Here is a 144179-nt window from a genome sequence, read left to right as displayed (position 1 = left end):
GGCTATACAAGCACAGTGAATGGAGCAGGTGCTGATCTCCCTATAGATCTGCAATACATGTCTCTCTGCTAACCAGCTGTTGCAAGTGTATGGGTATAAAACAGGTCACCAGACAGCCTCGAGGTTTCAGCATCTGCTGCCCCAGCTCTGACTGTGAGATGCTTTCATACATCACAATGCAAACGGGGAACTGACCTTAGAAAGCCTTAACCCCGTTACTTCTAGAGGAAGCTCTGAAACACTATATTACTTGAATGCTCCTTATTTTAATTAATGGTTTAAGTCATATTTCTTATGTTATCACTCAGGGTTTTTAGGACTACCTTTCAACTTTACTTATTTGCGGAGCTATGCCTAGCCTCTGAATAGCATGGGTGCATCAGGAGGGGAATGCAGAGCAAGGTGTGAAGTCTGTGCCGGCTGTCCTTAGGCACAGACTTCATGCTCAGCCCCCTCACCCACGACGCCTTCTTTAAAATCAATGACACATTCAGTGCAATGCTATTTGGGGGATGTCACTGACAATGTGTTTGGGCACAAATATGGCACTGACAGGCTGTTTGGGTGCAAATATGGCAATGGCAAGCTGTTTGCCTCACGGTAAGGGACCCATCGAGTTTTTCCAGTCCATCTGTGGTTTCTGATGTAGTGCAGGAGCTGTCATAATTACTATACCTATTGTCTCTATAAAGGTTACTTAATTTATCTATTACTCTAAGGAAACACAAATAAAAATTGGCAGTGATAGCCTTTTACAATGCAGCATGTATAGACTTACAAAAAATGCACAAGAAGTGGCTTTTAAAGAGTCATATTGAAATATATGCCCCAGATTTAGCGCAAGAATAATTTGTGAAAGTTCATCACAAATGCTGATCTCAAGTCTAATCAAAAAATAGGTGTTTGCAAAATGAATCCCATTTAAATAAAATTCATCATTCACCCCTGAGTCGCTCAGCCTTTTTTCCAACAATTAATTCCAAAGTGCGATATTGATCAGCTCCCATATTTCCGGTCTCGGCTGACAATTATTAACCATAATATGAAATTTATAATGTGGGGAGCTGGAATCCTGTGAGATTAAAATGCTTCTGACTTTCAGTCTTGGCAAATAATACAAAACATTGATCGTCGGTGAGCGATATGTTTCAAAGCTCCTGACAGCGTGTGTGTATGTGGTTATTAAAAGGATTTCCTATTTGACAAAGACAAAGCTCCAGGTTTCACATGTAGGAAGATCAGAATTACACTTGTAATGTTTAGAGAAAGCATTGAATGTGCATCACAGAAACATAAACTGTGATAAGGGATATACAATGCTTTGCCACCCCGTCTGCTTTTTTTCTTACCTACACCCCATGCCTCTTAAGTTTATTGTTAAGCGTACTCTATTTGCATGGGTTCCATACATGAGTGATCAATTGTAGCGGCATTTTCTCTTTTTTGCCTGTACTTGTATTTATGCACTAAGACTTTTGTTATCAATGTATTTTGATTGAAAGGACCTCCAGTGATCTCTATGCCTGGAACTCAAGACTCCATATCACCTACATAATATCACTGTAAATCCTGCTTTTCTTACATTAGAGCCAACAGACTCCATAGCACTATTACAATGGAATGAGAGTGAAAACTAAAAATTACATTAAGACTGACAATATACAATAAAAACATGGCGTTCTGATACAGAAGTAGAAGAGGGTCTTGCTCTTGCAAGGTTACAATCTATAAGACGTTGAGCAGAAATGAGACAGGATAGACTTGCTTAGGTGAGGATGATTTGACTGTAGTAAGGCTGAAGTGGAGAAGTAAGAGGTGTGGAGATCTTCAAGGTGGGTAAAAGAGATGATTTCTTTTAGGATGCAGGTTGTAAGTATCAGGAGGATAGATTGTATGCATTTTTTAATGCTTGGATTTTAGTGAGAATTTAAAGCTAGAATGAATAGGCAACAGTCTGACAAGACCTGGTAGGCAATTCTAGAGAACAGGTACATCACTGGTAAAATCCCGGATATGTAAGTTTAATGACATTTTAACATTAAACATAGGAAAGTGAATATAACAGTTGGTACATGTTAGATGTAACTTAATCTAATGGTCCATTACAAATATGCTAACATGATACATAACATGTTATCCTATTTTAACATATTTCTAAAAATCTTTCATGTGGATAACTGTAGAAGCTAAGTATGCATCAAAATGATATTGAACAAGCAAGCACAGAACCAATAAGTCACCCAAGTACAGTTAAGGAAGCCTTTACACTCCTGTCAAGCATGCTTCTATACTATTTATAGATATAATTTATTAATTCAATTTGCTTACTGCTGGGAAAATGTTTAATTTAACAAAGGAGTGTTTTACTGGCATATCTACGTACACAATCCAATCGCATCTCTAGGTTTTCTCTGTTTAATGACATTGTGGCTTATTCATTAACATGTTTTGTATCAATCTCAAACATGGTGTCTTTTCAGTACTCGGGGACTGTGTTGGATACCCTTGTGTTACAATATGTGTCCAGTTAACGTTATGATGCATATTGTAAAAATAAAATATATGCTTAGGATACACAATGTACCCCCAGATACCATAACACTGATCTGCCTGCACTTGTTGGAAAAATGTTGATTTTGACAAAAACATCTTCATCAGAGAAAAGGGCTTATCCAGTGGAAATCCCAGTTGCTGGTGACTCTAATTAGTGCTCGCAAATAATGTGACAGTTACACCCATTCATTAGTGGCATTGCTGGTGCATTTAATGACAACCATGATAACTGAGCAAGAGTAGTATTTTTTTTTATTTGTAAATTCTTTGAACGAAAAATTTAGCTTACTTTAGATATAGATGGGATGCAGAGCTTGGGGATCCTTGAAGAAACATTATCAGTAGCGTCCCTAGAGGGACCAGAGGGGACCATGGACCCCCTACATAATATTGTACCCCCCCCCAAATTAAACACCGTTGGCCACTGCCGACTGGAGGAGGAGGGCCGGTTGGAGAGATCATAGATAAAATAAAGGGAGTGCAAGGTCTGTTCAGACGTCTGTCTCCCTACTTCTTAATGAAGCGCGTTGGCTATTAATGCTGGGCGCCGGGAGATGATGTCATTTTTCGGCGCGCACAGCTTCAGTGCTGAGATGGAGCAGCAAGACAGAGGTACACAGGAGAAAGAAGATCTACTGAGGAGAGAAAGGGGAGAGATAGAGGAAAAAGGGAATGAGAAAGAGGAGAGATAGCGAGGAAGCAAGGAAGAGATAATGAGAAATAAAATAGGTAACAAGAAAGGGGAGAGGTAATAAGAAAAATGAAATTTGTTCTCTCACTTTGCATTTTGTTAAATGATAAAAAAAAACCTCACACCTGCCTAAAACCTTTGCAGTACTATAGAAATAAAACTTGGGTATTTTTAGCAATTAGATTGCTAAAAGAGAATATGCATCATTAACTCCATTTGTCTGTCCCATGAGGTCAATTTTTAATGGAGAACTTTTTATTTTTGTTGGTCTAACGATGTAGTTGTTTTTAAGATGTTTTGGTTTAAAAGTCTGTTACTTATGGAAGCTAGAATAATTGTCAGAAGATGCAACTTTCCTTTCTTAATATTATCTTCACCCTCTCTTATCCTTAGAAAGGTGGCCAGAAACACAGCTGCCACCAAAGAAAGTAACTTAAATTGGTTAATGGGGAGAAATCATCATGCAACTCTTTAGTACAGAAAGTTTCTACTAGTGGAATTCATAAATATTGCTTATTTTAATCTATTCACATCATTAGTGGTGCAGAGAATTGTAAAGTATAATACTGGAGAAAACTTGGGCTTTAAAGATGTTTTTTTTACAAAACAAATTGATCATGAAAATACACAATTCTATTTTTATATATCTTTCAACCTTCATTACAGGTTTCACTGTTCCAAGCTCTCATAAGATGCCATAGAAGAGCGACAGTGCTTACCATGAAATATTTATCATTTTCTGCAGAGTGTATATAACCTCTTCAAATAATAATTTCTTATGGATATCAATAATGGATGCTCTACGTTAAAGCACTGTCACTAATCAACCAGCCAGGAATGCTTCTACATACGTGCATCTAATACTCAAGTTGGTGCTTTCATGTGCTGCTTCCTAGGACATTGGACATTAGATAATTAAGGGTTCAATGAACTAAAACTTACATAGGGTGGTTAAGGAACAAGTTAGCCATTGGGACAACACAATCACATGAGCCATTTTCTATCATATTTATTTGCATTCTGAAATAAGCATAGCACCCTGGGGTGCTGTCCTGCTTTTCCAGGAGTGTAAGGCAGCTTTCTCAAGTAAAGTCAGATTTTTTCTAGGAACTCCTAGCTAGTTTGCATTTGCAATTCCAATGCATACTTCATGATAAAACAGGTACACATGGGTGAAACTGGATGTGACATAGGCATACTGCAACATGATGGTAAAATTCCATGACCTCAAATTGGTTTCGAGTGGAATACTATTTTGTTGGACACTGGTAAGGGGTTCACATGGCAAGATATCAGATGTTAGCTTATGTGCAAAACTAAGCCACCCGATTTTATTTTACCACATTTTCTAATGCATTGAGGCTGGGTAAAAAATCAGCGATAGGCAAAGTGTCTGTAAAAGGATAGCAATGTATGTGGCACGGCTTGTGAAGGTCCATAAATTATCATTAAATTGTCCACCACAGACCCCCGTAAATGTCCACCATGAGCAATGTTGGTGCCTAACCCTGGAAAAAAGGGCATATGGACCAAACTACAAAAGCGATCTAATTTCTAATACATCTGCAAGTTTCAGAACGGCAAACTAATTTGTTCTAGTCCTGGCCCTTTTTATCACAAATCCAAATTAGATCCCAAATATCCTTAAAAGAATTCAACTGATTAGAAATATATAACATTTTATACTTTTATTTTGTTTTTTAGTTATGCTAAAAGCTGTGAATGTGATCATTCCCTTTAAGTCAAAATATGTAAAAAGTAATTTAAGCAAATAAATAAAACACTCAAATGGATGGTTACATCTTGGTTGCATATGGTACTCCGGACCCTTTCTAAATAACATGTCAGAGGAAAATCTGTTGAAATCTCTCGGCTCCAGCTGGAATGCACCGCGCTCTCTCCCTATGCTGTCTGCTAATGCAGGTGGTGTTCACTATGACCTGTCATCAGCAGCAGCCCTTGCACATCTCAACGTCAGACACTGTGCATCTTCTATTAGCTTCCACCTTCTGGAAGGAAAAGCTGGAGATGAGCTGAACAAGATGGCACTGTTAGCCTAAAGCAAGCAGCGAGAGGAGGGAAGGGGGAGGAATGACCCACAAAATAACATATTTACCATGATTTAATTGTTAATTTATCATAACATTAGGATCACATTGTACTGTAGATGCCTCTCTCAGTCATGACAAATATTGAATTCTTGTATTTGCTAGAAATGTGGGTTAATCCACTCAATTATTAATTTTTGGTGTATTGTAGTCAAATGGAAAATTTTGTTGAATTTAGAAGTTATTTTTTGCACAAGGGCCAAAACCTAGCAACATTCTATAAAGAGGGACAAGTTGAACCGCAGAATGGATAGTTAATAAATTGAAATGTTTGAAGGGCTGGCCCCTCTGTTTGAGCCTGTAGGGGACACTGGCTTGAGGTTCATTCCTATGTTAGCAAGCTGTATGGGATAGAGTTGAGTCTAGCCCTAGCGGGCTAATAACCCTTTAGTCATTTTCATTACTAAAACCTGAGCATTTCTCATCTTGAAGTTGAAATGTCCATGGCCAGCTTTATAAGCCATTCTCCTTTTGGCTCAAAGGGGAAGTGAGCCCTTTGCTCAAAATGGGCAGCGGTATGAGAGTAGTAGGCTGCACCTACCATTAAATGGACAATTTCATTTCCCTGACATCCCCATTAAAAAGGAATTTATATTAAAGTACAATTATTAGTACTTTGATATCCATTCTTCAAAAACCAAAAATAAAACACGTCATCATTTTTTGCCACTGATTGACTGTTTGGAGCAGCTAATCAGCGTCAGAAAAGAGCGCCCATTGATTTCTGTCCCATTCAGTGAATGACTGGCCATGTGGGCAAGTGACCAACAAATCAGCTTCTAGGGAGAATAGAACAGGCTACATTGGGTGCCAATCTAAAACTTCCACAATTCTGAAGGTTGACTTTGTGTATACTTACCGGCTGTCCCAGATTCTTCAGGACTGTTGTGTTAGACAGTGCTTTGGAGATGCCAAGTACATTGCAAAGCCCACTTTCCATATATCATTGATTGTGCCTGGCTGGCTGTCAAGCTGCATGTCAGCTCAAAACACACTTCACCTGTCTGAAGCTAGGCCCCGTGGGTCACGTTTAGATGCTTGTGAAACCTTAAAGGGATCATTAAGGTTCCTTTCAATAAATATATATGCATTATATATGCTTTCTAAACATCTGCAGCATTAATGATGGGAGGTACAAGGGGGCCCACTATTTAAGATCTGCTCATGTCCTACCATGTGGACCTTACTACTTGATGTACATTTACCAGTTCTTAAAAATAACACAAATAGCAAATCCTTTATGCTGCTGAACATTAAATTCCAGTAATTCAGATATGTGGGGGTTTTTTTCTACAAAGTCCTGATACACTGTGACTTTCAGACGTCCTTGCTGATGACAGAGTAGCAAGAGAAATTGTACTTTTGATACCATGTCTGTTAATACATAGCAAGCTTCAAGGTCTGGAGTTATGCCACGGTTCATAAAGAAAAATCCCAAAGTTGTGTTTTAAAAGCTGAGCTACAAGAAGTGGCGAAAAAGAATTTACTCTCCATTTATATTTTCCATTTTTGAAAGCCGACGTTAAATCATAAAGAACGGACATCAGATAAGAGAAGGAACCATCCAAACATTTTAATGCTCCTCTTAATACAAAAATATACTCACTGCTTCCGCTCAAGCATCTGCCATAAAAAGTTTTGGAACAGAGTATAAAATAGGACTTGGGAGCAACTGTTTTACTGTCTGAAGGTCACAGTGCCTGAATCTTGGTAGATAGGAGGCAGCCTGAGAAATATTCATCCTCTTCTCATACAGTGAGATGGGAGGAGGGAAGAGATTTCTAGTGAATGAAGTAAACCACAGTTTTTATGTCAGGTCTGCTGTTGACTGCTGATAACTACTACATATAGGTTGAGATGTCTTTTTATGAATAAGGTCATCACAGCTCTTATAGAATTGTCAGATAATCTCCTTTGCCTCACTAGTCATTCCCTCACATGGATTTAATATTTATAACTCACCATTACTGGTAGAATGAGAATAAAAAGCGACCTAGAAATGCCCTTTTGGCTACCACTTGGGCTTTAGGTAGAGGTAAGGTAATTCATTTGACCATTGAGGTGGAGGGGTAGCAGATGGTAGCAACTTGCATTACTTTACCCTGCCCAATGGGGTTCATGTGTGAGGTTGTCATTACTAGACCACTTTTGGTTGGAGTAGGATTATTTGACACCTAGGGTCTAATACATACAAAAATGTTAGTGTTTCTGCCACATGCCGTCTCCAAAAACAACTGTTTAAAGTATTCTTTATACTGGAGCCCATTTAAAGTTGTGTCATCATAATACATTTCTTGATGTATTCATGGTTGTTACTACTGGAAAATGCTAAATTGGATTTGTTGCCAATATACATGACCTGAGCTTGCCTTTAGTTGGTGTCTATTATTCTAGGATATGTCTAAAGTCTTCCTTTGTTATAATTTTTTAAAGTTCCATGAGAAGTCCTGATGCATATGAGTGCTAAGTAGTGGAGTCCATTCACTAGTTTCTGTTAATTATTCAGCATGAACCTGAGCCAAGTTCCAATTGAAATGGGTAATGGGTACTGAAGTCAGGATACCTCATCAACCCAGGAGAAACTCAGCAAATTGTGTTAATTGACTGCATTGGATTTTATTATCCAAAAACCATGGATTTTTAGTAAATCTGAGTGTTATTATAAACTGTAAGGTTATAGTTTTACATGCAAACAAATTAAAGAGACACCCCAGTGTCCCAGGCAGCCTCCTTAACAATGTGCATATTAAAGTCCTTTTTAAAAGTGTTTTAATATGCATTTACTTACGCTGAAAAAAATCAGTCACTTACATTAAGGTGAACCTGCAGCACAATGCCTCCTCTTTGGTCTGATGTTTTGTGCCACTGGTTCTAGCAGCCAATCAGTGGCAGGAACCTGCTCCCACCGAAATCATTTGGGGCTCACTCCACCACCCCCTGGAACCTAGCTAGAGCTGAGAATATCACATAGCATGATTTGCAAAGCAAGTAGTGTAGGGAGGAGGGGCAAATGGATATGGTTATTATATACGTTAAAGGGGAAATTCACAATTTTTATTACTAGTAACTGAATAAAATTAAGTTTCCAAAACTATTTCTGTTTCATTTTTTAATGTAGTTTTTGCATTTTATTATGTTTTATCTGCTTATTAGCTATTTGCATAAGTTCTAGCTATGTTATTTTAGTCCAATCTACTAGACAAACAACCCAGGGGCATAATTAGAAACCGCAGGGCCCTGGTGCGAAAATTGCCCCATCGGCCCCAATTTCACCATGCAACATGTCCCACAGTGCCACCTTTGCCCCCAAACAGCCTGTGTCATCTTTGCTCCAGCTTGTCAGTGCCCGCAAACAGCTTGTCTGTGCCATTATAGCTCCTTGGCACACTATGGCACACATATGTAAACATACTTGCACAAAGTATTACACATTGCATTGTGAGCCCGTACATGTATGGGCTTTGTCGTGAAGGGGTTAATAGACATTTGTTTGGAACAAACACAGACAAAAGCATTTTTATTTTTGCCAATTACTGTATACACCACTGACTTTTATGTTAAAGTTTAAAAATATTTTACCCACGGGACTTCCCTTTTAAAGTGCATATGATGGCTATCTGTAAGACGATAGCAGTCAAAACACTTTCAAATATGCAAGTTTGTAATGTACAATTTATAAAAGAATAGCAATACAAAATAGGATTCCATCTTTATCTTTATTATTCCTTACAGAATAGTGTGTATTATAAACAGCAAATAAATATGACCTTTTAAAGAATAAACAATTTTAGAGAATCTGCAGTCATAACCCATGCTTCAACTATTGTACATTAAATAAAACTCTGAAATACTTTTTTTTCAGGGTGGGGGTGACCATCATGTATAAGGAATAATGTAGTTTTGTAGATACGATTGTACGTTATATACTGTCTCTAAAAATTCCAAAGTTCAACAGTACTTTTGTGTGTATCATAAGTCTGTCAAACACCAAACTCTCTTTCACATTTAGGCTGTGGACAAATGCTCCGCTGTGGGTTTGAAATCTTCTCCCATGGAACAAGACAGTGTAATGAATTGTAAGCAGATGGCTCTATGGAGAGTTACAATTCATGCTTTGCTGATCTGTCTGTCTCAGTCAGAGGAAAAATAACATACTGGGTTTTACATGTCCGTTCTGTGAATCTCAGAGTTAACTCTTTAAAAGCCACAGATCTGGCCCCTATGAATTCAGTATGTCTACAATATTATATAAAACGGTACCAAAGGTTGTATTGTTTGTTTTTTAAAATACTATTTTGTATTTTTAGTTTAATTTTCTTTTCCAGAAATAATGAATATGTTACAAAGAACCATACAATTTGTCTTCATAGAGAGATCACTGTTTCTGTAAAATGCAAAACTGTTAGTGAGCCACATGGCAGAAGCATTCTTTTCCTGAAATTATCACTTGAATAAGCGTGCTAAAAATATAATAGTACAAATTATTGGTTTTCTATTGACAAGTAGGCTACTTTTAGCTGTAAATGGGGGTTCCTTTAAAGGAAACTCAAACACATTAGCGCACTTATTCGGAAAGCTCTACCCTTAATTTAAATTAGAGCACGTTTCTTCCCCTGTTTAGCTGCTTCAAGTTTCACCATATTTAACCGAGTACATGAGGTACTTTTCCATATGGTACCAAACCCACCTATGGTGTTCATTTCCAAAAAGCTTTATTTTGGTTTCATATGACCGTAGAATCCAATCCCATTTGAAGTTCCTGTAGTATCTGGCAAACTGAGGATGACTGAGTTTGTTTTTGGGTGAGAGTAGAGGCTTTATTTTCTTGAAACCCTTCCAAACAACCTGTGGTGATGTATGTGACATTGGATTGTAGTTTTGGAGGCATTCTGACCCCAAGATGCAAGAAACTTCTGCAATTCCCCAGCTGTGATCCTTGGAGATTTTTTGGCCACTCGAACCATCCTCTTCACAATGCGTTAAGACAATATAAACACACGTTCTCTTCCAGGTTGATTCATAACATTTCAAGTTGACTGGAACTTCTTAATTATTGCCTTCATGATAGAAATGTTTTAGGCATTTTAATGCTTTTGCCATTATCTTGTAGCCATTTCTAATTTTGTTAGGCTCAACAACCTTTTTCCGCACATCACAGATATATTCTTTGGTCTTACCCATTGTGATGAATCACTAACGGAATTAGGCCAATGTGTTCCCTAATATTTATACCAATATAACAGGAAACAGGAAGTCATGGTTGAACAATTTCCTGTTCCTAGTCACCCAGGTGTAGTAAAAAATTTAAAATCTCAATTTCTCATATGAATTCATAGGGGTGCCAATAATTGTGACACATATATTTAACATTGTTTAAATTGTTTGATATCCATGAGAGTAGAATATATTTGTGTATCAAAACGTTAAACAACTTTTTTGCATATTTATCAAGGGTGCCAATATTAGTGGAGGACATATACCCCACTAATATGAAAACAAGGGACTATAACCCATTAATACAAAGGGCATCTGCAGAAGAAAGTAGAGATGTTTTGTCACACTAGCACACGGTGCCGCCAAAATTTGTGCAACTCATATCCATTTTCCTGTACTGGACCCCACACATAGAGTTCTACCTCTGTACCATGTATATGTATCATATACATAGCCACACAACATACAGCTATATTGAGCGATCTCCCCTTGGTAACAAACACTCCACGAGGAACGAAATGTGAGGCTGATCTGACGGCCTGTGAAATTTATTTAACAGAACAGGTCATTGATTTGCTTCGGCCCTGACTCGCATCTCCTTGTATCCCAGGGCAGATTATATTTACAAGTGATGGTGATGAATTTTCTGTGTGATATATATTACCATAATTTTACATATTAAAAGGGTTTGTCTCTCACTGTCATACTGGTTTTAACACAACTAGAAGGCAGGGCATTTATGGGAAAAAAACAGGCTGCATCTTGGTGAGATTCTACAGATATGTTCATTTTTAAAATGTGTATATGAGAAATAGTACACAGAAATATATCTAAACGCATTTAAAGGTTAAGGAACATTCTAGGAAAGTAGAGATTACCGTATTTGCTCGATTATAAGACGACCCCCCAAAATCTAAATATTAATTTAGGAAAAAAATAAAAAGCCTGAATATAAGACTACCCTTTAGGAAAAAAAGTTTTACTAGTAAATATTAATTCATGTAAACAATTTTTTCATATCTAATAAAAGCTATGATTGAGAAAAATATTTTTTTTATTTCCTTTTTATTTGCCAACCTGCCCCCCAGTTATGCACATCTGCCCCGCCCCCAGAGAAAGGAGGGGGGTGGCAGAGTTATGTGACACTCTACTAGCTTCCTGTTCTCCTGCTGCTAGTAGAAGAGACGCTGCTCGCCACCAAAGCACCGGTAAGCAGCCTGGCAACCTAATCGAGGTCTGATTAGAAGACGACCTCGATTATAAGACGAGGGGTATTTTTCAGAGCATTTGCTCTGAAAAAACCTTGTCTTATAATCGAGCAAATACGGTAATTGGGGAGCATTTAGAAATAACAATTACGAATATAGATTTACAATATGTATACAGATTTACAATATGTATTGATTTACTTGGCATTAAATTGGCAAAGGATAACATAATATCATACATAATATTCAAAACATGGGAAGGGTAATATTATGTCACACCCATGTGTAACATCGATGCCAGATTCTGTGTTGCCAAGGAAATAAATTGTTCATTTCATGTCCTGCCACAATTTTTTCTACTGGATATATTGGCTGATGAAAGGATGGCTGGACATTTTCTGGTGGAATTCTCTGATACAAATTGGAGTTTATGGTTCTTTTCCAGGTCCTGATGCAAAAAAACTTTTACAAAACTATGACATTGCCAACACATTGCCTAACTCTTGATATGAGGTTCATAATGTGTAGTGCAGTATTGGCTTTCTCTTCATTGGGGACTTTAACATCCCCGTAGACATTCCTTTGATCCCTCCGGGCCTATAAATTCCTTTCTATTACCACCTCCTCTCATTTTATGCAGTATACTAACTTCCCTACTCACAATGAGTATTTTTTCTTCCATATGCTTACTCACTAACTTTTATAACCTGCATTTCCCCCTCTCTGACTTCCTGCTGCTCCCAACAAAGACCTTATCTCTCTTTAATCCGCAGCAGTTCTTTACTGACCTACATCCTCTCTTTTTGACCCATCTTGAACTTGTGATGCCTTAACCTAGCTACCACTCTCTACATCTGCTGAAGGATGTAGCCCAAACCCCCACTCGCTCTCCACAACACTCCAACCCTGGCACGCAACATTAACCTGACATCTTCAACATTGTTCCAGCATTGCTGAACTTAGCTGGTGGAAGTATCATTCTGTCTCTGACTTCCTGCACTAAATTCATGTTACGTTCATATTACTTTGCACATACTCTTGTTAAGGAAACCTACCTCACCTCACTTATCATCTCACTTTATCTGGTTTCATAACGATAAATGCCTCTTCAGTACCGTCAATTCTCTTTTTCACCCTGACACAACTATCTCTTCCACTTGCCTTACTACCGCTGACTTTGCCACCTACTTTAACGATAAAGTTGAGACAATCAGATGTAAATACCATCACAGTCTCCCTCCTGCTCTCACCCCCTCCTTGTCTCTGCTCCCTCACACACAAACATTGGACACTCCCACATCCTCTACATTAAACCACTTCCCGCTGGTCACTGAATATCAGGTTTCTACTCTTCTCCTTTCCACTTACCCAACCATAAGTCATTGGATTCTATCCCCTCTGACCTAACCTGGTCTCTCTGATTCACTCTTGTCCCAACTCTAACTTTTCCCTCTCTACTGGAACCTCCCTCAAGCATGCAACCATAACTCTAATCTTGCAAAACCCCTCCCTTGACTACACCAATCTGACAAAAGTCTGCCCCATCTCTACTTCCCCCACCTCCAAGCTTCTTGAGCGACTTGCATTCACCCAACTAACCAAGTTTTTCAACTTCAACTCTTTACTTGCCTTTCTTCAATCTTAAAACTTAGAGCTCGCTTACTAAAGAGCACTTACACACTGCCTTTACGCACACCTGTCCATAAACACACATACACGCTGCCTTTACACACACCTGCCCATTAATACGCATATACGCATACACTGCCCTTACACACGACTGCCCATAAACACACATATACACATACACTGCCCTTACATATGACTGCTCTTACACACACATGTCCATTAACACGCATATACTTATATACTTATACTTATACACTGCCCTTACACACACCTGCCCATACACACTGCCTTTACACACGTGCCCATAAACACACATATACACATATGTGTATACACATACACTGCCCTCACACTCCCCTGTCTTCACACACACATATACATACACACACTAGCTTACAAACACACAAATACCTACACTGCTCTTAAACATACACAGCCCTTACAACCCTTTTTCCATCTCTTACTTCTCCCATCTAACGTCATCTTCAATCATCATCCATCATCTTCTATCTTCCATCCTGTGGTGCGAGTGCAAGGTCTTTCGGCCCCTCATCACTATGCACTGGCTATTGATGCAGAGCGCCGGGGTGATGTCATATCCTGGCGCTCTGCATCATTTGCCGGCGCATAGTGATTAGGCAGCATGGAAGCCGAGGTCTGAATTGACAGACCTCGCGCTCCCTAATGTTGGGCCAGTTAGAGGGGGATTGTGATCTCCCCAACCAGCCCTGCTCACCCTTTCTACGGCCCTGGCCCTTTTTCTCCTTCAAACCCCTCAATATCTTGGCCTCTGTGACACTGATCTTTCCTGGTTCACATCATACCTTTCTGATCACACCTTTGTCATCTCCCTTTCCAGTAACTCTTCCTCTCCCCTTTCCCTCTAAGGCAGTGTACCCCAAACCTCAGACCCCCTTCTGTTCTAGGACCCCTTCTGTTCTCACTTTACACTATGTCCCTTGGCAAACTAATTTCTGGATTCCTAAAACTAAATCTCTCCAAAAAGGAACTTTTCTTCCTTCAATCCAATCGTAAACTTTGCTTAACACGTTCACTGCATTGGTGTGAGAATGAGAGGACTCTGATCTCACATATGCTGTCTGTCTCAAAAATTGCTGTTTATACCTTTAAAAACACAAGAAGTAACTAAAGTGATCAGGCCCAGTTAGTGGCCACTGGTGCTACTGGTTTAGATTTGAAACAGAAATTGTATATAATTATATTTCAATAAGAATCACATTTTAATGTTAATTAAGATAAATAGTGGAAAATTAAACAGAGATGATAACTAGTGTTTCAAATACAAATTTTAATCTTTATGCTAAACAACTCTTTTTACTGACTTTAGAAAAAAAAAATAACAAGATGCAGAAAAAATGGAAAAAAGCTCCTGAATTAAAATGAAGGATTGTTGAGTTGTGTGTCACATACTTACTGACAGTGTTGTTACTTTGTGATACGTGAAGTGATCCTACAAGTTGTAGCCATTATACCAATTCCCATCTGGTCTGTCATTTTGCCCTAATCCAGGGACATATTTTTATTTAGTTTTTCCGTTGCAAGTTGTTACTAAGCATATCATAATTTGATGTGCCAACAGCAAACATCTCTCGGGCAAATAAACACTGGGCTGAATACGCTAAGTTCCCTTAGAGAGTGATCTAGAGACACCAGTTTGTAAGTGGTTAACCTATTTAGTTCCATTGGCTGTCCTTAATGTCTTAATTGACATTGTTCCAGCTACTTTACAAGTAGATGTATAGGTGAACTGTTTTGTGACCTGAAATATTTTTGCACAAACTTTATTAATTTTAAATATGAATCCTGCATGCATGCATGTCCCCCTCGATTGCATGCGTAACATTATCTGGCTGATTGGGGAGGCAGCAAATAAAGTCCACCCACCCAAATTCCAAACTTCAGATGAGTATACCCACTAAATATCAGGCATTAACCCAACTATACCCTCGCTCCACCCAATATTTGGTCATACATTGGTCATACATTTAGTCAATTCTCCCCCTATAAACTGTTTAGTGATTTTTTTTGTACCGCATGGAGACACCAGTAGTCTTTATGCCTATGGACATCTACAATATGAATCCAGGCATATCATATTGTGGTTAAATGGTTGTGGTCTCCTCGGTGTGCAGCAATATGTGAAATCATGAAATCACTGAGTGAATCGTAATGTCACGCAAAATGATGACAATCGGGAAACCTGTTGGGTGGCACTTTAGTAACTGGGGCTGAGCCAGATAGAGTTGAGATGCATGCTTAAGCTCATCTGCCACATACAGTATGTCTTAAACATAATACTAATATTTGAGCTAGCTCAGGCTTCTTCATTCTTGTTGAGCTGCCTCATATTGCACAATATTGATCAATACTCCATAAATGTACCTGGGAATGCTCTACATTTGACTCAGAGACTCTGTAAATCAGAGCCAATTACATGGTCATTGTTGGATTGAGTTTATTCAAGAACAGAATTTACATTATATACAAGGAAAACTGCAACGGAGCACGGAACATAAACATCAGCAACTCACAAGTACATACAGCGATAGCATTTGTTTACTGTGAATAACAAAATGCTACAGTCAAGTATGCAAAGTACAAAGAAGCAACCATAGAGAGTAAATATTTAACTGTTACAGTGGCGCAAAAAACTGGGTGAGGTGGTGGGGTTGAGTAGAAGAGAAGAGTAGAAGATCTCCTGTGGAGATCAGGAGATTGATTAATCCTTAATAGCAGTAATAATAAAACTCATGTGATTATCAAATATCAATGAAGGGGATATTGTAAATTTACCTATGGAATGCTATTACAAGTGTCTCAATGCACAAAAGATTACTGGAGTCGGAAAGTATACTATACTTAGTGCCTATTCAGGTAGCTTACATTTCAGCCTCCTGACATCACAATGTATTAAGGGAAAACCCCAGTGAGCCTTTTTCTGCAGTAGGTTCTGAGCTGCCGATATATAATGCATAGAATATATGGGGGATTTCTAAAAAAAAAAATCTCACTGAACTATGCATTATACAAGGCAGGAAAAAATTGAAATATATATTTTTACGAGCCAAAAAATAATTTGAGGTAATGGGGAGGTTAAATCTTACTAAAGCTCTAAAGAAAACTAAACTGCGACTAGTCTTAAGTGATAAATGGGCCATAGCCGTATGTTTTCTATTTGTACCTGAGCAAAAGCGTCTGCAACCTTCTCTGTTCTAAAGTGTCCATTTGCCATGATTGCTGGTCACTGTGCAAACAATAATATATTGCCTTCCGGTAAAAGTGTCGTTAAGAGGGTAGTTCACGCTATTTAAAAAGAAAAGCATTGCTATGTACTGTAACTATGTTGCCTGTTTTGAGCTAATTTTCATTTAAAAAAGTGCTCTATGATGGGCTGTTAGGAAAACTATATGAGATATGCAGAACTTAACTATATGATATGTTTTTTAGTATATGATATATTGAGTATACAATAATATATATATATACACGTTTCACTATATGATATATAAAAAGGAAAACAAAATACCGGTAAAGTCCCTAACAGCCTCCCAACTTCTTAACCTTATTTCTGCATAAAAACCTTATAGTTTGATAAACTGCAAAGGGAAAAAAAGATCCTAAAGCAATAATCATACTGAGGTTTGGAATTATAGAATGGCATCCAAAGATTACATAAATGTACTTGTCAATACTATATTCTCAAATATACATGCATACTTTGACAGTTGTTAACTCCCCCACAGAAATTAAGAAGTTCCTAAGCAGAAGCATTAAGATATAGCACAATGGGTTAACGTCAGCCTGCTGTGGCAAAGTACTTTCCACTAGGACTTTGCTTTTTAAGTCCCTGGTCTCTTTCAGCTTCCCAGGTGTCTCTGAAACCATCTGTTCCAAAAAAGCATCTTATTTCTTTTTTGTAACATTCAGCATTATATCAGTCCCCACGGACAAGGCTCACCATGTCCTCTTATTGTCGTTGGCAATTCTGAATGTGCTGAGCTTAGCCAACAGGGAAAGAATCCCAAGGGTTGGGCTCTGAGATCATACAATAAAAAGTCACAGGCTTCAGGAGATAAAAAGTAATAGGATGTAGTTCTCTCTGGTTAATATGTGAACTGTATATATGTGTGTATGTACTGGTTTACAAAGATTGATATAGAATTCCATTGGGAATTATTGGAAAGTATTGGGACACCTGACCATTACACCAACAGGAACTTACATGACACTGCATTCTAAATACATGGACATTAATATGTAGTTGGTCCTCTTTGCAGCTATAACAGTTGCATAGCACTGTCCAAAATGTCTCGGCATGTACCCTTCAGCATACCAAGATACTTTGAACAATGCTATGCTTCCAACTTTGTGGGAACAGTTTGAGGAAAGCCCTTTTCTATTCCAGCATGATTGTGTCCCAGTGCACAAAGCAAGGTCCATAAACACATGGTTGGATGAGTTTGGTGTGGCCCACATAGATCCCTGACCTCACATTCAACATCAGTGCCTGACCTCACAAATGCTCTACCTGATTTCCCACAGAAACACCCCAACATCTCGTGGAAAGCCTTTCTAGAAGAGCAGAAGCTTTTATTGCTGCAAAGTGGGACCAACTTCATGTATTTATAATGCAATGTCATCAAAGTCCCTGTCGGTGTAATGGTACGGTGTCCCAATTCTTTTGTCTATATAGTGTACCTTTGGCCAGTTACACCTTAAGGTATTTTTCTTTAATACAAATGTGAAGTCTCTTTTTTTAGTACTCCAAAATGGATGAATCACTCTACTCTCCTTGTGATTCGTAATGTTTTGTCAAACCAAAGTGAATAGAAGCTAACCTGCTCACATTAATGGTTAAAAGATTTAACCAATGGAATTATATTCCACATTGGAAAATCAAAAACAAGAAATTTATAGCTCACTAGTGCCACCCAGAGCCATCACGGTATACTACATTTGTTTCAAAAATGAATAAATACCCCATAGGACCAAAAGAATGTGGGTACCTGACCATTACACCGATATGAGCTTGTTCTACATCCCATTCCAAAACCATTGGCATTATTTTAGAGTTGGACCACCTTTGTGGCTATAACAGCCTCCACTCTGAAAAGGTTTTCAGTTTGTCTGTGGGAATTTGTGCCTACTCAGCCAAAAGAGCATGTATGAGGTCAGGCACTGATGTAGGAAGAGGAGGCCTGGCTTGTAATCTGTGCTCCAATTCATAATAAACATACAACATAAACAGTAATATATCCATCCACAAATCCTTTTCTGCCTAGACTTCTGTAACTCCTTGCTGCTTTCTTATAAAGCGACATATCTCCTTCACAATACTCCTTTTTACCTTCAAGGCTCTTTCATCTCATCCCCATATATTTTTTATATCCCGCCATATATCCAGATGCCCTCCTCGGCCCATGCGTGGTCCATGCATAGTGGACTGTAGAAGGCATGGTAGCTCATGTTTGGACAGACAGGAAGAATTGTAAACCAGGAGACTGGTGCTTTTGGCACAGATTTGTGTGCAGATGGCTAGTCCACAAATATTATAGCCTAAGTAATTATTAATTAATTGACCAAAAAAGGAAGAAAGGATTTGATGATTTAAATAGGACCGTTTAAATACAAAAGCTCACATAGAATGAGGGACCATACAGGCTGCACAAGAATCATCTATTGATTGAATATTTTAGTTACAGTCCTCCGATCAGTAGTCAGATAAGGTGCAGAAACTTTATACGTGTGACATAGTTCAGTTTCTCTATGTAGGGTGATGCCAGCATCCATCCAAAATATTATGGTTTATTTCATGTTCCAATAAAAATGAATCTGGGATTTATTAGCGAAATATTTTGGCAGATCAATAGGCTTTAAATATACCTGAAGGGCAAGTCCAGCAAAATGGTCCTGTAATAAAGAAGACAAATCTGTCAGGGAAAAAAGTATAACTGTGCATACTCATTTCTTTTTCTTTCATTACTTTACAGAGTGGATGTCCCTGGTGGATATATGTGGAATTACAAGTATAAAACTATAAAGTTTCTGCTCCCACCTGCTTTCTATAATTAGGGAGGGATGACATACTGGATTTAGTTTGTGGATTTATGATGGGTTCGGGTCTTTTGGGTGGGTCTTCTTTTCTGTACATTCTTTATTCTTGAACCTCAATACGAGTAAATTTTGAGTTACAAAAAAAATAAAAAGGTTCAGGTACTGCCACAAAATGTTTCAATCAGAACAGCCTGGGCAATTGTCCTCAATTGTCCCCTTGATTAGGAGGTTCAGCAACATAAATATGTGAGCATTTCTCTCCTTTTTGTGAATATGGCTGAAATGAGAATTTGGTGAAGTTTGCAATTGCATAACTGGTCCTTAAACACCAGTTTATGACTTTTAGCTTTCATAAGGTAATAAGCCAAAGAAGAAAGTTCTTCCGACCAATGCTCTACGTTGATGTCATAGAGTGCTATGGTTGTAAATGGAACAAAACAATTTCAAGATGTAATGAAAATTTTTTTTTAAAACTTGGATCAATCTCCCTAAAATCACCTCCACCTAAAATATTTTTAAGCTCAACAGCAACTAGTCTTGTTAAAAGTTGAAACCACCAAATGTTTATGTGTGTCGGTGGAAAATGTATTTTATTGACTTATATCTCACTTTATGCACTTATATTAACCCCTTCAATCCCAGGGGTTTTTGGTACCTCAAAGCCCAGAGCAATTTTGCCATTTTTGGGGTATGTCGGTTTAGCGATGATTCTCTTTTCCTGTGAATAGTGTACCCATGTAAACTATATATTGTTTTTTCAAGGAGAGATAGAGCTTTCATTTGATACCATAGTTGGATGATTAGCTGAAAATTTAGAATGAGAAATTTAGTAAAAACTAGCGAAGATTAGAAAATTAAACTAATTTTTTTTTACATTTTCCCTCTGAATCCTCACAAAATTAGGTAAAGTGATGGAAAATCCCCTCCAAGTTTATCAATTCAGGTGATATTATTTTTACACAGAAATGGTTAGAGGTCCTCCTAGGGACCTCCTGAACATGCCAGTGATGTCACAATGACATCACAGCTCACATTATAAATTTTTTTTGTATTATATATATTATTATTTTAATGATTTATTTAATATTATTTTTTAAATGAATTAACTTTTTTTTCTGCTTTTCTCTTTCAGGACGGGAGGGGGAGTGAGAGAGATGGTTTCTCACTCCCCTCCCCGCGATCCCCCTGCACCGATCACACTGTGATCTCTATGCAGGTCCTCACAGACCTGCATAGTGATCGCAGCATCTCTGTGCCTCATCGGAGGGCAGGATATCCCCGCAGGGGATATCTTGTCCTCCAATGACCTCCCGGGTTACGTCAGCAGTAAGGAAGGGAATGCCCGATCGCGCGTTTGCAACTGCGCGATCGGGGACTTTCAACCGTAACAGCTTACCGGCTTTCATGCCGGAAGCTGTTACGGGAGATCGGGCAGCAGAAAGCCGGCGATGCCGGCTTCTGCTGCCAGGGGGGAGTCCAGGCTGTCAAACGACAGCCTGGTCTCCCGTGCAGCGGCAGGGATGTCTCCCTGACGCTGCACTAAGGGCTGGACGTACCGGGACGTGCATAGGGGTTTCTTTGTGGGCGTTTTTTGGACGTCCCGGTACGTCTATAGGGGAATGAAGGGGTTAAAGAGTGTGGTTTATGTGTGCTGATGATCTATGCAATTTCTATGATATGCTTTCTAGCTGAGCAGCACCAGCTTGGACCTAACTGCAGGAAGGACCGATATACTACATTTGAGTTGCTGCTGCATTACCAGACCAAACTTATATAAGACAGTCCCAGGTAAGACAAATATAAGTAAGAAACTAAAAAAAATAATAAATTAACTTGTTGAATCATGTATTTAAACTTTTCCGTGCTATACCTTTTGGCAAGTTTCATCCTTTTGAAAATAATTTTATTTTCTTAATTTGTTTAAGACGTGTTGACACTTTTCTTTACCTTTTGCTCTGTGTAGAAACTAGTTTGATTCTGTCACACTATATCCCGGGACAGCTCAGCAAAAGGATTGGAATCTGGAATTGCAGACTGTGGAATTTGGATGTACGTATTGTGTCTGAACAGATGGTAAGTAGCTTAAAACTGGGTCTTGGAATAGATCCATCCAGTTCAATGCCGTACAAGGGCTAAAGCAATATGTTGGATAACCCAGCACATGTAAAACAGCTAGATATGCATAGAGTAACGGGTTATGCAAACTGGAATGTAACCATCACAAGGAGACATACACCCTGGAACATTAAAGCAAGGGTTTAATTGATCAATGAACAACTGGAACGAGGTACACAAAAACATGCTAGATCACAATCTGGCTGTGGAAAAGGACAGGGCTAGAGAACTCATTAGGTTGCTAATATTTAGTGACGTACCATGGCCTAGGCCAACTAGGCCAAAGCCTAATGTGGCAGGTCCAAGGAGTTAGACAGTTTCTCTGCTGCAAGATTGGGGGCAGATACGGCCCCCTGTGTCCTGCTACTCAATGGGTCAGTTACAGTGGAGATCTTTGATCCCCAGCCAGCCCATTTACTCCATTTGCTCAGCGCAGCCTCCACAGACCACAATAGAAGGCGATGCATGCAATGCGCGGCCCACCTTTTAATGCAATCAAGATGTCGACCACAGAGGGGGCCTGTGCATAGTAGTCTTATTTAAGTCTATTTACCGAGATAATGAAAGTTAAGGCCACGGACACAACCTAGGTTGTGTTTAGCACTGAAGATTTTTTTTCTTTTTGTTCCCATAAACGTCCTTTATCTGCAGACTTGGAAGTTGACATAGTTGTTGTCAGTCATGTGATGTTTTAGCCGATCTTCCCTACTTAACATCATACTGAGTTTTATGGTAATGCTAAAAAACCTTGCTTGTCTAACACAATCCTGCCCATCTTAGGTTTTCATTATTCAGAGTGTTAGGTTGGGTGATTGTGACCAAGCCATTCCATTGTTTACCACTATGCAGGATGATAACGAGTATTTGAGCTAGAACACATAGAAATGGCTAATAAGCAAGGACTGGTTTAAAAAAAAGAAAAAGGCACACTATTTTTCAAAACTCATTTTTAATGTGATGCTAGTATGAAGACTCAAATTGGTGTCAGCGTTTGCATTATTGGCCGGCTGTTGGGCCTTCACATTCCCAGGCACCTATCATTTCCTTTCAAACACTTAAATAACCCAAGATGCAATTCATCACCTCAGGGCTTTTTTTCTGAGTGTTGTTAGGTTAACTAAGGCCGTGGCGTCTTCTAGCCCAGGCCTAGGGGAGGCAGGTCCTCTACTGCACATCAGGGAGCCTGATCATCCTAGATCATTCATCTCCCCAACCAGCCCACTAACACTGTAGAGGGCTGTGGCGAGTTGGCACAGAGTTTCATAGTTTTATTCTAAGTGGCGTATCCTTTAAAAGTAGCGCTGCGGGACATGATGTCATATTCAGATTCACAGTAGAAAGGACAGCGGTGCAGAGCAGGTGACAGGTGGTGCTGCCCTAAGCAAGGCATATAGGACAACGTTAAAGGTAAGTAACCACTGAACTAAGGCATTCGAAATACATAGTCAGCAACTTAGAATTATAATGTGCAAGCGTTTTATGTAACCAGTTATCTCTGTCTCCACACACACATATGTACATATTTTTATACGTTATATACTGAACATTAAAATATATGCTCAGATATGCAGAGACAGAATGATTCTATTTACAAGAGTCTAATGCCTTTTATAATTGTTTTGAAAACAGATTTTGCTCAGTCCCAGGATGGCACCATCATTGTAAATTAAAGCATAATTAGCCTCTTGCCTTTTTATATTCATTAACTCTCTGGCGTTAATGATGCGGAGGGATGGAACAAGTAAGAGGGGGAAAAAAGGAGTGGAAAAAAAACAATTTGGATTGGGGAGTCCAGGAATTAAAGTGGTGATTTAGATAACGTGTTGGATGTATTGCCGCTTACGCATAATTAAACAATTGCTCAATTTAAACTTGGAAACGGGAGTGAATGTTGATTATACTGATTTCAGCTTGAGGGCTATTAACCCTTTGGCAGCCAAACAACTCAGGAAAGAAACTAGATTTTTAGGAAGATAGCATTATATGCAAATTGTAAATGCATCCCATCAGATTCTGTTATTATTATTTTGTGTTTCATACACTGAGCCACATCATAAGAATCAAACCTATTACAATATGCATCAGTTGTATTTTCTTCCTGTGACTTCTCTTGTATTTAGTGTTTTTAATAATTTTAGCACATCTTACTTCATACACTTCTGTGTTATGGCTTGCAGTTGGTTGGGATTTCAGCAGCTGGCCAGAACAGTCCCGCTGAGATGTACGTCTCACCCCCACTTGGGTCATCAAGTTATTCCAGCTGTTCATGAGCATTACAGCAACTGTGCAAGCTTTAAATTGACTCTATAAATGTACTAGTTGGGTGTAGTTTTGGGCAGTGCACTCTTACGTGTTCTATTCCTTTCAATGTCTAATAACTATACCGCTGGAATATCAGAGACATGGCTGGGAGCATAACGCAAGAGCTTGGGGCCACGATGGCTGGGGCAGGCCAAGAGCAGTAATAACCAGCGGGAAAAAGCACACTTGTAGTCAGACAGTCCAATGGTCAAGGCAGCGCAGCTTTACTGAGGTCAAAACAAGCTGAAGATAATCCAAAGGCAAGCTGAGGTCAATAACAAGTATTTCACATAGGGTCAAATGGGGTCAGCAAGCTGAGGTCAATAACAAGGATTTCACATAGGGTCAAATGGGGTCAGCAAGCTGAGGTCAATAACAAGGATTTCACATAGGGTCAAATGGGGTCGGCAAGCTGAAGCACAAGTGTTGGCAGAATCGGTGCCGGTACCCTTACAGACACCACAGGTTGGAACACACAAGCACAGACTGAGCTATGAACGCGGCTTAAGCTCCGTCCACTCCTGGCCAATGGTGTGGCCTACAACACAATGGCATGCCGCAGGTAGGGGACCTCTTCTACTCTGGGGCAGACAATAACAACATCCTTTAACTTCTCCACAGGGGAGGTATTTGTTAACATGTCCCACAAGCAACAAGATGTATGCAGTGTATTAAATACAGCAATGTTACATTGTTTCCTCCATCCCCAGTTGGTGTCTCATGAATCAGCGAACAGTTGCTTAATCAGTTTATATAATAGCACTCTCCGTACTTCTCTTAGAACATCATAATTAGACAACTGAGATATCTCCATTTAAAATTCCACTACATCACCAATGCTGGCTTGTTTGGTTCCTCAGAGGAAACAAATGGATGCAGCCTCTAACCATAGAGATGTATTTCAAAATATGTGATAAAGGGCGCTATACCTAGAATACAGAAAACTACTTAGAAAAATACCAAAATGCCCATATCTTATGATTTCACACCACAAAAAGGCATTACAGAGCCCCCATCTGGCTCTGGCCACTTGTGTGAAGTGTCCATCGTAGCTTAATATGCCCCAATAACCATTTCTTTTCATCTATACATCGAATTACAATAACCCAATTTCTTATAAATCTATGCGCCTATCCTCATTTTATTTGTACTACACGTGGCCATTTTCTTGTAATAGCTGGCCGAGAAGCTACAGAGTATTTGTGTAGCAATATAATACCCGTTTGTCTGCAAGCAAAGCTGCCAGTTTATAGTCCATTCCCTCTCACCACACACTCTTCTCCTGCAATAAAGCACCTTCAGGATTGATTTTTTTTTGGAATATGCCAATAGCAGACTATTAAACAGAACTACAGACTTCTTTTATAATCTGCCAGAACACAACGAGAACAGAGCAATCAGCAAGGATTTTATAATCCCCATCTATTTTTGCCAAAAAAACTGTTTTCTAGCCAGGAACTTATTAAAAAAAAAAAGGAGAATTGGCTACCGTGACCTGCATCAGTTTATCTAATAAAACTGAAGCAGCCAAAACAATTTAAATTCTGAACACTTGCACCAATCTGTAATACATTTTTTTTCTGCAACTTTTTTTCCCCAAGATAACAGATTCTATTGTTGGAAGGAGTGCAGTTTTAATTAACCCTTTAAATTCCAAACTTGGAAGCAATATTTTTCCTGTAGTCCAATAGAAACAGTTGCACCAAATATTTTATTTTTTTTTAAATATCTTTAAACATGTATTCTACTATTCTCCACTTCTAATTGCCTGCTCTATTAAACTTACTGAAATGGAATATAGTTACACAATTGATGTAGGCAGCCCTCAATCCTCATTAAATACAGTCTCTCCAGTTATAAGGTGGGGTTGTAAAGCAGGGATTAGTTTAGTTTATGTAACCGACAAAGTTCATATGATCTCATTCCAAATCTTTGCTTAATATTCCCAACATATAACTAGTCAATGTCAGTTAACTATGGCTAGTCCGACCGCCTACCTCCGCAGACTTGTGCTCCCTTAGCCTGGGACAACACATTCTTTCCCCGGTTTCCCAGTCACTAGCCGAGACTCAGTGTAGGGTATAACCATAATGAAGACTGATTTATTTTAGACACACATGGCTGGATATATCCAGCAAAACACACATTAACATAAAACAAGATATTGGGATACAAACCGCCCCCAGAGACAACAGGGGCAGTAACGGGATTAACAATACAATAGTTTCCCAACCACCCTCCACTATCTAATATTTTCCAAAATCAGTTCCAAGGTTTGGCCAGGGTAAATGTCTGTAGTGGTGGAACTGGGTGGAAGGGGTGAGAGACTGACTTATACATCATATAGTACACACTGGGGGAGGCTGATATTAAGCTAAAACAATGGCGGTCAGTCCTTGGTTGCAGATCCTGGCTGTCTGCCAGAGATAATCCCCTCAGTAAGTGATGAGATGATATCCTGCTGGGGGTAACCACAGAAGTCTTTACAAAGTCAGGGCCCATAGTCAATAGGGATACTATTGGTATAGAAACTAGACTTGTGCATTTGTTTTCGGGCGAACATGAAAACGAACACGAAAAGTGCATTTTCGTCGTTCAAACCGAACTGAACACAGGAACGGGCGAATATTCGCGGAATACAAAGATTTTTTTCCCCCACGAAGACGAACACGAAGAGTTGGCCGGCATCCAAGTCTAATAGAAACCTCTATAGAACCAACCAGTCTGCCAGGGCTTCCTGTACTCTTATTAGCTTCAACTAAATGTGAGGTATAACATATAAAAATGTTTTGTTGAGCTTGAAGCCGGTCCCTTTCATATAAACTTCTGTTTGAAACTGTTTCAATTACTTGCTACAGAAAAATTTAATCCTACTTGAAATTATTGTGGGTTTTGTCAGCATTAAGGTTCTGCTGTTGAGCAGATGTTCACAACAATATATCTGCTTTATTTCCAAACAGCCACGAAGAATATATGTTAATATTATCAAAATAATTCTGCAGGAAGAATACAGTAATCCACAAACAATTGTTCGCTACTATCTCTCCCAAAAAGATGGACCTTTGATAACAACTCTGATGTGAGATCAGTTATCAGGAGTGTCATCTGAATCAGGAACTGTTGGCAGGTATGTCAGTGTAATTGTTTTTGACATAGTTACTAAAAACTAGTGGAAACTGAGATTTTGTTTCTCAATGTGGCACAACTGCCATTATCCAATCAATTTCCTGTCCTGAAATTATTTCTCTTCCTCTCACACAATGCTTCCTGCACCGACATTCAACAACAATTAGCAACTTAACAAAAGAGTCTAAATAACTAAATATAGAAAAATAATCATCTGAATTCTAAAAATATGTAGACAAGATGGCTATTCCAATGATATACACATAAGATATGTTCATAACACACATTGATTAGTATAATCTGTACACAACATTACATAGGTTTAACTGGGCAGAGATGTGTAGAGATGTCATGGAAAAATGACAGATCTGATTAGTCTCAAATATTTCATGCACAGTTATCACTGTCTACATAATATGGCTCGACATTATGCATATTATGCAGATAAGGAGACCCTGAAGTACATATAGCTGAAGAGCTTTCTTCCCCCTCTTCCCTGCTCCTTTATGAGATATCAACAGATATCCTTCCAGTTGGTGACGAATTACAACTTCCATAATCCTAGACCTTGATCCATGCTTCCGCATCTTCCATATTCACCAATCTCTCTTTCTTTCACAAACAAACTACAACTCCTTTATCTTTGTCAACGTGGAAGATACCACAATGTAACACACACTATTGAAGCTGAAAACTCTCCTGAAGAACCTTGCCCAACTGGATAGTGACATCTTCCTTCACCAAAAAGTAGAATCTTATCCTAAAAGAGACCACTCTTAAGAACCCAATACTCTATACAGACAACTGGCACAACGGACACTACAGCAAACTGAAGGAAGACCCCACCGAACCCTACAAAAAAGTGTTCTCAAGAAAATCATACAAACTCCCTTCTAACAACACTTCATATTTAGAAGAACAAATCCAAGAGGAGACGAAATAGACTCATTCTATATGCTCCCCAAGATCTACAATGATGGTAACCTTGAAGGTTAAATGTCAGGTACACTCACAGAAAACATCTCTGGCTGGTTGGAAAACATCCTGAAACCTCTTGCAACCTCTTGAAACCCCAAGCTATATCCAGGACACTACTGACCTCTATACCAACATCCCCCACAATGATTAGAATTAGAATTAGAAGCCTGCTGGAAGTAGAGTTCATATGCACACAACTACTTTAAATACTAACATGATTTTTACTTCCACAAAGACTACAACAACTTTTACTCAACAATAAAACTACAACTCAGTTATACTCATACCCACATCAGCATCCTGAACACAACCATCAGTGTCCAAAACAACACCATTCAAACCACCCTATATCGTATATCTGTCCTACTTTATACCTATATGGACAGGCCCAGTTACCCTAAGACAGAAATGAACAGCTGCAAGATCTCAGACTTTATTGTTCAAGGATGTAATACTAAATTGACAGATGGACAAATAAAAACGAGCAACAATATTTATAAAGCAATATATATTTTGCATTAATTGATTGACAAATATTGCAGATTTGTGGTATGAAGATGTGTTTATGAAGAGGTGACCAACATACTTTATTAGACATAAAAGAGGATTCACCTGTAGGGTTTATCATGAACATGGATCTCACCCGAATACCCTGTATAGGGAGTTATTCAGGTCAAATCATTTGTTGGATTACACCGTATTCAGAAAACCCACTGATCGGAATACGTTATTGCACACATCTAGTTTCCAAAAAACAAAATACTGTCTGCGCTTCTCACCCTAATAAAGTTGGCAACAAATATATAAACATAATATAAATGAGAGGTTTTGGTTATATGAATTGGCCAAAGCATAATTAAGCTCACCCGCCACGTCAAGGCACACTCTCAATAGGGTGAGAACCTACGCTCACCTCCTACATAGTGGGCACACAAAGCAGCTTTATACTGCTACCAAAACCAGATTAATGTGTTGGGGGAGGTGCAATTAAACCTAAATTCACTACAGCAGCACAGGATGTGAAAAAAGTAATAAAAATAATCAGCAGTGAGAGATCTTTGCCAACAAGCACTCGTTTTAATGTCCATCACCTAATGCAGGCTTCATCGAAGTTCTGGGCTGAAAACCTGGCTTGGGCATCCAGTCTGCTACACTACTGGAGTTGGAGCATTGACCCTCCCTGCTCTTCAAAGGCTTCACCCCAGAGACCCATACACAAGATGTGCACATCTTCATATCTTGGAACTTGAGACTCTTAAAATATTAACCCTTTAGTAGCCCATTGTGAAGGCTCTATGTACTGATTGTCCAAATGTGTTAACCAAATGGCTGTAATAGTGGTCCTCATGGAAACTGGGAATCATCATTATTTACAGAAACACTAAATTGAGTCACCTGCAATCAAGAAGGGATAGCAACTATTACAAAATGGTAGCAAAAGCACCTGGTAGCCTAAATATAATAAAAGCAGTGTAGAATAGGAATGAGTCTGATCCAGACTGTGTGACCCTGAGAATTTGCCTTTTTCACCCTGAAACCCTGATATTGGGGCAAAATATGCACAGGGCATCTCCCTGGAGATATACAGTGTCACAAGATAGATAGATAGATAGATAGATAGATAGATGCAATGATGCAAAGCTAATGCAAAGATACCCACAGAACACTCAGAACTACCCATTATCATATCACGTAGGACCAATGCTCTGTTTAAATCCTGCCTACCTGGTCTAGAATTCACTCCTAACTCCCAACATTCTAGAATGACTCTTTTCCAACATCCCATCTCTCAGGTTAGCATTTACCATTTAAGCAGAGGCATTCCTCCGAGCAACAGCTATGAATGTATTTTCCAATGAAGAGAAAGGATACTAAGGTTGGTCATATATCCATAATTTACACCTCCTCGTTAAATATCCATATATTTGCTTGGTCTCTCTAAACCATAATAATTTAATCTATTTACTCTATGAGCTCAGAATGGTTTCTGTACTGGACTTTAAAAAAAAAATAAAAAAAAATATAACATAGTGGAACCACAAACTAAAATCCTCTCTAATTCAACCCTATTAAACAAAAAGATAAAAATCTGTCAACCTTTAACACCCAATAATCATATGTGAATGGGTCTCACCTTTGGAAGATGCTGAAAAATGGCAATCTCTCCCATAATTTAGAATGTTCCTTTTACGGCAAATTCCTTATTGTGATCTAATAAACCATGAGCTCTTATTTAACCAAAAACATAACGTGATATTGTCAGGCACCGAGTTCAGAGTTATTTATTTATTTGTCCCTGCTTTGTCAGGTATATGAACTGTACAATACAAACCAGGGACAATTAGAATTTCTGCCTCATTATCGTGGTAATCGTATCAGCGGGATAATGAGGTATTAATGGAGATTTAATGTGCATCTCAAAGCAGAATCCCTCAGAGAAAACACATGAGGAAATTGCTGTAAATTCACTTAATGATGGAAAGGTCCCGAAACGAGATATTTCCACAGGATGAAAAATGCTCCATGTAAATGAGATAGAATCAAGGTCACAAGCTCAGCAGGGAATGTGAGGAGTGAAGGTACAGAGAGTAGGGATTATGTCTGAATTTGAGAAAATGCATTAGAAAAAGCAATGGCGTCAGTCTGTCCTTTTGCGCTTCCGTGCACCTCGTCATAACACGCAAGGGAATGCGATTATTTCTGTCAAGCTGACTTTGGGGATGAATTACCTCCTAGTCGTTCCTCCTCCTTAACAACACGAGAACACAGGGCCAAGCGTTAGGCTATCGGTGATTTTGTGAGAGAACATTGTTTGGATGAACTGTAATTAAACACAGAAAATGTCTTTTAAGTTTTAACTACCTTTTCAATTGAATAATTATTTCTCCCAATATCTTATATCTACTCCATTGTTGAGTTGGTGATTGTCGTTGGATAGTTCAAATAGCCTGTGTAAGGGATGAGGAGAAATTAAAGAACTTGAGGACAAGAGATAGCATCCATGAAGTGAACTTTTAAATTGAATATCTCCAAAATAATGATACTGAAAAGCACAAGCTACAGTTTTGTTTAAAGAAGTACTCCAGCCCTATTTTCAAATAAAACGCACACTGGAATCCATTGTGATGGTACTTAAGTGAACTTTACAGCATGGAAAAATGTGTAACCTTTATTTTGTTATTAAAGCTGTCTCGTTTTACCCTTTCTTGACCAATAATGTACCATATATGTTACAAAAAGTTGACATGTCTGGTACCTTATGGAGTCAAATCAAACAGGGCCAGTACAGATCCTCTGACCTGTATCAGAAGGTTGTTAGAGAAAAGTGACAAACATAACCTTTTTTATATTTTATTTCATAAATATGTTATATGTATCAATATGATGATCAAAGTGAAATTCATTGCCTGATTTCCACATTCACTCTACTCATGTCTCGCAGCAATCTGGGAGTGGGTGTCACCGGAAGCTCTGCCATTTTTGCATAGGTTCATAGGAGGTGATCATCAGGCAAAATGTCGGAGCTTCCGCACACATCCTTTCACTCGACCCTCCAATTTGGAGAAGTTCACCAGGAGGTCATGTCCACGGAAATGCGAAAGAAGACAGAAGAGAGAAGAGAAAGAAGATGAAGAAGGGAGGGAGCTGCAAGACACTGATGCGGTCGGTGGAGAAGGAAGAGAACGTGAAGGAGAGAGTGAATGAGCCCACGAAAATTGAATGAAAATCCTGCATTGTTTTCATTTGTTTCCTTTTCAGAGGTTTGTACAAATTCATGAAATGTGCAAATTGTGTTAAATTCCAAAGTCCAAATGCACAAGTCTAGTCTTTACCTTACCAGGGTGAGAAACAAGAGAGATGGGGAGAGATAAAAGGGGAGATAATGAGAAAGGGGGGGGAGATAAGAGAGATAGGGGTAGATAAAGAGAAAGAAGAGAAATAAAGCAAAAGAGGAGGGGTAATGCATTTTGTTATGTTGGGGCAAGTGTGTATATGGGCAAGTAAGTGGGTGGCTGCAAGGGCAAGTGTGAGCCAATATGTGTGCAGTGCCGAGCATGACTGTGCATGTGTATGTATGTGTGTATAGGCAGGCATGTAAATGGGCTTTATATATGTGTGTATCAGCAATGTATATGTATGTGTATCATCAGGTGTTTGCAAGGCTAGTGTATATACATATGTCTGGATATCTGCAATATATGTATATATATATATATATTTACTCACAAAGTCCATTGCACACCATTCCAAATATTCCAAGCCTGGTGCTAGTAACCAGCAATTTCCATACAATGCACTCTCAAAGGATGGACAGCACTCCAGGTGTTCAAGTTAACAACTTTTCTTTATTCAAACAAAGTCAAGTCGACGTTTCAGACCTGAGGAAAGTCAACAATGACTGAAACGTCAACTTGACTTTGAATAAAGAAAAGTTGTTAACTTGACGACCTGGAGTGCTGACTATCCTTTGAGAGTGCTTAATAATATATATATATATATAAATATATTGGCAATGTCACATTTGGGGCAAGTTCAATATCTCTGGCAGGTGAAGTGAATAACACCGATAATCTTGTTATCATGGCACCTGTCATTGAGTGGATATATTAGGCAGCAAGTGAACATTTTTTCCTCAAAGCTGATGTGTTAGTAGAAGGAAAAATGGGCAAGCATAAGGATCTGAGCAACTTTGACAAGGGCCAAATTGTGATCGTTAGACAACTGGGTCAGAGCATCTCCAAAACTCTAGCTATTGTAAGGTGTTCCCAGTCTACAGTGGACAGTACCAAAAGCGTGTTTTGGGGGGCAACGGGTGGCCCGTGTGGTCAAATCCAACAGATGAGCTACTGTAGCTCAAATTGCTGAAAAAGTAAATGCCCGTGCTGACCCCTATCCACTGCCGAAAGCGCCTACAATGGACACGTGAGCATAAGACCTGGAAGGAGCAATGGAAGAATATGTGGGATGGGTGTGGCGGAGGTTCATACTATCCGTAAGGTGTGATTTGGTAGTTTGCACACATGGTTGGAGGAGAGTATCAATATATTCAGACAGAATAGATAAAATGGAATTAATTCCAGACACTATTGGCCGGCCTGGTGGTGATTTGTCATTTTTATGTATTTTGGGTAGGAAATATATCACTGGGATGGATGGATATTTAATGTCTATATAGGTGCATTATTTTTTGTTTAAAAGTTTTTTCCTTTCTCTAAAAATACTGTTACATTTTTTGGTAATTTCTGGTGTAGGATCTGATCATTTAGTATATATTTTGATATCTTTAAGTTGTTTATATGCTTCCGTCATGTACATTTCTGTGGATAAAATGACTAAGCCGCCTCCCTTGTCAGCTGGCTTAATAACAATAGTTTCGTCTTCTTTGAGTTCTTTCTTTTTTTGTAAGATTGTTATAGTCATATTTATTAGGTTTTATTTTATTTAGGTCTCTGAAAACCTGTGACCTAAGTATACCATCAGAAGAAGCCTCACCCACAAGAACATCCACGGGCGGGGATTATACTGCCCAATATAGATACTATACTGCTACAATAGAGCTATATTTAGCTCTATATAGTGTAAGTGTTTCTTGTTATTATTCACCTTGGCTCCATAAGAGCTTCATTTTACATATCTCCATCCCCTGGTTTTACTGGAAGACCCTTACAGCCATCATACCCTTAGGTGCGACCGCCACACCCATCCCAAATATACTACCTTCAAGCCTGATATGAGAGATTTCTGGCACGGTTTGTGTTGCTGCCCACACCTCCGTTCAAATACTACTCCCAGCACTGAACCATTTTTTTTTTAATGGAAGAATATGGCCCGGTCTGAAGAATTGTGTTTTCTCTTACATCACACGGATGATATAAAGAGTGTGTGTATGCTAGTGAATATTTTAGTTACCAGGAGGCAGGGAGGGCCATAGGGCTTCATCTGCCCCTTGGGCCGGAATATGCCATCCCCCCTCTGTTGCTACAGAGCATTTGCAAGAAGTTTACATACTAATCCACTTGTAGAAGCATCTAGGGCAGTGGTTCTCAACCTTCCTAATGCCGCGACCCTTTAATACAGTTCCTCATGTTGTGGTGACCCCAACCATAAAATTATGTAATTATATATTGTGAAATATGTGTTTTCCGATAGTCTTAGGCGACCCCTGTGAAAGTGTCGTTCAACCCCCAAAGGGGTCGCGACCCACAGGTTGAGAACCGCTGATCTAGGGGATAACTTACATAAGACAGAGTCTTAATTTGTAACTTCAAAAACTAAAGGATGCTTAAAAAAAAAAAATACAATTTTGGGGTCTAGGCTGCTCTTTTAATAAATTTAGTTATGGTAAACTCTGACAGTCCATCATTTCAATGCTCTTTATTTCCTTACAAATGTAAAATTTCACCTGTATTGTGGGTGCCCTGGTGGATTGTGATAACAGTTAATGGACCAAGATGTCTGCTTGTGACTAATCTTCATCAATCAAGTATTTATTTAATGGACTAATCAGGGATTTTGTTTCATGGCTCATTGGATCTATCTCAAGGTTTTTAATACATTTTTTATGAAGTTTATTCTTCAAGGATCTCTATAGTGTTGCCTTTAGCAGATTACTTTTCTGGTCATATTCCTTCTGGGAAAGCCAAAGTCATGACCCCTGCACTATCCTTTGCTCCCAAGGAGGGCACCCTCCCCTCCACCACCACTACTGCCTACAAAGACCACAAATAATGACAACACCAGTGGGTTGGAATTTGAATTGTCCGAGGCACCAATTTTTGAGGTACGCTCCATTACCCATCCTATGAGGGGTATAAATCTAACCTCTGTTTCCATTTGTACGTGTATTAAGAACGTCTCATTGTCTAGTCTACGTTTAGGTGTTACCCTTTACCTCTGTTGTGTATTTGCCATTGTTGCCTATATGATGAGATTAGTGTGTGTGATCCATTGTGTTATGTGTTAAATGCATTAACTGAGGATGTTTTGTGACCAATAACCCTAGACTTATTCAGCATATTCCTTAGCTATGATTCTCCTTTTTTGTTTTTTGTGCACCCACAATGGTCCACAAACCAGTTCATTTGACCAAAGTACCACAAAAGATGTTTATGTTAGTGTCATGAATTAAAAATATTATATATATAGGGTTTTTTTGGAAGTTAAGGGGCACAAAATGGAACATGTAATTTCCTTTTACAAACTTAAAACTTTAAAATGTTATTTTCCGAAGCCTATGTCTGATTTGAGACTGTTTAGCAGCCCGCCAGCTTAAAATATCCCTCGGAAGTATATGTTATGGGGAGAAGACAACTAAGAGCGTTTCACCAAGAGCATTTAGACACTTACTTTGCAAGAAGTAAGTATCGAGCCATACTTATGGCACTTGGAGGAGTAATGGTGGTTAATGATGTTCATGACGATCCAACTTACTCCTGGATAACTCTTCCTTTTTTTTTGTCACACAAGACTTTCCTCATCAGAGTCATGAATGGCGGTTCCCGATGGACTCCTCCGGTGCGAGGCATGGGAGTGCACACTGCTACTTTCTTCATGACATTCTATGCCGTCATGATTTGGGTTTTGGGTAACTTTTTCCATTATGGCATGAAACATCATAAAAGGTTTAAGAGGTTAATATGTTCCTGTTCTATGTCACTTTCCTCTCCCCTGGCACGGTGGCTTTATAAACCATTGTGGCTATATAAACATCTCTGTCATCTTTACCTTTTTGGTTTGCTTCGACCCTACTTCAAGGACCATTCCAGCTACCTACCAGTATCCGGCTCAGAGAGGAAAGCGACAACAACATTCAGGGAAGTCCCAGTAGACATTAAAACATACTTTAAGAGCTTGAGGGCGCCATTAATATTTAAAATAGATTTTCCAAAGAACTAAACTCTGACAACTTGAACACTTTATTATGACTCCACATCTAACCTTTTGAATGTTGGTCCAAAAAAGTTTATCACAAACTTTAGAATCCATCTTTCATAGGGACAATGTGACATTTAAAAACAATGTAGACTTTGAAAGGATAAATGTGTGAATATATTACATTTATTCATGACAGGCTAGAGCAGTGATCGATCTTGGTTAAACTTTTGAACCCCCCAAAAAATGTTATGTTCACTTCACCTGCAAGCTTTAAAAGAAATGCCTCTTTTTCAGTATAATGACTTTTGAAGTAGTCCTTTTTCTTTATTTGGGGTTTTCCTCTACATTTTCTCTAACTTTTTATTAACCAACAACTTGGACATGCACAGTGATTTTTTTTTTTTGCATGATTGCATACTTTTTGCTGCCTAATGTTAAATTGTAGTAATTTCACACATTCTTCTATTGATTCCTGTATAGTTATGGGTAACCCGGTGTTCATGCGGGTACAGGTGTTCATGCAGAATGGTAAACTGTCCTTCCATTCAGTGGCTGTGTGGGCCTAAAGTTGTTTTTCATTGGTTCTGGGTCTATTGTATCCACTGTGTTATAATAGAGAGAAGTGACAATCGACTGATACTGTGAACAAAGAAAACAGGATTTTTTTGTTAATATTAACAATTTTTTGGACAGATGGATTACAGCAACCTGATGCACTCAACCCTTATATCTGGGGGGAAAAGGAATTATTTTTTTGTGTTTTGTAGTGTCTTTAGTCTTTTCTAGTATTATTGTGTTGCAAAGCTTACAATGTGTTATTTATGTGTGTACATATATACATATTTATATATATTTATTTATTTATTTATTTATTCCCCTCTGAGCATTCTGCACAAATTACATCTAAATGCATTATGCTTCTATTGTTTTATACATGCATGTGTACTGGCACTTCAGTCATGCTTTCAGCAAACACATATTTGTTTGGAGGGCCACCATAACGAAGGGCAAAAACAGAACGTCAGGATGCAACTAAAGGCAAAGAGGGAAAGTTTTGCAAAACTTGGCAGATTACTCCATCTCAAATGGTTTTCTCTACTGAATGGAGTGTGAGCAAGGAGTGTGTGTGTCTCCGGACGGGTGATTGAAATGCAGCATAAGGGCAATACACACACACCTTATAATTAGTATACTGGGATACCTAGTAAACTGGTCTTATCAGTGATGGCATCTATCCTGTTTGAGATGGTCTCATTAACCCCTTAAGGACAATGGGCGGTCCCTAAACCCATTGAAAACAATGCATTTTGAGCCTGTACATGTATGGGCTTTGTCATTAAGGGGTTAAACATAAATGCTTAATTGTATTAATTTGTAAACAACTAAAACATCTTTTAATACAATGTAAGTTGTAACGGCTTATTTGTTTAAAAAAGCACTACTGTGAGTATAGTTCATTCTGTGCCTTGTATTAAATGTGATTAGTGTATAGACACATGGATGTGCTGCGTAAATATATAACTAGATATAAAACTGAAAACTGTAAGAGTTTGTAACATAGGCTAAGGGCAGTATTTTGGATGTTTGCAGTATTTAGGATACTTTGCTACTAAAAACAAAGAACAAAAATTGCAAATAATGTGCATTTTTCCCCCAATATATTACCTGTGACCAAGAAAGATTCTGGATAGAGTCCAGGACCAACCATGTAACATTCTCTGAGCAGGTTGGAGTGGTAAGGGATCCTTGGTACTTATAATAACTCTGCAAATTAGAGGGCAGAAATGTACCCAAATCTATAGAAGATGTGACTGCTTGACCTGTAAATGTATACAAAAATATATATTAGAAAATAATTATCAGCTTCTGAAATGGCTGAAATTCCTGTTCATAAATTGAAAAAAATCACAATTTTATTTGATAATCATGCCTAATCTGTAATGCTGATACCAGGGCTACCTCCAATATCCAGGCAGGGCAGATGGGTTCTGTCCACTCCTTGGCCTTTAAAGTCTCCGTAGGGTTAGTCATGGCCCTATGCGTCGCTAACTCAACCCCTTATCAACGGCATACCTATTGGGGTGTGAAAAAATCCCAGGTACGGTGATAAGTAATAACTTTTAGAATGTAACCAAGCATGTTATGGAAGATCTATCACAAAAGTTTATTGATTTTTTTGTTCTCATTTTATTTCCCCTTTCCTCCTAGTTTCAACTAAAGAGGTGCAGTAACTAAAAAATTACTTGTAAATCCTGGGAATACAACGTTGTTCTCGTGGTTTAAAGATAAAATGAGTTTCACATTGTACATTGGCCCCCTTTTTAAATTCAATGATGCCAATTTCTCTGACATTTCTACCTTCTAAAACTACTAAGATTAGAAGAATGTATATTCTTATGGTAAAAAAGTCAACATAAATGTAATACAACATTACTCAACCCCATTGTACCTTTGTAGGCAACTAGAGGAAGTTGCTGGATAAATTCATTTAAAGCTTCATTAGCGGTGTTAATCTGCAAATAAAATGTAAAATGCATGTATATATAAATGAAATTATATATATATATATATATATATATATATATATATATATATAATCAAAGCAGAACTGGACTCTTCCATCTCCTGGAAACACTGAAAATGAGTGCCCCATGCAACATGTTCAGATGTTTATTTGGTAGTTGTGCCTACTAACAAACCAACCTGTTCTTTTTCCTTTTAATCTCCAATTTGGTGGGATACTGATTATAGAAGAGGAAGATTTTTAAATAATATTTGCACATTTTCTGGAATGGCAGCACAATGTAATTTGAATGTAGGGTGACAGGGAGAATGTCCAGTAAATGGACTGGTCAATGTTGCGTCATCGGTCCCTGAATCCCGAAGATGGCACCAATGATTTCACCTACTGGATTTTATCCATGGACAAGGGCAACAATTTTAAATTACATCTGATTTCAGGACCATCTTCAGTTACAAAGAAAGCTTATTTCTATATAATCATGTTGTCCCAAATAGGTATGAACTAAAAGTTCTACTTCCTTCTGGGCTAATACGGCTAGATATTCTTATAAATGTTACAGCAAACTATCGTGTAGAATATTTCTTTGCTTATTAAATTTAATCAACATAATTACTAATTTACTCCAAATTTTATGTAATTAACAAAAACTATGATTGAAACCAGCAGTAATTTTATGGTTCAAAAGGTATACCTAAGTTGCACCAGAGCACAGTATCACATCAAATTCACTCAGCTCTGGTTATTTGTATGATTTACTCTAACAAGTAAAAACTTATCTGCTAATGTAAAATAAACTAAAGAATTTAAAATTGCAATGAGGATTATATTTTAGGGTTTTTTAATTCCTCATTTTTTTTTAATTAAAAAACAAAACCTTTTTATTTGATTATTAGACTGTGCGTGAATAGATATCTAAAGAGCTTACTTGAAAAAGTACACCGACTACTGCCAGACCGTTGGGCTTTGTTTTGGCTTCTGTTAAGTCTTCATATTGTAGGTTATAAAACACAAAGTGAACCTGAAAAGCACATGTTTAACAACTAAAATGTTCAGAATACAAAAACTTTACCAAAAACTTGTTTGTGAAATTTCTGCCCTACTAGATTTGCTCCAGACCACTTTAAAAGGTGTTATTGTGAAGTGGAAATGTCTAGGAGTAACAACAACACGAAGCGGTACATCACACACACAGTGACCTGCTCTGACTTACTATGTGCCAAAGCGTCTGTTGTTGGCATGTTTGTTTTCGGTCAACACATTTAGTTTCCTGACTGTTCGGTTCGGATGGCAGACAGGCACCTTCGGCTACTAGGACTGAATTTCCCCCATATGGAGGAGCAGCAGCAGTAGTGGTAGAGCAATGGGCCTTGGCAGGTATTGGCAGATGATAGGCGCATCCAGCCCCTTGGTGCAGGATTGAAGTTTCCCCAGTATTACAATAATCCCATAGAGTAAGGAAGGAGACAGCACAAGAGCAGCAGCTGTATTAAGGCATATGGCTTCCGTGGGCACCATATTGCATATGTAGCCCTTTGATGCAGGACTGAATTTACCCAGTATCACAGAAATTTTAAAAAGTCCATCGGAGTAATGACGGTGACAGAGGAGCATCATTATAAATATTATATTAAACTAGATGAAAGCTGGTCCCCCAGCCCCCATCTAATCTTTAGTTTATACTCTCACAAGAACTCTATCAAGATTTTGGACCTTAGTTTAATCTGGAGATCACCGGTTTAGTATAAGGTTTGTTAGGTGTAAGGATTTGCTGACCTCCAGTGGGTAGCCTTTTCCGTTGATGAGATGTTCTGAGCCTATTTCATCAGAATTTAGATCACCAAAATGTATGTGAAATCCAGCCAACTTGTATGGATTGCCAAGACCTGCACCACTTAATGTATATTCTTTGTTCAGAGTCACTTCGACTGTAGGGATACAACAAAATCAATAATTTAAGACCATATTCATTGAGTGCAGTTTCCAAGCATAATTCCCATCACGAACTTAGTTGCCTGCTAAATGTACCCCTGGTTTTGGAACACCATGTATGTATAAAGGACTGCTGTTTTCATGACATATCAATTGCGGGGCTTTCTTTAAGCTTGATGGAGCTCCAGAGAAGGCCATTCATAAGCTCCTCACGCCATTGTAAACCCCTCCATCTCATGCTTTCATGCCCCCACCTTAGCTGCTGCAGCTGCTGTGGACTCTTGTAGAATGCTTGAGCTCCAGCCCCCTTTTACCCTAAGTGATTGCTAGATCCCTAACAAAATTATCATTCTGCTCCTTCAACGAGATGCAGCTTCTAAAATAATATATAGAATAATCAGTATAAAATGTTTTTGCAATAATACCAACTGAAATCAGTCAGTGGCTTGGGAGTTACAATTGGTGATGTTCATGCCAATCTCAACCCAACTAATGGGAAAATTAAGAACACTATATCTTAAATCACACTGCTTTTCCCATCCGTGATGAGCAGTGTTTTGTTGTTTTTTTTCCCGAAAGAGGACTGGTCACCATAAAGCTATGTCAGTTTAGCTGTAGTGAAGACCCATACCTGAGTGCCCATTATTGGTTATCCTAGCGTCAGAATATCCTATAGCTCCGTTGATTTGGATAGCACCCAGACTGGAGTCAGGAACTGCTTCGGATGTGTCAATGTTGATGGGTGACTGTGATGTTTTATCGCAGTATGCATAATGATGATACCAGGTAGAAGGTCCTGATAGGTAGAATACAAGACATGTGACAACTCATTTCCCTGGACTTCCTAGAAATACATTCTGCTGCAAAATGTAGGCACATGATGACCTTGTGGTCAGTACAACATGGAATATGTGTATATGTTAGTGAGTCTCTGTGAGCTTTAGGTAAGGATTAAGTCAGCTGTGTGCTAATGCTATTGAGTAATCAGGATGCTAAAGTTGGCCAATTTAATTTGTCACCTTTTTCTTTGTTACGTTGTACTAGACACTGTAGCATCATTTTGAATGACAGGATTGTAATCCAATCACTCTCTGATTAGTTGTTTTACCTATGCTACTGATTTTGTGTTTGTGTGTAGAATAAACAAATAAAAAATGTTAACCCTTTGGAAGACGTATCATGACTGCTTTCCTGGGGACTGATAAGCTAAGTGTTATCTCCCTGAGTTTTAAGGCCATCCTAAAGTGGCTCTCCCTATAGATCAGCCCCACAAAGCGTGATCGCTCTTCTCGAGCGCTTTTATGACCCTGCAAGATTTACTTTGGAGGGCTTACCCCAGGGCCAGTTTCCCTGGAGCTTCGTTTCCTGACGCACTCATTTTCTTTTTATATCAATTTTATAATGGTCTGTACTCAGGAATACAGATTTAGAAACAATATGCTTTTTTTAAATAAGGTTTATAGACAAGATTTCAGTTCAAATCCTTTTTTTTTCTTTTGTAAAGGTTGGAAATAAATTGGTATATTTGCAGTTCTATATTGAGGTTGAGAAATGAATGATTCAAGATGTTTCAGCACAGAGTTGTGTGTAAAAATGGTTAAGAACACAATAGAAATCACATACCACATACTGTATCTGTGTAACACCAATCATCTGTAGCAAGAAAAGAGACAGTTGGACACCTCTGAAAAAAAAGATATATCAAACATGCCTATACATTTTGGGTAGGAATGTTAATTTGTTCATTTTTGTATTTTATAGCTTACATAAATATGGCAGAGCAAGACCCTTAGCATGAGAGTTTAGAATTAAAGGTCTTTGTGAAAATTAACTCAGTTTTGAATATCTTTTGAATATATTTTTTTCTGTATTCAGAGAGGGATACCTACTATACTATACTCATGACCTATAGACAGGTTCTGTTATGGATCGGTTGTAGACCGAGATTGACCCCGGACCTCAAGGCTGTTGTGATTTCCGAGATACATACAATGTCCTGGTGCCAGGTGAGCGTTTTTACAATAGACTAATGAAACGGGGACTTTATCCTATACATGTACAAGTAAAGGTGTAGTAATCAGGAATATTAAGAGGACCACTGCAAGTGGCTACATGGTCATATGGATTCTATACATTTGCTATTAGGAAAAAGTCATCCCACCCATGTCGCTATTCTCAGGTTGGAAAAATCAAATGGTTTTTAATCCCAGATAAGAAAACATCCTCTTACCTGCTGAGTGTCCATATAGTGTGAGCTGCAGAAGGATTACCAAAGCGGATCTAAACATCTCCGATTTTAGCACTAAAAGACCCAAAGTACCACCATTATTTTTTTTTGCCAGATATTTTTAAATAACTCTCACTTTAAGAAACTAGTCTACAATGAACAATCAAGATCCCTGTTTTCACTTCCTATTGAAATATGAAATCTAGCTACAATATTTGTTATTATCTGTGAGTGGAAATTACTGTTCACAGCTTAAGGGACAGCGGGAAACCATCACTGGCCAGACTCAATTATAGGCAGACAGGTTTTGTCAGGGAAGGAAAAAAATCTCTTAGAATTAGAAAATGAATTTTAAACATTCATACGCCCCGATAATAATGACACATGAGTCTATTAAAACTAAAAAGTGTGGTGGTTATTGAAAATGTTCCAAAAGAATTGAATAGAAATGAAAATAATTGATATATATAAAGAATAATGGGTAGTTCTTTAGGTTTTAATTAAGATTACAACGATGATGATTTCGTATTTTAATTTCCCATTATGTTGCCTGCGCCAAAGTTTTCCAATCACTAGAATCCCCAACCAAAATATAATGTCCCCTTTAAATGCAGAATCAATGGTTCTGTGGTGCTGATTTAAAACTCACTGTATCTTTAATAAGATTTTATAAATACTATATATATTATATATCATATTTCAATGGTAGATTTAATTTGTATTTTTGAAACATATAATCTAAACAGAAGTATACATGGAACATAAAATTAAGTAAATACAATAACAATCTATATAGACTTTTTATTTTCAGACTATTGATATTAACATTTTTCTGAATATTTTGTATTTTTCACCCCAGAAATAAATGTTTTGTATAATATATCAAATTGTTTAAATATTTATAAAAGATAATTAAAAAAAACTCACATTATTCCTGTTTTCACCTGCAAAATCTTCAAATGATTATGGCACAACTGATACCCTTAAACCACTTTATAACATCCTGATTGACTTGCTATTGTAAAAAGACCTCCCATTTTTGCACCATAATAAATTAAAGGAAAATCTGCCATATGTTTCTGTCCTTTTGACAGGTTATCTGCAACTTTAAAAATAGTCATTTTTCCCTAATCTGCTCTCGGAAGGAATTTCTCTTCTAGGAGTTACAAGGGCGATTGAAGTTACTTTTTTACTACTAACCTAAATATTCTTATGTAACAGTTAGAATTATCATATTAAAAAATATTAATATTGTCATCATAACTAATATAAACTCAAACTGTTATGACTTCCCTTTCATTAATGAGACAATAAAATGGTATATTAAAGAGTTAAATTTAAGGGGGTAATACATTAAGTTAATTAAAGTGCATATGTGCATTAGTACATAATTGTCATAAACTTTACAGAAATTGGGGTAAAATCCTCTGTAAAGTGTATAAAAGTGTATAGAATCAGTAACTAGGTCACGGTCTCTTGCACCGTGAATTATAAATAATTAAATAAAGTAAAAAGTAATAGAAGAAAATTAATTTTAAATTGCATTAATCAATTAAACAATCAGTTAATTTAAATTATTAATCAAATAAAATATTTATCTCTGTTTCACAAAGTAAAAAAAAACTCCAAAGTCTGCTTTCTAAGAGCTGAGTCATCAAGACAGATGAAACACCAATCAGGATACAAAAACAGAAACTGTTTATTGAGGAAACAGCAGGGCTTTTTATGGGCAGTAAAACATTGGCAATGATGACAGCCCACAAGTCTGTTTGAGGGCAAAGATGGCACAGATAAGCTGTTTGGGGAACTGACATTCTGGAGAAAAGAAGGCACAGGCAGGGTGTTTGAGGGCACTGGTAAACTGCTTGTGAGCAAAGGAGGTACTCACAAGCTGTTTTGGGGCAAAGGTAGCACTGTGAGACATGCTGCTTGATGAAGTTGGGGGGGGGCGACTGACCAATTTTCAATATAGCATACAGGGTGTAGGCAGGAGGGTAAGCTATATAGGTACCAAGATACATTTACTGATAGGGCTAGCTCCAGACATGTAAAACATAGAATGATAACCAAAACACAGCTTCATGATTGAGTCATGTTACAATGACCATCCCGAATCTTATGCCAAGTTAAACTCCCTGCCTGAACCAGCAAAGCCTCTGCCACACAGCCCTCTGGTCTACATAGGCAATGCCTCCTGGCTCAAGAACTTTTTCAGGGTTTCTCCTGGATGCAGTGTATTACTAGACCACGTAATAGACAATTCAATCCTATTAATGTAAGACGTGTTATGTTATGAATGGCTTTGCTTCAGTGGCGTCTCCAGCTTTCATATTTAGGGGGGGCACATGGGGGCCAGGGGCCAATTATAAAACGGCACATATACACTATATATATATATATATATATATATATATATATATATACCGTATTTTTCGCTCCATAAGACGCAGTTTTTTTCCTCCCAAAGTAGGATGAAAAATCAGCCGCGTCTTATGGAGCGAAGATGCAGGCAGGGGGGGGGGGGGGGCAACGATATACCGTATTGGCTCGAATATAGGCCGCACTTTTTTCCCCCACTTTAAGACTTTAAAGTGGGGGTGCGGCCTATATTCGGGGTCTAGCGCCCGACGCCCAGGGCATGCAGTCCCGGGCGCCGGGCAGGCAGCGGGGTTAGGATACAGATCCCCCGCAGCGGTGCAGGGGACCTGCATCCTACTCCCCGATACGCTCAGACAGCCTCCCCTGCCAGCACTTCCCACGGGGGGGGTGCCGGCACGGGAGGTTGTCTAAGCGCATCGTGCGGATGCGTTTTACCTCTGCACCCCCCGCGGACTTACCGGAGCAGACTCCCGGGTGTCTTGCGGGGTCAGCGGGGGACGTCTACGCAATACAACTTCCGGTGCCGGATGTGCCGCACCGGAAGTTGTATTGCGTAGATGTCCCCCGCCGGCCCCGCAAGACACCCGGGAGTCTGCTCCGGTAAGTTGGGGAGGGGGGGCAGAGGGGGACAGTGGCAGCGTATCTCGGGGAGGGAGGACAGTGGTAGCATATCTCGGGGAGGGAGGACAGTGGCAGCGTATCTCGGGGAGGGAGGACAGTGGCAGCGTATCTCGGGGAGGGAGGACAGTGGCAGCATATCTCGGGGGGCGGGGGGGCAGAGTGGCAGTATGTTTTTTGGTGCTTTTTTAAAGAAAAAAACTTTTTCTTTAAAAAAGCACCAAACTTTTAGGGTGCGGCCTATATACGGGGGCGGCCTATATCCGAGCCAATACGGTACTCACCAAAAGTGTCCCGGACAGTCTCTGTCTCGCTTCGCCGTCCAGGGGAGGTCTTCATCTGGAGACCGCCGCCTCTGTCGCCGCCTCTCCTCTTCTCTGGTCCGTTGCGACGGCTAAGGGCGGACTGGATGGAGAGGACGGGGGGATTTGACGCAAGCGCCGTGTCACGTATGGCGCCGGCGCATGCGCAGTACGGCGCTTGTAGTCCAACTACACTTCCCATCATGTCTGACCAGCTTTTTTCTGTGCAGGCATGACGGGAGGATGATGTCCTTTTTTTATAGCCCATTTTTTAGCTCAAAATATTTTTTCCTTTTTTTTCTCCTCTAAAATCTAGGTGCGTCTTATCAGCAGGTGCGTCTTATAGAGCGAAAAATACGGTATATATATATATATATATATATATATATATATATATATACATACACACGTTAGACATGCATTTTTAACTACATAATAGTAAAGACCGTGATTGAAATATGGCAGTTATTTTTCATTCTTTAATATTAGCCCCTGCTGACAATATATATAAATATTAGACCCTGCTGACGATATATAGAAATATTACACCCTGCTTCCTATATATATTATTATTAGACGCTGCTGCCAATATATATAAATATTAAACACTGCTGTCAATATATAAATAAATATTAGAACCTGCTGCCAATATATTTTATAGTGAAAAAATTGGACCCTACCCAAGCATTTCCTTGGGCCCCGCTCAACGCTTCCTTGCATGCAATCACTCCCTCCGCTACTACACCAAAAAATATATATTTGCCACACTGACTGCAGATCTGAGGAAGACCGTGAGAGTCAGTACTTCTGACTGCACCGTGACATTGAGAGGTCCTCTCCCCTGTAATCATCCCCAGAGTCCCTTTGTCCCCTCATTCACTAAACCATACCGCTCTTTTACTTACACCCTGTAGTTCAGGTATAGATCAAATAAACAACACATGGAAACAGCACATGCCACTGAATGAGATAAAAAAACAACTTGTATTTGCAGGGGTACATAAATAATGTATGGAAAAATAGCATTGCAGGTATAAACCAACAGAACACACAAACCCAGCATTGCAGGTATATATCAACTGGAAATCACATGTAAACTCAGCACTGAAGGTATAGATCAAATAAACAACACATGGAAACAGCACTCCAGGTATTGATCAACTGAATAAGACATACAAATCCTATATTTGCAGGTAAACATAAATAATGTATGGAAATATAGCCGATACAGATCAACAGAATAACACAAAACCCAGCTTTGCAGGTATATATCAATTGGAAATTACATATGGACTCTGCATTAAAAGGTATAGATAAACCCCCCTAAATTACAGGCATAGATCACTGGTCACACACCCCAAAGCCAACCCTGGCGTCCACATTGCACACATAGAACCTGACCAGCACCCAAATTACACGTACATAGGACATGCCATCTTTGTCGCCAAACAGCCCAGCATGAGTCAACATTGTCCCCAAACAGCTGAACGTACGCCATGTTTGTCCCATAAACACACTATCTGTGCCATCTTTGTCCCCAGTGCTTAAACACCCTGCTTATACAATCTTTGCTTTTTTGACAAATCAATAATACACCTATGATTCACACAAACACCTTTACAGTCACTCACTAATTCACACAATCATTTATTCTTTCACACAAATTATTTACACATATTCATTAATGCATCCACACATTAATCCATTCATTCTCTCTCTCATTCTGACTCTTTATTTCAATATTCTTGCCACCCTCCTATCTACCCCCTCTCCCTCCCTATTTACCCCCTCTCCCTCGCTATCTACCCTATCTAACCCCTCTCCCTCCCTCCCTCCCTAATCCCTCTCCCTCCCTCCCTACCGCCTCTCCCTCCCTCCCTACCGCCTCTCCCTCCCTCCCTATCTACCCCCTCTCCCTCCCTATCTATCCTATCTACCCCCTCTCCCTCCCTATATACCCCCTCTCCTTCCCAATCTATCCTATCTACCCCCTCTCCTTCCCAATCTATCCTATCTACCCCCTCTCCCTCCCAATCAATCCTATCTACCCCCTCTCCCTCCCAATCAATCCTATCTCTCCCCTCTCCCTCCCAATCAATCCTATCTCTCCCCTCTCCCTCCCAATCAATCCTATCTATCCCCTCTCCCTCCAATTCTACCTCTTCTCACTCTCTAACCCCCTCCTAACTTTCTACCCTCTCCCCCCTTCGAAGTTCACTTACCTTGGGCTTGTAGAAGTACAGCGGTGCGATCGCGAAGTCCCTGTCTCCCTGGTTCTGCCGCAGTGTGCGCGGCTTCACTGTTGAGCGCCGGATATGGCATCATATACCGGCGCTCAACTTGAAATGCCGGCACTGCGACCAAGGCAGAGGCCTCGCGGAGAAGAGTGAGAGGCGCCGAACGGTTTCTGAAAACGTATTCCTCGGCGACCGTTCGGTGCCTCTCTCTCTCCTCCGCGTCTATTACAAAAAAAAAAAAGAAAAAAGACGGCATTTCAATTGGGGGGGCACACGGGGGGGCACAGCATGATGTAGGGGGGGCCATGGCCCCCTCTGCCCCCCCCTGCCGACGCCACTGCTTTGCTTCCCCTTTCATGTGCAGAGGGAAATAATAATAATATGTACTTATATAAATCGTTTTCCTTGCTATACACAGTTCTATGCGTTTCTTCCTCATGTCTACCGGACAAAACTGCTAATGGTAATTCCTTGTTTAAGTGATCCATACAAACACAACCCTCCCTATTTCACGTTTAATATGCATTGCATTGTTGGGAAAATATCAGCAACACGGGAGCCACGGTAGAGATTCTTTGTTTGTCTTTTTTTATTGCCATTTCTTTTACTAATCACTACAGATTTTGGAGCTGTTTAATTAATGCGTGTGGCTCCTAATATCAACCTAAAATTATGTAGTCCTGATGAGTCGTCTCATTGTGATCTATTCACTAAGCTCTTAACCACTTAAGGACCAGTTTTAAAATTTTTGCAGTGCTTGTGTTTAGCCCACACGTTAGAAGGGCTTTCTTCAGATACATTTTTTTTATCATATCATCTAATTTCCTATAAACAATAATAAAATATATTGAAAAAGAAAACACGTTTTCTCACTTTTGTTTGAAAACTTTTTACTTGTCTACAAAAGCTAATGAAAAAACTTCGAAACAGATTCTATTTGTCCTGAGTTTAGAAATACCCCATGTTTTTTTTATTTTTTATATGTGTCCCTGCCGCTGCAAGAAGGGCAGGACGTACCAGTACGTCCATAGGGGATTCTTGGGATGCGTTTTTTAGACGTACCGGTACGTCCATAGGTGACTGAAGGGGTTTAAGTAGCTATAGAACAAAAACTTGTAACTTGAATTCATCTGTTTCTTTGGTGTGGGGCGCTATTGTCTCTGGTCTAAACAGAAATTTGTTTATATAGTTACTTACCAGCAATGGAGTACTTGTAAGGGAACAACGACCACATAGAAAAATAGGCTGTTTTCTGTATACTGAACAATTACCCTAGGCCATGGTGTTCGTGTTTTCTTCATTTGTTGCTTTCTAAATCGAGCTGTTTGATATAAATACTGTGAGTTGGATAGGACCAGTTTGGTGCTTGTTGAACTTGTAAAGATAATTTACTAGAAGTTAGTTTACTAGTTATTGTTTCCAGTTAGTTTGTACAAGATATTATGTTTCTATGTTGATGACAATACTAGTACAGTAGTGACTTGTTGAGTGTAACCTTAAAAGTAGAAGTTGTGAGGGAAGCGATATAAACCTCATATTTTACAAGCATTTGGCTCACCTTTGGTAATTTAAGTTTTGCATACAGTGCTGGAAATGGTCGCATGCTACCAGAAACTTTAGACTATATTGTAATAATTTATTGGCTCTGTAAGGATGTCCGTGCTGGATAACGTCCACTAAATCCAATAGCCTGCCCTGCTAGAACTTTTCTATAAAACCACATTCTGAAAAATATAGGGTAACTAAAATCTATGACCTATCTTCTGTGAAAACACGTAAAATAAATACATTAAAACCAGGATTGCTTCAGCAAAGGTATAAAATGGCACCAAAATGCATATGTAACTGCCAGACTATGTTGTTCTAATAGTTGAGGCATATTTACTTAGTATATCAGTGGCAGTGTGTATAAGGTCATAGCACTTAAAACGGACGTGTGACAAGTGAACAGAGTGTTTACGTTCACCAACATCGTTGTGTGTGTGAATGAATGAATTTCATATATTAAAAAGAGAATAAATAGATGAGTGTGATGAATTTACACCCACAAAATTGTGCAGCTTTTACTGAAGCCAGGAAACATTAGCATGTACACTTATATACATGCGTAGTAGCGCATCCATTGAAATCACGCAGAATTACAGCTAATTACATCTATACTAGCAAAACATCAGTTGATAATAACGGGAGTGCTACTAAGCACCAGCTGACATGTAGTAAAATCAACTGAAGTCAATATAAAATAGACTCCTTAACATAAAAAGAAAAACAGTTGTGTCCCAACATTTGGAAACTCCTAGCCAAAATGAGTTTTTGTTGATTTTCTTATTTTTCTAAGTATAAATACCTCCTCGATGAGACATGATTCTTGCCTACACTTAGTAACCTGACTGACGAACAGAAAATAATTGACTCTTACAAAGAACCGTGGAGCGCATGTATAAAAGGAGAAAATAGAAAATAATAATAATTGTTGAACTGAAATAGTATTTAATATGGTGTAAGATCCATTCACAAGCGGGCCACAATGGTGCAATATCTTCAGTAAAAAGTGATCTAAAAAGGTCTGGATGCACTTACAATTGGAAGTGGCACAACTTTTAGGGTGCAGTCTATATTCAAGCCCATATGGTATATACAAAATGTATGGTTCTATTAATTATTTGAGATCCATGGAATGTTTGTTTAGAGAGTTACATACATTGCACTAATTATCTGTTTCTGTGAACTTGTTGCAAAGCGCAAACACAAATTTTGTTTAATTTATGGCAAAAGTATCTCATACACTATATTAAGAACTTGCATAAAATGTAACTACAGATTTTAGTTTAACCTCCTCCGTTCGGCTCTCTGAGCCTTCAACCCTTTAATGCCTTCAAAAATATGCCTTTTCAAAAATTGTCATTTTATTGTCTTTTTCTGGGCAACTACAAAGCAGCTTTATCAGAACAGGTTCTATAAAGCCTGTTAATGTGAAACCGCAATAATAAGAAAGGCCACCAGATGGCCCAAAAGCACAATCTAGAATATAAGGTGGGGACCACAGTGCCAGGATTCTTGCAGCTCTCTGATAGTAGTGTTCCATTTATGATCTTCTCATATCTCCCTAAACTAACCGCTGCTCTGTATTACATGGCAATACCCTTCCAAATTTTCTCAGTTCATGAAATGTCCTATACTGCCTTAGCTGTATACCTGTAATCTTCTGTAATTGACGTCATGATAATGGAATTGAAAAATATATCTTAGAATCTTTATGAATTCTTTTGATTGTGATATCATGATAGTGTAATCTTATTATAATTATGGCATCATAATATCTGTCAAATGTGGCATCATAATGGCACCATTGTATTATCATTGTGACATGATAATGACATAATTGTGTTATCATTATGACATCATAATGGAATTGAAAACATTATCTTGGAAACTTTGTAAAATCTTTTCATTGTGATGTTTATGACAGACATGTCCAAAGTCCGGCCCGAGGTCCAATTGCGGCCGCGTTCCGGACTGATAAGGCCCCACAGATAAGTTGCCCAGATATAGATCTGTTTTTTTTATATTAAAGGCAGAGTGATTTAACACCTGTTTAGATTTGTCATCCAAGTCACAAAATGAAGAGTATGCCGTTTTCAATAAACTTTGCATAAAATAGTTAATTTGCATTTAATTTGAATGGTTCAAAGAATGTCACTCTTCGAAAAAAGTTTGGACATACCTGGTTTATGAGATCTTTTGATTGTGACATCATGATAGTGTCATTTTATTATCATTATAGCATCATAATAAGATATTTGGTTTGTGGCATTATAATGGTACGATTGCCTTATCATTGTGACGCGATAATAAGATATTTTGATTTGTGACATCATAGTGGTATTATAATTATGACATCGTAACAATATATTATGATTGTAATATTATATATGCATTATTTTATTGTTATTATGACATTATAATGTGATGTTTTGATTGTGACTTCATAATGGTTTCATTGCATTATCATTTTGACATCATAATGAAATTATTTTGGAAACTTTGTAAGATATTTGATAGTGACATCAAAATGTTACCATTATATTATGAATGTAATCATGGAATTGATATTAAATATCATGTGAAAGAGGTCCGAGAAGGAATTCTTGAATGGAAAGCAGAAATATTTTTTTGATAGTAATTGATAGTCGTCAATGACAAGCGGCTGGTCAACATCAATAATCTGTATTAGTGTAGTGACATGAAACGTTATACTTTATATTTATTATATTTCTTTAGTTTACCCATAAGTATCGATTTTAATTACAAGCACATTGACTGATAGCGTATAGTAATCATGTTTTGTGTTTTTTTTGTATTTTTCCTACCACGTTTTCGCACCATTTTGCCCTAAGGCGATCATCCGCCAAAATTGCAGTGCTTTCAGTGACAAAAGTTTGCACAAAGTTATGTCTGCCGAGATGCAGATGCAGATGAAGATAGAAGATAAAAAAATAAAAGAGAAGATAAACGAGAGAAGATAGAAGATGAAGAACACTGGGAGGCAGAGTCATAAGGGAGGGAGAGGGGTTAGAGAGTCATAAGGGAGGGAGAGGGGTTAGAGAGTGATAAGGGAGGGAGAGGGGTAAGGGAGTGATAAGGGAGGGAGAGCGGGTAGAAAGTGATATAAGTAAAGAGTGGATTAATGTGTGCATGAGTGAATGAGGGAGAGCATGAGATAATATGTGAATGTATTGTCTGAATGAGGGAGAGCATGAGTTAATGTGTGGATGAATTGTCTGAATGAGGGAGAGCATGAGTTAATGTGTGGATGAATTGTCTGAATGAGGGAGAGCATGAGTTAATGTGTGGATGAGTTGTCTGAATGAAAGTGTGAATTAGTGAGTGACTGTAAAAGTGTTTGTGTGTATCATAGATGTATAATTGTGGAAGGGCAAAGATGGCACTAGCAGGAGGCTTGAGCCTTGGGGACCAAGATGGCACAGGCAGGGTGTATATGGGACAAAGATGGCACAGGCCGGACTGTTTGGGGACAAAGTTGACTTGTGCTGGGCTATTTGGGGACAAAGATGACAAATCTTATGTGTGTTTAATTTGGGTGCTGGTCAGGTTCTATGTAGGCAGTGTGGACGCCAGGGCTGGCTTTGGGGTGTGCAACCTGTGATCTATGCCTGTAATTTAGGGGGTTTTAAATATACCTTTTATTGCTGTGTTTTTATGTGAATTTCAATTGATCTATACCTGTAAAGCTGGGTTTTTGTGTTATTCTGTAGATCCATATCTGCTATGCTGTTTCCATACATTATTTATGTATACCTGCAAATACAGGGTTAATATGTCTTATTCAGTTGATTAATACCTGCAATGCTGTTTCCATGTATTTATTTGATCTATACCTGCGATGCTACGTTTCATATATTATTATTGTATACCTGCAAATACAGGATTTGTATGTCTTATTCTGTTTATTTGATATATACCTTCAGTGCTGAGATCACAAGTGAATTTCAATTGATCTGGGTTTGTGTGTTGATCTATACCTGCTATCGCCAGCAGGGTCTAATATTTATATATATGGGCAGCAGGGGCTAATAAATGGGTTTTAGATATTTGGACAGGGGCGCAATTTCAGTGCTTGCCATATGCGCTATTTTCGGTAGATACGCCTCTGCTGGGAGGTACATGCTTCTCCTGCATTGCAAGGTAAGTTGTGAGAGATCTGTAAACAAAATCACCTGCTGGAACTGTTGCAGTAGCGTCAGCTTCATTCTTGCTCTTCGCATAATTTTGTCTTTTACGTCAAAATAGCGGATGTGTGTGAGGACATCTCGGGAAAGGTAATCTCTGACTACTTAGGTATTCTATGGTTACAATTCAGTCTGACCACTGTGAAGGGGTCCTCACCCATTGGAGTGATCTCTTCGGGAATGCCTCCATGATTTTTATGCAAAGCACTTCCAATTCTGCTTGTGTCTGCTATGGAGTTATGGACTTTAGCAAATTTCTCTATTTTGCACTCTAGGAGGCCAGTTCTCTCAACCAGGTTGCCAATATCGCACCTGAGAAAGTTTGCAATATCTGGATGTCTTTCTTGCACTGTTCTCTAATTTCTTGATGGAGATTAGCAAGATGGCTAATAATCACTGGAGCTCCTTTCCTGTGAGTCCTACTCAGTCGCTATCCAAGCCCCATTTTTCTCTCTTTAACATTGCAAACTGACTGTACAATCCTGTATAATCTGAGTGTGTCTGTCTGGCAGAGCTTGCCGGTGCCCTGTCCTGCTTCTGAGGCTGTGGCTCAATGTCCTTCCTTATTCTCAGGGATCGGGCTCTTTCTTAAATAGGGGGATTCAGTCTTATGGTTGATGTGCCTGCTGGTGCCTGCCCTGTGCCTTACCTGTGTTACTGTTGTTGCTCAGTTTCCTTCCTTTCTTAATCTGGGGATCAATGTTTTAATATTTTACATTTTGGGGGAAATTTAGTTCTGTACAATCCTGAATATATCTGGCAGAGCTTGTCCTGTGCCCTGCACTGCTTCTGTTATAGTAGATCAGTCTGCTTCCTTGCCCTGGCCTTTGTTCTGGTTAAAGAGAGATATATGATCTCCCCACCGGCCCTGGTCCTCCAGCGATGTGCAGCTTCCGATGGCCTTTCAGTTGGGGGGGGGCACAATATGTAGGGGAGTGCATAGACCCCTCTTTTCTTCCCTTGCAACACCAATGTTTGTCTTCATAGCAGTGTCGACGCATCTGAGATGTTGCTACCTCTTCTATTACCCTTCACTCGGTTATTCTTTACAGCCCCCAACCATCTCAGACCTACATGCAATTTGGTAGGATGTTAGTGTCACGGTAACCCTCTAAGGCTGGTGGATTCCTGGGGAGACTCCGTACCTGCCTGCCCAGTCCCTTTTAATGTCTAAGTAACCCCGTGCTCATTGGGGGGCACAGGGTGAACGGGAAACCAGACTCACATAAACTAGCCGGCAAACCGGGTACTGCGTCAAAACGTCGCCCTTTGTCCCACCACGTCACTCTTTTGAGGTTACATTAAGCTTGTGGTGGGCAATACTCAGTTGTGGTTACGGAGAGCAAGCTTGTTTGGAAACCCTGGTTTTATTACCAATCTTTAGAACCAGGGTTTACCCAGCCGTGGCTATGGAACTCTGGCCCGGCTAACATGACGCTGTTGCTCAGGGTCCCGACTTCGGACCCCTGTTTTTTTGGATCATAACATCTTCAGATCCTGAGCTCTTCATTGGTACCCCCTGGATTGACGCTGCTCCCTCAGGATCACCCCGAAATAGTGACTCTTTGGTGGGCATTACTGGCCATAGAACTGTATGTAATCTTTTTTTCTATTTTGGCATTTTATTTTCTAAATTTCATGGTAAGGCTCTAATTTTTGAAGAGTTAATTTAAGATCATATTGCTCCCACCTGCATGTTTCAATGAAATGTACTTGCCACATTTGAAATATTGTTAAATTTGCGTTAATGTTATCAAAAGATATTCCATATTTACATTTAATTTATATTTCCTGCAGGCTATAAAAAGATTATTGCAGTTAGCCCTGAAGATCATACGGTGTTGGTCCTTCCCCCCATATTGGTGCTGTAGGAGGTTGATCGTATAGATTTTTACCCAGGGGCATATTATCAGAAAGGTCTGCTAGATAAATGGGGGTAATTGCAGTGGAGTTTAACATATGTCACCTTTTCAGTATTAATAGCAATCAAGAAGAGCAAATCCAAGTGAATGCCTAGCGCAAGAAGAGAGAGCTTTGCATTATAAACTACCCATTATGTACGTCAACTCAGACCTTTAATGTTTAGCGATATCAGGGTTCAACGCTCCTGAAAACTCCCCCTTTACGGAAAATATCCCACAGTTGCCCTTCATCACACATCCAGGGCCCCTGGCTATAAGAGCCGTTGCGTCATCCTAACAGATGGGGTGAAAATATTCTGGAAACAGGGTTACTATAAAATGGGCACCTGTAGTGGCTAATCAACTACGTTTAGTGAATAATAATGTTTTTTTTTCTTACAGCGTTTCATTAAAATTATTCATGTTGCGCGCTTAAAAAATACATGTCGGTCATTTGTGTTAGATGAAGGGTTCTTTAATTATAAAATACAATCTCTGACATCGTTGTCTCTAATCGCTTTAATCATGGGTTACTTGTTAAACCTTTTAAAAGCGCACCGGTTTTCTTTCAGCCTTATGATTTGAGCATCCAAAGAAACCGAGCTCTAGTCAATGAGTGACTTCCGCCTACTAAATGCGGACAATAACGAAGAAAACCAAAATTTACACCATGAAATGATTACAAAGCTCTGTAACCTTACATTGCTTAAAATTTGTTGTTGCTCCAACACTTTATTAAACAGAAACCTTTATTGCCAGAAGTCACACTGTGCTTTTCATTCTATGGATTAATGGTTAATACAATGTTACATATAGGAGATAAATAAATATATTTATTTCATAATATATTAGTACAGCAATCATCAGTGTTTGGGAGTGTGAGGATCACCCTCACTCACACCAAGGACTGTAAACTGTGACTTATTGCTTCCCCAGCAAAAAAAAAAGTTTATTATTAAATCACAATACTGAGAAAAACCTGCCTACAAGCATCTAAAAAGTTGTTTTCCAACCATCAATATTGTTTAGTTAAACTTACTTTCACGTTGAAATATAATAGCTAAGTGCAGGGTTAATATGTTTAAAATCAAAAAGATCCCAGATTTTAGCCTATTCTGTATCTGTCCAGTTTAAAATATAAGCAAATGCTTTTTTTTGCTCGTCAGATTTGAGGCATTAAGAGTTTCTTAAATAAATTTGAAGAAATATATAGTTATCCCAATTTAAACAGAAAATTCTTACCTGAGAATAGCTCTACCTATCATCCTGGCAGAAAATAATAAAACCCCAGTGAATTAACAAAGGCCAACTCACAAACACTAAAGAACAAATCTTTATTAGGTTGGTGACTGTGCTAATCAGGTAAGAATTTTTTGTTTCCATGTCATTCCTTGTAGCAAAGAAAGCTCAAAGGGCAGGGTCATGAAATTACAGCCTGAAGCAATATTTTTGCCATGTCCAGTCTCTATCGTCCTGCAAAGATGCGTTCTTCCACACTGCAGCTCTCACTGAGACATTGCCTGCTTCAGCCCAAGATAAAGAGGTGGCAATAGCGGAGTGCGCTCTAAGTCGCAGAGGAGGTCCTCTCTCTCAGCAGCTTTACCGCTCGGATAGAACTGATTATCTATGAGAATTATAGAGGCTATGGAAACATTTTGTTCCTCCTTGGACCCTGCAAACACCACAGATATCTCTGAACTGCTGTTCTCTCTAACCTAGGGATGTCTGGCGACGTATCGATAGACAGCAGATGAACTCCTCCTAGCTTCTAGGTTTGAGATAGAAACCGGCAGCACAATTTCTTGATTAAAACGGAAAGGGGGAAGAAAAACAATTCCAGACGCAGACACCTCTGATAAAATCCGATATTCATATGCACAGCAGCGAGGTGGAATACATGTTCCTCAACCAATCTGCTTATTCATCTCCCAACCCAACACTTCTGGTACCATATCTGATTGTCTGATGAAACTTTACTGGCTTCAGTAACTACTCTCAATGGAGCAAAAACAAACTATTCCTGAAGGCCTTGATCAGGACCTCTGTCGTTTTTATGATGCATCCCAACTCCACTTGGGGGTTCATAGTTCTCTGAAAATGGCTGCTCAGATGTTCTCTGGTACGTGCCCCTATCAACCAGCCATCTAAATAAGGGACTACCCTTAAACTTTCTGTTCTAATGATTACTACTACTTTTGAAAGAAGCTTGGTGGATATACGCAGAGATGAAGCCAGTCCAAGGGGGAGTTCCTGTAATCTGTAGGGACCGCTGCTCATAAATACTCTTGCGAATATGCAGGTATGCATCCTAAAGATGCGGGGTGGCCAAACTTACTCCTTGAGGGAGGATTTCAAAAGTGGACTTTATCAGTTTTTGGACTGGTTCACACTTTATTGAAGATTCAAGAGATCTCTAATTAATTTGAGGACTTCAGGATTACAAACAACAGAAAATCTCGCTGACAAGATGGTACTGAAACCAAGACTTTCTTCTATATGAATTCTTGAATCATCATGTAGAACACTTTTCCTAAATGCATTTGTCAAGGACTTCAAAAACCATCACAGCTTAAAGATTTTGCTGCCGCAAAAGGCTTTTTTGGCGCATATTCAGCATTATCATTCATAGAGTAATCAGAGAAGCAAGAAGAGTCTTCCAAAGGGATAGCTGACCTTCGTGTAGCCCTAGCCACCATGTCCATCCTTGGTACAACACACAGCTCTTATAGTTCCCCTGCACAAGGAAACAGTCATAATTCTATAGACTGTACATTTCTTCTCTGGATTCTTCCATTGCTTCAATATCAGGGCTTGGAGAGCTTCACGCACTGGAAAAATTCTCTTTTCTTCAGGAATCTTGGTAAAATTTAAGATTTAATCTCAGACTTATCTTCCTCCTTTTCAAGGGCTGCTCTGACCTCATCAATAATCTTTCACAGCAAAACTTCTTCTAATACCACATCCAACTCGAATGAGAGTGCTTACAATGAGGAATCCTAGTTCTGAATGAGACATCAGCCCCTAACCATGGTGCTCATTTCAGGGAGCTCATTTCAAATTACATCATCCTCGAGGCTGCAGTCATCAGGCCGGCCGTGTCCTGTAACCTGACATAACCCAGAAGCGGAGGAAGGCTGTCTCGCACAAGCACGTCTCAAATGGATGTTTGTGTTTCCCTGCAAGCCGCTGGATACCCACACCATCGATCACACAGCCTGCCCAAAGGCCATTAGAAATATGGACTGACTCATGGATCCTACAAACTGTACCCTGGTAGATGCATGGTCACCCAATGACCCAGTAACATTGATTGATAAAAGGTTCCCTATCCTCTTAGAGCAAGGTTGTGAACTTGGCACCTACCCAGGATTGGGCAGGAGAAACAAAAACAAGGAGGGTAAGACGGTTTCCATACATTTCCAGCACCACCAGTAAAGGCAGAGCTATCTCCTTTGCAGGCTACCAGGAATAACAAGAGGGGAAGTGAAGCACAGTCCAGAATAGTTTTTACTTCATTGTTAAAGAAGATTAAGCACACACTTTATAAGATACCGAGTCACTTGTGGAATAACTTTCCAGTACAAGTAGTCCAGTGTTTAGGAAACCCTTTGAAAACTAAAAATCTAGTTAAAGTCAAGTCAAAAGAAGCAGCTTCTTTTTTTTCCTTTATCAAAGTCCGAGTCCTTCCGTTAGGTAGAAATGGTTAAATATAATATTTCATTATTTGGAACGATCAACAAGGGGAGAACATAAAATTTGGTTGTCTACTATTCCAAAAGAACATCATAATGCAAGTGCATAGGTATTCACATGTCCTAGGTTGGGGTGTGTTAGAGAATGGGTTTTTTTTTTTTTAATTTATTTTTTTCTAGCACTTTTCCTCAAAAGGAGATGTGTAATGTAAGGAAGTTTTACTTTACTAAGAGGTTAGTCTCCCTGTAGGATATAATGAATCCCTACAACCTAGTCAACTAATTTATTTTCATTAAAATGTAACTATGTGAATCTTTTGTCAAAAAAATGTGGTCCCTGTTAATTGAATATTGAATATTCCACACAAACCCCCCCCCCCAAAAAACACAAATTCCACACCTGCAAAATAAATGTAGTTTTCCCATTTAGTAAAGGTTTCATTTAAAATGATGCAGCATTATAGAATAGAAAGGGAATTAAAGTTTTAGGTTGGTTCGGTACTAGAGGAAAAGAAAAAAAAAAAAAAGGAAATAAAGATTTTCAAACAGCAAAATTAACGGAGAAGTTTAACCCTTTTCAAGCTAATGAAGCCTAAAATGTATCGCTGTTAATACACAGAAGGACCCCCCCAATCAGCCAAAAAGTTAAACCACCCTCGCTATTTCTGTACAGTTATATTACAAGAGAAGGTCTTTGAGACAGACACTGAGAAGTGCATGAAACAGACCATTGCTAATCGGGTTCAAGATGTGGCTTGATGAGCTTCACTTTCGGTCATCAATGGTTTTTATAAACTCGACAGCAGCAGTGAACTGCATCCACCAGTAGGACTCTTCTCCGCTTAGCCTGTTAGCATAAAAGTTGTTGATGTATTGCACAGTTGAAAGGAGGCATGACGGGTTGGCCTGTAAAGTTAAACATAAGTGTATTTGTATTGAATAAATTATTAAGCAGGAACTTAACACCAAATTAGATTTATTGTGCTCCATTAACCCTAATCCGAAAAGCTTATTCTATAAAAAGTAAGAGATTTGTGGGTCTTTTTACCTTAATAAGGACAAACACCAGCACAGGCACAAAATCATCCGCTCCGGGAACAGAGTATTCATTGGCGAGACTCAGAAGGTTCATGATTGTGGAGCACATTCGCAGAATGCACTGCACCTTGTCCCGGGGGGTCTTGTAAGCACTGATGGTGCGGATTTCAGCCTGAGCAGATGGCCACGGAGCTTCCCTTAAATATACCTAGCGTAGAGAAACTGAAATGACTACACAGGGGAGTTTTCAAGACTTCTAGTACATGTTGAAGATGGTGGTCACCTCTACAGCAGACAGTCAGCTACACTCAGTTAAGGGGTCGTGAAGCTAAAAACCATTAAGGACTTGTCAGGTGGTTGTAGGGTTCAATCTGGAGCTTTCCAAATGTCTAATGAGACCTATTATAACAACAGGAGCACTTTCTGCTTTAAGAAACCAAAAGCCATATGAAAAATAAGTCGGCTGAGTAGGGGTGCTCTGTGGCTACTCCTAAAGATAAGTGTGTTTATTGATGAGTACGGAAAGCATTATAAAGTATTTTAATATGCATTTGTTTGTATGGGACATTTGTGTGTCCCTTTCAGTGATCCCTGAAAAATGGAAATGACAGACCCTATGCTGCTATCAGTTTAGGAGAACAAACAAATAGTTTAGTGTTGCAAGAAGCAATGGTTTATTTCTTAAGAAGTCAACCCTGGTAGAAAGTCTTCAAGAAACGGGTCTCGTGGCATTTAAAAGGACAGTAAAACTGTGTGTTACAAAATCTAGGGTTTATATGGGGATAATATCCAGACTGTACATTGTGGAAATGTTACCGTTTAAGAAACTGAGTTGATTTACTAGGTTTGCTTTCTATAATCAGCTTATCAGTCAGGTCACAGAGAGGCTGGCAAGTCAACCATAATAGTAACCTGAAGAACCATTCTGGACAAGGAAGGTAAACTTTCTGGTGTCTATGGTCTCAATTTCATGATCCCCTTAAACTGGATTTAATGTATTTAAACACACTTTGGGTCATTACTTGGACAAGATTCACTTGGTCAGGTTTTTTTTACCTCTGGAATTTGCAAGGCTCTGTGGTTGGCCGTCACAACTTTAGACAATCTTTGGATATGTTCATGCAGCACCCTAAAAATTAGGACAGTACATAGGTATATAACGAGAAACAAAACAAAGAATACAAATGGGAAAGCTATATAAATACTACCATCTATTCTATATCATCATTCTAAACTGATTTAACGTCCTGCTTCTTCTCTTTTTTCCTTCAACATTCTCTTCTCGGTTCTTTCCGACCTACATACTGACACCACCATTCATCATTTAATGTCCTTTTTCCCATGGCTGTTCTCCTGTGTTATATAATCACCCCCATGCTATTTAGACATGAACCACCGGGAGCACAGAGGGTCTGAGTTAAGCCTTTAATTACGTGAAGGGGGGGGGGGGGGGAATCACTGATGTAAACTGGGTGCCCATTTAACTTACTGGTCACGCAATATATCTGCATCCTGGTTGGGGTAAAAGGCCAGCTTGAATATGCGGTTCATGACACTGCGTTCAATGGCTATTTGAGCATCTTGTAGTTGTTCTTCGCTGGCATTTTGCCAAATTACATCTTGCGCCATTGCTCCATATAGCGACTGCAGAAACTCTTCCACCTGCGCCGTCTTATCATCAGCCGCTGTCAACTTTTGGAAATCTGGACAGAAACAACACAAGACTTATTTTTTTTGAGACAAAGTTGCTCAGCACTCCAGTAGTTCAGTGAGGTATATTTAATTCAGCTACTCGGGCAACGTTTCGACCTTACGTTCTTTATGGAGCCAAGGCAGCCATTGACTGCTTGAAACAATCAATCAGTGCCAAGAAAGCACTCAATGGGAACACTTGCCTCAAATGCCCACATGGGTCTAACTGGAGGTGTTTGACCAAACATATCTCATGCACTGCAAATATCCGGGGTGGGTGGGGGTAAAGAAAATGCATATTGGAGGATTCTGCACAGCCATAACTAGTCCTTTCTCTAACTATTTCTCTACTTCTGCAGACCTTTTTTGAAGGCATAGATTGTATTTGATCGCAAGTTATAGCTCACTACTATACCCAGGACTTCTTAAGGGCAGTACAGAGTCGGTATATAAAAATCCCAAAAAGGAAAAACAAAAGATTGTATTTGCTGTACCAACTGTCTCTATAACCCAACCCATGGTAGCCGTAAATACATCCATTAAACAGTGTCTATTTAACTCATCATTCCCATTTTTATAAGAGTTAGGGAAAATAAATCTCCTACTGAATTCACCTTGAATGAAATCCTGGATTTCTTTTTCCTTACTCTCCAGCAAAAGCCGAACACAGACAGTTGTGAAATATCTTGTGGAGACCTCCTTGTCTCGTAGAACTCTCTGCAACATACGTTCGAGGTGGGCCTGGGTGCCCTGCAGCCCTTGACGGGATCTTGTCAAGTACGCAATGTATGAAGCTCTCTTCCTAGAACAGTCAACAGAGGGTCATAAGTCATCGACAAATTCTTACGTCAGAATTATTAGATGAGGCTAACGGAGGAGGTGGGACTTTTTTTTCTAAATAAGGAGAGGTCTAACAAACAAAACAACTGTCCCTTTAAGGTAAACACCTAATATATGTGTGATATAGAATGAAAGGACCAGTGTCATTAAACGGGAACTGGCCCTTTGCTCAACCTCTGGAGCCAATAGAAAGCAGTACTAACAGAATAAGTGTGTAGCCTGTTAATGGAATCCACCAGATGGGCCCAAAGCACCATCTATGAGATGAAACGGCATTCCCACAATACATGAAGCCGTCTAAAATGAAGTTGCTTTTACAGTAACTTCTCCTTCAGAGGAAGCAAAGGCTTCACGTATCACATGGCAATCCAATTCCCATTGTTCAAAGTTCCCCAAATTCCCAATACTGTCCCATGTACAGCGCTACAGAATTTGATGGCGCTATATAAAACAATAATAATAATCTAAAGACCTGTAATCTTCAGCAATCGATGCCAAGATCTTGCTGCAGGTGCGGCTGTCAAAGCGGCTCACGCAGCGCATGGTCTCCTGTAACTGAGCCATCAGGTTCTTGTCTTGAAGGTTTATAGCCTCTGCCAGTTGGACTTTTAGGAAGCATACAATTTCATTGTCTGCACGCAAAATAAATAAATAAGTGAAGTCATCTTTCAGCTAAATGAGCCAACCCAGGACCAGAAAAAAATAAAAGTTACGTACCATCAGGGTCATTATGGTCTGGTAGGCCATTTCGAGTGGAGTGGGAAAGCACTGGGAAAGCAACAGAATCTGCGGAGCACAGAGCCATGCGCAGCTTCTTCTTTGCATCTCTGTAACAGGATACATTTTATGGAGATAAGAAATACAACACAAGGCAAAAATATGTTTATACTTTGTGTGCAATGAAATCTAGATAATACGGTAACACTTTCTTCAGCTGATTGACTGAAAAACATATTCAGAGAGCAAACCAACAGCTAACACTGGAGGGTTCATCAGATACCTGAACATTAAGGCAAGACTTAAAGACAGATTAAGCTTTCTAAATACGGCATCTGGTAACTGTACATATGTGGAGTGTCTCTAGACAACTCTATTCACTTTTCATTTTTATGCCATCTTTTTGTGCATGGCTTAACCAAAAAAACCGAAGGCTGGAGATCTTGGTTCCTAAACGATCGTTGTTGGACCCTATATTTTACAAACTATGAGAAGGTCACTGTTTGCCTTCACACGAAGTCGGCTTTTGCAGCTTGTGATTTCTAAAATGTTTGTCTGTCAGCTTAAGTCTTTCAGAGAGCAGTCAAAACTTTCCAGGCAGCGAGGAAACAGAGCATTTAAAAATGGACAGTGCCGTGTCCCATACAACCTCACCGTGGAAGAATGCTTATTAAAGTACTTAATAAATAGTTTCATGCCCCGATTAGCTGTTTAAAGCAACCAGTCAGTGGCACGAAAGTGCTCTGAAATTAGACACTCCCGGGACCCAAGCTGGGCTCGTCAATAGATGACGAATACACCATGCATGTAAAGGGACCACTCAGCAATCAAATGCATATGACATGTTTAGCTGAAGGCTTCTTCTGAATGAGTCCTGAAGAAGCCTTTGGCAAAATGTGCTGTGTTTTGTGCTCATCAATTCATCAGGGTTGACGTATGGCCTACCGACTGACCCACAGTCCTGTGCTTTGTGGCTTGCAGATGCTGTGGATTGAAATGACTTGGGAATTCCTGGTGTTTTTTATTCAGCTTTTATACACATTTTATCCGGTAAGTGTGATTTAAATCCTTATAAAGCGTCAACTCTAGCAAATTTCTCTTTCACATTGGTTGAACTGACCCGGTATATTGCACATACATACATACATATATATACACACATATACATACATATAGATTAAACATATATATATATGCATAGCAAGCGGACTTCGTTTAAATATAGGGCCAGCCAAGCTATTCTTGGTGCAGAAGCTAAATGTAAAGAGAACTTGGTTAAATTAAATTAAAATGAATTCTCCTGGCAACTTATCTATAGTAAATAAACATCAAATGGTCAAACAACAAGGTTTTGATCTATGACTAAAATAAATATTGTGGTCATTATTTGGGGATAAATTTTACAGCTGACATGCCAAATGAAGATCCTAATAATTATACAATAACTTAAAATATCTTGCCTATAGGAGAAGGCAGATTCCTGACGATGAGCAGCTTGGCTAGCAGAATCCGGGAGGTCATCTGATGTCATGTTCTGTAGCGCATCATCCCGCGGAGAATCATGGAGGCTTTCACCATCAACCACATCTGCAAAATACAGGTAAGAGATTAATAGCAAGTCACAAACACAAAGCATTGAACTCTTCATTGGCTACCACAGACACATTATGCTTCCTTGGCATGTTTTCACCTCGCTAGACACAGTAGCCATTAGTTTAAGTCAGTCAGGGCCGGCCCAAGACAAAATGCCGCCTGGGGCGAAGTTTAAAATGCCGCCCCCCCATTATCTACCCTTCCTCTCCCTGCCACCCCCCCCATTATCTACCCTTCTCCATCCCCCCCCCCCGTACTTACCTTTCAGAAGTCCTGCGGCGAGTCTCCCTGCTCGGTCTCGGTGCCGGCTTGTAATGCTGAGCGCCGGAAATGACGTCATCTTCCGGCGCTCAACATTACAAGCCGGCACCGAGACCGAGCTAGAGGGCGCCGAGTGGGTACTGATAACTTGGTAAGATAAAACCACTCGGCGCCCCTCTCTCTCTCTTCTCGGCTTAAAAAAAATAAATAAATAAAGGGCTTGGGGCTCCTTCAAAAGCGCCGCCTGGAGCGGTTGCCCCACTTGGCTCCATTGTTGGGCCAGCCCTGAAGTCAGTGCTGCTTATATTATTCCTCTGAACTGTAAAAAAAATTGCGACTATTTGTCAGGAAAAAATGTAACACAAAAGTGCAAGACACACATGTTGCTCCCTAAGAGGCATTTCTTTTTACATTATGAGCGCCAAGTACAAGGCTTTTCATCTCTAATTAAAAAACAAGCTTTCCTCTGTGTCTAGAGATCTTATTAGAGAAGGGTGATGTAGCAAAAAATAAAATAAAAAATGAACTGCTTGAATGAAAATTGTTCTTCTATCTCTACCTCCTCCCTCATAGGACACAGCGGCTCCATCATTGGGGTTTGTTCTCTTCATGGCATTCCTGTACTTATCCAGAATGTCCTCGGCTGCCTGAGCATGGGAACCAAGTCTTGATGATGCATCATCTACAAGCACAAGAAAATTACTAAGCCTATTTGTAATAATTGTAGCAATGTTATTGTAGAGTAAAAAAAAAGTTTGAGAATTATTGTAGTCTTACTATGTTAAATATTCAGCACTTTTAAAATAAATGTATGTAGGTAAAAAAAGTTAAGGATTAGATTGCTAAAGACAAAAGTTACAAGGTGGGATTGCGTGTAAGAATGATTGTTTAGAGCTATTGAAATAGTTCATGATTCCCATTCACTCTATGCACCTGAAATGGAAAATCTATCGATCCCCAGGTCCTCCTTCTCTTTGTCCGGTTTCTCCTTCTTTCTAAATGGAATTGGAGCTGAAAAAAAAAAAAAACGCACAGTTTTTGTATATTTAAAGTTAATGAAGTGGATGGAAGAGGTCGTCAGTGTTTTTTAATCTGCATTTAAAAAGGGATAGCAAAATTTTTACCCCATTTTTTTTTTTAAAAAGGTAATTTTTATGCATTGTACAGAAATATGAGTTTGAAAGGCAACATTTCATATCAAAGAGTTTTACAAATGTAACATTCTGAACCAGTGCTGTTTGGCAAAGCAATATTACTGAGAAAAATCACACAGATATTTGTTTTTATAAGAAGAGTTTAAACACATGAAATGCTCGAGCAGCTAGTTTATGGTTACTGTCCCTATTTAGATAATATTCAATGAGTTGTTGCAACGGCATTTACCTTTTGGCATTGCGGACGCAAACCGTTTCTTCCACCACGGTCTGTTGCGGTCTGATCGCTCATCATCACTGTCTTTCCTTTCGTCTGGCTGAAAGAATACAAAACGTGTCTCATGTCAGAGTGTAAAGTACAATGGATTTACCGCAGGATATTCACGTGAGGAATTAACATCCAGACATAAATGTATCTACCGAAAGGTTCCCTGCTCTTCTGTTTTAAGTTAGTACTCAATACTAATCATCACACATTGATAAGTAACCTATTCACAAAAAATATGCAGCCAACACAGAAAATATGGTTGTCCTTTAATACTATAGTGAGACGGGGTTTATGTGCTAAATATATGTTCTTAAAATATGAAAATAAGGTTGTTGGCCATCTGCTAAGCTTGGCTGCAAAGGGCAAATCAACGGCAGTTCTATTGCTGTTATACAATGAAATGTGCATAACAAGCAGATTAGTACTGACACCATTACGGCATTTTTTTAAACAATATTAGTCTGGTATTAATTAGATTGACACTAAACACACACCTCTCCCCTGGAGGAGTCTTTGCTTGGTGAGGAGGATGAAGACTGTGAAGCATTAATCACCGCAGATGATCCTAAGACAGGGTGACACGGAGGCAATTCTCTCTCTTCGTTCCCACCTCGCCGGACCCAGCCAGGGTCGCTCATGGGTCTCCTCATGGAGGCTGCAATATCAGAACTACGGCTGCGCACTAGCCTCTCCGGGCACGAATGCCTTTGTCTGTAGGCTTCCGAGTCAGTAGCAATAAAGATATGAGAGGCAAATGAGGGCAACCGGGCTTCGTTTCCACCTGCGGCACCTTCCATGATTGGAGGGTCAGGGGGTGGATGAGAGGGTCTTGCATAATGCAACTTGGGACGAACGACTGGAAGATTATAAAAAAAAAAAAAAAAAAAAAAAAAGACGGTTAAGAACTGTGAAAAGTTTTGGCAAATAAAACCATTAAGAGCACTTTCTAAAAGACTTGTGCCTAAAAAACAATCTGAAATCCATAATTTACATTTAAAAAGTGTTTTTTGAGAACCATCAGCTCATCATTTACACACAGAAATCAATGTCACAATTCCAGGTTTAATAATATAAAACTTTACCTTCCCCGGGTGCCGGAGCCAGGGGGTCAAACATGGCCAACAAAGACTCTGTCTGGGTAGGAGGGGATGTGATATGATGAGCTCCTAGAAGTAAGGTATAAGTTTTCAAATACGCTGCAACCTCTAAAAAATAATTCACTGTTCAAACCCCTATCCTTCCCTTCTAGTGAGGACAGAGTACTGGAGATCATTAAGCAAGCTCTAGGACTATATATAGAGATAGATCTTCCTGTACACAACTTACTTGCAAATTACACAGACGTTTATTAAATCTGTCAGGATGACAAGCACAAGGTATTCTCTAATATCACCAACAAACCTTCTAATGAAGGACTTATCAGGTGACAAGAGTTAGCACTCACCGTGGACAGAGTCTTCTCCCTCAGGGCTCGTTACTGAATCCTTCCCCCCAAAATCTGAGCTGCACTCAGAACGCAGGTCCTCGATCTTGTTGGGAATGTCTTCTGAAGTTGCACTAATGCCTAAAGAAGCATGAATAGCGATTACGGCTTCTAAACCAGATGTCTTATTATAATTATATAGTTGTTAGTGCAGGGAAAGCAGACCCCAAGTGCAGAAGAAAACAGAGTCAGAGTGAAACAAGAAAAGTGAGAATATCCGGCATGTGACCATCTCACCTGACACAACGCTGAGCCCTGGGGTGCTAGGCCTGGAGCTGACCTCTCTCACCTCTGTGTCATCAGATGTGCTCCCCAACCCAGAACAGCTCTCCAACTCCTGTAGCCGCTCTTCCTGTTTCAAATCCGGTGCTTCTAAACAGAGAGCACCTGTGTGTCATGAAGAGACGTGACTATACCTATCCCGAGAGGGCATGCAGGGCCGTGAGGGTTTGGGAAAGCACCATTTGGGTGTAATCTGGCTCTCTGTTTTAGTTTAGGAGTGTGACTCACCCGAATCGCTAGGGAGAACCTCCACGCTCCATGCCTCGCTGGTGGTCTCGGAGATGGTGGACCCTGTGCAGGGGTCAAGCAGCAAAGAACCAGACCCAGGGAGGCAAAGCAGGCTACCCAACATATTCTCTGCTGCTGCACCTAAAGACAACAGTGGAAAACCGGGTGGATTACAGTTAAAAGATACAGGGGTTATTCCAACATGTCATTTGTATTACCTTTTAACGCCTCTGACACAGTCAGAACTCACTTAACATATGCACATTTCCACATGATCATTTTCACTATGGAGCCCTTCATTCTCTGTGTTCTCCAGCCATTAGCAATATTACTACAGGAACACATCGTTCTCACACCTCACCAGCTAAATTTACCAGCTGCAGACTTCATTTCAAACACTGGGAGGCAGCAGGCAAAAGAGACAACCGTTTACCTTCCATGCTCATCTAACGATTCCCCACTGTTCTCTGCTTCATCTCTTCTGTTAAAATACCAAATGTCGTTCTAAAAACATTACAACGTTCTATACATAGCATACCACGACTCACACAAACACCTACGATCCTAAAAGAATCACCGCAAGCGGCCGTTCCGTCTGCAGAATAAAACAGTAAAAGCTTAATTCCTACTACTTGCAACCATAATCAAATCATTCAACTATCCTGTTTGAAACACGTGGAACAAATAGACTACTCCAGATGAAAATGTCAGCACCTGTCCACTTATAAACAATAACATAAGCCCTATCCTTCACTTTGTACAGTCATTTACAATGTCTGTTTGACAACTATGCTATGTTGAAGGAAGATCAGCCATCTTTGTGCTGGTGGGTGTCCATCAGAATATTCCCCAAATAAACAGTGACCGGTATTTCACCATCCGGAATCATAGCATGGTTTTGATGTGTGTAATATAGATTAAAAAAGGAAACACATTTTTTGTAAAACATCATGACAAAAATGTATGGTGTGGCCATTTAGAGCAAGACTGAAGCAGCTTAAATAAAAAACATATATAAAAACACGCCTACATGACCATGACCGGTGTTGACCTTTCATAGTCCCAATAGTATGCTTCGGTCAAAGGAAATTCTTATTATTCATACACTTCATCAACAATCCATCTGTCACCTGCAATTTCCTGCAGTCTGTCTTCATCAATGTTTGGGTCAAAGTCACTGCCGAGTACATCTGTGCTCCACGTCTCGCTAACGGTCTCGGAGATATCCCGGTCTTCGGTCAACCCCATCATGTCACGGATTTCAAACTTGCGCAGCTTGTCATCGAGGTTGTCTTGCGTGGTAGCTATAGGAGGAAGAAATAATCTTTCAGTTCTACTCTGGTATAACAGTACAAGCTGTATAAAAAGAAAAATTACAAGCAATAAGTGAGGCTTTGCAGAGATGAATACCTAGTTTTATGTAGCCGTCATTATCTAAGATTAAAAAAGTCACAATATTTTATTAGACATTTCATTTCTTTCATAACATTGTTTATTTTTATCACAAAAGACAACGACTCCAGAAGTGCAGATCATGCAAAAATATGCCAAGGGAAAGTTTACTGTCTGATGCCCCAAGGGGGTTTTGATTTCACCATACCTTACCATACCTTGCCGGGAAGGACCAAGAAGATGAAGCCCTCCTGCAGGCCTTTTGGTAGAAAAGGTCGCCAAAGACCTGGGGATATGATGGCTGCCGTGGCCCATGTAAAGCACTGGACCTTGGGGCTTCAATACGAAAAATGATTGGAAAGTGCCGCTATTGAAATCAACCGCACCTCCCTTTAAATGGCAGCACTTTCTAATCATTTAACATCAATAGATCAGCAATTAATGGAAGGACGATATAATTGTTCTCCCTCTGCTTTGTTCTAACATTAGCAGAGCTGCAATAGTTCTACCTCACCTTGTTCGTGCTCCAACAGCTGCAAAGCCTCCACTCCGTTGCTGCCCGATGGTCCGGCTCCCAGCTCAGAAACGGACTCCCCTTCCAGATCCAGAGACGAAACCGAGTTGGAGCGGTTTGAGGGACCTGTTGAACACGGATTTTCCTCTTCTGCTTTAATAGCATTTCCAACCAAATTACAAAACATGTAATCATCTCAACAGCGAAGAGACGCAGAGCAGCTTGTCAAACAGAAACCATGATTTACAAAGCGTGCTTAAGGGAATAAGGGCTCTGAATATGAAATTACTAATAAAATGTGTGAAGCAAATTATACTGCACCTTTAAACACCATAGCTTATGTATGCACTACTGCCCTTTGTATTTGTCTCTTGTGTTGCCAGTAAGGCATTTAAATTGCCTGGCAGCCTGTTATACATTTAAAATGGTCCCGTCACCTGAACACCATATTAAAGCTAGCAATACACATGCAAATATTTATAAGGAGGAAAATAACTCCCGACACCCCACACACACACACACTTTTCTCCTCCTATAACGCAGTCTAACTAGTCCGTTATGATCTACAGGCACCATTTTATTCTTGCCAGTGAACTATTCTTAAACCCAAACAGTCACCTTCTGAAATGCCTTCTAGATTATCACTGCAAAGGGAGAAACGCAGGGTCTTGTCCGGCTTCCCATGAAGCTTGGTGTCATCAACCGGTACATCGGCCTGGCCACCATCCACCAACTGCATATTCAGAACCTTTACGGAGAAGGATTTTAACAGGTGTCTAGTTAATTCGTTTTATTAACAATATCAGTTAAATGAGTAACTGAAGCAATAATTACAAACCCTGCAGCTACAGTTTTTCTGCCTAACATAACAAATGCATATGGGGTAGTGGTTTTAATGCTAAGCATTGGTGTCTATGCATATAAGAATGACGTAGGATGGTTATACCTCATTCTCGGACATCATGCCCGGTGTCAACTGTGGACCTGTGCCCAGGGAGATGACCAGAACCTCCTCAGGCTGTCCTTGCGGGGTGACCTCTTGTGGGGATCCTTCATGTTCTGCTTCCATCAGACTGGTTTTACTCCTGCTGCGAGTAACTTTTTTAGGGAAAGAACAGATTCCAGTTAGTGGCTCGTAAAGGTGGAAAACAAGGAGATGGAGAGGGTGATGAGCCTACAGACGGTAACAAACACTACAGGTTATCTCAACAAAGTAAAGTGGGGCAAACTTCTTCTTGTGTGAAAAATATACAGTGCTGTATGCATAAGTGTAGGTTAACAGTGACAAATCTTTATTTTTATCGCTCCAATAAACTTCCTTTACCTGGACTGGGAGGTTGCAATTGTTGTCAGTGATAGAATAGTTTAAGTGACTTTCCATGCCCAAACGCTACATTGAGCAGGCAAGGCTAATGAAGTCCGTTGCTCTATACATTTTCATTAGTTATGTCCATCTGGTTGGGCTGAGCTATTTCATTGATTACCACAAGGCAGTATGATAAGGAGTCAGGGTGTTTGTCTAGCCGTCTGAAAACATTATACAAAAACTAGTAATGTAAAAAATAAATAAATAAAATGGAGAGCCCATTTGACAGTAGATTCTCCCCATTCTTCTATAAGCGGATATGTATGAGGATGTATATATCTGATCAGCTCATTTTATTAATGATACACATTGTAAAAGTGTCACTTATATGCAATAACAAAAAAAAACACAAATAACCATTTCAATTACATACAAATAAACCAAAAATGAGTACATGCAGATGGAGAAGTATGGGTCTTCATTAAAACCACAACTAGTTGAGCAGTGAATAGTTGCCAGTTGTTGGTGAATAGCGAGTGGCCAAAGCTTGATAGATATTTCTGCGCAGTATTGATAAACTAAATATTACATTACTTGATGTATTTTATGTATTTATTATAGGGAGCTTAATATGTTATTTTCGGTCACAGGAGTTGCGGTGAGCAGTGGGCATGACAATTGGATTGCATTGTAGAAATTCTGCAAAGGCTAGCGCTAGCCACCGGGCTCCTGAGACTGAAAAACAACACTGTCTCAAATAACACAAAACACCCAATTATGATTAAGGCAGGTAATGCAGCGCATGTATACTCGCTAAAAATTGCTCTGTGCCTGTTTTATGCAAACAGATATCCAAAAAAGGGGCAGGTTTTTTTACAAAAAGTGGCACAATCTGAAATGTAGTTACCGATGCAAACCAACGCTTACTCGGACATGACATACAAACTACAGGCTTTTATTTTTGTATATTACTGTTATTTTACCCAAACTTTTGGTACATGAGAGTTTAGATGACGTTGTAATCGGAGTATAATATTCTTTGTGTTAGAGGGCATGATGGTTTCAAATAAGTAGCCGACATCATTTGTTGAACTATAATGGCGGTAAGATTTAATGGAACAGTTTGAAAACCTTGAAATAACCATTTCCCTGTAACGGCAGTCTTTAGGTCAACAAAAGGTGCGTATTTATGTTGGGTAGGTTCTTATAGATTTATTACATAATCATTTTAAACTAGAGCGCGTTCTTTTCTATCAAGCTTGGTCACCGCACATGAGCGAAGCGTGTCTAGTTACCCACCAAACGGGGTCACGAGGTTTATGTGGGTGGTGATATTCGAGGCGGACGTGTCCCAAAGTGTCATGGCCACCAGCTGCTGCCCTGGGGGGATTGGTTTATCCCAGCGCAGAGAGAGAGTAGAGTCTGATCATTCATACAGCAATACTACATATCGGGGAAGAATTTCGGAAAAGCTAGGGGGCAACCATTTACTTGTGACACGAGCCGGCGGGAACCGGAGGTAACACTTCATATTAATCTATACAGGTTTTCTATGGCCCTGGGTACAGAATTTAAAGAAGCAGAAGGGAGGTAAAAAGGTAATCATCCTAAATCTTCCTGGTGTTTCTGCTGACCTGCCATTCACGCTTTCCTGTACAGAACAGATACAGTTTGTTCTATTAATTTCCGCCCAAGAAATTAAAAACGCTTATTTCAGAAGACTGCAAATTCAACATTCTTACCAATACCACAATAAGGAAAGAAAAGCAGACTAAATATCTTCTGATTTAGTATAGATGAACACTTTGCAAATTACTAGTTTTAAAAAAAAAAATGACGCAAACGTGAGAATTTGGTTATTTATACATTTTAAGTGGTTCTTTTACCAAGAACAAACATTCATCGGCAACAATTTCCTGACTTTCCTGCGTAGATGGGATATCCCAGCATTCTCCTTCCTGATTGGCTGCTTATTTAACAGGAATTAACGTAGTTACTTGAAATTGCTTTATAACCAGGACAGAAACAGGAAGTGACAACGATACCCGAGGGAAACAGATTCACAGCAGTTACACAGCCATCTTGTAATACAAATATCTGCTATATGGACGGCTGGGAGAATATCGCAACGTACATGAATGTTTGTTGCGTTGGTTCTGCCCAAATTTATTCTGATGACAGAACCAGCCTAAAATGCCAATCCAAATATACAGGATTTTGATGAATTCTGTTATTCGATACATTTTTACAACAAAAATGCATTAATCCATCACTGAGGCTAAAACGGCAGTCATCATAAAGACATCCAATGTGTAGCTATATGCATCTGACAGATACGTTTAACATGGATAATGCAACCAATCGCACAGCTTCATACTAAAACCGCATGGATGACATCAACGCTCCCAAAATGCATTGTCCCATTTTCAATGAACAAATCCAGGTCCCCTTTACATGTGTAAATAAATAACGCCAAGAGAGAATGTCTTACCTATAGGCAGCCTGTTCTTCCTGCAGGCGGGAGTCGTGGCGGGGGAGAGCTGTGGAGTGCTGTAGGGGGTGTTGTCATGGTTACTACTCTTCCCTGGCTTAGCCTGAGGAACCGTGGCCAAGAGGTTTTCCAGCGCCATCTTGTCCTCCTCACGTAACTGGTCACTGGATACGATGCCGCGCAAGAAACCCAGCTAAAAGCAACGATAGATCTCATTACCGCTAATGGCTCATTGGATTGTAAGCAGAGACACGGGATAATAATAATATCCAGCACCGAAAAGCTACCGAGCTGTACAACGCGGGGCACTTACCAGATTAGAGAGTTGGCTGTAGGTCATATAGACAACGGTGCGACTCAATCCTTCTAAAAGGTTTACAGACGACATAGGAGGCGTTTCAACAGCACGGCCCCCAATTACCACATCCAGGAAAGCAGCGACACAGCTCTATAGAAAATGGGGCAAAATCGTGTTAAATGTAAATGCTGCTGTATATGTAGTCCTATAGACATCCTATAGTTTGTGTTAACTCTGCCAATTGCGCTGAAATATAAGCAGCAAAACGTATATTTTTGTCTGGCTCTGAAGAACTGCTCTTTGGAATTCTGGCACACACAGCTCTAAGCACACTGTAAATACAATTACCCAGAGAAAGCAACCTTAGACATAATAGGGCCTGATGTTGGTGTTATAATTGCACAGGATAAAGGGAAGAACGGTTTCAGACCCCTCTCCTATCAGTATCCAACAGGAGGGTGTTCAGAGGGGTAACAATGTGACATGACATGACATCATACTAACGAAGGTAAATCCCTCTATTAGGAGGGAACACTCCCTGTCCCAAACACCATGGGCCCAAAAAAAACCAAAAAAACAGTACTAGTAGTTAAAAAAAAGGTTTAGGTGGCAATACCCCTTTAAAAATATGTTTTATGCAATACTGTAGTCTGGGAGAAACCCAGCATGGAACCACTTCAAAGTATGAATAGAAATGGAGTGAATGCATGAAAGCCAGTAAATGATAAACCAAGCCAATAAACACAAGTCCTGTTTAAGAAAAGAACAGTGATGAGTTCAACAAGACTACAGAAATTATTTCTTTACTGGCCAATAAACTTTTGGGCAAGGAGATAAAAACGTAAGGAGTCCCTATGTTAGGAAGCAAACATTAAATGGTTTTGTGTAACACCGACTGATGAGTATACTTAAAGTCTTTGTATGCAATGTGTCCGTAACCCTTGAATACAAATAGAGAACAGTTTTTGTGCTTGTTCATCAATACTGCTCCTATGTCACAATCACCGTAAGCCATGGAGAAAGCGAGACCGATTGCGGGCGACTAATTAGTAAATGAGTGTGATCACAGTGAATCTGCACAGTTTCTCTTAAAAGGGGAAAATCACGACAACAGCATTGAAGTCATCAGTGTTGCCAATAGGTTAAGATACCAATTGAGTAATTAACATATCTATAATGTAAGGACTGGCACAGATTCATGTATCATGTGTTTGATGACATCACACTGAATGGGTTAAATACTACATATTTGGCAAAAGGAAAAACAGGACACATTGTGGACAGACAAGCTACAAAAGACCAAAAATAAATTATGTTTGATGGGCCGGGACTATATGCAGTGGGGTTATTTTTGATGGTATAGGTCATACCCAACAATGTCATTTTGTTAAAGTCACTGTAGCTCGCTGGATCCAAAGCAAAATAAAGCATTGCCAGGACACTTACTTTATCAAATTTACTGAGGTTGCTCTTATTTCGGGAATCCACTTCTTCAAATCCCATCAGTGCCAACTGCTGCAAGAGACGGCCAACCTAACGCAAAGAAACAGGGTCATTTATTTGTTCAAATGAAACAAATCCCAGTTTCAAACAAAAAAACCTTCATTGTGTAGAAGACAATATATATATATAAGTCTTAAGATACATATAACATTTGATCAGCAAGCAAGCAAGAAAAGCAATTAAGATGTGACAGACTGTCACGTATTAAAAAGAGGGGGGACATTGCTATATCGAATCAAATGGTGGCTCAAGGTATCCAAAATTAACCCAGACTATGAGGTGCCAAAGGACAACTGGGTCAGTCAGGGTGGTTTGCGTTTTGAATAAGTGACGGAATACAGGTGGGTATGAAATACATTGTGGGAGAAAGTTTTCTACATAACAGACTTCCTACCTGCATGAGATTGAAGCGTGCCACTTCATTTATGGGGGCATCTGAGATAATCCCATACTGCTCCGGATTGACAATTGCTGGGCAAATTAAACAGGCCAGTAGAAGGTCAGTGCACATGGACCTCACCTCGCCAACCTGTAGACCCTCAACACACGACAAAGTCTTGAACATTTGGGAAACAATCCAGCGCAGGCTGTGAGGGAAGCAATATGTGTTCTGCTTTAGGTATCCTATGAATTTGTTCACCAGGGTCACCAGCTTGGCTTCATTAGATTCCACCATCTCCTGCACCTTCCGCTTGAAACGATCACTACCCTTCTCCCCAAACAGCTTCTCCTGCTGAGCTGGAGAAAAGCGCTCAGTTACCTTGCTTGGGTCAGTTTCTAGGTGATCCTCATCCTCTACTAATAATTGCATGATGGGTTCATGTAAGGTTGCAGTGAGAAAGAGCTTTGCAGAAAAGAGTCCCTCAGAAAATAGTTTAAAGAGGATGCTAAACGCACAAGTCCCTCTGCGGAGCAACCTTCGTGGGTTATCACTCTCCTTCAGTTCAAACTCAATGAGATAACGGAGAACCTGCAGTAAGTAACTCTCATCCTCCTGCATGATACAGTTCCCGTACAGAGAGGTAAAGACAGTAAGGATGACACTTTGGGCATTTTCCTGGTTGACTTTCTCTCCTGCTACAAGACAAGATGCAATAAGCCGGGGGTTTTCACGCAGACGATTAAGGAACTCCCCGTATGAGGTCTCCTGGAAGCCCAGCTGCTTGTAGCCATCCACAAACTGCGTGTCCTCCAGAACCTTGGCATGCTCGCAGCACTCGGCCGGAGATGCTTCCGCACTAAAACAAACAAAAAATGCAACAAATATTACAATAAAAGATTTCAAAAGGACCTAAACCAGAGATCCCATCTCTGAAGAAGATTAAAACGCAGGATAAAAACGCAAACAGAAGATAATTTGCATCAAAATTTCTCTATGACATGAATTTTATTAATGTAAAAGTACCTATGAGCATTTTGCTGTTCTAGTCACAATCGTGCAGAATTGTGTTACAATTAGGTTGCAGAAAGCTGATGGGTTTCAGAAAAGATGCCTTAAATATATAAAGTTTCTATAATAAAGATATTGAGCTAATAAATGTCACAGCCGATATAAGAAGGCCGATAATCAGTTTTTCTGTTGGGAATTCGATGTAGTGTGACCGATTGGGTATTAATTAATTGCTGGTATTAAATAATTCCTTCAACCTCTAGTCTTTATCAATCAGTTAAAAACCTTAAAGTGTTTCAAAACAATTCAGGATTGTTACAGAAACAGAAATAACAAGATGACACTTGTTGGCACATTCAGGAAGGCTGACTGAACTTTGAATAAAAAGAAAAGAAACATTCTATAAAAGTGGTGAAGTAAGCGATCCCTACTTAGAACATCACACAATTAAAAACCACTAATATGTGCGTCATGATTTATCATGATTTTATTGCATTGATTACAAGCTACAGGAAGAAGCCATATGAATATTTTGGGCCCCCCCTTATGACTACCTTGTTAGGATGAGCCTGTCCAAATTTATTCTTTGCTGCTTGGATATCCATGAGGTTCGGTAGAGTTTCTCTGCTGTTTTCAACACATCAGCATTCAATTTCTGGAGGAGCTGCTTCTCTGAATTCACGTAGAGGCGTTCCTGCTTGAGATGGTGCGCAAGCGTGTGGATATCCGGCTTCACCATCTTGAGACACAAGGAGAGCCGCCAGACCTTTAGAAAAAAAAATAATTGGCCATTAACAAATCATGAAGGCATTTTGAAAATAATTAAATGTTAAAAACATATTCAGCAAGTAATTCTATGTTCCAGGGCCAAGAATCCCTCTGCGATCACCAAACAATTGGGCTGCAACCTCATCAACGACCAAACACACAGCACCAGGCATCTCGTAGGTTGACCTCCTTGGCCAAGCCATGGCTAAAGTTGAGGTGGTTTACTCAGGGAAGTGAGTGCATTATGAGAGGACAATGCCAATAACATGCTGCTTCTTCAAGACAGGCTGGGTAAGCCTTGTATAATACGGTATATTCTTCATTTTGTGAGATTTCATAAGTGATTAAAGTACGCATTACTCATGGTCAACTCAGACCTTCCCAAAGAAGAACACTACCAGGACTGGCTCTCAGTAATGCATAGAGAAGTCAGTGAGTTGGAATGCTTCAATTTACTGCAATTTTATACTTCAATAATAAATATTTAAATCAAGAAATCACAAGCTGACTTCACCGATCCATTTACAGGAGCCGAGTCCACGCAAGATGCACCTGACTATTTAGTTTAGGATGCTTAATATGCTAGACCAGGGCTTCACAAATCCGAACCTCAAGGGCTGCAAACAGGCAACTCTTGATTCATTCAACCACTTGTTTTTAGACCTTTCAGACCATTTCCCCTTAAGTTATCAGCAGTTGCAGGGTTAACACTTGCCGCGTAAGGGAATTTGTAAGGACTACAAATGCTTGCTTTTGCTCAGAACAGAGACGTCTTTGTCAGAGATTTGCTGTGTTTCACAGGGATTGCTGCCTCTGAAGCAGTCGGTCAAATAAGTTGCAATTTCTTACGACTATAGCAAAAACCGAATCATATTGTGTCAGTGGGCTAATTAATTTTTTGGAAAGCTTTTTGTTGTTCCTCTAAAAACTATTCCCCACGAAACTCAGGACAAATGTGAAAGTCATCTAAGACATGTAGACATTAGGGCCTCCCTCGTTCGTGATTACGCTATAGCAAAAAATACAAATAAAAGAGGAGAAACACTAAAAAATATTACTTTTAATATCACATCCTGATTTATGTCCATGCACTAATCTCAGAACAAAGACCGTTTTATCTAGATGATGGCTTGGAGCCGATACACCTTCCCTCCAAGGTATGAGGCATTTCTCAACACGTTCAGTGAATGTTTTTGTGGTGCGACATGAGAGAGAACACTATGGAGTGTAGTCATTAAAGAGGTAGTCTACAGATGAGTAACATTTTTAGGTCACTTTATTGTAAAATTTATCTAAAATCCAGGAAGCTTCTTTAAGAAGGGCTGAGCTGCTTTCAGTGCTGGCCTATATGCAGGGCCGGCCCAAGGCAAAACGCCGCCTGGGGCGAATTTTAAAATGCCGCCCCCCCCCCTTATCTACCCTTCCTCTCCCTGCCACCCCCCCCCCATTATCTACCCTTCCTCTCCCTCCGTCCCTGCCGCCCCCCCCCCCCCCTTGTACTTACCTTTCAGCAGTCCTGCGGCGAGTCTCCCTGTTCGGTCTCGGTGCCGGCTATGAGGAAATCTTCCGGCACTCAGCATTACAAGCCGGCACCGAGACCAAACAGGGAGACTCGCTGCAGAGGAGAGAGAGAGGGGCGCCGAGCGGGTACTGACAGCTTGGTAAGCGAAAACCACTTGGCGCCCCTTTCTCTCTCTTTCGCTTTAAAAAAAAATAAAAAATAGGGGCTTGGGGCAGCAAAGTGCCGCCCCTTCAAAAGTGCCGCCTGGAGCGGTTGCCCCACTCGGCTCCATTGTCAGGCCGGCCCTGCCTATATGACAGCGCCAGGGGAGGTCTAACAACATGTCCATGATATCAATGGCAACGCTCTCCTGCCAGTAGTCTCACCAATAAACGTATTACGTTACATCAGCTCACTTGGTTCCCTCTTTCTAAAGTAAGGTAAATTTAAAAACGTTCAACAATCCTGTAAAATCCCAGTTTAGTAAGAAGTCACACGGTGCTGCTCCCAGGAACATGCATACTGGTGGTTGGCCATCAAGTAATTATTGGAAGGGTGAGCTTTTCCCTCTATCTTTCACAAAGTAAATAGGTCTACAGTTGACCACCGTATTAGAAAAATAATAGCACTGCGTGTCCTACAGACACCAATCCACGAACCGAGGCACTTTCCAAACAACCAGGTACTGAACAAGAGCCTGAAAGCAGGGTGGACGATATATTGGTAAGTCGGAAATAGAAAAGGCGCGTGTAGCACACGCCCAGATAGACGAGGGGTTAAAATACCACAACAACTCTATACACGCTGTAACATGTTGAAGAGTTGACAGACATCCCTGCATAGACACTGGCCTGTTTGTGAACACCCTGCCATTTTGGCAACCGGAGATGAAACTCTACACGTCCCGCATCAGACTCGGAGACGCACGGAGCCACAAACTCCCGGAGCTTGGACTGAGCCCCAGTCACGTCGGAGAGGCCTGGTGCTAATTCAGTGCAAAAAGTCGCCTATTAGTTCACATTCTTACATGTGAACGGGTTTCTTTCGGGCTTTTAGGGTAGGAGATGAAATCTAAAGGGGAACTGCTGCCGTCACAGTCTTTGGCAGCGTTTTACAGCTTATTTAAAGTTCTATACATTACGTGCTATTCGATTCAAAATGGTTTGAGTTGTCTGTCGGCTTATAAGGTAATTCAACTTGAAACTACCTGACTTTTAGTGAACAGAAAAGTTGGTCTTCCAACTGGCCTAGTCAATCGTTGTCAAGTATTGGGTCGATCGGCTGTGACATTCAGCTATACCAGTAAAGCCGCACTCGACTATCAAAAGTCCGTCAGTTCAGTGGGTGCCTCTTCAAAAAAAAATTGAGTTAAAGCACTTTTCCAACTAAGACATTAGGGTGTATTCACGTAACACATTGACTTATCTATGCATTATAAAGGGCTATGCCTGCAGTATGCACTGTCAAGGTAACTGAGCCACTTCTGCATGGCACTTTCTGCCACTTTCTTTCTACGGTGGCCTCTAGGAGCCATATTTTCCTATTAAAGGACACTAACTCCTGAGGTATGCTTTTGTGTTCATTGTATGTGGCAGACTTGTCTGCTTCCCCTGGAACGACACGTCAGCAAAATCACATCCTAGTTAAAAGTACAAATTTCACAAAACATGTCGCAGAGAAAGAGGCCAAAAGCATCGCGGAGTTTCGAGGTAAGAAGACTAAAATGTATCACTAAAATATTAATAAAACGGGTTAGCTGTAACACGCATATTTTTAAAAAGCTTTAAATCCACAAGGTTACCTTTTCCTGTTACATTTATATGTACACGATGAAAGAGATAATTAAGTTCCCCTTGACCAGGGAATCCAGTAACATGAATCCTCATTGGAGGAAATGACATGGAGAAGTGTGCTGGTGAGGATTCATTAAACCAATTAGCCAACCCTCAATTCTGCATTCATAAACCTAATATCTAAGCCTGTTGGGCACGAGCTGTTCCATTCTTCACATTCTCATCACATTGTGTTCATGTAAACAACAAGCATGGCAGGATAAGCCATATCAAAGGGTCCTGCAGCCACCCAGAGGCGGGACAAGTTGCCTGTCCTTGGCATGGAGCAGATGGGCGGTGGATCACGTGTACCTCTGCCCACGCAGAAGCATAGTGAGACATACCTGGTTCTGCTGAAAGACAGGCATTAGTGAAGCAAGCACTTTCTGCTTCACTGACTTGTGGAAAGAAAAATAAGTATAACGGCCCCTTTAAGGTCTGTCTTTTAAATGTAGCCAATGTATAAACATTTTGTTACAGATCTCAGTTCCCTAAATACACCTTCTGGGATGACTGGACCGGTCTAAAAACTTTTTCACGGCATCTTCATATTTTATGGCTCAAGAACAGTATAAGATATTTTTAATAACAGACTTCAAGCAGGTAGTAGTAAAACTAATCAGAGGTTATGTATAAATAGCGATTCTGGTGCAAAGTTGGAAAAGTGGTCTTCTCACTATATCACTATGGCAACCAATGGCATGGTCCAGCCAGCAGTTGCCTGTTGGTCTCTACAGTTGTAAAACCAGTATTTAGACTTTGCCTATAGAATCACTTTGTATAGATGACATCCATAATGTTTAGGGTACGGTGCTTCTCGGGTTCAGCAGAGGCAGCCACAGGAGGAAAATGAGACCAATATCTCCTATTCTATCTCCAGTAACTAAAGAGCGCGTGCTCTAAATTATATTTACGGGACAGATATAATGTCTATCTAAGAGGAGACCAATGACTAAGGATTAAGTCTTTACAGCGGCTAAAAATATGGCGGAGTAGAATGAATGGCTCTTTCAGCAAAATAAAACTTCCTTATATTTACCCAAGCGTCTGATCTTATAGTTTCAGATTATAACCTCTTGTCCCAACATTTCTACTCCTTTGAAAGAAACTTCCCTCCTGTGCTTTGTTAAAACCCTTTAATTATTTCAACATTCCTATCACATCTCCCCTCTTTTATACTCTAAGCTACCGGAGGAAACGGCTACAATATCTGTAGAATAAACTTATAGGTCTAAACACATATATTTGTTTAAATTTAGGATATACAAAAAAGTATCTTTGTATCCTAGAAATGGGTACATGAGTTTCTCTATCGGTTAACAAATCCACCCCACCTTGCTGGATACATGTAACATAAAAAAATACATTTAACATAATCAGACCCACAAATAAAGAGAAGTACAATGTCACTTCCAGAAGCCATAATAAAAAATAGAGTGGACTAGACTCTAAAATATATATATTTATAACTACTTATACTAAAAAGTAATATACCGTACTATTTCAACTGTAGCTCATTATGTTTACATATGGAAGTCATTATTTCCAACTCATTATTATTATTATAACAACAACAAACAGGGTCTTCTCCCCTAATGTATCGGTTTGACTTAGTCTCTCAATTCTAGTCTTGTCAGACCCCTTGAAATTGTTGGCACTATATACATAAGAGAATAATAATAATAATAATAATATAATCTACTCAATGTATAGAAGGTTAGAGACTAGAACGGAATACATTTGAGGCACCTTAAATTTAAAAAAAAAATTAAATTACATATTCTATAAACAGGTGCTCTCTGGACATGACTGATTCTGTTGATTGTAAGCTTTGTGACCCAGGCCTCCATACCCTTTGTATGCACTGTGGGACATTCTGTGCAGATTGCGGGCACTACATAAAAATTAGTTTATTAAAATAATATGAAGAAGACTGTTTCTTTAAACAGAATCCCTATTTCATGTCAGAAGGGCCAGAATAGACTCTCTGAGCCTCCATGTCTGAAACACTGATATGACTTGATTGGCATATGAAGATGGGCCATACAGAACCGATCATTGCTGTACAATGAGGTATTTAAACGTCCCCCAAGCCTCTGGAGGTAATATTTCCAAAAACTATGTACGATCTAATGTGCCTTTAGACATTTAACTCTATGAAAGGACATGCTACATATGTGCTGCGGGGAGTGCTGCAGAATCACAACTCCTATGATGCTCAGCTAGTCAAGAGCCTGGCTAATCAAGATATTTTAAGTTTAAGAACAACAAGAAGGCGACATGTTTCCCACCTCTGTTACATGCACATTCACCTGAACCCCTTAGAATAACATTATGCCTCATTCTGACGTTATATGTGCCATCCAAGCACCTCCTAAAACACAGGGACTCTCCGAAGTCCGGTTACCCCACAACGAACCCTTCCGCATTCCCCTTGTGCTTACACGGTTCTCTACGGCACGGTCTCCGCCCTCCGGTGCTGCCGGAATCCTTGTCAGCCGCAGCCTCCCAGAAACTAAGGTCCGCGCATGCGTAAAATGAAGGGGCCGAACACATTAGGCATGCGCGAATAGAGGCGCTGCGTCAATACTGCCCATGTGCAGGCCCTCCAAAATGCAGTGCGCCTGCGCGAGCAGCGGCCGCTGATATTTAATTGCGCATGCCGGCGAAAAGTGGATCCTCTCACCTCCCGTAGCAAAATTTGGGCAATGCATTCCGGAAACGTAGGAAATACTGGACGATGTACTGCGTTGTAAACCGGAAGTAAAGTGACAGGGTAAGCGAGTGTCTGTTGTGAAGAAGTCTTCGCTTTCAGAAGTTGAGCTGGTTCATGCACTGGCATGGACTGATATATTTCACAGGTAGTCGGTAGTTTTATGCACACGAGGCCGCCTATTTTAAAGAAACAACCAATCCTAATTTATTTTACATCTTGTGTAATATAACCCAAATTTTAGATTGTAAGCTCTTTGGGGCAGGGCCCTCCTTACTAATTTTTTATGCGATGCTCTACTTGTTATATCCTTTTTCCCCATTGTACAGCGCTGTGGATGTGGTGGTGCTATATAAAACAATAAATTTATTTCTATTGCACCATCATTCTGCTCCTGGCAGGTCATACAGGTTTTCATTATTAGAAACTGCTTTGTGCCTAATCTTTACCTTTTTACATAAACATTTCTGTACACATGTGTCTGAGAAACGTTGTTGAGCGTGTGTATGCAAGCAAAGGCTGATACTCCATGCAGCTGAAGGTGATATAACTCCTAAGCACTGCTTAGATTGCAGGATGACGGGTTTGTTTCTATGAGATGCTGATCTGAAGGGCGCAGCATTAAAGGAGGATCAACATTATCCTTTCATGTGATTTCTAAGGTGTGATTCAAGCATCGTCATAGTTCGTCATGTATTCTGTCCACTACAATAGGTTCGAGTCTTTAACGCAAGAAAAAGCACAAGATGGGCCCGAATGCTTCTTATCTATCATCAAATTCTATGTTTAATACATTGTTCCTTTCAGCTTCCTTTTTTTCAGTGTACTAAAGGTTCTGGTTAGTGTCCATCATACGGAATCTGGCTGTTGCCTGATTGGTTGAAGCACATAGAACAGAATCTGAATAATAAATGTCCTGTTACCCTATAATGATAATGATCGCCTTCCCTCTGTGCGCTCATGGTTCTCTATGAAGTATTTCTCTTTGTTATATGGAATGTCTAAACTCACGCTAATCAGAGCCGCACTGTAGGTTGTCAGCAACATACAACGTAAATACATAACCTGTAGAAACAGCTGATGTGGCAACCTTGGTCATACTACAGCTCCCTAAACTGTCCGTACGAGCGATGTCATTGGAATATCAGCTGTCCACGGCAGAGCATCTGCATGTAGGCTGTGATCGGAATACTCAATGCCAGTTGTTGGCTAGTGCGGTGTAAAGCCTGTCATCGGTGGAACTGTGTTATATGGAGTGAGGAATCCTGCTTCACTCTCTGGCTGTCGAATAAATGAGAATGCTACCTGCCTTCTATTCTACCATACTATACGCGATATTGGTGAAGGAGCAATAGTGGCCTGAGGCTTTTTTTAAATATAGTTCAGGACAAGCCTTTTAGCTCCAATAAAAGGGACATTCTACGTTGATTCTATGCTTCAAGCTTTTTGGGGAAGGCCCTTCCTTGTTTCTGCATGCCATTATGCACAAGGTAAGGGCCATACAGAATTGGTTTGTTGAGATCATTCTTAAAGAAGTTGAGTGGCCTGCACAGATCCCTGTCCTCCGCCGTATTAAATACCTATGTGACAAATTGGAATGCCAATTATGAACCAGGCCTAACTGCCCAATCACGATAATGTTTTGGTTTTTTTGTGGCCGATTAGCAAAAGAGCTTCACAGCAATGTACTAACGTGGGGTGGGCGCAGTGCAATGATTTGGGATAACCGATTATTAGTTTAGTTTCTATAAAAGATGGCGTGTGCTTGCGTTTTGGTCTTAATTTTCTGTGTTGAGTTTAATTTTTTTTCATACTATGAAATTACCGTATTTGCTCGATTATAAGACAAGGTTTTTTTTCAGAGCAAATTCTCTGAAAAATACCCCTTGTCTTCTAATCGGGGTCGTCTTATAATCAGACCTCAAATAGAGGTCTGACTATGAGACTAAGATCCAGATCCCCCGCACCGCTGCAGGGTACCTGGATCCTTCTGTCTCCCCCCCACCCCACACACACTTACAGGTGCTTCCAATTTCCTGCTGTATACCGGGGCAGCAGGTTGACGTCCACGTGATCCGCGTAGACAACTTCCGCTGCAGCCGGATGGAAGTGTGGCTAGCCGGTGCGGGGAACTCTGATCTCTGACAGCCGGGGAAGGTCTGCGCGATGGACGCAGACAACCCCCGCTGCTAGCCACACCTCCTTCCGGCTGCAGCGTAAGGAAGACTGCTGCCCCGGTATACGGCAGGAAATTGGAAGCACCGGTAAGTGTGTGTGGGGTGAGGGGGAGAATGTTAAATGGAGGGGAGACAGAAGGAAGACTGCTGCCCCGGTATACAGCAGGAAATTGGAAGCACCGGTAAGTGGGGGGGGGGGGGGAGTGTTAAATGGGGGCATAGGGCATTTCTGGAGGCAGAGTGCTCTATGAAATGCCTTTTAACCCCCTGAACGCCACTCTGCCTCCTGAATGCCTTATTTCTGGAGGCAGAGTGGCACATAGGGGTTAAAAGGCATATAATGGGGCACAGTGGCATATAGAGGGTTAAAAGGCATATCATGGGCCACAGTGCCATATTGGAGTGGCAAGCCTGGGGGCAGATGTGCGTAACTGGGGGGCAGGTTGGAAAATACAAGGAAATAAAAAACAAAAAAAATATTTTTCTCAATCATAGCTTTTATTAAAAAATGTAATAGTTTACATGAATTAACATTTACTGGTAAAACTTTTTTTCCTACAGGGTCGTCTTATATTGAGGCTTTTTCTTTTTTTCCTAAATTAATATTCAGATTTTGGGGGGTCGTCTTATAATCGAGCAAATACGGTATATTTCTTCTCTTGTGCTTCGAGATGGTTTTTGTTGCGTTTTTCAAATGAAGAAGATTGCTGGTTTAAAAATAGGAATTGAATCTGCAGGTGAGAGGTAGCAATAACAAAACAGACTTAAGTGCTTCTTTGGATAATATTCACCGCTGAAAATGAGTCTTGCATAAGGTAGTAGAAATATTATCGCACCAGTGGAGGGAGAAGCAACGTTTAGATGGAAGGTAGAGCAGCAGAAGGTATATTCTGGTAGTCTGGGTCACTTGTCACCTTTTTAGCACAGTCTCGATGGGGTTTTTTTTTTTTTTGTTGAACATGCATTTAATTATTATTGATAATCCTAGAACATGTACAACGTTTGCAATAAAGACTTCTACCCAGTGAACAAACTGCCATGAGGTTGGTGAAAACCAGACATACAAGGTCTGTTAACAGACCTGCACAATCTTCGGTGCTAATATCGTTCTAATGATGAGTAAAACCAGTAGCTGACAATTGTTCCAGGTGCTCTATTGGATTGAGATCTGGTGATTGTGGAGGTAATTGGAGTTCAGTGAACTCATTGTCATGTTCAAGAAACCAGTCTGAGATGATGTGAGTTTTGTGACGCGGTGCATTATCCTGCTGGAAGTAGCCAACAGAAGATGGTTACACTGTGGTCATACAGGGATGGACATGGTCAGCAACAATACTCTGGTAGGCTGTCACGTTTAAACAATGCTCAATTGGTACTAAGGGGCCTAAAGCGTGCCAAGAAAATGTCTCCCACACCATTACACTACAACCACCAGCCTGAACTGTTGATACGAGGCAGGTTGATGCTCGGTTTGGCTCGGTTTGAACTTCAGCAAGTTGTCTTGACCACGTCTACATGCTTGAATGCATTGAGCTGCTGCCATGTGATTGCTTTGTGTTCGCAAGCAATTGAACACGTGTACCTAATAAAGTGGCCAGACTTAAATTGCCCTGTAAACGTATCAGGTCAGATAATGCATTGAGCTATGCATTATGCAGGGCCAGCCCTTCTTGCAGTAGAAACTTTCCATGGACATCCCTTCGTTGTGCATGTGTCTGGTGAGCTGAAGCCACAATTCTGTTTGAATCAGATGACGTATCATCCCTCTGGTTACAGATGGGGGACACTGGAGTGGAAATTGTTCTCGTGTTTAAACAATCCTGTTCCTTCTTCAACCGTGACGGTGAGAATTCCAATGGACTGTGTCAGTTGTAATAAGTACAAGCTATATGGGTGTTTTTATTGTACCCACTATTTGCCTGCTACTGGAGAAATTATAATTATTACTATTATTAAGTCAGTACTCGCTTTCCACCCCCAGTGAGCTTGTGCTGCAGGTACAGCTTGGCAGGCCCTGTATGATGTATAGTTAAATCCGTAAGATTCCTTCAAAGGCTTAGTACACAGTTAAATTATGCATTATACAGGGTCAGCATAGCCCTTCGTGCTACAGAAACTTGCTAGTGTTTGGCCTTCATCATGAATAAATAAATGAGCCAGTTAAAACCCACTGCCCCAACGGTGTAAGATACTGTTACAGGGATAGCATTTACCCCAAGTCTTCATAAAAGCCAGCTGCCATAGTGACTAGGAATTGCATCTGTTGGGCAAACGATCCAGCTTTATATGGATACTAAAGTGCAAATAATAATAAAAGTGCCCCTTTTAAGGTTTGAATAAAATCACTCAAGTCATATATTTTTACACGATAAACATGCATATATACTAAGTTCTCCTTTTTTAATTTGTAGCTTAGTGTTTAGTGTCTGGCAGAGGAGGACTCTCGTGGAATATACACCACCTGCTGGTTGCTGCATAACCTAATCACTTTTACATTATTCTTTATTGTGTGATACAGCGCCATCATTATCCATAGCGCAAAGAGGTTGTGTTTTGACTCATCACCATTCCCTTGCCTACGTTATATGATTATAGACCTCTTCCAAACTATTGCTCTCTTTCCAACTCCTGCCCTAGTGAATAATCCTCTAGGTCTATAAGTGGCTCAACTATAACAACTCCATTATGACTTTGAGAGCATATGATGGGTCCCACATTTGTTGGACCTTTTTGACATTTCTTGTACTTTCTCCTTTTTTTTTTTTTTTGTTTTTTTTTCCCCTTCTGTGTCTCTCTCTCCTCTCTCCTCTCTCATGCATGTAATACAAGATATGGCCACAGGAGGTTTAGTGAGGAACCATTGACAGGTACCGGTACTATTGCTCTTCCAGGTAATACATGAATTTCTGGAATCTTGAGTAATGCATGGATGTTGCATCATGAGCCTTTTTTTTTAGCAGCGCCTACATATGCTGGACGTGTGCTAAATTTGTTGTAGCAAAAAGGGACTATGACATCCTCATTGAGGGAACGGTGGGTTCCAAGTCATTTTGTGTTTGGATACATGATGTCACCCCAGTCCTATGAAATACATATATACTAGAATTATTCTATTTCTACATAAATGTCTCCTAAATTTACTTTCTGATTATGCCCTTGGAAATAGGTCAAATTAGATAGTAAGTCATACTACCCGGATCATTCTGGGTTGGATTGCTACTGTTAAGTTTTGACAGATCTTAGATGGATTTTCTTATTCGTTTTTGTGTCTGCATTTTTTCGAGGTTTTTTGAATATCAAATGAATGAGCTAAATCTTAATGTACAGGTATGTATTTATTTCCCACTTTTTTTCATCCTTGGAAGACTAGTCAAATATCCAGTTGCCTGGAGCGTGACCATTGGCTGAGTTACTCATGGCCTCAGATCCCTTCTTATTTGTACAATTACAGCTTTGGTGAGCTGTGCTCTGTCGGCCTAGATGACAATTATGGTGTCTCATTTTGGGATAACTCAGAAAGCTAGCAGAACCTTAAAGAAAGGAGCCTCATCTCAAATTGAGAATGGACAGTGCGGAAACAGCTGCCTCTTATATGCCTCGTCATTGTGGTACGGCTGATATCCCTCTAGGTGCGGTGAGCCAGGGACCCACATCTGGGCATACCCTGAATAACCTAAGGTGAGAAAAACATCATGGAAGCCTCAACTCTGACCAAGAATGGACAGTGCTGAAATAGCCTGCCCTATGGGAAGATACATACTCAGGTGAGGTATCACTGCTTTTTGCTAACTTTCACCATAACAGAGGAAACCTCTCTGTTAGTTTATCAGACTGGTCCAACAGCACAGTCTGAGATGAGGCTCCCTTATATTTTTCAGTTTATGCCCGGACGCGGGTCCCTGGCTCACTGCACCTAGGAGGGATATCGGCATACCTGGGAACTTTTGGACTCCGGCTATACGAAGCCTTCCCTTGCGACTGATGTTGGGGGAGTTCTTGCTGATGTTGGGGGTGTTCCCACTGATGGCAGCAGGAAACACCCCTGTTTAAAGGAAAAAAATGGACAAGGAACGGGGCTACCCGGAGGATTCGGGTCTTGACCCGGAGGCGCAGCGCTCACCTGGCAATCTCCGGGTCAAAGCCAGATAGAGGCTCCCATGTTTTTCAAAACTATTTCTTCAGGGTTTCCTTTCCATGTTGAGAGGAGCATAAAGGCTATTGTTCTATTTTGACCTATTTCTCAGTGATGACCCGCAGCAAGGGGCTCGTTCCCAGGATCTGTATACCCACCGGATCGTAGCTGTGGCTGCATGCCGGTGGCCACAAAACTGAATCCTTGCGTTACCCAGTAGATCCACCTGTTACCATTGGGCCCGAGGTCAAAGGCTAAAGGCTTCACAATCGCTTGTGTATCTTTAGCTATAAACCCACAGTGGCTGCAAGAACTAAGCCTAGATGTGTTACATCTGCAATGTATCTTCTCCTTCCGGCTTGTTAATGTTGTCGATGACAAAAACCTAATTGATAACCATACCTGCAAACCTTGTCGATGAGCCGACCCTGATACGCTTGAAATATTAACCCATTTATAGCTCATCATGAAGATCCGAAAGACTTGACTTATTATTTAAATATGCACTTAACAGAGTCACCTTCATTTAGGCAGGGATATCAACCACCAGTGTGGAATAGGAAGAAGCCAGCTCCTCATGTGACCCTAAAAATCTGCCACCTTACCTTAAGTTTGGGGCAGAAAATAACAGACTCCGGGGGATTGCCCTATGTAGAAACTCTCAGGTTATGTGATGCTGTCGTTTTTTGTTTTTTTTCCTCTCTCTCTTATTGTTAGTGATTATTTTCAGTAAATTGTCTCCCTTATGCACATTTTCGTGTACTTTTATCCATTTATGAATGCAGTTGAAGATTACATGTCGCATATGTGATCCATGTATATGGCACGCATCATATAATTAAATACGTATTATGCACATTTTAAGCATGTTGCGTGCAGTTACAGCATAGCGCTTTACGATTGCGAGCCCACAATCTGACGACATTCTGACGAAATTGTGGGAGGTCGGAAACTTCCAGAAACGAAGCGAACCGGCTGAAACATAACTTCATCTGACAGATAGCGAACCCAGCCAATCAAAGGTACACGAAGCGCCACGGCCAAGCACACGATTGGTCCAGCTGTAAGAGCACAAGGCGTGGCGCGTGTCGTTGAGGATTGGCGAGGAGAGGGCGGAGTGTGTCGACGCAGATAACGTGTGCGAATCCGCTGCGGACAGCTTAGGAAATAGTAACGAATAGGGTGACTCCAACGCGCCGCGGATGGACCAATGATTGGGCTCCACGACTTTGATCGGCCGGGAGGATATAAAAAGCACACCGGCGCGTGGTACGTCAGTCTGACAGCAATCGGCGAATAGAAAATACAGAGAATTGGGAGAACGCGGCTTTTTGAGTTCGGTATGTACTGCTGGGTTATTTATATTCTTGGCATTTATAGGCATATATAGATAGATAGATAGATAGATGTGAGCTTCGGATCTGGTCAGGCAACGTTGGCAAATGACGGAAGCCTGTGCGGTTATTGGGAGTCTGCGTTGTTTAGATGCTGGCTGAATTCCGTTCGTTTCGTTAAAGAGGCTTCATATTGGCTCTGTCAGTATTACAAAGAGGTTGCATTGCTGTGTCTTTAAGCGCATTACCCTGGTGTTTAAATGGCTAACTTATCCTTCAGCACATCCAGCCAATAGGTCTTTGGATTATTGCTTCATTAAGTTCTTTTGTATTTGGATAGTAATAGCCCAAGTCTGTATAGGGTCTCATCTGGCCTGACACCGTGTGCCGGTCTGCGGGGATGGAGGACACGCCTAATAATGCCCCTCAGGTCCTCGCTGGATGTGATGTCAGGCGATCCTTTACGTAGCTTTCGCCTTTATGTGGGTTTAATCCGTTTATGGCTGCGGTGTTCATTCATAGGTTTGTGGCTACAGTATTTATTCATTCATAGGTTTGTGGCTACAGTATTCGTTCCTTAAAAGGGTTATAGCTACAGTGTTCATTGAAATCAATCTATTTCTAATGTCTATATTTACAATGTAACCAGCTGCTATGGAAATGATGATGGACTTGGGCTGCATATTGTGTATATTTTATGAATAACTATGTGCTCTAGTAGAGTGTGAGCTCATAGGGCAGGGCCCTCCTGTCTGTACCAGTGTGTCTTGTGTGTTCATGTTAAGGTTAATATAGGTTGATCTTAATATTCCATTCGGTAGCATTCTATAAAATGTAATGTCTTCATAAACTGTAATATAAATCCAAGGTTTGGTTGTTATGTTGGGAACTCCAGGGGATACAGCGCTATATTACGCTCTAAGTCCCCCACCTTCACTTCTCAGAGGAAGAATGGGCATTCTAGCGTATCTAGAAGGTTCTCTCTTCCTCCGGCCACCCATGTCTGAATCAGCAAGTCCTTTCATTGGCTGTGGTGAAGTAGGAGGAGTGTTAAAAAGCAGGTCCCTCCCCCTTTCCCTGCCGCTTATCTGTAGGGATGCTTGATTAGGGCAGAATCTTTTATCCGTTTAACGCTTGTTATGTATTTAGCCGATGTGAAGGGTTAAAAACTTTGCTCTTCCTGCTTTCCATATCTATTTTATAATTTTTGGTTACGTTTAAAAATTCAGTCCTTGAATATTACTGTAAATATTAACACCGCCCTTCTTTTGTGCAGGATATCTGTGGAGACTTCATCTACGGAAAACGTACATCTGTTGTGAAGACATTCGCATCTTATGGTCACCATGAAGTATTTTGCGCTGTTCTTGCTGGTTGTTGCCAGCGTATATGCTGATGATGATGATAAGAGAGAAGATGTTGGCACGGTGGTCGGGATTGATCTGGGCACCACTTACTCCTGGTAAGCTATATGTTATCTGAAATGGATCTTAAATACCGGCTTGTTATCCAGCATAGGCCTTCTGCTTTCCTCTTGCATTCTCTTTCATCCAACCACTCCATTTTATTTTTTCCTTTTGGTTTTTCACGGTTTAGGCTCTGCCTTAAAAAGCAAGCCAAAGGCAATAACATCTTTAATATACCTTTTAAATATATCTTGGTGATTGACAGTTCTTCATAACCTAGCCAAGCTTTACCCCTAAGGCTGTCACACTATGAGTGATTCCCCATGTTGGTACATGTTCAGATTATTCTTATGTCCTCTCTCTTTTATTTTAGTGTTGGCGTGTTTAAAAATGGTCGTGTTGAGATAATCGCCAATGACCAGGGTAACAGAATTACACCTTCTTATGTGGCATTTACTCCGGAGGGAGAGCGTCTTATTGGTGATGCTGCCAAGAACCAGTTGACTTCTAACCCAGAGAACACGGTGTTTGATGCCAAGCGTCTCATTGGTCGCACATGGAATGATCCCTCTGTTCAGCAGGACATCAAGTACCTGCCTTTCAAGGTATGCTGTGATCACAAACACTTCATCTACTTTAAAAGGGAAGACAATGGGAGCTTTATAGAATCGCTGGAGTGGTGGCATCCCCTAACTCTGTTCTAACTACTTTTTTAGGTCCTTGAAAGGAAGACTAAACCATACATCCAGGTTGATATTGGTGATCAGATGAAAACTTTTGCCCCAGAAGAAATTTCTGCTATGGTCCTGACAAAAATGAAGGAAACAGCTGAGGCTTATCTTGGTAAAAAGGTGTGTTTTTTGTATTTTATTTTTTTTAAACCCTGTTATGAGTCATTCTTTGAGCCTTTTTAAACTTTTTTTTTTTTTTCTTTCTAACTAAGTGTTTCTTGCCTTTAGGTTACTCATGCTGTAGTCACTGTGCCAGCTTACTTCAATGATGCCCAGCGTCAAGCTACCAAGGATGCTGGTACCATTGCAGGACTGAATGTAATGAGAATCATCAACGAACCGTAAGTTCTCACTTCTTCCTATTTTTTTTTTTTTTTTCTTTTTCTCCTCAGTGAAAGTGTTTGTTTTCTGCTCCTTCTTTAAACATATAGTAATATCTTCAAATATTGTTATTACAGAACAGCTGCTGCTATTGCTTATGGACTAGACAAGAAAGAGGGAGAGAAGAACATCCTTGTGTTTGACTTGGGTGGTGGCACCTTCGATGTGTCTCTGCTGACTATTGACAATGGTGTATTTGAAGTAGTGGCTACTAATGGAGATACCCATCTTGGAGGGGAAGATTTCGATCAGAGAGTCATGGAGCACTTCATAAAGCTGTACAAGAAGAAAACTGGCAAGGATGTTAGGAAAGACAACAGAGCTGTGCAGAAACTGCGTCGCGAGGTTGAGAAGGCAAAGAGAGCTCTGTCAGCTCAGCATCAATCCAGGATTGAAATTGAGTCTTTCTTTGAGGGTGAAGACTTCTCAGAAACTCTTACCCGGGCCAAGTTTGAGGAGCTCAACATGGTAAGAATTTGCTTAATACAGTAGGATGCATGTTCATAGTCTTCACAGCCTATTTATTTAGTTCCGATTAATCGGCCACTAATGCAGCGATAGTCTCAACGCTATTTTGCAATCCTAATCTTGTTACTCCCTTTCAGGATCTCTTCCGTTCCACCATGAAGCCAGTCCAGAAGGTGTTGGAAGATGCCGACCTGAAGAAGTCTGACATTGATGAAATTGTCCTTGTGGGAGGTTCAACTCGCATTCCCAAAATCCAACAGTTGGTGAAAGAATTCTTTAACGGCAAGGAACCATCTCGCGGTATCAACCCTGATGAAGCTGTTGCCTATGGTGCAGCTGTCCAGGCTGGTGTGCTTTCTGGTGATCAGGATACTGGTAAGTGGAGTATAAATAACTGGCTGATGCAGTTCCATAAGTGTAGTTATACCAGGTCAATAATACAGGCTTACTGCTGGCAGTTTATAGTTCTAATATGCATATTTTTGTCTTATTTTAGGTGACTTGGTCCTTCTTGATGTATGCCCTCTTACTCTGGGTATTGAAACAGTGGGTGGTGTCATGACAAAGCTTATCCCCAGGAACACTGTTGTGCCTACCAAGAAGTCTCAGATTTTCTCCACAGCCTCTGACAACCAACCTACTGTTACCATAAAGGTTTATGAAGGTGAGTGATTTTTGAAGACGCTCTGATAAATGTTTACACCATGATTAGGCAGCCTGTTATTTTTATAGACTACAGATTATTTGGGATACAGTCTATGGATATATCTGATAATAAAACTGAGTGAGAGTGCTTAATTTCTAAAAGCATGCTTCCAGTTTGTAAATTCCTGAGAATTTTTGATATTTTTGTTCAAATTCTAAACGAAGGTATTGCTGCTTTTTAGGTGAACGTCCATTGACCAAGGATAACCATCTCTTGGGCACTTTTGATCTTACTGGAATCCCTCCAGCGCCACGTGGTGTCCCCCAAATTGAAGTCACCTTTGAGATAGATGTAAATGGTATTTTGAGGGTTACTGCAGAAGACAAGGGCACTGGCAACAAAAACAAGATCACCATTACAAATGATCAGAATCGCTTGACTCCAGAAGAAATTGAGAGAATGGTCAACGATGCTGAGAAGTTTGCAGAAGACGATAAGAAGCTGAAAGAGCGTATTGATTCTCGTAACGAATTGGAGAGCTATGCTTACTCTTTAAAGAATCAGATTGGTGACAAGGAGAAGTTGGGTGGTAAGCTATCCTCCGAAGATAAGGAGACCATTGAAAAGGCAGTGGAAGAAAAAATTGAATGGTTGGAGAGTCATCAGGATGCAGACATTGAAGACTTCAAGGCCAAGAAGAAAGAACTAGAAGAAATTGTTCAGCCCATCGTTGGTAAACTTTATGGTGGAGCTGGTGCACCACCTCCCGAAGGAGAAGAGACCGAGAAGGATGAATTATAGGATGTCCCTAGCTACTGTAACATTGTAAATACTGGACTCGAACTTTTTTGTTAAGAGAATATTTGAATGGAGAACTGTAATTTACATGTGAATTCTTCACTACCCAGTGGAGGCAAATGCTAAGCCTTAAAAATGGCTGTTTACTGCTTTTCATTAGCAGTTGCTCACCAAAATCATTTATTTTTGTTTTGCTGTTTCCCTTTGGGGGGTGGGGGTCTGGTATTTTCATGGGTATCCTGTTTAAAAGTTATTTATTTACAAAATGGTCATGCACATTCTATGTAGAACTTTTTTCTACCATCATTGACCACAATAAATGTTTGATAATTAACATGATCTCTTTTCTTAGTACGTTTTTGTATTGTCTGCTTCTATTTCTAAAATATCTCGGCAATCCTCACACTCACGTCACGTTTTTGGTTTTTTTTTTGTCTGGTCGATTCAGGGGTCCACAAATTTGGTTGTGATTTAGGAGCCAGCTAATTTTTTTTTTTTATTTTTTTTTTTGTTGTCTGGGAGTAAACAAACATACTAATTAACACCAATATTCACATGCATACAGTAAGATATGGGGGGGGGCATCCCTGCCGAACCTTAGGCACCAGGAAGTGATTCCCTCGTTGCCATGGCGACCTGGGTTAATTCACAAGCACTCGGGATACGTAATAAACCTACTTCATGTTGGCCTATAACAATCTATGGGCTAATTTGGGCAAACCTGGAACTTTCTGGTTGTCAATACCTTTTAAGATTAATCTTTCTGTCAAGCTATTGCTCTCCTCTGCATTATTAGGGTAATGGGAAGATAAAAGACTGCAGGATAGGATATGAGCTATTTTGGCAATGTCGGGGGGGGGGGGTCTTGGTTTGCCAGATATCTCCAAATACTCTGGGAAGAAGATGGTTGCTCTTTTTGCTAAATGCGGATGCAGGTATAGATTGGTTAGATTAAAAAGATTGCTGTAACAGTCCAACTCTGGTCCTGCTGGGTAATTTCAACCGATGGGCCGGCTAAACCGTATAGCTGAGTAGCCAACAAGTGGCTCTCTGCGTGTGTGTATTTTATAATATATATATATATATATATATATATATATATATAAAACTACAAACACCCGCAGTGATCAGGGAGCGTTCGATGCACACCCGTTGAAATATACATGTTACAATTTATCTGATGGCAGCGACTTTAAATGTTCTTCAAACTTGATGCTGATGTTCAATGTCCTGTCGCGTGCTCCACTGCTGTGAGTCTTCATTTAAATTTAGGCACAAGGTACATTTGTGTATGGGATGCAAAAAAATCTGACAGCTTGTATTATCATGATGCAGTAAACCCCACGGTCTTCCAAGGTACTGCTTGGCGCCATATTAACTTCACACAATAGTACGTTTCAGTTTTGTTAGACGCGTTCTCCATGTTGTATATGTTGTTAAACAGTAGCTTGGATGAACTCCAGTTTCTCTGTTCTCCCAAATAAAACTAATTGCTAAGTGAAGGACGAGGACTTACACCTAACAAGTGACGATGCCCCAGATTAAATTTACATTATTACGCTGTCTTAAGTTATAATGTACAAATACGCTGTCTTAAGTTATATGTACAAATACAGCCAATGCAAATAGATGCCGGTTATCTACATTCCCCATCGTTGCTTAGTCTTAAAATTCAACTGCTGAAAGAGAAAGATGGATGTCTACCTCTTTGCTTAAAAGGGAATTTATTCCTAATGTTTTATACTTCTATAATAGTGTGTACACAGAACAAAATCACAATTTAAAAAAAAAAAAAAATCAGGGGAATAACTATTCAAGTAGGATCTTCATGAATGTCACTTGTCATTAAGTGTACTCTGTTAAATTGTTGGTACGATTGTGACACGGGCCAGTCTGAGTAAAGGTGACATTTAAATGCTTTGTGCTGGACGATAAGAATACTGTTTGCAGAACTACATTCGTTTTAACAGATCTGTCCAACATCATTAAGCGTATTTGCACACATGATCTTCTTATGTCAATACTGCTACTCAATCTTAAATCTTTAAAGCATCCTTACACGCGTGTATGTTAAACAAGTGTACTACTGCCAACATAAATAGATGTAGAATATCTGACCCCACTTGTGTAACTGTTAAATGAAGACAGTCCCTAAGCCATTTTAACCATGTTAGTGGAGTTGTGTTTTTTTATTGTTTATTAAGGCGGCATCATATTCCATAGCACTGTACAATGGGAGAGGCTTGACATTAATGAACGTATCCATAGTGTACATAAAACTAGTAGAATTTATTTTTGCAGCATTGTGACACAGCAGTCGCTAAACAGATCCCCATCAGTATTCATACCCCCAAATATAAGACAGAGGAAAACCTGCTTTAAATTACTGTATTCCTTTTCTATAGAGCTTTCATCTAGGTCCCTTTCCTCATGTTGAGTTTGAGGTCTCTCTGTGTTGGAAAGGCCGGTCTGTATTTTCCAAGGAAGGAGACACATTGAATGATCTAAACGTGCTGGCGGACACGGGGAGTCAAACTCCAACTTTGTCCAAAGCGATGTGTCTAGGAAAGAATAAAATGTAAATCAGCTCAAAAGTGTGAACAAAAATTCTTGATCTGTAACCATGAGATTTGCATAATTCATTTTCAGTGCCAGTTTAAAGTGACACTGCAGCCATCATACACACTGACACGTTTGATGTTTGCGATGCCCCTTTGCAAATTCTTGGAGGACTTTCCCCAACACACCATCTATTTTCTCTGCTGGCCTACCGCCAGCCAACTCCAGAGCCGGCTTGGCAAAAGCTGCAGGTTAGGGTCTACTGAGACCCCCGTGCATGGAAATCACTACATTGGATTTCAGTGGAATCACTGATCAGCTGCTTTAGGATAGCCTATCCCATGGGACTTACCTTTTAAAACATAATCAATGGGGGGGGGCATATTCACCTCTCCATGCACATGGACTAACTTGGCCTTTAATGAATAGACCTCTACATGGACGACACAATACTGGACACACATACAGAAGTCATACAAGTAACTGAATGAGAGACATGCGCAGAGTCCGGTGGTATGATCACGGTTGCCTTAGTATGGATAGAAGGTGAAATGATATACGTACATACTATATATATGATAAATGGTATTGACCTCAGTTTGGAAGGTGTTATCTCCTTCGAATAGAGCTGGGGTTCGTATTTCAAATAGTGTGACTGTAAAATGCCTGTAAATGGAAGCTTTTGTTTCCAGTGCCACTCATGGTTACCTACCTGTGTTAAACCGGTACATAGAGTTTGTTGCCCCCAGCTCCGTCATTCCACCAAATATATAAATGTATGATTTCCAGGCAACAGAAGAATGGGCTGCACAAGGAGGGGGAACATCTCCCTTCATATTCAATCTCTCCCACTTCATTGTTTCTGCAAGTAAAGCAACCAAAATGAGTGGCCCCAAATAAAGTACCATACACAAGTTCATTTAGGGATATTTAAGACATTTACAGCTTATATGTAAATATATATGACACATACATACATACATAAACACACTATATGGACAAAAGTATTGGGACACCAACAGGCACTTTGATGACACTGCATTCTAAATACGTAGATATTATGAAGTTGGTCTCCCCTTTGCAGCTATGACAGCTTCCACTCTTCTGGAAAGGTTTTCCACAAGATTTTGGAGAGTTTCTGTGGGAAGTTTGAAGCATTTGTGAGGTCAGGCACTGATGTTGGGATGAGAAGGTCAGGATGATAAGGTCTGGCTGGCAATCTCCGTTCCAGTTCATCCCAAATGTGTGTGATGGGGTTGAGGTCAACTTCTTCCACACCAAACTCATCCAGCCATGTCTTATGAACTTTTGTGCGCTGGGGGCACAGTCATGCTGGAATAGAAGAGGGCCTTTCCCCAAACTGTTCCCACAAAGTTGGAAGCATAGCATTGTCCAAAATGTCTTGGTATGCTGACGGATTAAGATTTCCCTTCACTTGGTATGCAAAAGACTTTTGTCCATATAGTGTGTTCATATATATATATATATATAATATATTCATAGGAAGCCCTATGTGTAGAAACCAAATTTCTGTACATAAACAGTGTTGCATACACACAAATCCCTACACAATTATGCTTTGAAATAATTCTCTGATTTCTGTTTACGGCCATTCCTATGGTCTCCGAATGGTATATGTAGCAGGCACGATCCAAAATAAGCGCTTTTCTTCTAAAAATCACATGCTCAACATCAATGGTAACATCACATACATGTGAATGGCTGCTGCTTCAGTCACTCAAACGAAGTTCTACTGAAGAAGAGGGTTGTTCATTGGGAACATAAGAAGATCTAAATCATGGAGGTAACCCTGCACTAAGCAAAGTTAAAAAAAAAAAATAAAGAGGGAAAGGATCCTTATTCTAATCATGGACGTCTTATCCTTCCATACAGAATTAAACCATACAGTTTAGGCTTAAACAGAAAAGGGAAAAAAAAAAAAAAAGAGAGGCTGAAATGTACCTGTATCAATGCAAAACATGTCATCAAGAAACGTGCTACCTGCCATTCCTCCATGAATGAACAGTTTTGTTCCTACTGCTGCCACCACATGGCCATGGCGAGGCTTTAGGGGCTCACCAAGAGTTACTGGCTGAGTCCATGTGATGGTGGCTGTAAAAAAAATTATTCGAAATAACATTTGAAACAACAATCTTAAATAGGGCAAAAAGGGCAGCTGCCAAGTTCCAAGCGGTAGACAAAGGAAGAGGAGCGTCTCCCCCAGCGCCATTAACCACAATCATGGGACCCTTATGCCGTCTGTTTGATGACTAAACATTTGACAAATACAGGAATATGATAAACCAAACTTCTAATTAAGCAATGCATTTTTTGTAAAAAAAAGTTTTACCCCAATTTTTTTGCAGCTAGCTTCAGTTCATGCCAACCATCACAGTACTCTAGCACATGAATTTGATGGTCAATCTCCCCATAAGTGAAATGCTTTGATTCTTACGAGTAGTAGCACTTGCAGGATGCTTAATATCACCAGCACAAATAAGCCTGTGAACTTTCTATTAATAAGCATCACTAGCGAGTACCCTGCATGTAACTAGAATGGTGCGGTTCCTACTCAGTCACATACTCATAAAGTTGTTTCAGGTACTGTGGAGAGGTAGAGAATACTCAGGGACTTCTTAAAGAGGATCAAGGGTAAAGTAAGCAAAAGGCTGTTGCCTAAAGCATCAGCATTGGTCACTTGGAGCAAATACAAGAGAAGATGGATATCATAGATATAACAGAAGGGTATCTTGAACAGAAGGACCCAACCAGAAAATTGCCTAAATCCCAACAAATTATCTGGGGGTTACAGGTATGAAGTCACTATGGTGTCAAGTTTGCTCATCACCATAGAAACTAATAGTCCTGCTATGTGTATAACTTTTGTATCACATTCAATTCTGTTATATTTCTATGTGTTTCCGCGGCAAAAGGAAGGGTCTTTCTAAGCATGGCTCTCCTGCAAACTCTCCGTTTTGTGAATACAAGCACATAATGTTATTAACAACATTGTGAATGCCTTTCAGTGTTCAGCCAATGGTTTACAGTATCCTGAAAACTGCAGTTCCATTGGTTAGTTCAAACATATAAATATAATTTACTGCGTCATCAAAGCAAAATAATCTTTAGATAATCCCTGTTACCTGCATCATACACATGAAGTTGGGGATCTTCAACAGGTTCTGCACCTTTTTCTCCCCCACCAAACACATAAAGCTTGTCTCCAATGGAAGCAGAAGAGGTGTGAAAGGTTCTTGGGGAAGGTGGCGTTCCTTTAACTTTAGGGCTTTTCCATGAGCAGGTCCCTATTAAACAAAAATGTGATCTTAGGGACATGTTTGTTAAAATGTTATGACACAAATGTGTATGCATTAATCATCAGAAGGTTAATCTTCCAAAATCACATATCCTGTGATTTATTGCAGCAAGACATAACTAATGGCAGTGTTAGAGACAAGTGTACGCATGGGTTTAAGCCAGACAAAATGAATGCATTTGTGTATGAGTGATTGAGAGTTACAACATCCACAAATAACTTTCCAATGGCTGAACATGACCTCTGATTCAAGAATTTGACCTCTAGTGTTTAAAGTATTGGTATATTATATATTGATCAGTACATATACAGCCATTCTTCACTTTTGCAAGTAATACCATTAAGTCCAGGACGGACGGATATCAAGCTACCTACCAGATTTCAATACTTGAACACAATTTCTATTCATTGACTGCTCGGCTCCACCAAACACACAGATGCTGCCCGGATCACTTGAAGGAGAAAGGCAGGCATGTTCGTAACGGGGTAACAGACCTTCCCAGTCTGCGTCATCCCATGTATGACTATCTACAGCGAGAAAACATAATGCGTTAAATACATTAAGAAAATGATAGCCGTCATAAAATCCTATGCAGGACAGAATAGGGAAGGCTGAATGGAGAATAATAAAGAATTAACTATATTTTACAACTTGCTTGCCCTACTCAGAAACGCTTCCATTCCTATCTGGGAATGGGAAGTAACGCTTAACTTGGCTCCAGCTCCCAGATGATCACAGTAATTGTAATTGTAGAAATGAAATGTTTTAATCTATATGACACATTTTCATTTGCTCCTGTTTTGGCTCATACAGACAGGTTAGATCAGGGGCGTCCAACCTGCGGCACTCCAGCTGCTGCATGACTACATCTCCCATAATGTTCTTTCAGCTAAGGGGGCTGGCTGAAGAGGAGATGTGGTCCTGCAGCAGCTGGAGGGCCTCAGGTTGGACACTCCTGGATTAGATCCTCGGCACGGCGATCAACCACAGTCCACATCCGCTCGTGTTTTCTCACGCTTTTAGTGTTAATTACCAAGATCTAAGATGTAAGCATCCGAAAAACAACCCCCAGGGTTTGCTCCTGCAAGGATGGCGACTTTTCCCTTTGCTGACTCTTCCATTGAAGGCACATATATGCAGGTGTGACCCACGCGGGAACTTGGTGCTTCTCCTTGGGGAACAAGGGCATACCTGATGAGACAATGTACATTGCATTTAAAGTAAACAGTGTATGCAGCCCCACAATAGGGTTTATTTTATTATAGAAAGGAGTAAGATTTCACTTTTGCATGAAATTTCAGGTAATAATGACCACAGCTTCGGAATCCCATATGAAATCTTTACATGAAAGACATTACCATGTAGATGCTTTGGGTGTCTCTTCTGGTCCCAAAACCTCCAAGAGCTCCATTGTGGCAAATACAACCTAAAACATAGAAAAGCAGCCCGGTTTGTCAAATTGATGACTATTATGAGCTGGCAACTTAACTTTGGGTAGGATTGTTTAATTTTCAGGGATACAAAATAGTTTTTTTGAGTATCCATAATAAGGGAAAGCATCATCACAAATGCAAATAAACATAAACAATGCATGTGGACGGGTGTTACGCTTCAAACACACATCCTGAGCTTTCTGGTACATAAGTGCTAAAAAAGAGGGGTCATTTTCAATAGTGACATATATATATATATACACACACACAGACACGTTTAATGCCCTCAAGGTATCATAATTAGTGATTAAGCATTGTCATTAGCTGCAGACACTAAAATACATTAGAGGTCCCTGGCAATAAAAGACATGGTAAGTTCATGTCGGGGATGTTCTACCGGTAAAAAGCTATCTGCTTACTTACAAGGCTGTCCGTGACCCCGAATTCACGAATTATGCCTTTCCTACCACGCTCCTTCCGCTAGGCCAGCGTTACCAAGGTAACCGCTTCCTCAAATGTCTAATGTTCAAATGGCAACCCTCTCGTAACCTGACCAATAGGAAGCGCTCGCGTACTCCGTGATCGGAGAGGCGGCTGGTTACTTTTCAGCCATTTTATGTTATCGAGTTCCGGTCTGTCCAGTGTGTTGGAAGCTCAGACTCAGAACCTCGAATTTGTACGGTTCGGTGTTCTTACTATCGGATCATTCTCTGTACACGTAACACTCGGGCGATATGATATCACTATGTCAGCGTTTGAAGTAAAACCAAACAGTTCCGCCATCTTGATATACTCCTCGGATTATTCGCTCCCCTCATCTGCATGATGTAAACCGCACAGCACAAAACCCTGAGGGCACGCAGTAGAGGCCCGGTAAGCAGGGCCGGGCTGCTCTGATCCAGAATTAAGGGTCACTACCTGAAGGATTTTGTTCTGTGTGTTGCGGTCTATATACAGCCCCCAGTGTGTCCACGGTAACAAGGGATTTTTTTAGTTGAGTGGATCCTTTCGGTAGATTGTCATGCGTTTAAGGGATGATCCAGCAACCCATGCAGAGACCACAGAGAATGCACATTAACCAGTTCCCCACACTATAGATGGTACGTCCATACACGGTGAGGCTAGATGTTCCTTAGGGCTTACCGGTAAGTCTCCCTGTCGCTACACTGGAGATCAGATTGTGTAACGACACCGAATACATGAAGGAACCCTACAGCTGTCACACGCATATGATGGCTGGAGTGTCCCTCTGTGCACATTGCAAGTGTAAGCTGTTTAATTGCCCCCATGGCTGAATGGCGCCAGCTCTTCCCTGAAGACACACCGAGGAGCATGTCTGCGCTATTATAACCATAACGCTATTAGACTGTAATATTAGATGGTACGATGGCGGGACCGGCTTAGCTTTCATTGTCTTTTGGCGCATGCGTAGCCATTTACAGGGGGTACTGCATGTATGAGGCATCTCACGTGGATGGCCTACCAGATGAGTAATTTAAGTGCTGTCACTATATATATATATATATATATATATATATATATATATGTAGCACATTACTGGTGAAACAAGTTTGCTGTTTGAGTGATAAAATGACTCATTTATGCATCAGCACATTCATAAATATAGTGTAACAATTCACTAATTACTATTCCCATAAGAACATCATTACAACCAATTGCCAACAGTTTGTCAAAGTCAATTACAAAAGAATTTGTTCTTTTTTGTAATACGAATAAAGTTGTTCAAACTGCTTCTCGAGTCCCTTCCTTCCCACATTTCACGGAAGTGAGGAGCGTGTCGGATGTGACGTTTGCCCGGTGCCTCCCGCCCTGATAATTTTTTTCCCTCTGCACAAAATGGCACCCCTAGATTTGGATAAGTACGTGGAAATTGCTCGGCAGTGTAAATATCTACCGGAAAATGACCTGAAGGTGAGCGGAGGTTGTTGTGGAGCCTGACAGTGTTCGATCTGCGACCGCGGGAGGTCTGTCATTCGGGTCAAAGTCTGCCAGTTCCTGCCATATCATCTCTGTGCTTCTCCTTAACTGCTTTTTGCATGCTGTCATCGGGCAGTTGGTTGTGTCCTCTTAGACCTCTGTGTTTGTGTGATATATAGATATAGATATGTGTATGTATATATAATATAATATATAGATATGTATATATTACATGCATACACACACACATATATATATATTCGTTTGTGTGACTGCTGCCCAAATATTCCAGCCTTTGGTATACTAATACTGCCCTTTATTTTTACATTATTCACACGCGCTGACGCAATAATTGGGTTTTTTTTCAAATTAGAGATGAGTGAGTTGCACTTCCTCAATGGCTGGATCATTTCTTTGCTCCGTTGTGCAGTTTAAATGCTGCGTCTACGTGCGACGCATAGGATCACGTGGTGCACGTCAGACCTAATTATGTTAGTTTTTACCTATTTCTGTATAAAGCGAGCATGTAAATAAGTAAGCGTTACGCTAATGTAAAGATCGCCTGTGAAATTAAACAGCTGTATAGCATCTTGTGAAATAATTAACGAGCATAGCGTTGTCTATGTTGTATCTTAAGGAACAAAGTCATTTGCAGACTTCGTCATCCACGTCCTGAAACGGTTAGCTCGTCGGTTCAAGGCTGATACCCGCCTTGGCTTATTTTGGTTGGCGGCTCGTGATGGAGTTAAAATATAAATTGACATATGACCTTAATGCCATACAAATACCCCCCCCCCCCTGTTTTATAGGACTGAAAAGTAACAACTTAAAACAGGGCTCATCGTATACCGGGAATCCCAGAGCCGTGGTGCCTACAAATGGTTAATAATGCCAAAGAAATTCTACTTGCTCAAGGGGACGCTGCACCCGTTATATGCCGTCTGATGCTCATGATAGCCGTGTCCCCTTTAACGGATCATTGTACAGCGCTACGGAATTTGATGGCGCTATATTAAACAATAAATAATAATAATCATTGTTCCATGTAAAAGAATGACATGATTAGTCGGAATGGCTGTACGCGTTGGCGTGGTTTTCCTGCTTCCCACCTTCTTGGTTTGCAGGAGATACTTTTGGCCTAACTTCTTACCTGCGTGTGTTCTTTAAACCAGTCCGCTTCCGCACCGGCTTGCTTGGAAGTTCCAAGGGGTCTAAAGAGACCCCCATCCACGTGCGTATGTGTAGAAAGCACGCCCTTAGATCCCTCAGGACACACGCACTTGCCAGTGACTGCTTTAAGTAGCAGAGCAATAGAGGGGTGCTAAAGTTAGGTTGTTTTTTGAAAATACTTACAAAGTATCCCTTTAATACAACTTTATTGCTTGGTTTCTCTAACGCGTGTATAATATAAAGGGGTACTCTTGCCATAATATGCTCTTCTAATGTATATGATGACTTAGGGGTCCCTTTTAAGCGATCATGGTGTCCCCTTGCAAATGCGTGACCCCCATATGCCTTTGGACCCCACTGCTATTTCTCGTGCAGGAGATGTTTGGCTAGTCAGCTCTGGCGCTGGCTTTGTGAAATCCGCATGTAGTCCAATGAAACCTGCATGCGTACAAAGTGCTCCCATTGATTTCAGTGAGTGCTTTCTTATTGCCTATTGGCTTCTGTAAGCAGGAGCCCACGGAGGAGCAGGAGAGTTGCAGCTTCTCCATAAGTTGCTTTATCTTAATTGTTAGAGAATGCATATTAAAGTGCTTGTTTGAGGAGGTCAGGGACCGTATACTGTCTAACAGCATGGAGCTCAGCGTCAGTTACTGTATAGCAACCAATGGCAAGGCTAACCAGCATGCAGTTGTCATTGGTTGCTATGGTGACAAGATCACTTGCGCCAGAATCACTTTAAACCTTCAAATTTATCTGCAATAGCCTTAATTTTGTTAGCGTTTTACCTTAACAAGGATTTTTTTTTAGGTTTATATATATATTTATATAAAATTAGTTTTTATGCTGATTAAATTGGTAACTAAATTATTAATACACTAGTCAAACGTTCCCTGAGACTCTGCGGTAGGAAAATATCTCACTAATTGGAATTTTTAATTCCTCTTGTATGTTGTAATTCTGGTTCCCACTATAAGATCTTTTTGATTTTTACACCAACGGGTGGGAAACAAACTTAAGGAAGTAAAACTTTAACGTTCTTGGGTATTGTTGAAAGGGTTGTCAAGCAATTACCGGCTTCGGTTTTGACAAAGTGCGGGACCAGTAAGTCGCAGCTTGTTGGTATCTTTAAGTTTGATGATTTTATGTGAGACCAGAACGTAACCTTCTGATGTTGGATTCAGGTAGTTCTACAGGAAACTCTTATCCTGTTTCTCTCAGTTTAATGCAGATTATTTGACGACCTCAGAGACTAAAGCACAAGCGATGCAAATAAAACTTGCTGGCCAAGTTGAATGGCAGCGTGCTTCTGAACAAATAATTTTTGTATATTTTCCACCTTCTGTCTGATTAAATGTCAGTGTGCATATAACTTCATTTTACAGTAATACCTACCAATGTTATACATAAATCACAACAAATGTTCCTCTCCAACAAAGATGAGTAGAGAGATAAAAGAACAGCTCTATTTTACTATAAACCTGGGCTAGATGAAGTCCAGGAGCCAGGTTGACACGGCTCCTAGATTTTTTGAACTGGCTACTTAGTTTTTGTGCCAGTAGTATATTTGCCTATGGCAGCGCCCTCTCTGCGGCTGCGATCCTCTGTGCCGAGCAGAAGGATATGATGTCACAGGGCACAGTCCTCCAATAGGCAGGCTGGAGAGATAGGAGTTCTTCCTTGTAACTGGCCCATTGAGTAGAGAGCCAGATTGGCCAGTAGAGTCGTCTGCCCACCGCTCTGCTCCAGGGGCTGCTGTCTTAGTCAGTCTAAGCCAGAATAAACAGCTGGCCATCTGTGTCGATCTCTGTACTTCTGGGTCCTAAATTATATCAAGCTGGCTACTAACTTTGACACTGATTTGTCTGGATCTGCAGTGCTGTAATGTTCTCTGCTGCTAGACTTGCGACTGTAAGGTGGTGAATGCGATTGTTTCAGGAGCGCTTAGCATGTAGGGGGTCTCCTGCTTTGTACGTGGTGTGTTTGTGTGTATATGCAGCACCTAAACATTTAAAATACAGCAATATTTCACCCTGCTGTTTCTTAATACATATTATGTCTTTCATTCTTCTAAAGAGATTATGTGACTATGTCTGTGATCTGCTGCTGGAAGAGTCTAATGTACAGCCGGTGTCGACGCCAGTGACGGTCTGCGGAGATATACATGGACAGGTAGTGTGAGCTGTTCTGCTAAATTGCAAAATAATGTAACTTGACTGCTTCTTATCATGTTCACTGTCCAAGAAACCTGCCGTCACGCGTGTCGCTCTTCAGCACCTGGACCGTGACTTTTGGCGTTGAACCGTAGTCTCCTCCGTAGCATGAGATGGCATCGACTGTCCTAAGGGAACATCTGCAAATGTAGATGAAGTTTAAAGGTCCTGATTTACTTAGCAAATGCCCCAACAGCAAATAAACCTTAGCAGGTGTTTTATTATTTCCTCTGGTTAATCACACAAAATATAAACTTTTAAGAAGCTCTTTCAGTTTCTATGGAAACTGCCTGCCAATGCCTGTTTTTGTGCTACATGATAGTTGTTCCTGCAAATGTATTAACTATTAAACATAGAGGGATTGGGCACCGAATAGTAGCAGGAATAATGCTTCGAATGCACTGTTCTAAAAGTGTTAAAACGCAGCAGAGTAAGCAGAATGAAAACCTTTAAATAAAGCAAAAGCTTAAAAAGTGTCGAGGGATTTAAGGCAGCCAGAAAGGGGCTTTGTGTGTTTATTGCGCTCAGTGAGTGACCGTCACAATTTGTCTTCCAGTTCTATGATCTGTGTGAGCTCTTCAGGACCGGAGGGCAGGTTCCTGATACAAACTACATCTTTATGGTAAGTACATTTTTCTGGGTTTAATGAGAAACCCACGTTTCATGTTTATTCCCACAGCAGAGTATCCTGGAGAACGGCATAAACCAGCTGGCATATGTGATTTAACTGTAAATAGTGAGTGCGTAGACTTCTTGGCCACGCTGCCTCAGGTACTTTTATATAACCAACTTATAAGGACAACATGACTTTGGGACGGAATATGTAGCTTTCTGCCGGTAGATGGAGGTATTACGTGCAACAACCCCAGCCGACCCTGTCAGTTGGTTTTGCACTGAAGCTACTGCATAAAAAGTGTTCTAAAGGAGCTTACTTTATATTTATATAGCGACACCAATTCATGCAGCACTTCATATAGTACGTATATTAAAGGGATCAAGACAAACCAATACATTAGATCAGGGGCGTCCAACGTGCGGCCCTCCAGCTGCTGCAGGACTACATCTCCCACAATGCTCTTTCAGCTAAGGGGCTGGCTGAGGAGTATGGGAGATGTAGTCCTGCAGCAGCTGGAGGGCCGCACGTTGGACGCCCCTGCATTAGCTAAAGAGGGCTCGGCTCGTAAGCATACAATCTAGAAGCTATGTCAGTGTTCCTCCAACGTATAAATCTGTCTTGAAATAACCGCCTAAGGCGAGTTAATGGCACGCAAGCAAACGCTGACAAAACCGAGATGGCTGATGTTGCATCATTACTTTGCGGAGTATGGAGATATGCTTATGTGTTTAAACCATGTTCTAAAGTACGTTCGGCCCTCGTTCTGTTTCCCTCCATTATGAAGGTGATTTAACCATTGCCTTTCTTTGACAGGCTTGTATATATTTTTTTAATACTACCCCCCTCTTGTTTTACAGGGAGACTTTGTAGATAGAGGGTACTACAGTTTGGAGACATTTACCTACCTTCTCGCCCTAAAAGCAAAGTGGCCAGACCGCATCACACTGCTAAGAGGGAACCACGAGAGCAGGCAAATCACCCAAGTTTATGGATTTTATGGTGAGCGCCTCTGCCTCTAGAATGAATTTGCTTCCTTCCATTACGTTTATGGAACGGAGATTCCTCTGTATCCTTGAAATGTTCTGTTGGAGGAAATCTTGTTTGTGAAGGCATCTTTTTGCGGCAAGAAGTTTGAGCATTTCACTGTGTGACATCGGAGACACGGAGCTCGGCTACCTCACCGGTGGATAGTTATGGCTATGTTGCCGTCAATAAGGCCATGAGCAGCAGAGCAACCGACTATTCCATTGCTCAAGTAAAAGCTGTAACTTTACATTCATGTTATTCTTCTCTTTGCTGATAACATCCTAAGTATTTAGTAGGTTCCGGGTCTGCTGTTAGAAACAGAAGGTTCTCTTAATCACGCAGTATTTGTGGTTTTTGCATGTTTTTTCATTAACCGCTTCATTGATTTTAATTACATGTGTGGTCACGTTTAATATATTAGACTTAATATAATAGCCTTAATTTTGCTCTGTGGTTTAATTATGTTAAATATACCATGCGCTGCACGGAATATATGTATCAAAGGTGTAATTGCGTTTTGTGGTTTTTCTCTATAGATGAGTGCCAAACGAAGTATGGAAATGCCAATGCATGGCGGTACTGTACCAAGGTGTTCGATATGCTCACCGTAGCAGCTGTAAGTAGTTTCTTGGTAATGTGACACGGGTTTATAAAAGTGCACGTTCTAAAGAGCGGCTAATCGGAAATATTTATTGGAAGCATTTGTAGTATAACGTAGTGTTTGTAGCATCAAGTGTTAAGATAATCATTTGCTAATCCTTCACAGCTCACTGTTTAGTTAATAAAGCCCAAGGTCTTTCAACAGTCTTGACCAGTGTTACTGCACTGTGACAATGGGCTATTAACACTTGGCTAATAGACTGATATTAATGAACTATTAACTATTATGAACAATGCGTGAGGGCTTTTATTACGGAGCATGCTTGCCTTACTGGTAAAGCCCAATGTCCGAAAGAAAACTATTTCTACAACGCAGCCTCCTAAAGTCTGTCTTAAATTGGGCCAAGTTGCCACTACTTTGTATTGCTTGGTAGAAAACCCTACTGAGTGGAGGCTCGTATTTTCCATGCTTGGTGCTCATGCCAAACACCTAGTTCTGTATACTATTCCTGTATCTGTTTTTCTTAATTCTATGATTGTTTGAATAATCTACCCAAACTGTAAACACACACGTGCCTTATATTGTCACCTCTGCTGTTGCAGCTCATAGACGAGCAGATACTCTGTGTGCATGGTGGCCTCTCTCCAGACATAAAGACGCTGGATCAGATCAGAACTATTGAGCGGAACCAAGAGATTCCTCACAAAGGAGCATTTTGTGACCTTGTCTGGTCCGACCCAGAAGATGTCGATACTTGGGCTATTAGTCCCAGAGGAGCAGGCTGGTTGTTTGGTGCCAAAGTCACTAATGAGGTAATGAGTAAAGGCAATACTGGATTATCTGACATGGACAGGGAGATATTGCAATCTATCACAGCTGTTTTATCATAAAATATCCATGTTAAGAAAAAGAACCTTAACTGGTTATGCCACATTTCTGTTGATCCTCTGGTCATTATGGGAGTTCTAGCTGGAAAACCTGTCTAAACATGTTACAGAAAAACACATTTCATATGATAGAATGGTTAATCTTGAGATGGAATTGTGGTTCCCAGTAATTTAAAATGAAACCACATCGCTACGTGCCTGGATGATGATGTGCATTAAAGAAAATAAGATTTTTGGTTACTCTAACAATATATTGTATTGTCAGTCTTAGCGTGATGAAGTTTCTCATTGGTCATTGTTTCTTTTTTGATCGACGCTGTGCAGCACGTTTGATGAAATCTTCCTGTTGATAATGGATGTTTCCTCCCTACAGTTCGTCCACATCAACAATCTGAAGCTGATCTGCAGAGCACATCAACTTGTGCATGAAGGCTACAAATTCATGTTTGATGAGAAACTTGTGACAGTCTGGTCAGCACCCAACTACTGTTACCGCTGTGGAAACATTGCCTCCATTATGGTGTTCAAAGATGTGAATACTCGAGAGCCAAAACTATTTCGGGCTGTCCCTGATTCAGAGCGCGTCATCCCTCCAAGAACCACCACTCCGTATTTTCTCTGAGGTCTTTCCACATTCTGTTCTGTGCTGGAACCTTTTTTTGTCTTTGGTTTTTTTTTAGCACTTTGCTGCTGAAATGCTGCATCTTGCCTTTTTTTTTTTTTTTTTTTTTTTTTTAATAAATTATCAAACATATATTGTTTATTACTTTCTTAACCTTATTGTTGCCAAGCAATTCAGCAGCTCCCAGCCGCTCTTGGCAGCAAAAGGGTTATCTTCACTTTTCTGATGTAAGTGTTAATTTAACAACCATGCGAGAATGAGCTGCAAAAATGGTCTCCCATTAAATCGTTTCAATATTTTTGTAGTCCAGTATGGTAACTGAAATGATGCCGCATTCTAAGTTGGTACTTGCAATGTTGCTGAATCTTACTGTCACTATGCACCAAAGCATATAAAGTGTCATTAATACATTTAGGGTCCGTAAACCTTGTTCTGCCCTGTTGGCACTAAAGGCTTCTGTGTGCGATTCAGTTAAGAGCTATAGTTTGTTGGGTTTGCTTGCCTGGTTAACCAACAGCTGCGGTGTAACCAGGATCTGAAATTGTAACCACCCTAAACCTAAAACAAATATAATTAGGCCAAAAATGTCCCGCTGCTTGGCTTCTAAAGTCAACTGGCAGCATTGGAGGCTATCTAAAATTCACTTTTTTATTTTTATTCAAGTGCCACAACCTAACTGCGTTTCTTTCTGTTGTAAATATGTTTTGTTTTCTTTTTTTCCCCCAACTTCCCACTTTTTTGAAGTCCGGCGGGAAATATTTTCCCTTTTTTCCCACCCTTTTTCTGCTCAGCCAACTCTTCGATTAATTACTTTTAGCTGTTTGATTTTTTTATTTTTTTGTGACAGGACAAATGTTCAGCAGCAAAATTGTTATGGACCTGACTGTAAACACCTTGTGTTGTGTGTTGGAGGAAAAAGTACGCCTCCCTTCATCAGATGTTTTAAAGTGAATATATAAATGAAAACATTTAAAGAGTTTGTCAAAAGTTGCTTTTTATTTCCAGTGGAATGTTCATGGAAACTACTGCAGCTTTTGAATTTGTACATTAAAATAATTGTACTGATCTTAGGTTATTTTCCCTTCCAGATATCTTGTATTTTAATAAAGTAATCTTAATAAAACACATAGAATTTAAATATTGGGAATAAAAAAAAAAGTGTAAGGCTTTAATAATTTATCTTGTTTGTGTTCTTACGGCTGTTTGACTTGGGGTAGTTTTAATGTAGAATATTCCTTTTGAGCCTGTACTTTAATACCTGCAGGTAAGTATTGTTTCTTGAAAGCGAAACTTGTAACTGTTTTCATTACCTGAAATTGTGATGAAAACTAAAGTTGTGAAATCATTTGACAGAAGCTTAATATAGAAACAATGTGTTGGCTGGCAGATAAGAACCATTCGGCCCCTCTGGTCTGCCTGGTTCCTGATTACTTAGTCCCTGGCCTTATCTTATATCGAAGATATCATTATGCTTATGCAATGGATGCTTAAATATTCTATACTCTGCCCATGGATTTTTATGCCTTGGGGTCATTATGTTTCACTTAACTCAAACGGCAGCTTTTTTCTAGTTTACCTTAATCATTTGCCATTTAGCTTCTCCCTCCAGGGAAGTCAACCTTGTTGCAAATCTTTGTCTCATCAGCAAAAATACATACCTTACCATCAAGACCTTCTGCAATATCACTAATAAAAATATCAAATAGAATGGGTCTAAGGACAGATCCCTGGGGTGCTCTGTTAATTACAAGCCAATGCCTAATCCATTCAACAATTTTTTTTAACTCAAAAGTTTGCACTTTATTGATAAGTCTTCTGTATCAAAAGCCTTACAGAAATCTAGATAAAGCAATGTCTAAAGCACTATTACTCACCCAATCAAACAATATCAATACGATTAGTTTTGTGAGATCTCCCTCCCGGGATTTTTCTGTCCATGTGACTTCAGATAATGTTCAATAATCCTAACATAGTTTCTATTCAGTTCCCCACTACTGATGTAAGACTTACTGTCTGTGTTTGCCGGGCTCCTCCCTACCGGTTTTCTTGTGAATGGGCTCAACATTTGCCCATCTACCCCCGTTAACAATGATTCGTTATATTTGTTAATGGTTTAGCTAGCTTTTGATAACTTGGGGTGTATCCAATCATGTATCCCATAGACTTGTCTTTACCTTAGACAGCTGCCTTGATAAACTCACATGTATCAAATGACTCGCCATGCCTTTGTCCCCTAACTGAGGTCCGTCTTCTTCATTTTCATCTGTAATACTGAACAGAAATATTTGAGATCGTCAGCTAGTCCTCCTCCTTACACAAAGACTTCGGCCGTGCATTTAGTTGCCTAATCTACCACGGTCTTCCTGCTGTAGCGCATAGCAAAATACTTGTACCAAATGCTGAATTAGTTACATAGGTAAAACAATATTACTTGTGCGTTTTCATAAATACATACAAATGTTTTTACATGTAGGGAGAATACTTTGTCTAAGAGAGCTGCATGTCCTTTCCTGGAATACAGAATCTTTGTGAAAATGCTAAGGCGCTCCGTAATAATTATATTATACATATTGCATGTAGATACTAATAGCGGGAAACCAATTAAAATGTCTTGTCCATGATCTAGCCAGATCACCTTAAAGGCACACTCCAACCATCATATGCACTTTAAGACATCAATTTGAGTGGTGCCTCCTGTACATACATGGGAGGATTATGCAGAATCCCCCATGTGTCCCTTTACCCAACCCCAGTAATTCTCCGAGTAGGCGATGTGATCGGTTGAGCACGTGTCCATGCATCTGATACCCCGCCATCCAGCTCCTCCGCCGTGGCCACAGAAAGTGTTCCCATTCATTTGAGTGGGATTGCTTTCCTGCCCCTGATTCAAAAACCCAATCGATGGCAAGAATCATTGGACCGCTGAGGAGGGGGCAGAAGTAGGACCTCATGATTGCCATAGACAAATCTTAATCAGAACTTGCTAGGGTGGCTTAGCCCTTCCCCGTGGAAGAAGCAGAAGCAATAAGGAACTCTATGGCCACTTAAGTATTCTAAGTTTGTGAGTGTTTTTAAACTGTAATTATTACTTTGAATTGAAAACAATATGCTGTAGGATTTTCTATTTCTCTCCCATATGGTCCTGCGCCTCCAATGTTCTGTGTTTCAGTGTACGGCATACCCAGAGGAGTACAGAATGAAGGCTGCGTTCCAATGGCGGGGGTAATTTATTGTGGTTATGTAATTTTTAACAGTGAGCACTGATTCACATGATTTCTTATATTGTATATTCACTATTGGGGAGAGTTCTGATTTTGACTCCTTTACTTTGCTTACACATTTAGGAAGGGCCACCCCCAGTGACTGACCCTATATAAAATATATAGCTAAATCTTTGAGATGTCTTGAGTCTTCTCATACTTTGTTAGTCATTATATAGGGCTGGCTCAGACGATGGCGAAAATTGCTAGTGTCCTTCATAATGAATGGTGAAGGGGGAGAGCACAGATCTCCCTCTAACACGCCCGAATTTAAGGGGCTCCTTAGCACTGTGTGCTGACGATTAATGCTAGATACAATGTCATATCCGCACTGAAACATCAGCGCCCTCCCACCACAGGACTTAAAGAAAAGAACAGGGAGAAAGATAAGAGGTGAGGAGCTATAAAGGGAAATGAGAAAGGAAGGAGATAATGAGAAAGAACTGAGATGGGGAGAAAGCTGAGGAGAAATAGTGAGACATAAGGATACAAAAAGAATAGAGATATATAGGGAGATAAAGAAAAAAAGAGGTGAGGTAATGAGGAAGAAGAGAATGAGTGTGTGTGTTAGGGCAAGTGTGAATGTGTATGTATGTGTGTATGGGTAGGTGTTTTGTAAAGGAAGTGTATATGTTTGTATTGGGACAGTCTATCCATTACACTTTGGGGCCTAAAGGGAATGGAATGATTCACTCTAATTCACTCCAACATACATTTAACCCAGGAGCAATGTTTAGTAATATTTCTAATAAAACAAGTGCAGCATCTGTAAAAAGGTTCACCATGAACCATGTCTGTGCCTATCCACGGTTAAAATGAGTGTGTGTGGGGGTCAGTGTACAGGGTTAGAATAAGTGTGTGTGGGGGTCAGTGTACAGGGTTAGAAAGAGTGTGTGTGGGGGTCAGTGTACAGGGTTAGAATGAGTGTGTGTGGGGGTCAGTTTACAGGGTTAGAATAAGTGTGTGGGGGGGTCAGTGTACAGGGTTAGAATGAGTGTGTGTGGGGGTCAGTGTACAGGGTTAGAATGAGTGTGTGTGGGGGTCAGTGTACAGGGTTAGAAAGAGTGTGTGTGGGGGTCAGTGTACAGGGTTAGAATGAGTGTGTGTGGGGGTCAGTTTACAGGGTTAGAATAAGTGTGTGTGGGGGTCAGTGTACAGGGTTAGAATAAGTGTGTGTGTGTGTCTGTACAGGGTTAGAATAAGTGTGTGTGGGGGTCAGTTTACAGGGTTAGAATAAGTGTGTGTGGGGGTCAGTGTACAGGGTTAGAATGAGTGTGTGTGGGGGTCAGTGTACAGGGTTAGAATAAGTGTGTGTGGGGGTCAGTGTACAGGGTTAGAATAAGGTGTGTGGGGGTCAGTGTACAGGGTTAGAATAAGTGTGTGTGGGGGTCAGTGTACAGGGTTAGAATAAGGTGTGTGGGGGTCAGTGTACAGGGTTAGAATAAGTGTGTGTGGGGGTCAGTGTACAGGGTTAGAATAAGTGTGTGTGGGGGTCAGTGTACAGGGTTAGAATAAGTGTGTGTGGGGGTCAGTGTACAGGGTTAGAATGAGTGTGTGTGGGGGTCAGTGTACAGGGTTAGAAAGAGTGTGTGTGGGGGTCAGTGTACAGGGTTAGAATAACTGTGTGTGGGTGACAGTATACAGTTTTAGACATTGTGTGTCAGCAAACAGTGGGTGTGTGAGAGGAGTGTCAGTGCACGGTCCTACAATAAGTGTCGGTATACAGTTTTCGACTGTTTGTGTTTTTGGGGTGTGTCGATGTACAGTGTGTTAATGTAATACTCTAAGTGTCTATGGTAGTATTGGTGGGAATTTGGTGACATAATCTGCACCACAATAACTGGGTGGGGCTAGATTATGCTAATTCTGTGGGTTAGGTTAATTGGGTGGGGCTTTGGGAAAACGGGTGTGGTAAATATTCAGGTAAGTAACTGGTAGCTGTGTTGCTATTAGAGCACAAAACCATACCAGACACGCAGTAACAGAGGAGGGCATGCGCTAAAGTACATTGTACAGCAGCTGTGATTTAAATTAAAATGTAAAGTACATATATGTTCACTTTTAGGAATTCACATCTCTAAGAACGAGTCCAATGCCAGAAAGCTTTTGTTTTCCCGCCTATATTGACAGTAAGACAGTATTTCTATATGAACCTGACCCTGCGTGCTGTACTCGTCTCTCACCGCGAGAGGGCGCTTAGCATTTTTTATTTTATTAATCCCATGTCAACCGAACACAGGGGGAGGGTCATTTATGACGACTGGCAGTCACTTCTTACAATAGCAGCGCTCGGTAACCCTGAGCTGACAAACACCAGCCAATAGCTGGCGACCAAAGGCGGGCTGTCACTTGTGAGGTTTGGTTGCAGAGTGCACCCATAACACCGCTAAACTGCTGGACTGAAGCCGCGATTTGTAGCGGGGCAGGGGAGAGAAGAGGCCGGGAGACGGCTGGCAGCGGGTACGGCTCTGAGCACGGGTACGGTGCATTTCCTGCATGCCTGGCTGTGCTTTAACTGCCTCCCTCTGATACATTAATGCATGTGTTCAATCATTGCTATATAGTATATACATGTATATGTGTGTGTGACTGAATACGGGTTCATCTGCAGGACTGCTAAGGAGTGTATATATATATATATATATATATATAATGTGTGTGTTATATATATATATCACACACACACACACACTGTATACAATCTCTGCAGATGGACCAGAATTCAATAGTCCTCATCTGTTGTAATAGTTCTATGTAATTACATGTATACCCGCGTCTGATGTGTATTCTTTACAGTTATATGTAATGTGTGTGTGTATATATTAGGATAGCACGTATATTGATACCGTGAATATATTGATGTGTACCTGTTGTGTGGTGACAGAGGGAAAGCCAAGTACACTGCATATAATAACACTGGTGTCATGAATGAAAACCCCGTGGGGCTTTGTTGTGTTAAATATCATGGGTAATGTATCATACAATGCAGGGGTCCCCAGACATTTATTGGACATGTGTGTTACATACATAAATGTACACGGGCACGTCACACCGTGGTACACGTTGCTATGCATGACAGAATATGATTTATGTTTGCTGTATGCAATTGATGATATCTTATTTTCAGGGTTGTCTTAATTTATTGTCAAGGGTGCAGTGACTCTCTCGGCGCCGTATAATATTCTTACCATAAACATGGGCATCTCTGTCTGTCTGTCAATCAATCAATCATCTATCTATCTACCATGTCACCCTCCATGCCAGGCTATAGCGTGTATACCATGCAACCCTCCATGCCAGGCTATAGCGTGTATACCATGTAACTCTCCATGCCAGGCTATCGCATGTATACCATGTAACCCTCCATGCCAGGCTATAGCGTGTATACCATGCAACCCTCCATGCCAGGCTATAGCATGTATACCATGTAACTCTCCATGCCAGGCTATCGCATGTATACCATGTAACCCTCCATGCCAGGCTATAGCGTGTATACCATGCAACCCTCCATGCCAGGCTATAGCATGTATACCATGTAACCCTCCATGCCAGGCTATGGCATTTATACCACGTAACCCTCCATCCCAGCTATCACGTGTATACCATGGAACCCTCTATGCCAGGCTATCAGGTGTATTCTATGTAACCCTCCATTCCAGGCTATCACGTGTACACCATGTAACCCTCCATTCCAGGCTATCACGTGTACACCATGTAACCCTCCATTCCAGGCTATCGCGTGTATACCATGTAACCCTCCATTCCAGGCTATCACGTGTATACCATGCAACCCTCCATTCCAGGCTATCACGTGTATACCATGTAACCCTCCATGCCAGGCTATAGCATGTATACCATGTAACTCTACATGCCAGGCTATCACGTGTATACCATGTAACCCTCCATTCCAGGCTATCACATGTACACCATGTAACCCTCCATTTCAGGCTATCACGTGTATACCATGTAACCCTCCATTCCAGGCTATCACATGTACACCATGTAACCCTCCATTTCAGGCTATCACGTGTATATACTATCTAGCTCTTCTCTCCTGACTGACACATTTTTGGAATAATATGCATTGTCATTGGTTTTAAATTGCTAGATGTCTGCGTTTACAACATTATCTTTTATACTTCGCATTCATTGGCTACATTTTCTTACAATACTGATGTAGCGTGGTAGATAAGTAGAATAGCATCCCAGCCAGGCCCGGACTGGGACAAAAAATAGGTCCGGGCATTTAAGCCCGAGCAGCCCATATTTATTTATTGTTAAAGCCCACCCTTCATGTTCCATCTTTGCATTTACTCATTCACACAAATCATTAACACATTCATTAATGCAGTCTCACAAATCATTCAAGCAATTCATCCACACATGAATTCATTAATTGTCATACGCATTCACACAATTCATCCACACATTCATTCATTCATTCTCATACGCATTCACACTACCCCCTTGCCCCTTCTCACTATGTTCCCCCTTTTCACTATGTACCCCCTCTCACTATCTATCCCCTCTCCCCATTTCTCACTATCTAACCCCCCTCTGCCCCTTCTCACCGCACCCCCCTCCCTAACCCTACTTACCTTGTTGCCGGAGCAAGCAGCAACTGCGGCCGGGCCCGCGGCAGGACCGGACTAACTGGGCCTATGCGGCCTCTACGGCCGCATTAACGCAGGGCATAAGGGGCACCTGCCCCTTAAGCCCACCGCAACTGCGACCGGGTCCGCCACTCTAAGGGGCCGGGAAGCCCCCACCAGGGCCGGCCTTAGGGGTCTGCGGCCGCACAGGGCTTACATTAAAACATCGGGGGTTTTTTTTAACTTTATTTAACAGCCTCCATGTTAAATAAAGTTAACAAAAACGTTATTTAACATGGAGGATGTTAAATAAAGTAAAAAAAAAACAAAAAACCCCGATGTTTTAATTTAAACCTGTGCCGGCCCTGGTGGGGGCTTCCCGACCTCTTAGAGTGGCGGAACCGGTCGCAGTTGCGGCAGGCTTAAGGGGCAGGTGCCCCTTATGCCCTGCGTTAATGCGGCCGTAGAGGCCGCATAGGCCCAGTCAGTTGGGTCCTGACTGGGCCTATTTTAAGGTAGGAGCCTGGAGCTGCAGCTCCATCAGCCCCTAAGTCAATCTGGCCTGATCCCAGCAGAAGTGGTAGATGTTAATGCGGTGAGGAAATGTAAATGTGTGGGATAGGCATGAGCTATCCTAACTAAGAAAAAACCAAGGGCCGAATAAGATCAGAAAATGGTTCTTATTTGCCATCAAATTCTATGTTTCCATCAACTTAACGCCAGTCTCACTATAGTATAACGCCATAAGATCTGTGACTACATAGACACCTACAGGATCTTTTTGCTATTGTATATGTTGGTGTAAAAATCATTATTGACTCAGTGTCCCAAAAATATTGTCCCAAAACTATTGTAATATTTAAAAATCAACCTGGTTTAAAAGGAAATCCTCCTCCATGATTCGCTTTGCTACAGCTGCTGAAATACTTGCTATAGATACACAATCTACGTTCTGGATGCACGTCTGTAACAAGTGGATTCTCAGTGCTGTTATATGTGATTAATCCAATTACTGGAGCAGTGCAAGAGTATTGTTTATTAATGTTTTTTAGCGCCATGCTATTCCACAGCGCTGTACAAATCTATAGGAACAACACACACACAGACTCGGACTCACGGACACACACAGACTCGGACTCACGGACACACACAGACTCGGACACACGCACACACGAACACACAGACTCGGACTCACGGACACACACAGACTCGGACACACACAGACTCGGACTCACGGACACACGCACACACAGATTCGGACACACGCACACACAGATTCGGACACACGCACACAGACACGGACACGCGCGCGCACACAGACTCGGACTCACGGACACGCGCACACACAGACTCACGGGGACACACACACCTTTCCCAAAGGACGCAATACGTAGAGTAGAGAATGTGTGCAAGAATCATACAAAAAATACAATGTAACCATATAGTTTGGATGTTCTTCCTTACATGGCCTTTCATTATATTGTCGTTTTATTGCTTATGACCAATACAAATAAAATTAAAACACACAAATTAACACAGATAAATATAACCAGGTTTTTTCTTGAAATAATGGAAGGTTCACCGTTTGTTGGATTTTTTGGTGATTCTGCTACTTTACGGATCTCTGGCGAGACGTCCCGTAGAGTATCGTGGTTAGTTCTGGTATAGAGATTCTGGAGAAGATGCCTGAGAAGAGTCTCTAAACTTATGAATGGTTTGCAGGGTAAAAATGATCCAATATGTACGGCTTGGAGGAAAAAAGAGAGAGGGGATATAGTACAAACATTTAAATACTGAAAGGGATTTAACAAAGTACAGGAGGGAAGTCTATTTCGAACGAGGAGAAATGTCAGGACAAGAGGTCATAATCTAAATCTAGGGGTTAGAAGACTAGATGTAATGTGGGAAGTTTTACTTCTGCCTATCCATCACCCTACTTGGTGAACAGCCATCCTGCAAGATTGTTAGCAGTTAATAACCTCTTTGTGACCATATGGATGTACTGGTACGTCCTGAAAAGCTGTGATTAGATACCCATTAGGACGTCCCAGTATGTCCTGACTTTGTGTGGCAGGGACATCTCTATTGTCGTCAGAAGCCTAAAAGTGATCTCCATTACAATTATACTGATAAAAGTCAAAAAAACACCAAACACCATAACAAACGTATAAACCCCTTGAGCCAGACGTTAAAAATAGTACCCTATAGGATATTATGGAAGGGATGCATGTGGCCCTGTAGAACATAAAAACATGTGCATGTCGGATATGTCTGATCAGGGAATATAAATTGAAACAATTGTTATGTTTGTAAAGGAAATTGCAAGGAATTTGTTTATATTTTTTTTTAGTGTAGGTTTATTTTTTATTTTTTTTTAAATACTTAGTTGCATTAAACACAGAAAAGGGGAATCTTGCTTAAACCAACATGTGGTAAAAAATAAACAAAAAAAAACATGGTACGTACAGTACTAAAAACCCCGGTAGTGAAGGGGTTAAACATGACTGTATTGGCATAACATTATTCTGGCCATAAAACAAGCCGAATGACCAAATGAGATTTTATTTGCCCCTAAATTCGATGTTTCTATGTTTTTTTCCTAAAGGGAACTGACACCATATGAAGGTATTTCTTACTGGGATGGTGGTGGCCTTGGGTATATGACAGGCATATGTTTACTTTTTTTGCCAGCCCTTTTTCTTATTGTTTGTCATAGATTTTATGGATATATATATATATATATATATATACGGTGTGTGTGTATATATAGATATATATATATATATATATATATATTACACACGAGGTAGTGGTGCTTCGCTGTAGTTCAGTAGGGTCCTTCTTCTAACTGTTGCTTGTAAGTGAATAGGAGATGGTGCTGCTGATCGCTCGCCTCTGACCACGATCCTCCGACTTTACGCGGGTTTCCTAACAGCAGAGCGGAGACACCACGCGGAACTTCAGGCCCCTTGTTTATGTGTATGTGTATTATATATATTATATATATATGTAATGTGTTCATTTTTGGATTGTTTGCTTTGTATGAGTACCCCCAGTGGTTTGCTTTGCTGTAAGCAGGACTACAAGACTTGTACAAGACAAATGGCCAAGGGAGGGGGATATTAGGAAAGCGAGATGCTTTGTTGGCGTTTCCCCCACTAGTATGAGAACAGTACGTATAAATGTATGGATTCATTAAAAGGACACATCTGTTCATTTATACAATGGCTGCATGGAGAATAAAATATCACTGCTTTGGGTGCAGATTATTTTAAGTGAGAATATCTAGCAATACTTAGATTAGTTTGCATGGATTATCGTTCTTCATCGTGTGCGGCTATATGCAAATGAACGGTAATTGGGAATAATTCATTTTTATGTGATGCTGTGTAGTGATGTCATAAACGAGGCACTTTTTTATGATTTTTCTTGCAGTTCTATCATATTTTTTAGTACTGGTTAAAGTGACAGGGTTCAATTAAATGCATAAATCATCGTGAGACGTTTTTTCTTCTAAATTCATGCCAAACACCTCCAAAAGCTCTCGGTATGGTGAGCTATTCCTTCTACCCCCTCTGCTGTATGTCTAAAGCATTCCTTGGTGCGTTATCATTACACTAGATGTGTTACAGTATGTATCATAGGAAAAGTATAGTCTACATCAGGCATGTCCAAAGTCCGGCCGAGGGCCAATTGCGGCCCTCGTTCCGGACTGATAAGGCCCCCTCAGATCAGTTGCCCAAATATAGATCTGTTTTTTTGATATTAAAGGCAGTGATTTAACACCTGTTTAGATTTGTCATCCAAGTCACAAAATGAAAAGTATGCTGTTTTCAATAAACTTTGCATAAAATAGTTAATTTGCGTTTAATTTTTAATGGTTCAAATAATGTCAGGCAAAATGGTCGGCCCTCGCACATGTTCACTTCATCAAATCTGGCACTCTTCGAAAAAAGTTTGGACATGCCGGATCTACATCATTGTATTTATATTTAAATGCACGTTGGAGTCCATTTGGAGAAAACAAATTGCTTGGTGCCTGCCCCTAAATGACTTCAATGTGTGCTTAACGTGTGCGCCTTAAAGGGCCACTCCAGCCATAATATGCACTTTAATGTGCGGTCCCTTCCAATTTTCACGGGGGGATTCTGATTCATTCAATGTGCGAGGAGACTGGTCTCACTGATTTATCTATGCATTATACAGGGCCAGCCAAGCTCTGCCCACAGGTGAAACTTGCTTGGGTTGGATCTTCATGCTGTAATATATATATATATGTATATATGTGTGTGTGTGTTGTGTGTGTTCACATTATTAAACACCCATCTACGTCCACCATGGAAGCCAGAAGGCTTGCGTTTCCCACAGAAATCTTGTAGTTCTACTACTGCTGCAAGGAATTCTGGGTAGGCAGATGTAAACAGGGGTAACAAAGATCACCTCTTTATAAGTGGACCTCATCAGAGCAGATGTCCGCTGTACTAGACAGTCCTTAATGGGACTCATCAGCATGAGGTTGTGATACCGGCTTTAATGATTGGCGCAGGGCATCAGGGTTCATACAAATCAAATTAGGTATGGCGGGGAAAAAACCCATCCACTAAGAATTAGGTAATGGCAGACATTAAACATATTTCTCCCCCTCTCTCCCCCCTCTCTCTTTCCCCCCCCTCTCTCTTTTTTCCCCCCTCTCTCTTTTTTTCCCCCTCTCTCTTTTTTTCCCCCCTCTCTCTTTTTTTCCCCCCTCTCTCTTCCCCCCCCCTCTCTCTTTCCCCCCCCTCTCTCTTTTTCCCCCCTCTCTCTTTTCCCCCCTCTCTTCCCCCCCCTCTCTTCCCCCCCCCCTCTCTCTTCCCCCCATCTCTCTTCCCCCCCTCTCTTTCCCCCCTCTCTCTTTCCCCCCTCTCTCTTTTTTCCCCCCTCTCTTTTTTCCCCCCTCTCTCTTTTTCCCCCCCTCTCTCTTTTTTTCCCCCCTCTCTCTTCCCCCCCCCCCTCTCTTTTTTCCCCTCTCTCTCTATATATATATATATATTTTCATAGGTTGTATTTGGTTAAAATTATCTTAAACCTGATCGTGTTTGTAGTTAGAAAAAGTTCACGTTCTGGTAATATTTTTGTCTGTTTTGTGTTTCACGCTCTTGATTGGTGGCTGGGTGGATTTTTCTATCATTGTATTTTTCCGTTTGAAACCCAAAAAGAAATTCCCATGATAACGGTGCCTCTATCTCATCTCTGTAAGAAACTTCCCTTTGAAGCATCCACTTATTGGAAATCTACATATGAATGCCAGCGTTAAATCTACAGTGAAACACACCCAGAAATCTCGGGTACAGGCGGAAGCCCTATCTACGATCTTTACTCTATAGTAGAAGAAGTGGGGGAGGGGGAGGTCCGAGCTGCTATGTAACCTTCCTATATACATCTAACGCCAATATTTATCCATACACAGGCTTCGGCTAGTTAAACGGGAAAGGTATATATTTGTGTATTTGTTTCGTTATTTTGATTCCTCGTTTGAAACAATTCTGGCTTATTTGTTTTGCAATCATAATGAAAGCGGAGCACAATAAACCTTATTTAATGTATTTTCTGTATGTTTATTTAATTGATGAGATACCGAGCGTGTTAATGAGATATTGTATATAACGTATAATCATGAATTAGAATTTCCCCTCAATTCGCTCTCCCAGTGTCTGTTATTTTAAAGCTCTAACTCCCAGAAGTTACATGTTATCCTATACATGTAATATTACACACAGATATGGCATATGTGGGGTATGTATTGGTGAAAATCATAAAAAATAATCATATATACAAAGGAGTTACTTAAGAGGGTAGTGTTGAGTCATGATGAGATTTAACAGGTCATCACTCCCCATTTATTTTGTATTATGTATACATTTATATATTTCCCCTGCAAGAAGAGTTAGCTGTGCCTTTTATAACGCAGAGTTAATAACAGGAGCCAACGTTTTCACTTTAATCAACTCCCTGTTTAGTAAATAAATCCCCAAATGTTAAGTATCTCTGGTTTAACCACAAGCAGTCCCCACATTTGTTTTGTACCGGGCTGCTCGGGTCAGTTGGTGTGACAAAAAGCAAGATTTGTAGGAAAACTAGCTTTATGATGTCACTTCCTGCAGGTGTCACACCGACTTGCTCTCTGTTGTCAGATGTGGTCATTGCTGCGTCGTGCAGAGCAGCGGCAGACCACCGGAGACGGTTTCACAAACCTGCAAAACAAAGGTAATCGTTGACCTATATTAATATAAATTGAATGTTTTAGTTACCTGTCACCGTGGAATCCGCTAGCAGCATTTGGCGGTATATAAAATATATAATTGTGACAAATTCACAAAGTACATACAGAATTCTACTCTGACGTAAAGAGAGAATAATAGTAAAAGGTAGGAGGTGTTTGGAACTGGAGGGCCCTTTAAACATTAACTACTGATCCTTAATGCTGTTATTTGGTAATTAAGGTAATAAAATGTTTGCACAATTACTATAGTTTAAAGGCTGCCAGCGAACGTTATGTCCACATACCATATAAATAATCATACATTGTGTTTATATTGCATTCCATCAAAGTTTAGTTGCCTATGATAAGGAAATCTTCTGTGTCCAAGCTTTGACCTGACCTCACGTGGGTTTCTGCTTTTGTGCCACCGTATCATTTGTGCAGTTTTGCTATAGAATATTTGATGGTGTGTCGCCGAGTGCGGCATTTCTACACTACTATTATATCTTACACATGTTACAGCCTGGCACAAATCACCTTTGGTCACAAACCCTGGAAGTTACTGTACAGCTTCATTTTCGGTTACATTTCAGGTTGCCTGCATGGGTGTGTAATATGTAATATGTAATATGTCCCCGTCTCCCCCGGTAGCTTTTCAACGTGTATAATTTTAGGCTCATTATTTAACGGGAGTTGACGGCCAGATCTTCTTTTTCTTTACCAAATTGGGTCTATTCACTAAAGGGAGAGTTGTGTTTCAGCTCCTTGACTTCACTATACATTATGAGGGGCCAACCCCAGTGAGCTTCTGTTGGGGAATGGCTTGGCTGGCCCTGTGTAATGTATGTGTAAATCTCTTTCTTCAACGTCGTATACCTTGAGTTATGCAGGAACACTTGGCCTTCACTTGCTCATGTTAGCCCTTGATAATAGTGAAATGAGAGAGAGTTGCCGTTAGTGAATAGACACCACCAATCCCCTCCCATATCATTGTTCTTGGCAAGTGGAGCTGTCACCTTCACAGCTTTTAGCAAACCCAAGTGATTTATTAAAGCGAGCTGCGGCTCAAGCTTTTCCTTCAGTCACTATAATTGTCTTGGAGTTACTCGGTTTAAAAGTTAAGTTTATCGTTAAGATTTGTGTCGTTGTGCAGAATACTAATTGTGTAAATGTATTCATTTTTATTAAATTAAACTATTAACATTAAAATAAAATGTTATCGTCTGTTTTGCTACACGTGGGACCAGCCATCTTTCTGCTGCAATTCCATATAAAAAGCAACATTCATTGCAAATCCCACATAGGATAGACCATTTCAGCTCTTGATTCAATTGGAGTGTTATCTTGTGTGTTTTGTTACCCATCAATGAATAAGGGGAGGAATTACTTTACTAAGGAGAATAAAAACCAGACAAAGGATTTTAAGATCTTTGCTCCTTGGTATATAGCTTCACTTCCAATATAAATGTATTTTTTTTGTAAATAGAATTTTGAAGTCTGTAGGAAAATTTTAGTTGCCATTTTGATTTTTTGAATCTACATAGCGTAACACGTTTTTAATGCCAACAGTTTAGAAGCCATGGTTAGTTGGCTCGTGAGTTTAAGAAAGTGTCTTGCTGCAGATCTTTTTGTCATCGGGACTCGATGGACACAGACAGCCGCCTTTCTAAGAGAGTATGATCTCATTTTACACCGAGGGCAGAAGTGACATCACAGGCACAGCAGTATAAGCAGTGTAGCCGCTCTAGCAACCAATAAAATGCTTCACCTGTTTGTTTCACTTTGTGTTGTAATTGCCGTTTATGAAAACGTTGTTATGAACTGATTGTGTACGTAGGAGCGATACTGTGAGGATGCATTCCACCTGTTCTTGGATGTTTTCCTGGACGTCCATTTACCGGCAGACTGCGAAATGTGTTAGGTGTAGCTCGGAAAGTCTTCTGACTGCACATTGCCATCTGCCTGCAGGTACAGAACAGGAGGCATAGGCAGCCGGCTAATGGAAACCACTGGAGCCTGAAATACATTTCACATGCGCGCTTTCATTTTGCACATCAGCCTTTAGCAGGTCCTATTGATCAAGGCCCAAGGTCAGCAGCTGATGTGTGCCAAGGCAGTAATTCGGCCACATACAGATAAGAGTGATGGCTATGACCTAGTGGAGATGTAGCCAGGCCACCACTGTATAATGGGTTACTATAAAATGTATATTGCCACAATAACGTCTCCGCAGCGCTACAGTGATCATGTTACTTTTTAGCGGATTTGTTGTGTTCTGTGTTCAGATATGTACCGCACTGTGTGCTAGATGTGTCATTTCAGCCCAAAAATCACCATTGGATGCAAAAAATGTCACCGTACCTCCTCATCACTAATTATTAATTGAGATTATAGAAGCATGCAGGTGAATCGGGAGAATGTGTAGTCTGCAGATATTACATCATTGGGAAAGCAAGGAATGAAAATGATTGGTGATTAACATACATCAGGTTTATATACTGTACTGGTGTTAACGTTTTGATCATACTATTTTGCCATTGGTCCATACATCTGGAAACCTAGTGGTAATTTTCAAGGACTCTCAAGGTTCCAGGATATAGTGATTACATGGTTGTATTCCATTATATTTGTAAAGCCTGGTTTATGGGTTGTAGAAGAGTAGCTTGAGAACCATTGCTTTAAAGGATATCATTGACATCCCCAGTGTTCCAAATATTCCAAAATATCCGCTTTACTTAGGTCTTTTAGGGGTAGTGCACTTCTGACTATGAACAGAGACTGTCAACTGACCTCACAACCAGTGCACGTTCAGCTCTTGGGGGGCAGCAGCCCCTCTGCCTTTTAATAGGGAGCCTCAGGCTGCAACACTACTACTCAATGGGCCGGTTAAACGGGAGATCACCGATCTCCCCAACCTACTCATTAACACCATGGAGGGATGTTCAGAGTCGGCATAGTTTACTTCCGCGCCACACTTCCTTTAAAAGTCGGGAGCCGGGATGCGACACAATGCCCTGCACAGAGGAGGTAGCGGGTGGCCTAGTGCAGCGCCAAAGGTAAATACATCACCATCCACAACTGTGCTGGAAGTAAAAGGTGCATTCTCATCCTATCTTATAATTGGTTTGTAACCTGTATCAGAATAGCTAGAAAGTATCAAATTAAGTCTACTCCTTTTAATATGAAAAATGGCATCAGCAATTTTAAAGAAACAGGCAAAGGGCATTGATCTTGTTTAATATAATAAAATACCGTATTTGCTCGATTATAAGACGACCCCCCAAATCTTAATATTAATTTAGGAAAAAAAGAAGGTCTGAATATAAGACGACCCTATAGGAAAAAAGTTTTACCAGTAAATTTTAATTCATTTAAACTATTTTTTTAATAAAAGCTATGATTGAGAAAAATATTTTGGTTTTATTTCCTTCTATTTTCCAACCTGCCCCCCAGTTATGCACATCTGCCCCAGAAATGCCTTATACCCCCTATATGCCACTGTGCCCCATGATATGCCTTTTAACCCTCTAAATGCCACTGTGCCCCATGATATGCCTTTTAACCCTATATGCCACTGTGCCCCATGATATGCCTTTTAACCCTATATGCCACTCTGGCATTTAGAGGGTTAAAAGGCATATTATGGGGAAGAGTGGCATATAGGGAGGTTTAGGGCATTTCAGGTGGCAGAGTGGCGTATAGAGGGTTAAAAAGGCATTTCTGGAGGCAGAGTGGCATTAAGGGGGTTAAAAGGCATTTCACAGAGCACCCTGCCTCCAGAAATGCCTTATGCCCCCCATTTAACACTCCCCCCCCGCCCCACTTACCGGTACTTCTGAGTCTCCTGTCATGTAGCTGGGGCAGCGTGTAGACTCACGCTGCAGCAGGAAGGAGGCGTGGCTAGCAGCGGGGGTTGTCTGCGTGCATCGCGCAGACCTTCCCTGGCTGTCAGAGTTCCCCGTGCCGGTGCCGCACCGGTGCGGGCAACTCTGATCTTTGACAGCCGGGGAAGGTCTGCGCGATGCACGCAGACAACCCCCGCTGCTAGCCACGCCTCCTTCCTGCTGCAGCGGAAGTTGTCTACGTGAATTGCGTAGACATCTACACGCTGCCCCAGCTGCACACCGGGGACTCTGAAGTACCGGTAAGTGGGGCGTCTTATAATCGAGCAAATACGGTAGTATAAACGACCATTTGTTGTCGAAATGATGGGTTCATTCACATGGGTGGTGTTTCTTCAGCTAAATTACAAGAAAAAGTAAAAGGGGACATGATGTCCCTTTAACACAGAATTCCCCCATCACATCCCCTTAAAGCTTGAGTCCTGGGTTGCCATTTTTATAAACAGAAGCCGTGTATCCGAGCACAGGTGTGTCTATTATCTTCATTTGATCCTCCTGGGCTTAGGCAGGAGAATTCGTGATAAACATGCCCTATAGGATTGCCTACTCATCGCGCGTCTTAAAAAGCTGAATGTGATATGGGAGAAATTTCCAGCTTTAATCTCATTGCGAGCGTCTGTATACAGCACACCCCAGGACCTGCGGTACCTGGAGATAAGTCCTTTCGCTTCTGTAAATAAAATGGTTAACGTTTGTTGTGGAATTATCTTCCGGGCCGACAGATTACTCGCATGCTGCTTGATCTAGGTTCTAGTCTTTCTGCGAGTTGGCTGTCTCCCTTTGAAACAAGTTACACCACAGAAGCAGATAATGTTTTGGGAAATTAAGAGCGTTGATTAACATTTTATGGAACAAACAGCGGAAGGCAGGTCCAGATCTCCGTCAGACGGAATGATTCCTCCCTCGCTCCCAGCTGCCACTGCTGGCATTTCTGCTTATGGAGAGTCTCTGCTTCTTCTATCCTGACGCATGTTGAATATTCTCTGTATGGATCAAGTGGTTCTCTTTATGAAAAGACCATTTTTATTTACATATCTGGAAGAAACCCATTGCCGTTTATTCACTGCGGAAGTTGGCAGGAATACAGTTAAGTTTTCCATTTTGTACCCAACTCTTCTATCTCTTCTTCTTTTCCTGGTCTCAACTGTCACTGATCACACAGTGATCCTGATTGCAGTTTGTGTGATTGGCCAGCAGGGGGACCACATCCTGGATCCCAGCAGGGTCTGGACTTCTGGTAATGTCCACATTGACCAAACGTGGAAATTCGCTTAAGTGTGAATGGTGCTCCCATCAAGTGCCGGGATTTTGTCGGCTCATAGCCTGTGTCAGTGCTGGTTTAATTGGATGAAAAGTTAGGTTTAGCATACTGTGGATTTGGACTACGGAGTAATCTGTGATAAACAAGGCAGGTTAAACAGACCAATTCATATCATCATCACTGTACGCTGTATGATAAATGTAGCCAGATAAGCGTTCCTGACAGAAACGGCCTAAATATATCTGTATATCAGCTGCATTAGCAGCACTTTCCAAATACAAAATTGTGAATAATTGAGAGCGCTTGAAATCCTAACGGGAAGCAGAATTGCTGTGGGGTTTCTAAGAAGCTGAAAGCCTCCAGCAGAGCTGCGGACCTCTGTCCTGTAAAAGCTGTTCGCAGACCGGCGTGTGGGATTCTGTGGTCATTAGCCATTGGACTTTATTGCCAGTGCTATTATCACAGTGGGGGGGGGGGGAACAAAAAAAAATATTCTGCAAATATCCTATGGACTGGTACGAAATACAGATGTCCACGAGCTATGTTATTCTGGCATGATGTCATCTCTTACCGTTATTATGTTCTGTGTTAGAAAAAAATAAGAACGTTGCCTGCATTGTCTTCACCTCCTTGAAATATATAACTAACCAAAGTAATTGTACTTGTGTATTATCTCCAAATAAGAGGTAATGAACTATAGCAATGACAGCACAGAACGGGAAAGCCATAACCACACACGCCAGAGACAATACCCCACTGCTTTCTCTCTCCTAACAAGAGTCATTACCTTGATTACAGTTACAGCGGAGTCACTGAATGGACCACACTCTGTACTCTTCTGACCAAATCACAGTAGGTGTCTTCTAACAAGCCCAGCATGATTCAATTTACCCCAGCACCTTCCTATGTTCTTCATTCACTTATGCAGACCCATTATGTTCCCTCCATGATGTCTACTGGAGGATGCCATCCAGCCAAAACATATTGCTTTTTAGCGCTTCTTGAATGTGGTCTGCAAGGCCTTTTTATCACGGTCCTCAAAATGATGCAATGTTGACCGAGAGTTGGGAAGAATAGTTTTGCTGCTGAATTTTTCCGCTATTGTGTGTATTAAATCCTTGACAACCGCATTTTTCATCGAGTGGGAAGTTAATCCTTGTGGCGCCATTGCGTTTCAGAGTCACAGACGTCTTAGAGCCACTGGTTACAATATTTCAAGAAAGTCCAAGACAAATTGCCTTCACAGATTTGCCTTATATTTGCAGTCTGTGAGGGATAAGCTAACGTGACTTATTGTTAAAGATACATACGCGGTGACAGCACCTCGGTTATATTTTCTGATGGACTAATCCCTTGGTGGAATTTATGAACCACCAAAGATTCTAAAGGTGTTCTGCCTCAACCCAAGCCTGGACTTATGGCTTTCCAAGGGGATGTAATATACAACCACAGGCATACCGGGCGAAATGGGTAGATCCGTACAATGGCTCCTATATGAGCAGGATAGAAGATGGTTCCAAGACAAAATTATCTTTATCTGTTGCACAGATTGCTTCCGTTTTGCCGTTGTGTGTGATTGGACTAACAATTGAGACATTTCCCTGATTTAAACGTAGGAGAATAGTGTTTTTATCAGCTTAATGTAAGAGGTCTTGACCTTACACAGTGCAACAAACACTGACTTACCGAAACGAAACGATGGGTAGACCCCAAACGCCTATTTCCAACACCATGTGCTATGAATCTATCTTGGCTACAGTAAAATAATTAAGGAAAGTATCGCTGAGCGTTCTTGCCATTTCTGTTTGCATCCCGAGTGTTCTGCTTTGCTGATTGCATGAATATCTGACAATGCGTTTTCACCTTCTCTCGCATCTGCTAGCTTGCTCCCTCTCCCGACTGATGGCACGGCTGCCGAGAAATCAAGATTGAGACATTTACACGGATACATATTAATAAATCATATAGCAGCCCTGATCACCAGTCTGTTCCCTAAATAATATATCTGTTGTGCCCAGAGCCGAGTTGTTTTAACGTTGTAAATTGCCCGTGGGTGATGTTTCGTCTACTCACAAGAAAATTAAAGGAGAAAAGAAAATGTATGCAATGCATTCCTAGCCTCTTTGACTTAACGTGGAATTATAATGTAATAGTGGTGGCTAAATGAAAAGGCCAAGCAGCTGGTGGTAGGGAAATGACAAATGCATGGAGGGGATTCAGAAGAATAAAAGGAAGTATAATGGCTGGAGTGGCCCTTTAAATTAGAAAATTATATGTTTGTTAATATTTTCTTTTCAAGCTGTTGGTATATCTCCTGTCTCTAATGCCATCCGGCAAATGCCCCCATGCATCAAGTCAACAGAGCCAATGCCGGTCCTAATCCACTTGGCATAACAAATAGTCGCTTTATCCAGTCCAAGGACTTCCAAGTGTTACTTTACAACTAGATTATTAATCACCGATTAATTATCAACTGATTACCTTTGGATCCTTTTGCGCCTCAGAATTAATTAGGATCATCATCTGGCTGAAGCCAACTGGAGATGACGTTTCCTGCCCGGCATTTAGCTTTTGTGTGGGGAAAGGGGCAATTGCTTAAGGGGGGGGGGTATTCTGCAACAATTCTCCCCAGGGCCGGCCCAAGGCAAAATGCCGCCTGGGATGAATTTTAAAATGCCGCCCCCCCCCCTTATCTACCCTTCCTCTCCCTCCGTCCCTGCCGCCCCCCCCCATTATCTACCCTTCCTCTCCCTCCGCCCCCCCCCCCTTGTACTTACCTTTCAGCAGTCCTGCGGCGAGTCTCCCTGTTCGGTCTCGGTGCCGGCTTGTAATTCTGAGCGCCGGAAATCTTCTGGCACTCAGCATTACAAGCCGGCACCGAGACCGAACAGGGAGACTCGCCGCAGAGGAGAGAGGGGCACCGAGCGGGTACTGACAGCTTGGTAAGCGAAAACCACTCGGCGCCCCTTTCTCTGTTTCGCTTTTTAAAAAAAAAAAAAAGGGCAAAGTGCCGCCCCTTCAAAAGTGCCGCCTGGAGCGGTTGCCCCACTTGGCTCCATTGTCGGGCCGGCCCTTATTCTCCCCATACATTTTCAAAAGGTATAACACAAATAAATAAGAGGCCACACAGCTGTCATATGCATGGAGTGACTTACACTGGATACTTTCGCTGTTGCAGTAAGCAATTGGGAAATTGGGAAATGGAAGTTTCCCGCAGCGCAGTTTTCAAAACGGCATTAATATCCTGTTAACCTGTGTAATTCCTCCCCTTGTGTTTTACTTCTTTAAGTGAAGTGCCGTTGTCCTGGAGTGAGCTTATCGCAGGCAAGATCTCGTCTCTTCTGAACATTCACTTTGGGTGATTGCAGTTTAGCCGGGACGATGCAGCGACTGCAACAAATTATGCTTTTTTATGTATTGATCCATAATCTAAAAGGCCTACAGGACACTTGGGGGTTGTGTCTAAAACGTTACATTTCTGCGATTCACTGAAGATTTCAGGATTACATATTTTAGACCGTATTGTTTTTCTTTGATAATCTTAGCAAGACCTGTGCGCTTGGGATACGGGAAAACTGTGAGATCAAAAATACTTTTTTCAGTGACAGCATAGTGATGTCTTATGAATTCGGACTTAGTGTGTGGCATATGGTAGGGTTAAATATCCTTAGACCTAGCAGGATTTTAAAGAGGCGATAATGCTTGGATATTATTATTTTTTTATTATTATTTTATTGGAAGATCAGTTAAGCCAACGTTTTGCTGTGTCAATCCATGTTTGGTTTTTTTAACAGTCATTAATTAAATTGTTGAGGCATGTTAAAACATATTTTCCTGGTGCACCCCTAGGTTACTCTCTGGTTGTGTTGCTGTTTCTCCACCACACTGATGCAGTACGCCCTTTTCTCTGAGGGTGCTCCGCTTGCTTTTAAATGATGTACAACCATAGAATTATTTAACAAAAAAACAGAGTGACGGCGCTACTAAAATAATTGAAAATTATAAACCCCCAAAAGCTTTTCAGGACGGATATAGATCTCGGCAGGATTCAGGACGGCAACCCCACGGGCCCGATTTCATTCTCCGGTGTCTGATGGCATTATTCTAAAGTGCAACGAGGTTCTTTATTAGAAAAAAGAAGTAAAATGATTTTGTCTGTACAAACGCTATTGTATTGTGGAATTAGTCGGCATACCCGCTCTTTCTTTTCATCACCTCCTCTCTCTGTTGGGTGTTCCTCAACATGTAGAACACGCTACGTTGCGTGTTACGGAAATTTTGCTAATTAGAGCTTTTAACACAACCAATGTAAACGAATTGTATTCTTGAAGTGTTAATAGAGCAGCTGTGGTAATTGCCCTTTATTAAGTTACTGGTTTTTACAGCTTTCTATATTTGTAAACCAAGCGCTGCAGAGCCGTGTTAGAATCGTCGGGACGTATGGCGCTCGTGCCCTGTCCTGGGAGACGTACAGTGACACATGTGCGCTGTTACTGCCAAGTGCAGGCCTTTAATATTCAAATAGTCCAGAAATAATTGCTGGGATTATTCAACACAAGTGACATATGCACGAAAAAGGGCCAAGTTTTTCCAAACTTAAGAAAACTTCTGGCAGCGTTACATTTGTGCATCAGTCGTAACTGAGCTAGACCACAATGTCACAACAGGTGCGCAGACAACATGTTACGTCGCTGACCCGTCTGCTTCTGGGAGATGGGAGTCAAGTTATTAATGAAGCCCAGCTCTCGTTTTGACAGTTTTGTATTCCTTTAGCCCTGGAATGGGACTGAAAAGCCCTTTTTTCCCCCTACTTATTTTAATGTTATTTTATGTCCTATAATAACATTGAATTGCGATGTTGTTGTTGTTGTTGTTGTTTATTGTTTGATGTAGCGCCATCATATAGCGCATTTTTGTACATTATTACGTTTTATCCCTATGTATAGAAATCAACTGAGGCATAATAAGCACTACATTCCGCAACCTATGACCTCAAAGGAGTTTGATGCATTGTCCGTATATTGTGATGATATCATATCTCTACAAAATGTAGGCTGAATATTGGCTAAATTGTGATGTCATGATTGGAATGCTTTATGCGTCTTTTCTCCCCCTCAACTGATTGGCTGTTCGCTGCAACTGTGATTGCTGATTGGTCTGTCCTTTTGTCAGGGTACATTCCAAAACACTTGACAGTTTGTGATTCATTGTCTTGTAGAAGCACGGCTTATAGACAGATTATCCCATAATTTGCAAACAGAATTTTACTATCCGGCCAAGAATCTATTATTTTGATTTATTTGACACTGGAGCAATGCTGGCAGATGGGCAGAAAGGATCTGAAGAGCAATTTCCGCACCTATGACAGATTATGCCACAAGTGTTTATTAAACACTACATGTGGCATTTACTTCATTGTACGTACTGCATGTATACCAAATAAAACGTCAAAATCACTGTAAGTAATACATCATTACCTAGTGTTAACTTTTTTTTTTTAAATTAAAATGATCTTGGGTAATATAGATTTATTATCCAAATATACTTTCTATGAAAGCAGGAAAAAAAGATCACTCTCTCCTGTCCAAAACCATTTTCCCGCTGCATGCCGAGTTGGACAACCGCTTATTTTTCCCACCAACACAAATGGCTCTATTCCCCAAACTCCCCAAAATCGTTAAGGGCCAACCCTGGTGCACTTCTGCTGTGTGGCTCTGTACAATGCATAGTTAAGTCTCTTTAGCCATCCAATTATGTGTTGTACTGAGCCAGCTGGAGAAACTTGCCATTGTTGGCCGTCATAAGAATAGAGAGTTGTGGTTTCAAGCTGGGCTGTCCAACTGATGGTTGGGGCATGCAGCAACCAGCAGGATACGCAGCGGGGCAGACCCACTGAGCGGGTCTAAAATTCTTAAAACAAGCCAGTCCAAGTTGGAGGACGGACAGGAGCCAAGTGAGGTCACGATCTAGGAAAAGGCTCCAGACAAGGTAAGGGTGTGGAGCTGTGAGATCTTTTAATGTTAGTGCGTATGTGGTTATTGGCATTAGTGTGCATTAGTGTGAGCGTGCAATGTGTGTTTGGGTCCATGGCCTGGTTTATTAGTCTGACAAAATCTGTCCCTCCACATCAACGAATTTGAACAGCATTTGTCCATATTCTATTACTTTCTCAATCTATTATTCATTGGAATAATATTCATTGGAATAATATTCATTGGAAAAGTACTAAGCTTTGGTTCTTGGTAGACTTTAAACAATTAAATCCTACATTGTGGTAAAATAAATAAATATATATATATATATGTGTGTGTGTGTGTGTGTGTGTGTATATATAAATGGCTACGAGCCAGCCTGACACTAATCGTGTACTGTATCTGATACATGTGTATATTATACATCATTTCTATATGAATCCCACTAATGAAGCTGAATACAGTAACGGACAATATCAATCCAATAATAGGTAGTATTCATCCAATACGCTTATGTATAATAATACATTTCTCTGTGCTTCTGTGTCCCCCAGAGGGTATATGAACGCAACATTTCATTATACTACGTAAGCTTGAGTTTCAATGTAAGTATGAGGATATACGGTTTTCGTGATAGATTCACGTCACACATCCGTATATTTATTGATCTGCCATTCAGATGCTGGATATAAATACACGATCTGCCCTTGGGTTTGTCACTTATGGTTTACTGCATTGCTGTCCAATTGCTGGTTTCTATACCGTGAAGGTCAGTCGGAACCCCTCGGATGGCTAATATTACGACACATTTGGAAAAAAGCAGCCAGGATCATATTACCTCTTTGTATGTGGAATGGATATCTTTAAAAAAAAAAAAAAAATCAAGATTTTCCGTTGTGCAAACTTGTTTTATTAATCTGTTATACCGTTTTGGATATTAAGTAACTTCTGCAATGCACTTAACTTACAGACCTTGGCGAATGCAACTGTTTATTGCCAGCCATCATATTGTACTTAATGAAGGCTAGGTAAGTTTTGAGTCTAAGACTGTGAATAATAATAATGACCATCATACAAAAAGTAGAAGTCCTAGCCGCCAGGGTTACAGCTGAAATAAACAGTACCGTGTAAAAGCTGGGTGTTATATACAGACAGAAAACTAATAGCCATTTTAAGGCCCCCCCCTTAATTCATAATGCACCTTACAGATATGCCCCTCTTCCCCCTGAAATGCTTTATGCCCCCAGATATGCCCACCTGCCCCCTAGAAATGCTTTATGCCCCCTAGAAGTGCCACTCTACCCCCCTGATATTCCACTCTGCTTCCTAGAAGTAACCCCCCCTGACTTACAAATGCACCCCCAGACTCCATGGTGTCTATTGGCGCCGGCCGGTGGACGTCTCTTCCATGATGGGGACGCTGCCGGCACTTCAGCCGGTGCATCTCCGTCATAAAAGCCCCGGCTGAAGTGCCGGCAGTGGAGGTCCTCTGCGCACATTGCTGCAGCCGATAAACGTCTGCGCAATACGCGCAGGCAACCTCCGCTGCCGGCACTTCTATGGTAGATCACCGGAAAGTTATGTCACGCCGGAGCTCCACCCTAGAAGCCTCGGCAGAAGTTCCGGCGGCGCAGGTTGTCTACGCGCATTGCGCAGACATCCACGGCTGCCGGAGAGGAGGATCCAGGTCCCCTGCATCGCTAAATGAACCCCCCCGGCGCCCGGAACTGCATGTGCTGGGCGTCGGGCGATACGAACTGCACATCCCTGCACTAAACCCCGAATATAGGTGGGAAAAGTGTGGCCTATATTCGGGCCAATACGGTGTGTGTATATAATATATATAATGTATGTATAAAATTTAAATAGTTTTAAAGATTTGGCCGTTTCAGAACCTTGCAAAATTGGTTCCTGCGTGTCAGCAGGGATTGGGTGCCTGCGCCAGCGTGCTTACAATGTGATCGATATACGGATCAGTCAATATTCATTTAACTCTGCTGATTTGGGTGCTGTATTGGTAAAGCCGCAGTGACGCCCCAGCTGCAGCAAGCTGTGGGTTCTGCTCCTGTACCCTGCGGGGCAGAAGGGATCAGATCTTCACGTTTAGGTGCTGATCAGTTTTTACCCCTATCTGCGTGTACACACCGGCCTGTGTGTGTGTGTATTTCTCATTTTGCTGTTTGTGTGTAGTCACGTCTCCTCAGAGCTGGAAGTGTTTTAGGTTTTTGTCCAGGCTTTTCATTGCCGTAACCTCTGGGGCGCAGTGAGATCTTTTTTTAGAATGCCCCTTGGCTTACAATAGTTTAATTTTGTCTTTATTGATTGCACTGGACTTTTTCTGCCAGAGGCATTAATGATGTTGTCTTTGACGTTCACCTTTACTTGTAGCCACAACTCTGATGATTTGCCATGTGTGCCGGAGCGATGTCTTGCAGGATTTGACCCCAAAGACCGTGTATTCCGTCCGAAAGCCTCTTGCCAAAGATACAGACTCTGGGGGTGCTCCTGGGTTCCGTTTTACATGTAACATGTAACATGTTATCATACAAATACACCATTGCTTGTTGACTGGGTAAAGGTTACGGCCATGGGAGCCTTTATCTTGGCATGAAATCTGAGTGAATTAATAAATCTAGTAGTCTGAACAATTTCGTAGGAAGAAAAATGGGAAGATACCGTAAGTAATTTATGGTTAGCGGTTTACCCGCTAAAATACAGTGAATGCATATCTTGCGTCTAATACAACGTCCAGTGTTATCCATTGGAAGAAAAATTTCTGCGAGATTTATAAGTTTATGTTTCTGTTGCATCTGCTGATCCTTCCGTTCTATTAGCATGCACATCCACACAATATCCCGGATTCAAGCCCATGTGCTTTTAATATGTTTGTTGGTGCAAGTGAGCTCCAAGTTTGTCTGTCTGAGAAGTTTGGAAGATGTCGCCATTCCTTGGGATGTTGAAAAAGCAATTAAAATGACATATTGATCTTTTTGGAAGAACACGGCCCCTGACTGACTCACCATGGCTCTAGTGACGTCACGTCACACCACACACAGAAGTCTTTGGGTCATCCATACGGTGTGGAGGCTCCGGTGTAGGCTGGTATATAATAGTGTAGAATAGATGTACATCTGTGTAGATTAACCACTGGTGGAATTCCTAGGCAGGTAACGCAGGGTTCCAGGGGTTAATGCAGGATGATCATACAATACCGGGTTCGGTATCAATCGGGAACAGATAGGGCTAATCAGGAACAAATTCAATAGGCGGGAGAGTTATCAAGCAAGCCACAGGCCAATAACAGCAAAACACGAATCCAATACCGCCAACGAGATCAGCGAGACCACATTAGGGTACCTTTAAAAACGTTATGCTTGAGGTTCCTACAGGCCATCTTTGCTAACTTCATTTTGCTGCGCTGTGTGTTTAGATTCATTAAGCAACCAATATTTTTACAAACAGAAAATGGCTTGAAGTTCCAGAATTCTCTTTTTATAGTTTCGGAAAACGCAGTGGGCGCCAGCAATAGAGCTTCAGCAATAGATGCGAGCGTAGAAGATGCATGTTTAAAAATAGCTTGTCCTACGTGAAGTTTCCCTCTTGGGATTTGAGCGCATCGGAGGCACGGTAACCAAACTTACCGTTATCAATTGAATTCAGTGCTACCCTAAATCAAGATATCGCGCTTCCGTGAGCTTGGGATGAAACTGTATCTGTCCCCCGTGGCTCGCTTTACATATTATTTTCCTATGATCGCTCATATCCGTATTGATTGCTGGGCAAGTTAATGGATTAGTGTCCTGAAGCTTTTGACCTTTTTAGAACATTGATGACCCCCATTATAAAGGGAGCTAAGCACAGACCATCCACCCATATAGATCTGCTCCCAAATGTTGCATAAAACACTGTATGTCTGTTAACCCAGTCTTTGCTAGCCACTTAGACCTGATTATTATTGTGGGCTAGAACACACCATAGGCAACATGTTGATTGCAACTAAACAGAGACTCAACACTAATCTTCATTTTATTTACCCATTAATCTGTAACGGATTAAGCTGCAGCTTCAGCTTCCTATGTGATGGAGAGCATGGGGTGATGCTACCACTAACGCCCTTGATATGGAATGGTGTCACTCTACTGACTTCTGGTTTTATCATCAGGCACAAAGTTGCTTTGAAAGTTAATGCAGTTTATGTGCAGACCCACATCAGCATGTCCTATTACCTTACTGAGAGAGTGGTAGGTAAATGGAACAACCTCCCTGCATAAATGGTAGAAGTTAATACAGTGAGTGAATTTTAAAATGCATGGGGCAGACATAAAGCTTTCCAGAATCTAAGATGAGATCAAGGACTGATTAAGATGTGAGTCTATATCAGGAAAAAATGGGCAAATGGTTCTTATGTGCCATCAAATTCTAAGCGTGTAACCAATAGGAACCCTTTATGAAAGTAACTGATATGTAGGCTTTACTATCGATGTTATTCAAAATTATCCTGCATTCTGCCAATTTCTGGCTTACAAGTTCATTAATTATGTCTTATCCCATACTTTCCAATAAAACGGCTGTCCCATTGTTTACTTGGTTGATTAGTTTGTGTTTCAAGGCACGGTGGTCATGTGAGGCTGGTAAGTCTGGACAAAATGTTCCGGAATCCTAAATTCAAAAAAAAAAAAGGATTTTTGGATGGAAATTTGGAATGTGTTTTATTACAAAAGTTGAGAATGAAACTATAACTTAGAGTCGCTACGATTGGAAATAGTCTGAAAGTGAGATAAAGTATAATGTAACGGGTGGTAAATCAGGAGGACAGGTGGTAGGGAGATAAAAGAAGCGCAAAAAACCACATTTTGCAGTAGGATTAGCATATGGGCTGGTTGAGTGATGGGTATACAGTTGTAGCTTTTACTAAACTGTTTGAAATCCGATGAATTTGAGAGCTTGAGGTGGTAGAAGACAGAATTTGAAGGTACTAATAGGGTGCTTGGGGTTGTGAAGTATTTGGTGAAGTACATGTGTTTAGCTATGGAAAGCTTAGATTTAATATTTGAAACTTCCCATTTGTTTAGCGGGCTGAGATTGGTGGTGTTGCTGAAGCTATTTTATCCAGAGGGGTAAGAGAACTGTAATCTTACCTCTAAATGCCTGTTTATCGCAGAGGACAGTCTAGCTATATAGGCCATAAAGGGATCTTTTAAATTTTATTTGTTTATTTGGTGTGAAAAGGTTCCATGCTAGAACGGTTGAGTACTTCAGTGGTGTCTAGCCCTGGATAAATGCTTCTTAAAAACATGTAAAAGCAAACATTCTGCTCTTATGGCAAAGCAGAGCGTAGCTACAAAAACCAGCAATAAAGTATGTGAAAGCTGAACACCAGTCCCACCATAGTGGACGTTAAAATCCCTCACGACACGAAGTTCTGAGCCTCCGTCTGTTTATTTGTCATTAAGGGACCTGGTGGCGCCCGGCTTGTGCACCTATTGATATTTTGGTGCTGCTGCTGACCACTTCTACTAATGCTATGTATTTATTATGTGATGTCATAAAGTCCCTGTTGGTGTAATGGTCAGCTGTCCCAATACTTTTGTCCATATGGCGTATGCTGTGAAAGCTTTTACATTTCATCCGCAGGTTTTTGTAACGTGCAGATCTATTAATGCGTTGGACGCGAGAATTTAATTATTGCCAAAGATTGCAAGTGTCAGGATCTCCTCGCAGTCTCGCGCGTCTCTTTTTACTCCCACCGTTCTGTCGGGGAGAACACCAGCACCTCCCGCTGACTGCTGGCATCTTCTCAAAATGT

The 144179-nt window shown here is 40.6% G+C and overlaps 5 protein-coding genes across 15 annotated transcripts; 2 read left to right on the top strand and 3 right to left on the bottom strand.

The window, feature by feature from the left end:
• Positions 1 to 36389: 36389 nt before the first annotated feature.
• Positions 36390 to 42614, bottom strand: LOC149284941 (carbonic anhydrase-like). The gene is made up of 7 exons (XM_089496063.1): positions 42557 to 42614; positions 40958 to 41122; positions 40171 to 40322; positions 39323 to 39415; positions 38323 to 38386; positions 37539 to 37693; positions 36390 to 36512 (listed from the first exon to the last, which is right to left on the bottom strand). The coding sequence occupies exons 1-7, from the start codon at positions 42612 to 42614 to the stop codon at positions 36390 to 36392; spliced, it is 810 nt and encodes a 269-aa protein (XP_089352189.1).
• A 17583-nt stretch (positions 42615 to 60197) lies between these two features.
• LOC149284940 (GTPase-activating protein and VPS9 domain-containing protein 1) lies at positions 60198 to 78621 on the bottom strand. Of its 9 annotated transcripts, none has more exons than XM_089495983.1 (26): positions 78437 to 78621; positions 76887 to 77730; positions 76436 to 76522; positions 75005 to 75139; positions 74692 to 74884; positions 73500 to 73580; positions 71841 to 71992; positions 71513 to 71642; positions 70895 to 71020; positions 70119 to 70292; positions 68976 to 69129; positions 68716 to 68855; positions 68440 to 68559; positions 68078 to 68161; positions 67486 to 67851; positions 66957 to 67040; positions 66507 to 66584; positions 66133 to 66255; positions 65180 to 65306; positions 63720 to 63829; positions 63475 to 63634; positions 62777 to 62964; positions 61960 to 62173; positions 61527 to 61599; positions 60481 to 60678; positions 60198 to 60338 (listed from the first exon to the last, which is right to left on the bottom strand). In XM_089495983.1, the coding sequence occupies exons 1-26, from the start codon at positions 78619 to 78621 to the stop codon at positions 60198 to 60200; spliced, it is 4467 nt and encodes a 1488-aa protein (XP_089352109.1). The 9 variants fall into 9 exon arrangements, with proteins under 9 accessions (XP_089352109.1, XP_089352111.1, XP_089352110.1 ...); XM_089495985.1 differs by having other exon boundaries at positions 68716 to 68850; positions 68989 to 69129; XM_089495984.1 differs by having other exon boundaries at positions 66957 to 67044; positions 67490 to 67851; positions 68716 to 68850; positions 68989 to 69129.
• A 15055-nt stretch (positions 78622 to 93676) lies between these two features.
• LOC149284939 (endoplasmic reticulum chaperone BiP) lies at positions 93677 to 96772 on the top strand. The gene is made up of 8 exons (XM_089496094.1): positions 93677 to 93801; positions 94119 to 94350; positions 94462 to 94596; positions 94705 to 94817; positions 94935 to 95325; positions 95463 to 95700; positions 95822 to 95989; positions 96213 to 96772. The coding sequence occupies exons 1-8, from the start codon at positions 93677 to 93679 to the stop codon at positions 96770 to 96772; spliced, it is 1962 nt and encodes a 653-aa protein (XP_089352220.1).
• A 2286-nt stretch (positions 96773 to 99058) lies between these two features.
• LOC149284938 (rab9 effector protein with kelch motifs-like) lies at positions 99059 to 104056 on the bottom strand. Of its 2 annotated transcripts, XM_089496128.1 has the most exons (7): positions 104004 to 104056; positions 103679 to 103836; positions 103020 to 103172; positions 102472 to 102633; positions 101291 to 101440; positions 100041 to 100190; positions 99059 to 99330 (listed from the first exon to the last, which is right to left on the bottom strand). In XM_089496128.1, exons 1-7 carry the CDS (start codon positions 104054 to 104056, stop codon positions 99059 to 99061), a joined length of 1098 nt encoding a protein of 365 aa, XP_089352254.1. The 2 variants fall into 2 exon arrangements, with proteins under 2 accessions (XP_089352254.1, XP_089352255.1); XM_089496129.1 differs by lacking the exon at positions 103020 to 103172.
• A 1879-nt stretch (positions 104057 to 105935) lies between these two features.
• Positions 105936 to 113148, top strand: LOC149284937 (serine/threonine-protein phosphatase 6 catalytic subunit). 2 transcript variants are annotated; one of them, XM_089495975.1, is made up of 7 exons: positions 105936 to 106010; positions 109260 to 109355; positions 109953 to 110018; positions 110870 to 111011; positions 111575 to 111654; positions 112242 to 112451; positions 112900 to 113148. In XM_089495975.1, exons 1-7 carry the CDS (start codon positions 105936 to 105938, stop codon positions 113146 to 113148), a joined length of 918 nt encoding a protein of 305 aa, XP_089352101.1. The 2 variants fall into 2 exon arrangements, with proteins under 2 accessions (XP_089352101.1, XP_089352102.1); XM_089495976.1 differs by lacking the exon at positions 109953 to 110018.
• The last annotated feature ends 31031 nt before the right edge of the window (positions 113149 to 144179 follow it).

Source organism: Sceloporus occidentalis, unplaced genomic scaffold (assembly GCF_023333645.1).
Source record: "Sceloporus occidentalis isolate IW3139 unplaced genomic scaffold, rSceOcc1.0.p SCAF_87, whole genome shotgun sequence".
Lineage (NCBI taxonomy): Eukaryota > Metazoa > Chordata > Lepidosauria > Squamata > Phrynosomatidae > Sceloporus > Sceloporus occidentalis.
This window is presented reverse-complemented; position numbering and strand designations above follow the sequence as displayed.

What these genes read in the sequence shown, in the direction of transcription:
- LOC149284941 (XM_089496063.1), bottom strand. Translation starts at nt 42,614, where the DNA reads ATGTTTAGATCCGCTTTGGTAATCCTTCTGCAGCTCACACTATATGGA. An exon ending in ACTATATGGACACTCAGCAG is followed by an intron (nt 41,123 to 42,556) that starts GTAAGAGGATGT and finishes TCTACCTATCAG; the next exon opens with GACCTTCTACCTGGTATCAT. An exon ending in AGAATCTTTCTTGGTCACAG is followed by an intron (nt 36,513 to 37,538) that starts GTAATATATTGG and finishes CTTTGTTCACAG; the next exon opens with TATCAGTCGATTGTCACTTC.
- LOC149284940 (XM_089495983.1), bottom strand. Translation starts at nt 78,621, where the DNA reads ATGGTGAAGCCGGATATCCACACGCTTGCGCACCATCTCAAGCAGGAA. An exon ending in CGATAGATTTTCCATTTCAG is followed by an intron (nt 66,256 to 66,506) that starts GTGCATAGAGTG and finishes TTGTGCTTGTAG; the next exon opens with ATGATGCATCATCAAGACTT. An exon ending in GCAGATATATTGCGTGACCA is followed by an intron (nt 61,600 to 61,959) that starts GTAAGTTAAATG and finishes CCTAATTTTTAG; the next exon opens with GGTGCTGCATGAACATATCC.
- LOC149284939 (XM_089496094.1), top strand. Translation starts at nt 93,677, where the DNA reads ATGGTCACCATGAAGTATTTTGCGCTGTTCTTGCTGGTTGTTGCCAGC. An exon ending in CTGGGCACCACTTACTCCTG is followed by an intron (nt 93,802 to 94,118) that starts GTAAGCTATATG and finishes CTTTTATTTTAG; the next exon opens with TGTTGGCGTGTTTAAAAATG. An exon ending in AGGCTTATCTTGGTAAAAAG is followed by an intron (nt 94,597 to 94,704) that starts GTGTGTTTTTTG and finishes TCTTGCCTTTAG; the next exon opens with GTTACTCATGCTGTAGTCAC.
- LOC149284938 (XM_089496128.1), bottom strand. Translation starts at nt 104,056, where the DNA reads ATGGAGCTCTTGGAGGTTTTGGGACCAGAAGAGACACCCAAAGCATCT. An exon ending in ACACCCAAAGCATCTACATG is followed by an intron (nt 103,837 to 104,003) that starts GTAATGTCTTTC and finishes TTGTCTCATCAG; the next exon opens with GTATGCCCTTGTTCCCCAAG. An exon ending in TATGTACCGGTTTAACACAG is followed by an intron (nt 99,331 to 100,040) that starts GTAGGTAACCAT and finishes ATTCTTTCCTAG; the next exon opens with ACACATCGCTTTGGACAAAG.
- LOC149284937 (XM_089495975.1), top strand. Translation starts at nt 105,936, where the DNA reads ATGGCACCCCTAGATTTGGATAAGTACGTGGAAATTGCTCGGCAGTGT. An exon ending in CCAAGTTTATGGATTTTATG is followed by an intron (nt 111,012 to 111,574) that starts GTGAGCGCCTCT and finishes TTTTCTCTATAG; the next exon opens with ATGAGTGCCAAACGAAGTAT. An exon ending in ATATGCTCACCGTAGCAGCT is followed by an intron (nt 111,655 to 112,241) that starts GTAAGTAGTTTC and finishes CTGCTGTTGCAG; the next exon opens with CTCATAGACGAGCAGATACT.